Genomic DNA, 144,179 nt, shown 5'->3' with positions numbered 1-144,179 from the left:
TGCAAAAACAACAATTGATGTACAGAATGCTGAACAATGTCATACATTCACCCCAGTACAGAGATCTCGGCCTAAATCCATCGTTTTTTTGCTCACCATGCCATTCCAGTTTGAACCCAGCCATATGAAAATCAGTCTTCACCCTGTGCGTCATGAGAAAAAGTCCAGCCCGAACTGCCAAGCCACGTCTTCCCTGGACTGGAAAAAAGCATCCTAGGACCAGTTTCGAAGTTTCACCCCTCTTCAGCCAGGATAGCTTGATTCCAGTGGCATGGAGAGCACGGGACCCACATCTAGGCATACCCGTCCCACTCGGGGTGACAAATGGAAAAACAACAATTCATGGACAGAATGCAGAACAATGTCATACATTCACCCCAGTCCAGAGATCTGGGCCTAGATCCATTGTTTTTTTGCTCACCATGCCATTCCAGTTTGAACCAAGCCATATGCAAATCAGTCTTGACCCCGTGCATCATGGGAACAGTCCAGCTCGAACTGCCAAGCCAGGTCCTCCCTGGACTGAAAACAAGCATACTAGGACCGGGTTCGGGGTCTCACCCCTCTTCGGCCAGAATAGATTGATTCCAGTGGCATGGAGAGCATGGGACCCACGTTGGTGACAAATGCAAAAACAACAATTGATGGACAGAATGCATAACAATGTCATACATTCACCCCAGTACAGAGATCTGGGACTAAATCCATCGTTTTTATGCTCACCATGCCATTCCAGTTTGAACCTAGCCATATGCAAATCAGTCTTGACCCTGTGCCTCATGGGAACAGTCCAGGCTGAACTGCCAAGCCAGGTCGTCCCTGGACTGGAAGCAAGCATCCTAGGACCGGTTTCGGGGTTTCACCCCTCTCCAGCCACGATAGCTTGATTCCAGTGGCATGGAGAGCACGGGACCCACGTCTAGACCTACCCGTCCCACTTGGGGTGACAAATGCAAAAACAACTATTGATAGACAGAATGCAGAACAATGTCATACATTCACCCCAGTACAGAGATTTGGGCCTAAATCCAATGGTTTTTTGCTCACCATGCCATTCCAGTTTGAACCCAGCCATTTGCAAATCAGTCTTGAGCCGGTGCCTCATGGGAACAGTCCAGCCCGAACTGCCAAGCCAGGTCCTCCCTTGGCTGGAAACAAGCATCCTAGGACCGGTTTCGGGGTTATACCCCTCTTCAGCCAGGATAGATTGATTCCAGTGGCATGGAGAGCACGGGACCCACGTCTAGGTATACCCTTCCCACTTGGGGAGACAAATGCAAAAACAAAAATTAATGGACAAAATGCAGAACAATGTCATACATTCACCCCAGTACAGAGATCTGGGCCTACATCCATCGTTTTTTTGCTCACCATGCCATTACAGTTTGAACCCAGCCACATGCAAATCAGTCTTGACCCTGTTCCTCATGGGAACAGTCCAGCTCGAACTGTCAAGCCAGGTTCTCCCGGGGCTGGAATCAAGCATCCTTGGACTTGTTTCGGGGTTTCACCCCTCTTCAGCCAGGATAGCTTGATTCCAGTGGCATGGAGAGCACGGAAACCACGTCTAGGCATACCCGTCCCACTCGGGTGACAAATGCAAAAACAACAATTGATGGACAGAATGCATAACAATGTCATACATTCACCCCAGTACAGAGATCTCGGACTAAATCCATCGTTTTTATGCTCACCATGCCATTCCAGTTTGAACCCAGCCATATGCAAATCAGTCTTGACCCTGTGCCTCATGGGAACAGTCCAGGCTGAACTGCCAAGCCAGGTCGTCCCTGGACTGGAAACAGGCATCCTAGGACCGGTTTCGGGGTTTCACCCCTCTTCAGGCAGGATAGCTTGATTCTAGTTGCATGGAGGGCCGGGACCCACGTCTAGGCATACCCGTCCCACTCGGGGTGACAAATGCAAAAACAACAATTGATGGACAGAATGCCGAACAATGTCATACATTCACCCCAGTACAGAGATCTCGGCCTAAATCCATCGTTTTTTGGCTCACCATGCCGTTCCAGTTTGAACCCAGCCATATGCAAATCAGTCTTAACCCTGTGCCTCATGGGAAAAATGCAGCCCGAACTGCCAAGCTAGGTCTTCCCTGGACTGGAAACAAGCATCCTAGGACCGGTTTCGGGGTTTCACCCCTCTTCAGCAAGGATAGCTTGATTCCAGTGGCATGGAGAGCACGGGACCCACGTCTTGGCATACCCGTCCCACTCGGGGTGACAAATGCAAAAAAAACAATTGATGGACAGATTGCAGAACAATGTCATACATTCACCCCAGTACAGAGATCTGGGCCTAAATCCATCGTTTTTTTGCTCACCAGGCCATTCCAGTTCGAACCAAGCCATATGCAAATCAGTTTTGACCCTGTGCCTCATGGGAACAGTCCAGCTCGAACTGCCAAGCCAGGTCCTCCCTGGACTGAAAACAAGCATACTAGGACCGGTTTCGGGGTTTCACCCCTCTTCAGCCAGGATATCTTGATTCCAGTGGCATGCAGAGGACGGGACCCACGTCTAGGCATATCTGTCCCACTCGGGGTGACAAATGCAAAAACAACAATTGATGGACAGAATGCAGAACAATGTCATACATTCACCCCAGTACAGAGATCTGGGCCTAAATCCATTGTTATTTTGCTCACCATGCCATTACAGTTTGAACCCAGCCACATGCAAATCAGTCTTAACCCTGTGCCTCATGGGAAAAATGCAGCCCGAACTGCCAAGCTAGGTCTTCCCTGGACTGGAAACAAGCATCCTAGGACCGGTTTCGGGGTTTCACCCCTCTTCAGCATGGATAGCTTGATTCCAGTGGCATGGAGAGCACGGGACCCACATCTTGGCATACCCGTCCCACTCGGGGTGACAAATGCAAAAAAAATAATTGATGAACAGATTGCAGAACAATGTCATACATTCACCCCAGTACAGAGATCTGGGCCTAAATCCATTGTTATTTTGCTCACCATGCCATTACAGTTTGAACCCAGCCACATGCAAATCAGTCTTGACCCTGTTCCTCATGGGAACAGTCCAGCCCGAACTGCCAAGCCAGGTTCTCCCGGGGCTGGAATCAAGAATCCTTGGACTTGTTTCGGGGTTTCACCCCTCTTCAGCCAGGATAGCTTGATTCCAGTGGCATGGAGAGCACGGAACCTACGTCTAGGCATACCCGTCCCACTCAGGTGACAAATGCAAAAACAACAATTGATGGACAGAATGTATAACAATGTCATACATTCACCCCAGTACAGAGATCTGGGACTAAATCCATCGTTTTTATGCTCACCATGCCATTCCAGTTTGAACACAGCCATATGCAAATCAGTCTTGACCCTGTGCCTCATGGGAACAGTCCAGGCTGAACTGCCAAGCCAGGTCGTCCCTGGACTGGAAACAGGCATCCTAGGACAGGTTTCGGGGTTTCACCCCTCATCAGGCAGGATAGCTTCATTCCAGTGGCATGGAGGGCCGGGACCCACATCTAGGCATACCCGTCCCACTCGGGGTGACAAATGCAAAAACAACAATTGATGGACAGAATGCAGAACAATGTCATACATTCACCCCAGTACAGAGATCTGGGCCTAAATCCAGTGTTATTTTGCTCACCATGCCATTACAGTTTGAACCCAGCCACATGCAAATCAGTCTTGACCCTGTTCCTCATGGGAACAGTCCAGCCCGAACTGCCAAGCCAGGTTCTCCCGGGGCTGGAATCAAGAATCCTTGGACTTGTTTCGGGGTTTCACCCCTCTTCAGCCAGGATAGCTTGATTCCAGTGGCATGGAGAGCACGGAACCCACGTCTAGGCATACCCGTCCCACTCAGGTGACAAATGCAAAAACAACAATTGATGGACAGAATGTATAACAATGTCATACATTCACCCCAGTACAGAGATCTGGGACTAAATCCATCGTTTTTATGCTCACCATGCCATTCCAGTTTGAACACAGCCATATGCAAATCAGTCTTGACCCTGTGCCTCATGGGAACAGTCCAGGCTGAACTGCCAAGCCAGGTCGTCCCTGGACTGGAAACAGGCATCCTAGGACAGGTTTCGGGGTTTCACCCCTCATCAGGCAGGATAGCTTCATTCCAGTGGCATGGAGGGCCGGGACCCACATCTAGGCATACCCGTCCCACTCGGGTGACAAATGCAAAAACAACAATTGATGGACAGAATGCTGAACAATGTCATACATTCACCCCAGTACAGAGATCTCGGCCTAAATCCATCGTTTTTTTGCTCACCAGGCCATTCCAGTTTGGACCAAGCCATATGCAAATCAGTCTTGACCCTGTGCCTCATTGAAGCAGTCCAGCTCGAACTGCCAAGCCAGGTCCTCCCTGGTCTGAAAACAAGCATACTAGGACCAGTTTCGGGGTTTCACCCCTCTTCAGCCAGGATAGCTTGATTCCAGTGGCATGGAGAGCACGGGACCCACGTCTTGGCATACCCGTCCCACTCGGGGTGACAAATGCAAAAAAAACAATTGATGGACAGATTGCAGAACAATGTCATACATTCACCCCAGTACAGAGATCTGGGCCTAAGTCCATTGTTATTTTGCTCACCATGCCATTCCAGTTTGAACCCAGCCATATGCAAATCAGTCTTGACCCTGTGCCTCACGGGAACAGTACAGCCCAAACTGCTAAGCCAGGTCCTGCCTGGACTGGAAACAAGCATCCTAGGACCGGTTTCGGGGTTTCACCCCTCTTCAGCCAGGATAGCTTGATTCCAGTGGCATGGAGAGCACGGAACCCACATCTAGGCATACCCGTCCCACTCGGGGTGACCAATGCAAAAACAACAATTGATGGACAGGATGCAGACCAATGTCATACATTCACCCAGTACAGAGATCTGGGCCTAAGTCCATCGTGTTTTTTGCTCACAATGCCATTCCAGTTTGAACCCAGCCATATGCAAATCAGTTTTGACCCTGTGCCTCATGGGAACAGTCCAGCCCGAACTGCCAAGCCAGGTCCTCCCTGGGCTGGAAACAAGCATCCTTGGACCGGTTTTGGGGGTTCCACCCCTCTTCAGCCAGGATAGCTTGATTCCAGGGTCATGGAGAGCACGGGACCCACGTCTAGGCATACCCGTCCCACTCGGGGTGACAAATGCAAAAACAACAATTGATGGACAGAATGCGGAACAATGTCATACATTCACCCCAGCACAGAGATCTGGGCCTAAATCCATCGTTTTTTTTGCTCATCATGCCATTCCAGTTTGAACCCAGCCATATGCAAATCAGTCTTGACCCTGTGCCTCATGGGAACAGTCCAGCCCGAACTGCCAAGCCAGGTCCTCCCTGGACTGGAAACAAGCATTCTAGGACCGGTTTTGTGGTTTCACCCCTCTTCAGCCAGGATAGCTTGATTCCAGTGGCATGGAGAGCACGGGACCCATGTCTAGGCATACCCGTTCCACTCAGGGTGACAAATGCAAAAACAACAATTGATGGACAGAATGCAGACCAATGTCATACATTCACCCCAGTACAGAGATCTGGGCCTAAATCCATCGTTTTTTTGCTCACCATGCCATTCCAGTTTGAACCCAGCCATATGCAAATCAGTCTTGACCCTGTGCCTCATGGGAACAGTCCAGCCCGAACTGCCAAGCCAGGTCCTCCCTGGGCTGGAAACAAGCATCCTTGGACCGGTTTTGGGGGTTTCACCCCTCTTCAGCCAGGATAGCTTGATTCCAGTGGCATGGAGAGCACGGGACCCACGTCTAGGCATACCCGTCCCACTCGGGGTGAAACATGCAAAAACAACAATTGATGGACAGAATTCAGAACAATGTCATACATTCACCCCAGTACAGAGATCAGGGCCTAAATTCATCATTGTTTTGCTCACCATGCCATTACAGTTTGAACCCAGCCAAATGCAAATAAGTCTTGACCCTGTGCCTCATGGGAACATTTCAGCCCAAACTGCCAAGCCAGGTCCTCCCTGGACTGGAAACAAGCATCCTAGGACCAGTTTCGGGGTTTCACCCCTCTTCAGCCAGGATAGCTTGATTCCAGTGGCATGGAGAGCATGGGACCCACGTCTAGACATACCCGTCCCACTCGGGTGACAAATGCAAAAACAACAATTGATGTACAGAATGCAGAACAATGTCATACATTCACCCCAGTAAAGAGATCTGGGCCTAAACCCATTGTTTATTTGCTCACCATGCCATTCCAGTTTGAAACCAGCCATATGCAAATCAGTCTTGACCCTGTGCCTCATTGGAACAGTCCAGCCCGAACTGCAAAACCAGGTCCTCCCTGGACTGGAAACAAGCATTCTAGGACCGGTTTTGTAGTTTCACCCCTCTTCAGCCAGGATAGCTTGATTCCAGTGGCATGGAGAGCACGGGACCCATGTCTAGGCATACCCGTTCCACTCAGGGTGACAAATGCAAAAACAACAATTGATGGACAGAATGCAGACCAATGTCATACATTCACCCCAGTACAGAGATCTGTGCCTAAATCCCTCGTTTTTTTGCTCACCATGCCATTCCAGTTTGAACCCAGCCATATGCAAATTAGTCTTGACCCTGTGCCTCATGGGAACAGTCCAGCCCGAACTGCCAAGCCAGGTCCTCCCTGGGCTGGAAACAAGCATCCTTGGACCGGTTTTGGGGGTTTCACCCCTCTTCAGCCAGGATAGCTTGATTCCAGTGGCATGGAGAGCACGGGACCCACGTCTAGGCATACCCGTCCCACTCGGGGTGACAAATGCAAAAACAACAGTTGATGGACAGAATGCAGAACAATGTCATACATTCACCCCAGTATAGAGATCTGAGCCTAAATCCAATGTTTTTTTTTGCTCACCATGTCATTCCAGTTTGAACCCAGCCATATGCAAATCAGTCTTGACCCTGTGCCTCATGGGAACAGTCCAGGCTGAACTGCCAAGCCAGACCCTCCCTGGGTTGGAAACAAGCATCCTAGGACCGGTTTCAGGGTTTCACCCCTCTTCAGCCAGGATAGCTTGATTCCAGTGGCATGGAGAGCACGGGACCCACGTCTAGGCATACCCTTCTCACTCGGGGTGACAAATGCAAAAAAAATAATTGACGGACAGAATGCAGAACAATGTCATACATTCACCCCCGTACAGAGATCTGGTCTTAAATGCATAGTTGTTTTGCTTACCATGCCATTGTAGTTTGAACCCAGCCTTATGTAAATCAGTCTTTACCCTGTGCCTCATGGGAACACTCCAGACCGAACTGCCAAGCCAGGTTCTCCTGGGACTGGAAACAAGCATCCTAGGACCGGTTTCGGGGTTTCACCCCTCTTCAGCCAGGATAGCTTGATTTCAGTGGCATGGAGAGGACGGGACTCATGTCTGAGCACACCCGTCCCACTCGGGGTGACAAATGCAAAAACAACAGTTGATGGACAGAATGCAGAACAATGTCATACATTCACCCCAGTATAGAGATCTGAGCCTAAATCCAATGTTTTTTTGCTCACCATGCCAATCCAGTTTGAACCCAGCCATATGCAAATCAGTCTTGACCCTGTGCCTCATGGGAACAGTCCAGGCTGAACTGCCAAGCCAGGTCATCCCTGGACTGGAAACAGGCATCCTAGGACCGGTTTCGGGGTTTCACCCCTCTTCAGGCAGGATAGCTTGATTCTAGTGGCATGGAGGGCCGGGACCCACGTCTAGGCATACCCGTCCCACTCGGGGTGACAAATGGAAAAACAACAATTGATGGACAGAATGCCGAACAATGTCATACATTCACCCCAGTACAGAGATCTCGGCCTAAATCCATCGTTTTTTGGCTCACCATGCCATTCCAGTTTGAACCCAGCCATATGCAAATCAGTCCTAACCCTGTGCCTCATGGGAAAAATGCAGCGCGAACTGCCAAGCTAGGTCTTCCCTGGACTGGAAACAAGCATCCTAGGACCGGTTTCGGGGTTTCACCCCTCTTCAGCAAGGATAGCTTGATTCCAGTGGCATGGAGAGCACGGGACCCACGTCTTGGCATACCCGTCCCACTCGGGGTGACAAATACCAAAAAAACAATTGATGGACAGATTGCAGAACAATGTCATACATTCACTCCAGTACAGAGATCTGGGCCTAAATCCATCGTTTTTTTGCTCACCAGGCCATTCCAGTTTGAACCAAGCCATATGCAAATCAGTTTTGACCCTGTGCCTCATGGGAACAGTCCAGCTCGAACTGCCAAGCCAGGTCCTCCCTGGACTGAAAACAAGCATACTAGGACCGGTTTCGGGGTTTCACCCCTCTTCAGCCAGGATAGCTTGATTCCAGTGGCATGCAGAGGACGGGACCCACGTCTAGGCATACCCGTCCCACTCGGGGTAACAAATGCAAAAACAACACTTGATGGACAGAATGCAAAACAATGTCATACATTCACCCCAGTACAGAGATCTGGGCCTAAATCCATTGTTATTTTGCTCACCATGCCATTACAGTTTGAACCCAGCCACATGCAAATCAGTCTTGACCCTGTTCCTCATGGGAACAGTCCAGCCCGAACTGCCAAGCCAGGTTCTCCCGGGGCTGGAATCAAGCATCCTTGGACTTGTTTCGGAGTTTCACCCCTCTTCAGCCAGGATAGCTTGATTCCAGTGGCATGGAGAGCACGGAACCCACGTCTAGGCATACCCGTCCCACTCGGGTGACAAATGCAAAAACAACAATTGATGGACAGAATGCATAACAATGTCATACATTCACCCCAGTACAGAGATCTGGGACTAAATCCATCGTTTTTATGCTCACCATGCCATTCCAGTTTGAACCCAGCCATATGCAAATCAGTCTTGACCCTGTGCCTCATGGGAACAGTCCAGGCTGAACTGCCAAGCCAGGTCATCCCTGGACTGGAAACAAGCATCCTAGGACCGGTTTCGGGGTTTCACCCCTCTCCAGCCACGATAGCTTGATTCCAGTGGCATGGAGAGCACGGGACCCACGTCTAGACCTACCCGTCCCACTCGGGGTGACAAATGCAAAAACAACTATTGATAGACAGAATGCAGAACAATGTCATACATTCACCCCAGTACAGAGATTTGGGCCTAAATCCATTGGTTTTTTGCTCACCATGCCATTCCAGTTTGAACCCAGCCATTTGCAAATCAGTCTTGACCCGGTGCCTCATGGGAACAGTCCAGCCCGAACTGCCAAGCCAGGTCCTCCCTTGGCTGGAAACAAGCATCCTAGGACCGGTTTCGGGGTTATACCCCTCTTCAGCCAGGATAGATTGATTCCAGTGGCATGGAGAGCACGGGACCGACGTCTAGGTATACCCTTCCCACTTGGGGAGACAAATGCAAAAACAAAAATTAATGGACAAAATGCAGGACAATGTCATACATTCACCCCAGTACAGATATCTGGGCCTACATCCATCGTTTTTTTGCTCACCATGCCATTACAGTTTGAACCCAGCCACATGCAAATCAGTCTTGACCCTGTTCCTCATGGGAACAATCCAGCCCGAACTGCCAAGCCAGGTTCTCCCGGGGCTGGAATCAAGCATCCTTGGACTTGTTTCGGGGTTTCACCCCTCTTCAGCCAGGATAGCTTGATTCCAGTGGCATGGAGAGCACGGAACCCACGTCTAGGCATACCCATCCCACTCGGGTGACAAATGCAAAAATAACAATTGATGGACAGAATGCATAACAATGTCATACATTCACCCCAGTACAGAGATCTGGGACTAAATCCATCGTTTTTATGCTCACCATGCCATTCCAGTTTGAATCCAGCCATATGCAAATCAGTCTTGACCCTGTGCCTCATGGGAACAGTCCAGGCTGAACTGCCAAGCCAGGTCGTCCCTGGACTGGAAACAGGCATCCTAGGACCGGTTTCTGGGTTTCACCCCTCTTCAGGCAGGATAGCTTGATTCCAGTGGCATGGAGGGCCGGGACCCACGTCTAGGCATACCCATCCCACTCGGGGTGACAAATGCAAAAACAACAATTGATGTACAGAATGCCGAACAATGTCATACATTCACCCCAGTACAGAGATCTCAGCCTAAATCCATCGTTTTTTGGCTCACCATGCCATTCCAGTTTGCACCCAGCCATATGCAAATCAGTCTCAACACTGTGCCTCATGGGAAAAATGCAGCCCGAATTTCCAAGCTAGGTCTTCCCTGGACTGGAAACAAGCATCCTAGGACCGGTTGCGGGGTTTCACCCCTCTTCAGCAAGGATAGCTTGATTCCAGTGGCATGGAGAGCACGGGACCCACGTCTTGGCATACCCGTCCCACTCGGGGTGACGAATGCAAAAAAAACAATTGATGGACAGATTGCAGAACAATGTCATATATTCACCCCAGTACAGAGATCTGGGCCTAAATCCATCGTTTTTTTGCTCACCAGGCCATTCCAGTTTGAACCAAGCCATATGCAAATCAGTTTTGACCCTGTGCCTCATGGGAACAGTCCAGCTCGAACTGCCAAGCCAGGTTCTCCCTGGACTGAAAACAAGCATACTAGGACTGGTTTCGGGGTTTCACCCCTCTTCAGCCAGGATAGCTTGATTCCAGTGGCATGCAGAGGACGGGACCCACGTCTAGGCATACCCGTCCCACTCGGGGTGACAAATGCAAGAACAACAATTGATGGACAGAATGCAGAACAATGTCATACATTCACCCCAGTACAGAGATCTGGGCCTAAATCCATTGTTATTTTGCTCACCATGCCATTACAGTTTGAACCCAGCCACATGCAAATCAGTCTTGACCCTGTTCCTCATGGGAACAGTCAAGCCGGAACTGCCAAGCCAGGTTCTCCCGGGGCTGGAATCAAGCATCCTTGGACTTGTTTTGGGGTTTCACCCCTCTTCAGCCAGGATAGCTTGATTCCAGTGGCATGGAGAGCACGGAACCCACGTCTAGGTATACCCGTCCCACTCGGGTGACAAATGCAAAAACAACAATTGATGGACAGAATGCATAACAATGTCATACATTCACCCCAGTACAGAGATCTGGGACTAAATCCATCGTTTTTATGCTCACCATGCCATTCCAGTTTGAACCCAGCCATATGCAAATCAGTTTTGACCCTGTGCCTCATGGGAACAGTCCAGGCTGAACTGCCAAGCCAGGTCGTCCCTGGACTGGAAACAGGCATCCTAGGACCGGTTTCGGGGATTCACCCCTCTTCAGGCAGGATAGCTTCATTCCAGTGGCATGGAGGGCCGGGACCCACGTCTAGGCATACCCGTCCCACTCGTGGTGACAAATGCAAAAACAACAATTGATGTACAGAATGCTGAACAATGTCATACATTCACCCCAGTACAGAGATCTCGGCCTAAATCCATCGTTTTTTTGCTCACCATGCCATTCCAGTTTGAACCCAGCCATATGAAAATCAGTCTTCACCCTGTGCGTCATGAGAAAAAGTCCAGCCCGAACTGCCAAGCCAGGTCCTCCCTTGACTGGAAACAAGCATCCTAGGACCGGTTTCAGGGTTTCACCACTCTTCAGCCAGGAAAGCTTGATTCCAGTGGCATGGAGAGCACAGGACCCACGTCTAGGCATACCCGTTCCACTCGGGGTGACAGATGCAAAAATAACAATTGATGGACAGAATGCAGAACAATGTCATACATTCACCCCAGTACAGAGATCTGGGCCTAAATCCATCGTTTTTTTCTCACCAGGCCATTCCAGTTTGAACCAAGCCATATGCAAATCAGTCTTGACCCTGTGCCTCATGGGAACAGTCCAGCCCGAAGTGCCAAGCCAGGTCCTCCCTGGACTGGAAACAAGCATTCTAGGACCGGTTTTGTGGTTTCACCCCTCTTCAGCCAGGATAGCTTGATTCCAGTGGCATGGAGAGCACGGGACCCATGTCTAGGCATACTTGTTCCACTCAGGGTGACAAATGCAAAAACAACAATTGATGGACAGAATGCAGACCAATGTCATACATTCACCCCAGTACAGAGATCTGGGCCTAAATCCATCGTTTTTTTGCTCACCATGCCATTCCAGTTTGAACTCAGCCATATGCAAATCAGTCTTGACCCTGCGCCTCATGGGAACAGTCCAGCCCGAACTGCCAAGCCAGGTCCTCCCTGGGCTGGAAACAAGCATCCTTGGACCGGTTTTGGGGGTTTCACCCCTCTTCAGCCAGGATAGCGTGATTCCAGTGGCATGGAGAGCACGGGACCCACGTCTAGGCATACCCGTCCCACTCGGAGTGACAAATGCAAAAACAACAATTGATAGACAGAATTCAGAACAATGTCATACATTCACCCCAGTACAGAGATCAGGGCCTAAATTCATCGTTGTTTTGCTCACCATGCCAATCTAGTTTGAACCCAGCCTTATGCAAATCAGTCTTGACCCTGTGCCTCACGGGAACAGTCCAGCCCAAACTGCTAAGCCAGGTCCTCCCTGGACTGGAAACAAGCATCCTAGGACTGGTTTCGGGGTTTCACCCCTCTTCAGCCAGGATAGCTTGATTCCAGTGGCATGGAGAGCACGGAACCCACATCTAGGCATACCCGTCCCACTCGGGGTGACCAATGCAAAAACAACAATTGATGGACAGGATGCAGACCAATGTCATACATTCACCCCAGTACAGAGATCTGGGCCTAAATCCATCGTGTTTTTTGCTCACAATGCCATTCCAGTTTGAACCCAGCCATGTGCAAATCAGTTTTGACCCTGTGCCTCATGGGAACAGTCCAGCCCGAACTGCCAAGCCAGGTCCTCCCTGGACTGGAAACAAGCATCCTTGGACCGGTTTTGGGGGTTCCACCCCTCTTCAGCCAGGATAGCTTGATTCCAGGGGCATGGAGAGCACGGGACCCACGTCTAGGCATACCCGTCCCACTCGGGGTGACAAATGCAAAAACAACAATTGATGGACAGAATGCAGACCAATGTCATACATTCACCCCAGTACAGAGATCTCGGCATAAATCCATCGTTTTTTTGCTCACCATGCCATTCCAGTTTGAACCCAGCCATATGCAAATCAGTCTTGACCCTGTGCCTCATGGGAACAGTCCAGCCCGAACTGCCAAGCCAGGTCCTCCCTGGGCTGGAAACAAGCATCCTTGGACCGGTTTTGGGGGTTTCACCCCTCTTCAGCCAGGATAGCTTGATTCCAGTGGCATGGAGAGCACGGGACCCACGTCTAGGCATACCCGTCCCACTCGGGGTGACAAATGCAAAAACAACAATTGATGGACAGAATTCAGAACAATGTCATACATTCACCCCAGTACAGAGATCAGGGCCTAAATTCATCGTTGTTTTGCTCACCATGCCATTCCAGTTTGAACCCAGCCAAATGCAAATAAGTCTTGACCCTGTGCCTCATGGGAACATTCCAGCCCAAACTGCCAAGCCAGGTCCTCCCTGGACTGGAAACAAGCATCCTAGGACCAGTTTCGGGGTTTCACCCCTCTTCAGCCAGGATAGCTTGATTCCAGTGGCATGGAGAGCATGGGACCCACGTCTAGACATACCCGTCCCACTCGGGTGACAAATGCAAAAACAACAATTTATGGACAGAATGCAGACCAATGTCATACATTCACCCCAGTACAGAGATCTGTGCCTAAATCCATCGTTTTTTTGCTCACCATGCCATTCCAGTTTGAACCCAGCCATATGCAAATCAGTCTTGACCCTGTGCCTCATGGGAACAGTCCTGCCCGAACTGCCAAGCCAGGTCCTCCCTGGGCTGGAAACAAACATCCTTGGACCGGTTTTGGGGGTTTCACCCCTCTTCAGCCAGGATAGCTTGATTCCAGTGGCATGGAGAGCGCGGGACCCATGTCTAGGCATACCCGTCCCACTCGGGGTGACAAATGCAAAAACAACAATTGATGGACAGAATGCAGAACAATGTCATACATTCACCCCAGTACAGAGATCAGGGCCTAAATCCACCGTTGTTTTGCTCACCATGCCATTACAGTTTGAACCCAGCCAAATGCAAATAAGTTTTGACCCTGTGCCTCATGGGAACAGTCCAGCCCAAACTGCCAAGCCAGTTCCTCCCTGGACTGGAAACAAGCATCCTAGGACCAGTTTCGGGGTTTCACCCCTCTTCAGCCAGGATAGCTTGATTCCAGTGGCATGGAGAGCATGGGACCCACGTCTAGACATACCCGTCCCACTCGGGTGACAAATGCAAAAAAACATAATTGATGGACAGAATGCAGAACAATGTCATACATTCACCCCAGTAAAGAGATCTGGGCCTAAATCCATTGTTTATTTGCTCACCATGCCATTCCAGTTTGAAACCAGCCACATGCAAATCAGTCTTGACCCTGTGCCTCATGGGAACAGTCCAGCCCGAACTGCCAAGCCAGGCCCTCCCTGGGTTGGAAACAAGCATCCTAGGACTGGTTTCGGGGTTTCACCCCTCTTCAGCCAGGATAGCTTGATTCAAGTGGCATGGAGAGCACGGGACCCACGTCTAGGCATACCCTTCTCACTCGGGGTGACAAATGCAAAAAAAACAATTGACGGACAGAATGCAGAACAATGTCATACATTCACCCCCGTACAGAGATCTGGTCTTAAATGCATAGTTGTTTTGCTTACCATGCCATTCTAGTTTGAACCCAGCCTTATGTAAATCAGTCTTTACCCTGTGCCTCATGGGAACAGTCCAGACCGAACTGCCAAGCCAGGTTCTCCTGGGACTGGAAACAAGCATCCTAGGACCGGTTTCGGGGTTTCACCCCTCTTCAGCCAGGATAGCTTGATTTCAGTGGCATGGAGAGCACGGGACTCATGTCTGAGCACACCCGTCCCACTCGGGGTGACAAATGCAAAAACAACAGTTGATGGACAGAATGCAGAACAATGTCATACATTCACCCCAGTATAGAGATCTGAGCCTAAATCCAATGTTGTTTTGCTCACCATGCCATTCCAGTTTGAACCCAGCCATATGCAAATCAGTCTTGACCCTGTGCCTCATGGGAACAGTCCAGGCTTAACTGCCAAGCCAGGTCGTTCCTGGACTGGAAACAAGCATCCTAGGACTGGTTTTGGGGTTTCACCCCCTCTTCAGGCAGGATAGCTTGATTCCAGTGGCATGGAGAGCACGGGACCCGCGTCTAGGCATACCTGTCCCACTTGGGGTGACAAATGCAAAAACAATAATTGATGGACAGAATGCAGAACAATGTCATACATTCACCACAGTACAGAGATCTGGGCCTAAATCCATTGTTTTAAGAACAGAGAGAACAATTGACAGCTTCAGTAGGTGCTTAAGACAACAAAGCACATTAACCCAATATCCCAGAGAGAAACGTGGACTTATCTGCTACAGCTGGATCACGACATTCAGCGGTGCAACGCTGCGACTCCTCAGGTGTTTTCCTGCGGCACCACGGCGACTTCAGCCGGTCCCGTTCTGGAAATTGTTATTTAGCGGGCTGCTTGTTCTTTGTGACCATTTGCCAGGACCGAGTCTCTCGCGGGGCCTGCGGCCTCGTCGTTCTCTGACTCTGGAAGGCCCAAAATTCGTAGACCGTCCCGTACTTCAGTGACATGGTGTGACTTGTTTTTGTGCTCAAAAGAGCTAGTCTAAAAGGGAATGTCCAGCGATATCAAATCCCTTCTTCTCGTAGTTTGGTGGTGACAGGGCGAAGCGACTGCCTGCGTGCCAGAGTTGAAGGTGCTAAGTCCTGGAAGAGTGCACATTTGTAGCCCTGGAATGAGGTCTCTTCTTTCTTCCTCACAGCACTTAAGATGGCTTCTTTTGTGTTTAAAGAGTGCATTTTTATCAGAACGTCTCGCGTCCATCGCCGTTCCCCTGTCAGCATGGGCCCCACTCTGTGAACGCAGTCAATCTTCACCTTCAATCGCCGAGGTGCCAGGGTTTCCGAGAAAAGGCCTACCAGAAATGCCCCGAGGTCTGGCCCCTCCACACCTTCTTCCAGGTCCCGGATGCATATGTTTTCCCTCCGGTCCCTATTTTTCAGGTCTTCTGTCTTCAGGATCACTTGTTGCAGTTGAGTCTGGAGGTTTTGCTGGGTTTCTTGCAGTTTGTTGGAGCAAACGTCGAGACTCTGCACCTGCTCCTCCACCTCCACCTCCAACAACCTGGATCCCACCGCATCTACATCGTGTCGGAGCGTCGCCATTTTCTCCGTTAGGTCGGCCTTAAGCTGGTCCATGGAGGCTCATAGGTCGTGCTTTATTTCTTGACATAGCTCAGTTTTGAAGTCTCGCAGGAAGGCTAGTAGGTCATCCCTGGTGAGGGCCATCTTCTTTGGCTGATCCAGGTCCATCGAGGGAGCAGTCTTGTCTGCCGTCGCGAAATAGTGGGAGACTTTATTTGACGTCTTCTTGGGTGGCAAAGGGGCAGAGCAAAGTGCGAGGTTAGGGCTGGCAGCAGGGGCCTCTCTGTGGGTTGCCTCCGCTGTTCAGGCTTCGGATTCTCACAGCTCCCAGACGTGTGGTAGGGCCTGCTGTCGATGGTTAAGACCTACCGGCCATCTTGAGGTCAGGCGACTTTGGGAGAGGACCTGTGTACACTTGCAGTTGCCGTTCTTCATTGTGGGCAGCAGGAGGGGTAGTAAGGGAAGAAGGTGTGCAGAGTTCCTCAGCCCCCCTGCTGTCTCTGATGTCGATGAACGGGCCTGGTCCAAGGGATTGTCACACTGTAGACACCATCTTAAGGTCAGGCAGGCTTTTCCACCTGGGCTCCTTCTGGGAAGACTAAGCTTGGCAAGCAGAAAGATAAAGGTGACTGACCCGCTGTGTATAATCCTTCATTGTCTGCCTTCATTCCAACTGACAGGCGCTTCTGTGGCTCAGCTTCATCTCCTTCTCTCATTTCAGGCGAGGCTCCCGGCTTCAGTCATGCAGTCCCGCAGGCCGCGTCTGTTGGAGGGTCAAATTTCAGAACAGAAGATCCAATATCCACAGGAGCGAAGCGTGAGCCTTTCCACTCCCCTGAGATACAGCTTCTCCTCGATATATGTAATACGCAGAAGGAGAGAGCAGTATCCCCAGGGAGTGAAGAGATGAGGCAGGACCACCAGGAAAATCCAGGCCAATCATATGAATAGGAGGTAAAGTTCTGAGTCTAGTTAGCCTGTAGCAATAGATAAGAACAGAGAGAGAAGGTTAAACAGGAATACTATGTAATCACGAAATATCTAGACCCCTAAACAAAACTAGGACCTGGGTTGTGCATCCCCACATACTCACTAGGGTAATTACTGGTAGATCTTGTGAATAGCCTCGTTGTTCCCAGTCGGCAAAACAAAGAGTAATCAACAGAAAAAACACTCCTGGTTTAGTGTATATCCCATTCAGGAAGCAAGTGGCTGTATAATTAGTCTGTTGTGAAGGCAAACGTCTGCCTTGTGCCAAATGTCCCAAAGTTAACCAAAGAAGTGCTGTAACAGAGTCTTTAGAAGCCCTAAATCCAGTTACCACTTTTTCCAGTAAAAGCTGAGCTGCTTACAGGCTCTATTACATCATAGAGCTAATAAGAGCTTCAGAAGGAGAGTTCAAATCAAAGGAAAGAAAGTGAACAAAAAGAAACAGCGCACCCACGCGCTACGATAAGGAGCAGAAGATTGTTTGCTCAATAATCTGAATTCAAAGTGCATTGCCGCTCATTCCTCAAGCAACAGCACGTCTTTTAGGTCTCGCTGAGCCCAGCGCATGCGCTGGCTCGAAGAGACATTATGTATGTGGGCCCCAAAAAGTGCTACCAGGCAAGCCTAGAGCTACAGTGCATGTGCGCGGGCGCGCGCGCCGCACTTACTTTCACTTTCGCAGCCGCACGGCCGCTTTGATCGCGATCAAGCTAACATCTGGTGAAAAACACTCAGGAAGATTAAACCAGTTTTACAAGTGCAGGCCACCAGGGGGTTATTAATCGGGCCTCGTTACAGAAAGGCTATTTTTCTTGTATTTAATATTCGATTACCAATCACATCAGCCCTTCATGAATGTTTTTTTCTTTCCGACATGAATCCCTCCCAAATTAACTCACATGAGCTTTTGATTAGGAGAGGCCGTCTTCAGCTGCAGCGCTTTAACCGTGTACCCCTCACCCTGCTGTAGCCTCAGAATGTCTCCTCCCTACAATGCAACCATGGCCTCGGTGGGGGTTTAGTCATGTTTTCCCAGGTTAGCGTTTACATTCTCGGAAAGCAGTTGCGCATACACAATATGTTGAGCTTTGGCTGTGAACGCAGCACTTGTGTAAATCGATCCATTGCAAATTCACAAGATTTAAGAGGGGGACAGCGAGAGGAGACTACGGTGAAGTCAGTCACCCACAGGAATGACCTTGCGCCGCCGTGATTAGCCGCGAGCTCCACTCTAGCCTCAGGTGAGTGCTTCCTGAATGAGTCCCTAAAGGAAACTGGTGATCCATGCAGCACTTTTAACAACTGACCCTCACTTAAGTCAATCAAGGAAGATGGCTTCGGAAATGAATGGCTTTCCTGTAAGGAGGCGCAGTCTAAATCTTCAGCAAACTCGTTCACGTGCGGGTTCTCTAGCCAATTGGCAGTGCCCGAGCTATTTTCCTCGTCAATTTTGAATGTCTTTTAGCGGTGCTGTCCATCAGCACATCTGCTGTTCATCATGTCTGAAAGTCATTGAAAGGCCAGAATCACAGAATGTTGAGCAAAAGTTGAGTCTCTTCTTCAGCAAACTCGTTCACGTGCGGGTTCTCCAGCCAATTGGCAGTGCCCGAGCTATTTTCCTCGTCAATTTTGAATGTCTTTTAGCGGTGCTGTCCATCAGCACATCTGCTGTTCATCATGTCTGAAAGTCATTGAAAGGCCAGAATCACAGAATGTTGAGCAAAAGTTGAGTCTCTTCACCCCCAAGGTGAGTTAATTTCCCTGCTTCTCCTAACACAAAATAGCGCTATGATGTTGCCTGTGTTGGCTGCATCATAGCGCTTTTTTTAGGTCTCGCTGAGCCCAGCGCATCTCGCTGAGCCCAGCGCATGCGCTGGCTCGAAGAGACATTATGTATGTGGGCCCCAAAAAGTGCTACCAGGCAAGCCTAGAGCTACAGTGCATGTGCGCGGGCGCGCGCGCCGCACTTACTTTCACTTTCGCAGCCGCACGGCCGCTTTGATCGCGATCGCGATCACTCACTTTCGTGCGCAGACCCAGCCTCCTCTGCCGGCACACCCACAACTGGCAACATTAGTTTTCTACAGCGCTTCGATCTAGCGCTTGAAATCACCTCACCTACCACCTGTTACTCTCGTCACTCAGCAATGTTTAGTTTCACCCACCCAGCCCAAACTAACATTGCTCCCCATCCCTTCCCATCATATCCCTTTAAAATGTTGTCCCTATCCAGCAACTGCAATATGCTGCTATGTCACTCATTTATGAAAAGGGTCATTTGCGCATATTTAACCTATTTTTTTATTTTTTTATTCACCCCTTTCAAGATTGGCAAAGAAGCATCTTGGAACTGCAAAGAAAACATAAATGGCGGCTTTGTCATTCCTTAAGTGGTGTAGCCAGTGTGCCATGGGTCTTATTGCAAGGAAGAACCCCCCCCCCCCCCCACCATTGCTTGAGCTGTGACCTTGGGGCCCAGTGCCACTTCACCTGCTTTAACAGTGATAGCAACAACCCTACATAACTTAAGTGCACACATGCATGTCGATGCATGAAAGCATAAACACACTCATGGTGAGTCGCTGCAGCGTCATGCCACCTATGTGTATATGTGTGATGACATGTGAGCTTACATACTGTTGGACTTTTTTTTTCACCAATGCTATTCAGCATTGGCAATAATCATTTCTCTTTTTGTTGATGCAGCATCAGTAAAAATAATTGCCAGAGCCTAAAATTCTGCATTGGCAAAGCATGCTGCCAGGGTTCTTGGCCCTCCCACATCTTACCACATCCCCCCCGGATCCCTTTGCATGCATATCAGCGCTAGAGCCTGGGTGCTCAAGATGCCACCATTGAAATGCATGGGAGAAAGCCCCGAGTGTAAGGGGAGAGCCTCCGCTGGGAGACTGAGCGCCGCGAACGGGGCTGTTTCTCCTCAAGATTGACTCCTCAGGTAACGACCCCTGAGGTTAGCCTGCAACTCAACTTTGCTGCTGCACAACAAATGCCTCAATCGCTACAAGTAGTTTTCCTAGCATATGATACCAGCTGAAGCCCGCCCTCCCTGTTTCAGTATTTTCTCATTTCTTTCTGATTCTGGGTGCTCTGTTTGCCTGCAAGTGCAGGTCTAGAAACACATCTGAAAATAGTTTCCAAAATATTCAGAATATGCGAGCAGTTTCCAAAATGTACAAGGAATTTGTAAAATCTGCACTCATTAAGAAATCAGAATTCTCTGAATATAAAACCATTTCCACGGATTTGGGCAGTGCCTACCTGTCGATGTTGGTCAATAAATGTTTTAAAACTGATGTTCAGTACTGATTGTACATGATTGTACAATCTGTTTCATTATTGTTCAATATTCGAGTACATTACTCTAAGTTAAAACTCGCTTTTGTGACTTTGGTTCAATGCTGGGTTCGATATTCGTCTTTGCCCCACCACATTTATTACTCAAGACAAGAAGGATGCATATTAAGTTGGTGCTTTGATTTATAAGCCATACCTTGAAAATCACACTGGACAGAGGCTGAAGCTAAGAGTGCCCCCCCCCCCCCCAAACCCCGCCTTTAAACTTCTTAGGTAGTACAAGACAGCAAAAAAAAGAGTGACAATGCATGCCCTGACAAACTAGTCTTTCACATTTTAATATAGCATTAGTATGCTATGAAGATTTTTTTTTTGACTTATGATTGTCAGAATGGCTCGGCTTGTAGTAGACAGTCGTGTTTGAATTGTACGTCCAGATTTCTCGAAATGACCCTCAACTCGGCTGCTTTTCGGAGGCAATCCTTTAAGTACGACACACGCGGCTGTATGAGCCTGTATTACGCCTTCCAGTGGGATAATGACCTAGACAGCACCCAGGAAGGAGGGGAAGTTTAATCTCTGGAGGCAGTCCTTTTATCATCCAAACAGGGGGAACTTTTCTGTGTCCTCTTTTGTTTCTCTTGATTACTTCAGGGCTTGCAATCAAATGCAGCTTTGTTGCTGCTTCTATGTATGACCAGAGCGCCATGCACGCTTTCACTGTGGCAGTGCAATGGGTCTCACATTTGCGAGAGTTTGAGCTATTTGGCATTGTAAATGACAATGCCTTTTATTTATGTGTTGGTTTTTAAAACATAAATAATAAGTATTGTCATTTACAGTGCCAGTAGCTTAAACTCTTGCAAATGCGAGACCTATTGCATTGCAAATGCTTGTTTTGAATGTGCTTAATCCGAGACAAAAAGATTGCATGTAGCAGGAGCGCGACCTTGCTTAGGCTCGCGAACGCCATAAATTCAAACCAGCTGGAACGCGACTTCATCTACTAACTCGAAGTCGGGCGTAAACAGGAATTCAGTGTGTCCTCGCGCTCAAAGGGTTTCACGGGTCAGAAAGGCACAAATGAAGGAAAAACCACAGTTCTACCTCACGCTTTGAAACAAAACTCGGAAAGTTCAAAAGGTTCTTAGGAGTTCAGCGCGTCCTCGCGCTCAAGGGTTTCACTGGTCAGGAAGGCTCAAACCAGCAAGGGAAAAAGGTTCCGAGGATAGAGTCTCTCAAAGGAAGGGTGTAGTCCTCACTGAAAGCAAAGCCAAGCACCTGAGACAGGGCGCTGAAGGCTTATATGCTAACACAGTCAGATGACCTTGCCCCCGTGCAGCATGGGAAGGCACACAACCCAAGATCCAAACTATTGCATTATGGGAGTGGTAGTTTGTGCATCTCTGAGCAATGAAAGGGTACAGGATGCTTGGCGGCTAACAGGGTCCTCTCCCTTGTGGCAAAACGGAGGGTCGCCGGAGACATCCGCACCTCCTCCTCACGTGACGCTCATGCCAGGTGGAGCACACCACCAAGGTAGACACACTCCTGTGGCGCCCAGTGCAGGTGGGCTTCCACGGGTCCGCACGAGCCCCGACCGCCACCTCTCTAGTGCGCCATTTTGAGGAGCCTGCCCGGTCGCGCTCCTCGTCACTCTATCATCGGCTCCTAGGTCTGGAAGCCGATCTCGGAACCGGCTGCCGCGCTCCAATTCAGCGCAGGTAGGTTTCCGCTGCCCTCATGCGGATTTTGCCTATCCTCCAGTGTAGTGGTGGAGCAGGTAAAATGAAATTTTGTATACCTTCTCTATTTTTGCATGAAAATACTAATTGCGTAATCAATTTAGATATTAACCTGTATTACCTGTGTGCCGGGGTACAACTAACCAACAGTGCATCTTGATAAACACAAATTACATGCGGGACTAAACGCTAATGGCATGACAGATTAACTTCGATGACTAACTGTGGTACGCATATTAACGATAGAAGGTGTTGTGATAGAAATTGCATGATTTATGTTGCTTTGTAGTGGGTTGCGTTCCTGGTATAGCTGAATGGTGAGTATTATTGCTTTAAATGTTGCTATAAACTAGGAAAATACTAACATATAATGGGATTAGTGTGGGATTAAACATTAGAATCTTCATTTTCGTATATTAATTATGTCTTATGTTTGTTTTGCTTAAGTTGGCCTTCGGGCCTACTAGGCCATGATATTCAAAATGGAGTTCGGAAGTGGCCACCGTCTTGTGAGCGTGATGTCTACTGCGCAGACTCGGATGGCTCTGAAGATCTCCAGACGTCCTCAGATCAGAGCATAGTGTTCCTCATCAAGGATAGGAACGTGGAGGACTGCCAGAATTCGGCTAGTGTGAATGACAAGAGGAAAACAATAACCACCTATGCTTGGAGGTCAAAGCATTGATACTTCGGACCTTTACGTATGAGAACTTTATATGCTAAAAGAATGACATAAGCCATTTCCCTGAGTACCCAGGATCGTGAGAATGGTGGACCATATTGCAAATTTGAGGGATTTAGCCAATCAGAGTGTTTAGATTTAGAAATTGTTACCGATTACCCTAGAAATCATTATAAAAAGGGAACTGTAGGAGAGGAGAGAGTTAGTGCTGGTTGGTGCTAGAGCTAGTGCGTTCCAGAGGGGTGTCCCGAACTTGCGTGACCAATTTGCTTGCATGATTGCCTGGTCCTTTGGAGATCTTTGGGACTGTGCCGTGCTGAGCGAAATAACTTTTCCGGACTTATTTGGGTATTAGCCTGCATTCGATTGGGACAATTTCACCCGAAAGGATTTGATTTATGCAGAGCTAACAGGGTCTTGAGAAAGGGTCCCCGATATCAAGAATTAGGTAAATATAAATGTCATGATAAATTGTGCTGAATACTCAAAATTTAACTCTGTATTGACAGAAACGCTGAATATGCAAATGAAAGCAAATTAATTAGATAAACTGAACATTGATTAAAAGAAAATGAGTTTGTGATTCTTTAAGTAAGGTATTGATTAAAGATTCTGAAGCTTTAAATGTGTTTTAGCTAGTTCTAAATCACCATCAACCAGTCCAACTAATTGGTCCATCGACCAAGTGGTGGAGTGCCTTAATGTTAAAGTTAGGATTCTATAGGTACTAATTTAAATAATGTATATATTATAAGGAATTTTCCTCCTATAGGTAATATAGTCCATGTCCAGCGACTCTCATCCTCCTGTGTGCAGATTCGAGTGAGATGAATGAGTGTTGGTGTTATGGGCCCCACCAATGAATGCATGCGTGAATGAGTTTGTGCGATAACGGATCTGTGACGCAAGGAGGATATGCAAATTTGCCCTTTTCCGCTGGATCAGTAGAAAGTGGGTTTAAGCAGCCAAGGGGGCCCGGAGCTGAAGGGGCTCACGTCCGTTCGGCCATCTTGCTTGGCCACGCCCCGATTGTAGATTTTTTAATGATCTTGAAGGTTGGAGCAGCGCTCATTTTTCTAAAAAAAATGCCTGTCAGGACACTGAGGTGGGCTATATTTGATTTTTTAAAGTAAAATTTGTAGCCCTCAGATGCAAATCCCAAAATTATGGTATTCACTCTGTTCAAGTGCTCCTCCAGGTCATCATCCGTCAGATAAATATCATCCAAATAGGACAATGCATCTCCATCTAATTTTTGAAGTAACTCTGTTACCCTGCCTAAAAACAACCCGGGCTATTCTTATACCCTTGGGGAGTCGACGAAATTGCCGCTGGGACCCTAGCGCTGAGAATGCTGCTAGATACCTGCTTTCAGGCGCTATATTTAGGCAGAAAAATCCATTTGAGATATCAAGCTTTGTTTTGTATTTTTTATTAATGCACCACTGTGTGCATTCTGAACTGCAAATGTCTTAGTGCAATTGTTTAACTGTCTGTAATCTAAAACTAGACGATATGTATTGTCATGACTGAAAATAAAGGTTTGTTCATTTGAGAGGTGCATGTTTCAATCACCCCTTGGTATTCAAGTTGATCTAAGATCTCCCTGACCTGTTTTTTAGCTTCTTGCTTTATTGGATACTGCCTCTGTGCAGTAGGAGAATTCTTTAAAGGAATTATGTGGTGGGTGGAATCCTCAGCCCATCCAACATGGCTTTTAAATAATGCTGGAGCTTGGGCTACCACCCACTCCTGCTCATGTGTGTGTTGCAAATGCCTGGGTATATGGTCTGAGAATGCCAGTAGAATTACCGTTTCTCCTTTAGGGCATTCCATGACAAATGCTGGCAGCCAATCTCATTCAGCTAATAAAATGTCATAGCCAAACGTAAGGTTCTCCCAAAAGAGACCTCTAACTTTCCTACACTTGTCCCCCTCCATCTGGAGCGTAATTTCATATACTATATGTGGGACACTCACCCTAGTGTCAGGTGTTTCTACCGTGATATAATAATTCAAGTCCGCTGTCACCAGAAATTCCATCAGGTTCGGACGAGCTATTGTTACTTCTGCCTCACTGTCTAGCATCGTCTGAGCCCATTCCACGTTCAGTCGTCGAGTCCTCAGAATTCTGGGCATGTCTGATCTTTAGACCTGCAACCTTCTTCTTTTTGAACTGTGGCTTTTGCTTTGGCTTGTCTTCTTTTTTGGAAGTGTAATCTTGAGCGTGCTGCTTGTCTCTGGGCTTTGTACGCTCTTCTTGTCTTACTGACCGTCCTTCCCTCTCGGAGTTTATCGATGAACCCTGAAAGGAACGAGAGGAACGTATATTAGTATCCTGATACCTACCAGGTTTCCTAATATTATCCCTATTCCTGAGGTTATACCTCTTTTCGGTGGGCTTCTGGGGAGGAGATCTACCTCGGGATTGAGATCTGTTCTCTTTAAATGTTTGTTGTTTTTTATTATCCCACTTCTTCTTAGTAGAAGCAGGTGTCTGTTTGGAAGTGTCCTTTTCAGGACTGCCCATCAGTTGTGGTTTTAAAGCTTTCCCACCCAAACTGTCTCTGCCTAATTCTGCACACGCAGTTTCAATCATTTTTGGTAGCTCGTGTTCCTGTTCTAAAGGACTGAACTCCCTTAGGCATTGGCGGATTGCCACTGAAGCTGCTTCCCCTTTAATATTAGCTAGTATTATTGCTGATACCTGGGCATAGTTACCTAGTAACTACATCCCTAAGTTCAGAGCAGGATCTGCTCCGTACTCGTTCAGTATTTGTCTTAACACATCGGGTATCACTGCAAATGAAGGTATACCATGAGTTCTGGTATAAATGGCAGCAAAGACTGTACCCCAAGTGGTACAATCCTCTACTTGTGGTGTTATTCCCAAGGGCAAGCAGATTGTTAGCATTCTGTGTTTTCATATGGGGTAGTATTTGGGAATACTGCCTCAAGCTGTGTTATTTTCTGAGCTACCCAGAATGGCATTTGTTCATGTTTTTTGTTCATCTTGCCCATTACTGCATGTAATGTTTGTGGTGTGATTTTAGTTGCTGTACCGTGAGATTGAGTTCCATTTGTTGCAACTATTGCTGGTTGGAATGTGAATGTCCTCATGACAAATTGCGTCATGTTTCTGTATATTTTTATTACATCTTTATGTTGTATGGGTAAGTCTCCCTGTGGCATTGTGCTAATGTCAGGATGAGGAGGCTCCTCGATAGACTGGAAAGGATGGGTTTTGGTGGTCAGGCTCTAGCCTGGTTTACCTCCTATTTGGAAAAGAGAGGACAGGTGATCTGGACTCCTCCGTTTTCCTCCCCCTTGCCTAGTCTACAAGTTGGAGTCCCTCAGGGTTCTTGTCTTAGCCCTATGCTTTTTAATCTATATATGTCCCCTTTAGCTACAGTGGTAGAGTCCTATGGGGTAAAGATAATTTCATACGCTGACGACACTCAGTTGGTTTTCTCTTGCAACAGAGGTAGTGAGTTCAATGGGGGCATGATTAGATCTTGCCTCACTGACGTCTTCGGGTGGTTGGAGGAAAACCAGCTGAAGTGCAATTCTAACAAGTCAGAAATAGTCTTCTTCGGCCTGCCTACAGTACACAACTGGAGTCAATGGTGTTCGTAGGAATTTTCTCCTCCCGGTGTGGCTCAACCTACAGTCAGAAACTTGGGAATTCGTATCGATGATGCTCTTACTATGCATTCCCAAGTTCAGGCTCTAGTCGGGACCTGTATTGGATTGCTACGGATGGTGAGAAAGTTTCTTCCACTTCTTCCGCTAGACTTTTAGGAGGACCGTGATCCAAGCACTGATCACATCAAGGCTGGATTACGGGAATATCTTTTATCTGGGTGTGTCAGACTTCCTCCTTCAATGTCTTCAGGTGGTACAAAATGCTGCAACCAGGGTGATACTTCGCCTAAAACCGAGGTCCCATATGACACTGCATCTTAGAGCACTACATTGGCTCCCTGTTAGGGAGCAGATACAGTGTAAGACCTTAGTAATGTTCTTTAAGGCTCTTCATGGTAAAGGGCCCAGCTACTTCACAAGACGTGTCAGTTGGTACACTCTGACTAGGGCACTTAGATCAACAGCGGGGGCGCTCGCCTGCGTCCTGAAGGTTCACCTGGTGCGCAGGGGTGGCAAATCCTTCAGCCTCCGGAGGGCACAGGCATGGAACAAACTTCCGCTGCCCCTTAGACGTATGAGAGATTTGATGAGTTTTAAAAAACTGTTGAAATCTTGGCTCTTTGGAAGCTAAACCATCATTTGGGCTAGCAGCTATGTGATTCTGCAGCACCGGGACACTCCTTTTGGAGAAGCTGAGCGCTATATAAACTCTTTCATTAATTCATGCATTCATTCATGTGGTGTGTAGGCCGCTAATATCGGCCATGTTGCCCCTTCTCCTCCGAGCGCGCCTAATCTTCCTCTTATATGGGGTAGGGTGCCTTTAAACCAGTATAAATGTTCCTGGTACGTATGGGGAACCTTAATGTCCCCAAACAGACAATATTTCGATGGTGCATCTTCTTCTGTGTAAGAGTGAAATGTCTTTGTTCTGGCATTTGCTGCTGTGAATGTAACCCACAAATAAAATAACTCTGTTTTGTTAGATTCGTGTGCCTCAATCACGAAGGCTAATATGCCACCACCTGGTGTTAAATCATTTTCTAACAGTTTCAGGGTGACTGTGTGTCTGAATTTTTCTGCAATTTGAATTGCGTCTGCATCTTCTTCTCCGGCTGAGTTGTGTAGATCCTCTACTGGGTTATCTCCTCTCTGTCATTTTTGTAAAGAAGAAGTTTGTTCAAGGGAACTGAGATAAGGTATTTAATGCACAATTTTAGGAACACTGTGTCCTTCAAGCTTGATTAACCAACAGCTAATAAATAGGATTTTCACCTACTCAGCTGTGTCGGAGTTTGTGTCCACCCACTACTGACTTCTCTGGTGTTTTGTGAGTAGGGGTCTCTGGGTTAAATAAGTACCCAACCAGCGTTGGGCGCCATGTCGTGTAGTTCCTATAAATCCTATACAGAATCTGTGCGTTTGGATAACATAAACTGTGGGTTTGGTGGCAGACTGGTTCCGAGCACCCCCACTAGATATGTTAACCTGTTTGCATAAGATAGCTCACAGTGCCACTAGAATCTCCTCTTATCGGGGAGAGAATAGTTTCTGGCAACCTCAGAACATGACAACCATGATCCCCCAGGATTGTGATAACAATATACTACTTGTGCTCACTTAGTTTCTCTCAGAGATACACAGAGTAAACAGTCTGGGCGTTTCAACAAGGATTTATTGAACAGTTGTTATTTTCGTGTAAAATAGATGTGCTGTAACAACCATTAGACAGTAGCAGAGATATATGATTAGCAGTACTACGAAAGTAAAGGGATGGTAAAGCTCTACCATTTTGCAATAATCATGAATACATACACGTATATAAAACACATGATAAAAGTGCGTACTCCTACGATGCCTCTCTAGCTAGATGTACCTAACATCTGTGTAGGTGTTATGCCAAGAATCCCTCTAAGGTCTAGTCAACCCCATTACCTGAGAAAGGAGAGAATATGGCACCCCGTCCGGGTCTCGAGTTGGACACCATGCGAGGGATGTTATACCACTGCGAGCTGTAGTATCTGCATGCAGGAACCTCAGGGTCTCTGGTCAGTGTGTCGGCCGGGAAGTCACATCCTCCTCTGTCTCTCTAAGCAAGACATGATGTATATATACCCACAGGTCTCCCCAGGGGTCCTACCTTTCTGTGTTATTGTGTCAGCCAAAAGGATGACATTGGCCCTGAACTTTATACAGAGATATTATACAGGAGATGTTAGTCCTGCTGTCAGTCCTGCTGTGCTTCCAAGAAGCCTCATGCATAATGAAGGAGTTTCGAACTAGGGAAAAACCTGCGTTCTGAATGCAGTGTCATATCTAGGTAAAAGGTCAGTGCCTAAGAACCGTTATGTATTTAATGTAGGGAAGGATATAGGTCAAAGTTTGCAGTGTTACCTGCACCTATATAGGGTACCTATATGGAATAGAACAGATTGTGCTGCTAATAATTTCCTCACTTGTAGTAGGAACTTGGCAGCCGCGCAGGAAAGCTGGATTGATATACTATTCAATAATGCCATCACTGCAGGATCTTATCTTGAGTGACCAAAACGCGGGGCAGTGTGATTTCTGTCTAAGTGATTGACTGTGGGGCAAATGCACAGAAAATGTAATAGGCTTTCGTCGAATTGGCCGCATAAACAGCAAAGAGAGTTAGGCCAGCTTTGTTTCCAGGACGGGACCTGATCTTTTGAGGGAAAAGCTCCCATGCGGGTTAATAGACAAAAATGCTGGATGGCTTGAGAGATGTGGCACATAAGATATGGTTGGGAACCCCAGTTGCTTTAAGATTGTAAGACTGACCAGCCGTGCTTTTTTCCAGCCAATTCTGCTTTATGAAGTGTCCAAGCTTTTAGCTTAGCTGCTTTATAGGCAATTTTTTAAAAACACTGTGATGCTGATGTTTAACTTCCAGGCATTGGAGAGGTTAAAGGCTGTTAAAGCTTGGTGGAGCACTGTTGGCCAGTTATTGTTATAAGTATGCTGGCTTGCCATTTCTGACCCGCTCAAAGCAGCCAGTGACTCAGGTGGTGCATTTCTCATCTTCCAGCTCAATTCGATTATTGCGGCCATCCTTACCGAGAGTTGGTGGAAGAGCCGGAATTTCAGGGGCACTTGAGCTTGAGGAATGTGTTGTGGTAGGTGAAAGATGAGTTTGAACAGAACAGACTGTAATTGGTTGAGAGTGGTTGTATCTTTGCCCTTGAGGAGTTATGAACCAGAGGTCAGCGAGGGTAGGAATTTTGCCCCAATTATTTGCAACTAGTATGACTGAGACATCTTTTTTTTTTTATTAGGTTGAAGGCGAAGAATAGCTTGTTGGCTGAAGCCCTTCTTTGTGCAAGATACTTTTTAAAATTTAATCTGGAGTCTATTTACATCCCTAAGTATTTGTAGGTGCTGACCTGGTCGATCCTGTTCCCTGTTGCTTTCCATTTAAACTTTGTGTTTTGCTGCCTGTTTATCAGGAGGAGACAAATAACTTTAGCTTTGCTGTGATTTAACTTCAGGTCTGATGATTCAGTAAAACTAAGGAGGGCTGTTTTTGACACTGAAGGCCGATAGGAGTCTGGCTGCATAAAACAATGTCCTATGCATATTGTAGACTGCACACTGGTCTATTTTTGCGAGTTTTGGTGGATTACTCGAAACTGATAGCAGGACATCCATATCTGCTGTGTATATGTTAAAGAGACGGGGGCGAGGACACATCCTTGTTTTAGGCTGATAAGTGTGGGGATCTTTCTAGTCGTTCTATCGCCCTTACCTATTTTATTTTGTTCCCAGGTGTCTGAATATAGCTCGATAATGGCCTTGAGAAGATTTGGAGATATGCCCCATCTAGCCATTTTTGCTCAAAAGAAGTCCCTTGGGACTGTGTCGAAGGGCGCTTTTAAGTCGACAAAGTAGGTATATAGGTTGAAGGCCTTGTGATTTGCCTTTTTGATCAGAAGACTGAGGGCCAGAAGATTGGTGGTTGTACTCATGCCGGACGTAAATCCCGTTTGAGTAGCTGGGATGGCAAAACGGAGGTGTTGGCTGTCACTAATGACAGCAATCCCTGGAACTCCCATTTCTGGCCAGATGAGCTGGGTGTTACCCCAGCCCCAGCTTTGGTGGTGACAAGTCTGGGAATCAAGATAGATGTCAAACTCTCCCTTGCCAATCAAATCACCACCGTTTTCGGAACCTGTGTGAGCCTACTCAGGCAGCTGAGGAGACTCTCCCCCATCCTCTCCTTTTCAACGATGAGGACAGTGGTAGCCGCCCTGATCCTGGCCCGGCTTGAATACAGGAATTCGCTCTAAATCGGATTACTGGACTCATTGCTGCGTAAACTCCAGGTGGTGATGAACGATGCGGCTAGGTTGATCTTCAAACTACCCAGGCACACTTGGGCTGCACCCCTAATGCAACAACTGCATTGGTTACCCATCAAGCAGACGGCCAAATTTAAAGGCCTCTGCATTACACATAAGGCCTTGTTTGGGCAAGCGCCCAATTACATTAAGGAACGCCTGGAGAAATATACCCCCTGTCGCTCACTAAGGTCCTCCATGGAGGGCCTCCTAAAATGCCCACAATTTCACTACACTTCTAAAGGCGGTCGAGCCTTCTCAGCCCTCATGCCGCAACTCTGGAACAGGCTGCCAGGTCAGCTTCACTCTGAAAGCTGCCTCCTGTCTTTCAGGAAGAAACTAAAGACCCTTTTATTCACAGAAGCCTGGGCATAATACTCCCCTTTGCGATACAACCCCTCCTGGAACTTAAGCCCTCTATAAACTAAAATTAACAATAACAATAACAATGATGTTTTCGGCTGATGCCCATAGTTTCAGATCTGTTAAAAGATCGGCAGAATAGAGTTTGGCTTCCACATCGATCAGGGCGATTAATCTATAGTTCGCTGGGTTTGTCCATGAGCCTGACTTGATGATGGGGTTGAGAATGTTTCCTCTCCATGATGCTGGAATTGTATTGGTCGAAAATGGCAAATTAACCAAAGGAGTGCCCATCTGATCTCAGTTTCTTCAAGCATTGCCGAACTTCCAATTCTTTCAGCCATTTTCCCTATGGCAGGTTCTCTGTGGGCATGGGACCCTTCACGGTTATGCCTTTCTCAATTGCACAATTCGTGGCTTGTCCTGGGCGGGCTGCTTCAATGTGAGTAATCCAGTCTAATGCTGAGATTCCGGCATTGTGATGGCAAAAACTGCCATTAGCGAATGAGTTCATTTCTGCCCAGAATTGTTTACTATTTTGTTTTACTTGTGTGTAGCAGTTGTATCCGTATATTTTCTTGACGCGTCTTTTTGGCTGACCAAATTGCCTTTTTATAAGAGTGCCTCAGCGCTGCAATTTGGTCGGTTGTAGTATGGCTGGGCATTATGTCCTTTATTCGCAGCTGCATAATTTGCTTGTTAAGTTCTCTTTGTTTTCTCTGAAGGGCTATACAGTACCAGGGTGCCCATTTAGTAGATGTGTTGGGGGGGTTGTGGGCAGTTAGAGGGCCAGTTCTTAATGAGTCCCGCGATTAGAGATTCCCAGTTAATCCACTTCACATGTTGGGTGGCAGTGATTTGAGAAGTGATCATATAGTTCATTATTGCAGCTGCCATCCTTCTGTTCCAAGCCAGGCGTTTTAGATTGTAAGCTCAAGGTTGGACCATTAGATCGCTGCTTTGAGGAGCTCTGGGGGATGTAATAGGAGGTCGACTTGCTGGGGCAAGTGGTCACTCACTACTCTGGGTATTATACAGTAACTCAAGATCTTACCAAAAATCTTCGAGGCCACAAATGTGTAGTCCAAGATGGAGTTGGTCTTATTTGTAGTCCTTGTGAAAGCGGCTGGTTTGTCTTGTGGAAAGCAGCGATGAGGCTAGCACAGGCCAATTTCCTCTAGGGGGGTTGATAGACCTGGAATCTTTTAGCATGTTTCCCTTGTCTTTTTGCTTTTTGACTTCCGGGTTTTCACTCTGTTTTTGCAGGCTTGGTGTCTCTGGGCATTTTTCCACTGCTGTTCAGTGGTAAAGTACAAGTGCTCCTGCTGTAAATTGTATTATGAATTAGTGTTTCCATGATTGGCATATTTGATTTACTTCTAAGTCCCTAGTAAAGTGCACTGAGAGTGCCAGGGCCTGTAAATATAATGCTGCTAGTGGGCCTGCAGCACTGGTTGTGCCTCCCACGCGAGCAGCCCTTTAACTGGGTTCTCAGACTTGCCTCCACAGTGTCTGCGTGCAGTTTTACTGCCATTTTGGCTTGGCAAGTGCACCCACTTGCCAAACCCTACCCTTCCCTTGTTCCACATGTAAGTCACCCCTCTGGTAGGCCCAAGGTACCCCTGTGGGCAGAGTGCTGCCATGTTCCCTTGCTCCTTGTATGGCTGGCGTGCGGTGTGTTGCGTGCGTGCTAGCACTCTTACCGCTGACACCACGTCAGGCAGGTTGGCCGTCTAGTCCTTCCTAGACGGAATCAGCTGATGACACCAGCTGACTGGCACTTCCGGGGAGGATCGCATATCAGATGCGTAGTCGCCCGCAACCAGCGCTTCGTATTCCATTACTGAGCTTCGCAGGAGCGCTAGCGAATGCTCTACATGCAACCGGATATTCCATCCGGACCGCGCAAGGGCGCCCACAGAATCCTTGTCTCCGCGACTCGTGCAGAGGCACGAAGTTGCGTTACTTTGTTACCCCAGCCAGCGCAGGAGCACGTTTACTGTTTGTCCACCGCGACTCGTGCAAGGGCACGGAGTCGCGTTCCTTTATTTTCCCAGCCAGCGCAGGAGCGCGTTCACTTTTGGTCCCCGCGACTCGTGCAGAGGCACGAGGTCGCGTTCCTTTATTTTCCCGGCCAGCGCAGGAGCGCGTTTACTTTTGGTCCCCGCGACTCGTGCAGAGGCACGAGGCGCGTTCCCTGGATTGCCTCACCAGCGCAGGAGCGCGTTTACTGTTTGTCCACCGCGACTCGTGCAAGGGCATGAAGTCACGTTCCTTTGTTTTCCCGGCCAGTGCAGGAGTGCATTTACTTTTGGTCCCCGCGACTCGTGTAGAGGCACGAGGTCGGGGTCCCTGGATTGTCTCACCAGCACAGGAGCACGTACTTCTTTTTTCTACTGCGACTCGCGCTGGGACATGGAGTCGCTTTTTCCCTTTACTTTGGGACAGTGCTGAGGCACTTGCTTCTCCCCATTTCAACAGCACCAATACGGAGGCATCGCGTTGCTGTTTCTGGGATATTGGTGTTTGCAGAGCGTTCCTTTGTGGGTTCAGCATACAATCAACTGGTCTACTCCGCCCTCTAGGCGCTGCATCTCAGGTGACTACGTCATTCTTGTGTTCTGTGTTGGTTGAGCTTGTTATCTGTGACTGGCGTGAGTGTTACCCCCCTTTGCTCTATCCCTTAGGCGGTGTATACCACGAGACCCTAAGAACACCTGAGGGTGATCTATCACAGCCTCCTTCTACGCTGCCTTCGCCTTTATCTTGGCTGCCTCCCCCAGTCCCCTCTTCGGCCTGGTTAGTACTTAGTTCTTTCTGGGAGAAGGAGGGAGCTGGAGGTGGTTGTCCACGTCATCCCCGTGGGATCACTCCACAAGCAGAAGGTAAGTCTTGTGGGGGCACGACAGGTGCTGTGCATACTCAAGGTAGGACATGTGCTGCAGTGAGCGACATGTCCTGGTAGTGAATTACGGTGCACTGCATTTTTCACTATGGAACGGCTAACTGTCCAATAGGAAAGAATGGGAGTTTACTTATAATACCTTATAGGTAAATCTTCCCATTGGGACAAGTTAGGAATATCAAGTTTGGTATGTCTGACCTCAGAATGTAAAAATGTATCTTTTAGTAAAGATGGTTTTTATATTCGGTGCTTGAAAATATCACTTTTAGAAAGTAGGTATTTTCTTACTTAGCCATCCTGTGTGCCTCTGCTGGGTTGAGGATTGGCTTTGGGGTGAGACAGGGCTGGGGATGTGCATTTACTCCAGACAGCCACTGAGGGGGTTGAGGCATGTCCTGTCTTACCTGGGTGAGTCAGGGCTGGGCTGAATAGACCTGGGCTGCGTATATAGGAATGGGAGAATTTCTTGCACCTGAATGGGCCTGGTCTGTCTGGGACAATGCTGATGCCACCTCCTGCTAGGAAGCTGGACCGGAGAAGGTCGAACTGGTTCAGGCTGGGCACAGGCGCCCTCTGCACAAAGAGATCAAAGACATTTTGCTGTTTAAATATTGGTGCCCAAACCCCAGAACTTTAGACACGCACTGGAATTAAGGAACCTGACAAGAAGAAGAGCTGCCAGGAGGAGTACTTCCCGTTTCTGTTGCTTTGCTTCTGCCTTGGGCAGTGAAAGGACTGGACTGAACTTTCATTACTTGTTGCTGAGTTCTCCAAAGGCTTGAAATCGAGATTGCCTCCTGTTCTCGAAGTCTCTGGGACAGCAAAGACTCTGGAACTAAGGTTTCAGTTGCCGCAGAGGGGGGAAAGCAGCCGTGACCTGAAGGCTCCGCAGAGGGCACCGACGTATCTCACACCGCAACCCTGGTCTCACCGACAATGATGACCGACGCCAACGAACCGCTGCTTGCACCCAGACCTGGGCATTACTTATTTTAAGGCCTGCAACCTTCTTCTTTTTAAATTGATGTTTTGATTTTGGTTTATCTTCTTTTTTGATATTAAAGTCTGAACTGCGATGTGGGTCTCTGGACTTTGTTCGCTCTTCTGATCTGTGTTCTGACTGTCCTTCCCTCTCTGAGTTTTTTGATGAACCCTGAAAGGAACAAGAGGAACGTGTATCAGTATCCTGATACCTGTCAGTTTTTTTTATGTTATCATGATTTCTAAGGTTATACCTCCTTTCGGAGGGCTCCAGCTGAGGAGACCCAGTCCTTGATTATGATCTATTCTCTCTATTTATTTGTTTTTTATTATCTCATTTCTTCTTTGAAGAATCGGGTGCTTGCTTGGTGTTATCCTTTTCAGGACTACACATTAGTTGTGGTTTCATAGCTCTGGCTCCCAAATTATCTCTACCTAATTCGGCGTATGTATCTTCGATAATATTTGGTAATTCACGCTCCTGTTGTGCAGGAGTGTATTCCCTCAAGCCGGGGCATATAGCCACCACTGCTGCTTCCCCTTTTATGTTTGCTAACATATTAGTAGATACCTGGGAAAAATTGCCTAATCATTTAATCCCTGAGTTTAAAGCAGGTTCTGCTCCATACTCATTCTGGATGTGTCTCAATACTTCTGGTATCACTGCTATTGAAGGGATACCATGAGTTCTGGTATAGATGGCAGCGAAAACTGTAACCCAAGTGGTACATTCCTCTATTTTGGGCAGCTATTCCCATTGGCAAGCATATCATCAGTATTCTGTATTTTTCTTGTGGGCCTGTGTGTGGAAACACTGCCTCTAACTGTGCTATTTTCTAAGCTATCCAGAAGGGCATTTGCTCATGTTAAGTGGGCATTCTTCCCATAACAGCCTTCAGTGTTTGTGAGGTAATTTTAGTTGCAGTTCCTCGTAGTTGACCTGCTGGGGTAATTTTAGTTGGTTGAAGTGTGAGTGTTCTCATGATGAACTGTGTCAGATTTCTGTAAAGTTTTATTATTTCTTTGTGAAATGGACACAAGTCTGCTATTGGCAATGTGTCATCTTCTGGATGAGGTGTGTAAGCCGCTAGGACTGGCCAAGTCGCTCCGTCTCTGCTGAGCAGACCGAGTCTCACTTTTTCTGTGGTGTGTGGGAGGGCACCTCTAAACCAGTTTATATGCTCCTGGTAACTGAGCGGAACTTCAATGTCCTCGTATGGACAATATTCTTCAGGCGTTTCATCCGGGATGTAAGAATGAAATGTATTTGTGCGTGCGTCTGCAGGTGGGAATTTAACCCATGAATAGAATGCCTCCGTCCTGAATGACTCATGTGCCTCGATCACGAATGTTACAGTCCCCCCTAGTGCTGAGACTCCAAACTCTGCTAGTTTTAAAGTAAGTGTATTCCTGACATTTTCTGAAATGTTTATAGCACCTTCTTGCTCTCCTTTCCCTGCTACATTCCCATGTAATGCTGTTGCGTTTTCTTCAACAGATATTGTTGAAAAGAGTGTCAAGGAAATTGAGATAAGGTTTTATGCACAATGTAGGGAACTATGATCCTTCAAGCTTGAATATCAATTCAATTTCAAAGCTTTATTCGACAGCTGTCATAAAAGCAGATATACATCCTAACACAACATTATAAATACTACAAGATAAAAGTTCATTATTTTATAAAAACTCATTAAACCATGAAGCTGTCAGTTACAAGGATACATTTTTATCAACAATAAATTAAAACAGTTCGAAAAAGGACTTAATTATAAAAATTAGTCTTACATTATTCGATGTCATAAAATTCATTGGCTAGCTACTGAAGGCTTTAAAGTGCGAGTGCGTATAATCCAGGCCCACCCTAAAAATTTTGCGACAGCAATTGCCATACAGGATGAACAATCTGATTCAAGAATTCTTAGAGCCTCTGCGTAATTGCGTGTCCCCAAATTTGTACACACTGGTTTTAGCCATTTACGACGGGGGCAAATGTACAGGGGACAAATGAACAACAAATGGCCTATGTTCTCGGTCAGATCTTTACAACAGTGACACTTAATGTCCCGAGTAGGTGACCATTTGTGAGTGAACGCTTTAACAGGGAGAGACCCAATTCTGAACTGAAAATACAATTTTCTGTCGAGGGGCCTTTCTATGATATCCCAATAAGCCTCACAGGATGGTAGGGGTTTAATATTAAGAAAGCGGTTCGTTAGCTTTGCATTAGTACCAGAACTATGGGCCGACAACAAAATCATGTCCCAGTACATTTTTTTGATAGTTGACTTTGATGGGAAGCTTGAACCATTTGGGTCAACCCACAGATGGTCTAATTCCAACTTTATTAACAAACCCCTAATTTCCTTAAGCCATGAGATGGAATGAAAACGATCTGCCCTGGTAATGTCCTTCAGGGCAGTAGCATAGTGGGCTAGTTCGGGAGTTATCATAATCCGTCTCCAAAAGAGTAGGGGACGCAACCGTGCTATATCTTCTATTTTTTTCCTGCCAAGATCATATACAAGCGGGAGAGTGGGGGTACTTTGGGGAACCCCAACTAAACAACGTAAAAACTTGTTCTCTGCCATTGTTAATTGTTTCGTGTTTGTAAAACCCCACAGTTCCGAACCATAAAGAGAGGCACTTATGACCTTCATGTTGTAGATTTCTAGGGCAGGGGTAACAGGTTTAGTTAAAGAAGATTTATGTTTAAAAGCAATTACACCCGCCAGCTGGTGAAATTTTAAAACAGCCATATCAATATGACTTTTCCAGCTCATGTTACTCTGGAGGGATATTTCTAAATACGTGAATGCCTCGACCTGTTCTAGTGGAGTACCATTGAAATTAATTACACCTTTAAATGTCTTCCGCTGGTTCAGGGACATGAACTTGGTTTTGGAGGTATTTATCTCAAGCCCACGCATTTGACAGAAATCTCCAAACGCATTTATAGCCTTCTGGAGCCCACTCGGAGTCCGAGAAACTATCAGCGTGTCATCAGCAAACATGAGAACTGGCACGCGAGCCCCTGCTAATACTGGGGCATCTGTGGGGGAGCAACTAAGGTGATCTACTATGCCGTTGATATATAAAGGAAACAACGTGGGTGCCAATACACACCCCTGACGGACACCACGCTCGACAGGAAATGGATCGGTCACCTCACCCTGTGCCCCCCACCTAATTCTTGCGTAATTGTTCTCATGCAAGCGGACTAGGAGCGTTAAGAGTTCCGGCGCCATCCCTGCGTCAGCGAGAACCCTCCAAAGTTTAGAACGGGGAACTAAATCAAAAGCTGATTTTAGGTCTACAAAGACCGCATAAAGTGTCCCATTGGTCAAGGTCACGTTCCTCCAATAGTGTGCTAAAAAATAAAAAACCTGATCAACAGAGCTTGTGCAAGGTCGAAAACCAGCTTGATATGGGGACAGAATATTATTTTCTGCTTTCCAAGATTGTAATTTATTTTGCACTAGTCGACCTATAAGTTTTTGGGCTGAGTCTATAAGACTGATAGGTCTATAATTACTAGCTAGTGATTTGTCACCCTTTTTAAAAACCGTAATTATTTCCGCACCTTTCCATGAGGTGGGAATAGGCGCACCCTTGGCCACAGGATTAGCTAACCATTCGAAATATTGACACCAAGATAATCTATCACTTAAAAACACGTCGGCTGGAATGCCATCCATTCCCGGGGCTCTACCCCCAGTCACACAGTCTAATGCTAAATTGACATCTTTGATTGTAAATAACTGACATTGATAAAAAATAGTGGGGGGAATTGAACTCTCTCCTTCAGATGGGTTACAGGCGTATTGTGGTCTAAAAAAATCAACCCACTGGTGAATAGCAACATTGTTTTGGGGCGGTTGAGCTGACCCTCCTCTATCCCACTTGACTATAGCCCAAAATTGTTTTTGATCTTTGGCTACACAAGCGGTTTTCAGATCACACCACTGTTCCTCATCCCACTGTTTTTTGGCCACTTTCTGTGTGTGCCTATATGTCTCTCTAGCCTTTCTCACACCTGGGATATTTCTAGATCTAAGTTCGGCACTAAGGTTCTGGCGGGCAACTCTACAAGCTTTATTGTACCATCCCGCCTCAGATATTTTGGTTTTGTTAGCATTGTCTGATTTTATAGTCTTCACAAAGAACCCTTGAAGTATGGTGAATAAGTGGTTATGGGCCTCAAGCATAGCTTGGGGAAAGTTTTGGTTGGCAGAATGAATGTTTATGTTAGCCACTTCATCTATTACCACTTTTTTAAGATCCTCCAACTTCTCTGGTTTCTCGATAAATCTGCCCCATTTAACGTGGCGCATATTATTCGAGGCTACAATATCCAAGGTGGTTTCCCCCCCCCCCCCCCCCCCCGATTTAGGTTCTCTAAACCCCTTAAGTGCTTGGAACTCCATACAGAGAGGGTTGTGGTCACTTTCCACCCTCGTCTCAATGGTCATATCAATCATCCTATGCCATTCTCTAACATCCACCAGGAAATAATCTATACGACTGGAGGACCTACCATTATCAAATGTTTTTGCTCCCTGGCGATCAGACAGAGTACGCCCATTGGCTGCTCTGAGCCCTCTCTCTAAGCATAGAGCTTTGAGTTGAATGGCTACTGCTGTCCATCTTTTAACTACAGGAAGTTCCAGCTGAGGGACACCCCATTTACTGTCCTCCTCAGTAGCAAGAAATTGATCTTCATATCCAAGTGGCTCAAATGTGGTATTAACATCACCTCCCACAATAGCAGGCAGCTGGGTTGGAAGTGCTTCAAGTTGGAGATCAAGAGCAGTAATTACGTCAGATGTATGTCCCCCGACCATCCCTCTAGCATAGATATTAAAAATGGCCACTCCATGGCCAGGGGCCCATGTGATGTTCACTGCCAAGATGTCATTTGATGAAAAACTATGTTGCTTAATTTTGCAGCATAGTGATTGGCGAATCCAAATTATCAAGCCCCCAGATGGACGACCTTTGGTTTTTTTAATAGCGGGTACCTGGAAATTGAGGAACCCCAAACGATGAATGGGAACCAATGACCAGGATTCCTGAAAAAGGATAATGTCGAACTGGTCAATAAAGCTACACCATTCAGGAGATGTTAACTTGTTACCAATACCAGCAAGGTTCCAAGAAAGAAAAGTCAACCCTGCGTCAACTGCTGGGGGACAAGGGGGGTCTTGTATTATTAATGCACTTTGGATCTCACCCTCCGTCTCAGTCTCATACTCAGCATTAGTAGATGAACTACCTAGCGGCTCTGCTGTTAATACCCCATATCCTGAACTATCACATTTGTCTAAAGAGTTAGAGCAAATCAGTTGGACTGGGTCAGTTTCCTCAAACTGGCTCTCTAAGTGGTTGGTTACGCTCGTCATTTCTGGTTGGGGAATAAGTTCTACACTCAATGGGATAGATCTCTGCACTAAAGGAGCCCACATTCTATCAGATTGTGCTTCGTTCTTTTTTTCCAGTCTACCATCCCTTTTAAGTCAATCGCATTCATTCAAATCAGATAAGACCCCAAACCTATTTTCCAGGCTAATACCCCAAGCGCTATTTAAGTCACTCCTACACCATTTATTGGTGACGGGGATGCGCTTTGGTCGTGATGTCATCCGATTCCCTTCTCTTCCTCCCTTACCGTAAAAATATTCTAGTGTTAGTGGAATTATAGCGGTACCCCTTCGTTGAGGGGGAAATATATTAGCCAAGACATTAGGGAGTACACCCAAATTTGAGAAATTAAGAACTATACAATCTCCCGCAAATTTTTTCGGGTTGTTCCCTAGCCATACTACTCTTCTTGCCATAATAATTTCCCCTGCTAATTTTTGTTCACCCCATGGAGTTATCTTCATGTTATTTAGCATCCAATGCAAAGATTTACTAATCAAGGAGGATGTAGATTCCACTTTACCAGGCGACAAGGTAGGTGCATTAGCAAGAACTAATACAAGAGGGGAAGCCTCGGCTATACATTGGAATAAATCTCTCTCTTGATGCGGTACAGTATGTCTTAGTGGGGGGTCTTCTTTGACTGTATTCTGACCGGCATTACCTACTATAGATTGAATAGGAAGGGGGTTCAATACCACTGTTTCTTCAGCCCCTACCCCACACTTAGGGTGCTCCACATTTAGTGTAGCTCTGCTCGGCACCAGAATTGATATATTATCCACCTCCCTGTCCACCTCCTCCACTGTCTTGTTTAGGAGAGCACTCAATCTTAATACCTCTGCCATAAGTTGATCAATTTTGGCAACCAACGGTTTTATAATACACTTGATCTTTGAGTCAATCATGCTGGCTATGTTTTTGTTTTGCTCATCCTCTTTCACTTTATCACCTTGTGACCCATTTACCTCAACCTTGTCCAAACTTTTGGGTGCAGTGGTAGCCTTTTTTCTACCAGAACGTGGCCCACCACTTTTACCCGAGGTTTTTCTACATGCTCTAACTGCTCTAGGTGCAGGGCCAGGGATTTTTCTGCTACTATGTCTGCTTCGATGTCTGGAGCTACGTCTACATCGAGGGTGGTTTGTAAGTTAACGATAGAAGACGCACTTTGTTCGAGGATATCACTAACTAGAACCTCAATATCAGCAACGACACTAGCATTACCCTGCAACGAAGATTCTAGTGAGGAATCTGACAAAGATCTCGTCATAGGGGAAATAGTATGACCGCTCAACCCCAATGACGCCCTTCTCTCGCTGTTGATTTTACTTACAACCTGCACCAAATAATTGTCCATGGTGTTAGACACATGGGGAACCTTTTGTTTAGACATACCCCACAAGTTAGCTAGCTGATGCCACACTATTGCTCTACTCTATTTGTATCAACCAATATGTGACTGATATGTTTTTAAGAGAAAACAATAAAACACAATGGGTAACAAGACCTCAGAAGATATGCAACACTCCCTTTTAGGAACTCACAATAGTATGATGAGAACGATGGACATGGTTCCTGGCCCAGCACTGACCCAGCCTGTCCCGGACTGTCACAGACTGTCCGCCCTTTGTCCGGGCTTCGTCCCGGGCGTCCCGCGCAGTGGCTAGCGAGACAAAATATAAATGATGCAGGGACCAATAGGCGGGTGGGGCGGGCCACGACACAGCTGTGACTCCGCACGCGCTCCTGGGAGCTGTAGTTCTGACCAGCACCCCTCCTTGGCCTCAGCAGCAGCTCACGGGCAGATGCAGTCCCTCCAAGGGAAAACGGCAGCACAGGTAGCGAACGATGTCCCAGATAACGAAGCGGGACCCGCGCCAGCGGGTTCCGCGAGGTATTTTAAGTGTTTGTGAGCGGGTGGGGCGGGCCACGACACAGCTGTGACTCCGCACGCGCTCCTGGGAGCTGTAGTTCTGACCAGCACCCCTCCTTGGCCTCAGCAGCAGCTTACGGGCAGATGCATTCCCTCCAAGGGAAAACGGCAACACAGGTAGCGAAAGATGTCCCAGATAACGAAGCTTGAATATACCTACAGCCAATATATAGAATATACCTACTCAGCTGTGGCGGATTTTTCCCTTCTCACACCAGACGTCTCTGGGTGAATGCGAGTAAGGGTCTCTGAGAAAGCACGACTGAACTACTCAGATTTGAACATTAAATAGGAACCAAACTAACGTTGGTGGCGCCATGTCGTGTAGTTCCTACAAATCTATATAGGATCTGCGCGTTTAGACAACATAAACTAAGGGATTGGTGTCCAGACTGATTACAGGCACCCCCGAAGGATATGTTAGTATGTCGACCAGCTAGCTCACAGTGCCACTATGAGCCCCTCTTACCGAGGAGCAATTAGTTCCTGGCAACTATCGAACATGACAACCCTGACCCCTCAGGGATCGTGGAAACAGTACAGTATTTTTCTCTCAGTCTCTTGTGCTCACTTAGTCTCACAGACGTACACAGAATAAATGGTGGGGACGTTTTCATTAAGTATTTATTGAACAGCGTTATTCTAGAATAAAATACATGTGCTGCAACAACCATTAGACATAAACAGATATATACGGTTATGAGCACCAATGGAGTAAAGAAAAGGTAGAGTTCTACCATAGGGCTATGACAATGAATATACGCAGGCATATATATCCATAACAGTAATAATGCGTACTCCTACGATGCAAACCCTAACTAGATGTACCTAAGTGCACCTAGCATTAATGTAGGTGTATAGCCAAGAATCCCTTTAGGATAGAGCCAACCCCACTACCTGATGTGGGAGAGCGAAGGACCCCGTCTTGGTCTCGAGATGGACACACCACAAGGGATGTCAGACCACTGCATGCTGGAGTGTCTGCGTGCTGGGATCTCAGCATCTCAGTCAGCATGAAAGTCTTCTTCTCCTCTAAATTGCCCAGCGAAGATGTAGTGCTTATATACCCAAAAGGTACCCTCAGGGGTTCTACCTAAAAGTGTACAGTGGGCATGTCGGGCAAGGATGATGATAGAGGTGACCCTTATTCAGAGTTATTATGCAGAAGATGGTAATTCTGTTGTGATACTGAGAATCCTCATGCATAATACATGAGGCTAGTTTTTCTGAGAAAACCACACAACAGTCATGTAGCACCTAACTAGGTAAAAGGTCAGTGCCAAGTTATTATGTAGAACAATGGTAGGACAGATGTAGGTAAAATGTCGTGTAACTACCTAGGCATATATTGGGGAACATTGGGGTTCATAACAGGAGGTGAAGTTTGAGCATCATGCGTTTTCTGCAGTGATGAAGAGGTCCATATCCAGAAACCCCCAGCGTTGAAAACACCAGAGGAGGACTCCCGGATGGAGTTCTAACTCGTGGACTTGTTGCTACATCCTACATGAAATGATGGTCCGAGGACAGAGTTTCAAAGAGGAAATCCTCTTCAACAGGCTCTTTATGCAATACGACGTTATGGCAAGCAGCAGCCCTACAGTGGTGTCGCCAGGCAGGGAGGGGCATGCAGGATAATGGTCGGGATCCATATCCGCAGGTCAATCAACGTCAGAAAAATCCCCTGGGTCTCCCTGTGGGGGCATGTTGTATCGATCCCCCCACCATGTTCACCTATGTCAGAATGTGGTGATCACTGTGTGGTATCCGAAATTGGGTCAGGCAGAGAAAGGTGGGGGCAATGATGGTGGTGGGTGAGGTAGGAGATGGGGGTGGCAGCCCAGGATCAGGAAGAGGACTGGCCGCTTTGTCATGCTTCTTCCGTTGCTTTGGTGGTGGAGGGGGCTCCAGAGCTTCCTCTAAGCTGACCTATCTCTTAGAAGGTTGAGTACCTGGCACTGGAGGTTGTGTGAGGATTCGTCCCATCTGGGGATGGATAACTTATCTGTCTCTGGCGAGCATCAAGTTCATCCTGCAGCTTCTGGAGAACTGGTTCGATGGCTGATTTTCTAGTCGGCACCAGCGCAACCTGGGTTTCGACACCAACGGTTTGGGATCCAGCGGTTGGGTCCTCGCCGAGCCGAGAGCGAACGGTGCTGAGGAAGTTGGCTTTAACATTTTCTTTGGCACTGAGCCAAAGCTGGGTGTGGTGTCTGAAATCGACTGTCAGTGCCGACCATGGCCTGAAGGAAGTTGTTGTCCAGAAGCCTGCCTCTGTGGGTCCAGAGCTGCTGTACGCCCCTTCTGGGGTGGAAGCTTGGAGCGGTGTTGAGAAGAAGGGTTAGAAGGAGCTGTATTCACGACCTGTTGAGCAGGCGGGAAATCTTTGAAGTCTTCAATCTCAAGGTTGGAGGTGGAACTCTCTTTGGGAAAGAAAGCCTCCTGTCAGGGGCCGAAGGCTCAGGATGATGTTCCCCCTCAAGGTCTTGGGTGCCAAAGAGGTCTGGGGTATCTTTGCTGCAACATCTCAGTAGTCTCAAGGAGTATTTCTCGACCTGAAGGACCTACTTGCTTCATAAGAGGCCTAGTCATGCTCGGGTGAGAGGCAAAGATTACAGACCTGGTGGAGGTAGGCTCAGAGGTATTTCACATGACACAGAAGGCAGTATCGAAAAGGCATCCGTTCAATCACAGGCGAGGCATATTGAGAGCGGACCGAATGGAAGGGAAAGAGGCTCGGATGGGCAAAGCTTCAACAGGGGCTGGAGTCGACTGGAGAACAGTCTCGGATGAAACTGTAGGCGTCCACCCGATACGACCGAAGAGAAAACGTAATCTAATAAAGTACCAACGGAGGGAGAGGAATCGTGAAGAACGAAAAGAACACCACAATGGTGTCATTCCTGAGCACATGTCTGGAGGTGGAAATAAAACAATCTAACAGTAGAACAGATAGCTATGTGCATTGCAAGCAAGGTGTGGAGTCACAGAACCTCGAATTATTCGAAGAAAAACAACTTTCACACATCCTGGGCCAATGTTAGATAGCAGGAGTATGCACACTAGATGGCATGAGTATGCACAGCATGTGTATCTACAGCCACAAATGCCTCAAACATTTATTTACAAAATGCACCTGTGATTCATATTAGTCTTGTATCTCTTATAATAAAACCAACTAAAACGAAAATAAAACCACACATGCTACAAACACACACACACACATATATCTCCAACCACACTACAAGATTTTCTCTCTAATTCACTGGTGATGTCCTCAGAAAAGAATGCTAAGCGATAGAAAGTACACAGATCTTCAAGAAAATTCAGATTCGTATCATACATATTTATTTCAAAAGACACATGTGATGACATCAAATGTATGGCACACACCAAGTAGCAGGGCTGCCCTGGAGAGGTGGGGAGTGGAGAAAGGAGGCAGGCTGTAAATCTATTTGGTGGAGAGCAATGAAGAACCTGGGATAAATGATGAAGGGACTGCCATCTTGTACAGCCAAGCAAGGGCCGGTGCTCCTGAGTGACTGGGGCAAAGCGGAGGCCAGTGTTGGTGGAGAACAGCCACTGATTCATCTTACACTCCGGCCCCTCCAATGCAACTTACACACACCCCAGTCCGACTAGTCCATCTTACACAACCCAACCCCACCAACCCTTCTCTGAACTACATTAATTAGATCCTATCCCACCTCCCTCAGGGCAAGATTCCCTCCCTACTATACGAGCCCTCACTCCTCCGCACCCAGTGTGTCCTTGCTACCTTCGGGTGTGTAGCCCACACCTCACACCATTCCCACTAGGGTTCAGAGTTCATGCATAGTCACAGCACAGAGTTACAGCCCCTTACCCAGTTACGATACTACAGGCCTGCACCACAGTCCACCTTTCCACCGTTCTGCACCCCTCAGTTCTCCTCTGTGTCAGTAAAAGGCAGATCCTCGGGCCCGCAGTCAACATTTCGAGAATTCTGGTTTTTTATCTCTCCATTTTATACTCAATAAATCGAGCACACTATGCATTATGTTGAACAACAATAATCCTAACACAAAGTATAGTCATATACAATAATATAAAAGACATTGATACATGTAACGTTCCTTTAAAATGGAGGCTCCTTCCAGCTTCATAACCTGAGAGGCAGCGGCTCCCTCTGGTGGATGCTCCGTGTAAGGCAGGCAGGCAGAGATTCCAGCAGTAACAAGCACGCCCCTGGCCACAAGGCAGGAGGACATTGAGATGCCTCCACCCCCTCCCCCCCACATCCAGGCCTTATACCTAGATGGAAAAGGGGTTGATTGAAATGGGGCGGCGTGTGAATTACCCCTGACTGAAAGGCATATTGGGGGGCGGGTGGGCATGGATAGGAGTGGTCAGCGCCCAAAATCACCCAATTAAATGAGAAGGCAAAGTAGGAATGCAGTCTGCAGCTTTTACAATCCATGAAGCCCAAACCTTGGTTGATGAGGAGGCCTGGAGGGGTGTGTATGATATTAGGGTGAGGTCATAACAGCAAGCAAGTCAGAAATATCCCAGCCTTCTTTTGATCCGTCAGCTAAATTGTATGGCAACAAAGGCAGAAGTAGTGAAAACGAGTGGAAACCAGATTGGCATTGGTCCAGGAGTTGGAAATGGTCGATGTGGTTGCAGAGTTGGATAAGCACGCATTTCTCCAGGAGCTTTGCTAAGGTGGGGATGTTGGAGATTGGTCGAAATTTCTTAAGGTCCCTAGGATCAGCAGTAGGTTTCTTTAAAATCGGGGTTACTTGACCCGATTTAAGGCAATCTGGAATAGCACCTTGCCGAAGTGATGCATTAACAATCGTGGTCCACTGTGTTAGTAAGGAGGATCTTACTTCCGGGAAAAGGTTTGCTGGCAGCAGGTCGTTGTAGTGGTAGGTTTATGTTCTGTGTTTCTTTGGTGTGTGAGGTTATACACCACAAACTATCAGAGTGCCCCATCCCAGATGACTATAGACGTTTACCCTGAATGCATTTCCTACAATGTGTATGTATGTGTGCTTGTGAGGGCGGTATTGATTACCTTATGGTTTGTACTTACAGTCAGTAATTCCAAGAGGGGTTCCTTCATCTCCATTGGCCATATTCAACCGTGACTGTGCTCTAAAGACAAACCACTACTGATTAGGATTAGTTACCTCGGCCTCCACCATCACCCCAGTCAGGTTATATACTAGGACAGGGGAGAGGTGGGAGACGGGGGAGGTTGTTCATGTCATCCCTGCGAGAACACTTGACAAGCAGAAGGTAAGACTTGTGGGGTCCTAACACCCGGAAGCTGGGAAAGCACAAAAACAACCAAGACATGCAGCCTAAAATTGTACATTAGATGAAATAAACGTCTTACTGGAGGAAGTGGAAGGACTCTTAGTGTCTAAGGCACCCAAGGTGAATAGACCCCAAGGAAAACAGCAAGGGAAGGGGGACATAAAATTGTTTAAGAAGCGTGAAATCAGGGATAATTTGACATGTAATAGTGCAAATGGCGTCTCTGCCAATAGCCCTATTCCCAAAAAGAGAAAAAGAGAAGAAGCTAGGATAGTGAACCACCCCCAAACCCTCTATTCCTGTAATTATGGTTGATTGCTGCAATCGCTTTGAAGTACTCATGGCTGTGGATGAGCTAGAAGTAGATAAAACTGTACACAGACCCCCTACTTTAGTACAAAATATTACTGTAGCCGCAGAGAAGGCTGATATGAATACACAGATAGCAGCCTTACAAGAACAGATACCAGGCCTAAAGGATTACATGAGTAACTTGACAACAATTATTAATGATAAGGTTGATAGATCAACAGAGACAGTACAGACACTTCGTACTAAACTCCCACAAAACTCTGAAGCTGAATTTTCAACTAGCAGAGGAGATAAAGCTATATCTGGAGGGAACTACTGAGTTAGTCATGCAGCATGCCCCTTAAATAAGACCGTGTTAGAAGTGACTCCGGAGTCCATGAGATTAGGTAGGCAGCGCTCCTTGGCTCCCCAGGAAGCTGGCGGCAAAGTTTACAAGTTATATTGCGTTAAATTGACTTCTAGTGAAGGTCTAGTGGGCAAAAAAGTAAAGGTCTTGCAAAACACAAGCCAGGCTATGACAGCAGTTACATCTCCAAATGTAACTAGATCTTTAGAGGGGCAAAAGAGGATTGGGATATTTCCCTAGTGGGTGTGCCAAAAATGTCTACTTCAGTCCGAGAAACCCAAGACTCATTAATGAATAAAGTCATTCATTGGCTCAGGAAAGTGAGGGGCTGCAGATTCAATATAAGAGAAGATCTATTGGAAGCTTACAGATTTAGCGATACCCAGCGTCTTACAGATCACATTGGTCTAAGGCTAGCAAACTATGATCTAATTGAAGGACCAATAGGGCTCAAGCATAGGTTGAGGGTACCGGTAGAATCACACATAAGATTGAAGGTGAATCCCCCAGACACCATGTATTGGATTGGCACTGACAACAAATCAAGATACTAGCAGCCAGCAACTGTCCATCTACTACTCTTGGGGATTGTGGGGGGTCCTTATCTGATCTCAATTGACAACAAAGCCGATCAGATTGAAGTAACTAAAATGCCAGTCACCTATGGAATTTGCATTAGATGTTCCTAAAAGTAACCCGTCCTACAATCCAAAAAGAGTAGAGTTCAAAGATTGTAATATACCAACGTCAGATGGCAGAGAGGTAATTAATACAGCAATACAAAACTAGAGAAGTGGCAGAGCAGCTAGATGCCATAAAACTATTGTCATGGAATTTGGTTGGGATTAGGGCAAAGTTGGATGACCCTGAATGGGGTGCATTTATAAATCAATTTCATATGATCTTATTGCAGGAAACCTGGGCTATAGACCCAGTGCATAGAGCGGGATATGTTACCCTGGCATCTAACGCAGTTCCCTCATAAGTGGGCAGACCATCAGGAGGGCTGTTGATATGGCTAAAAATGGATATATTCCCTAAAATAAAAAGACTGAGAGGTGACTGCAGAGACTTACTGGGCGTAACCATTCCAGCTGGACCCTTAATGGAATATGGGCATATTGTAGTTATAAACGTGTATATTCGCCCTACTCAATCAAACCATAATTCAGGGATAATGACTCAATTATCTCATATGATTGAACCCTTACATCAAATCCATTTTAAAATCATAGCAGGCGACTTTAATGCAAAACTGCCAGAGGGTTCAGTTCCGAAGCACCTAATGACACTACGCCATGGGTCGGATACAGCTACAGCCGGTGGTATTGAGAACAAGATAAGATATCCCAGGTTGGTTGAACAATTCATTGACCGGATTACCTCTTATGATCTGAACATTGTTAATGGCAGTACCAAGTCATACTGCCCTCCGCACCCTACATTCACGCAGGGGTTGTACTCAAGTAATATAGACTACATCTTGATGGACAGCCCACTTTGGCCATCCCTAATAGATATGTCGGTGACACCAAGGAATGATATTGATCACAATGCACTAGGGGCTTATTTTTCACCCCGATCTCTTACAAATGTAATGGAACTGGGAGGTACTATTTCAATAAGTAGGACAAATATATGTAACAATAGGAGGAATGTAAAATGGGCTGTCTTAGGGGGTGAGAACAAGGTGAAGGCGGATATCTATAACTTGTATGCAGAGCAGTCGGCCATGTTTGAGTCCTTAGATCCAAGTAACATCAATCTAGTGGGCATACATGTTAAACTTATAGAGCGAATAAAGTTGCCCTTGACTAGAGAAAGACATAAGGGTGGCTATAGTACAAATCCTCCTGGATGGTATACAAGTGATTGCAGACAGGCCAAATCAGCTGTTATAGAAGCAGCAAAGAGGGGGGACCACAAGGTCATTTTAAGAGCTAGAAAAGCCTACAAAAGTTAATTAATAACGGCGGAAAGGGGGTGGGAGGAGGAGCAATGGGAGAAAGATACAGAAGCCCTAACTAATAGGAACACTTAGAAATTATGGGACCTCGTAGCTTCAGAGTCTAGAATTGCAGAAAATGCCCAAGAGTCAGAAGTACAACCTGCAGTTTGGGAAACCCATTTTACTGAGCTATATAAGCTTTGGGCTCGAAATGATTTAGAATTACTGAAGAGGGGAGGTGCTGATCGGATATGGCAAGAGGCTAGTCCAGAGGCAAAGGAATTTATAGTCCTAGATCTGGTAGAAACCTCACAGGCATTGCAACTACTAAAAAGGAGAAGGCCCTTGGACCTGACGCCTTGCCGGGCAACTTATTTCTATCACATCCCGAGATTTGGGTCCCGTACTTGAATGCCCTCAGTAATGCTATCTTGAGAGGCAAGGATATTCCACAATTCTAGCATGGTGCTATCATCGTGCCTATTTATAAAATGGAGAGGAAGGATGTGCCATCTAATTACAGACCCATTAGTCTAATAGATATAAGTCAAAAAGTTTTTGCAAGTCAGATTTGAATTCAATTACAAGCCTGATTATATTATAGAGGACTGCCAGGCAGGATTCAGGCCAGGGGTGAGTACTCTTGCCCACGTCTTTCACCCCAGCTCACTGTGCTGGAAGTATGTTGCTCTGAAGCGGGATCACCTTTATGTCGACTTCATTGATTTGAGGGTGGCATTTGACCTGGCTCCTAGAGAGAATCTTTGGGCTGTTCTGGAGGCATATGGTATACCGGATAACCCTATTGGAATACTAAAAATTTTACATCAGGAATCATATGCCCAGGTTAGGTGGAATGTGGGAGGAGACCTCACATCTAAGATAAGCATTAAGCGTGGGGTAAAACAAGGGTGTGTACTTGCCCCCACACGTTTTAGTTTGTATATAAAAGGAGATGTTGATTGGTTAGCTAATTGTAAACACAACGCACCGAAATAATTAAACAAGAGCGTCCCAATCTTAATGTTTGCTGATGATACTCTTTTACTATCTTGTACATCGCGTGGTTTACAATTGTTGATGGATCACTTTTCATCCTTCTGTCACTCAAGGGGCCTAGAGACAAATTCAGAAAAAAAAAAATTCAGGGTCCTAACCCTCCACTGTTCCTTTAGGGGCAAAATAGGGATAGAGGGGGTCCCAGTGGAGCAGGTAAAGTAATTCGACTATTTAGGAGTAAGACTATCTGATAATATGTCCTAGGCCAGTCAATTACGGAAAAGTAAAACAATTTTACTGCAAGGGGCTATAGGGAGAAAATTTAAGGCCACCTCTACTGGAGCCGTAACCCCGGTAATGGAAGTATTCAGGGCTACAGCCATGTCAGGTGCTGCATATGGTGCCGAGCTCTAGGGATGGTCAGATACAACAACTCTTGTCAGTGTGGAAAAACAATTCATCAGGTCTCTTTTTAATCTCCCTAGATCAGTGGTTCCCAAACTTTTTGGACCCACGGCTCCTTTGACCCATTGGCCATTGCCCGTGGCTCCCCACTGTTTCTTTTTTTGGATGTAAGCCCGGCCTCAGGAGTACTGCATTTTCCTCCCTGAAAATAATTGGGATGCAGCTGATGAAGGTATTATAATCATATATGAAGGGTGTTTTGTATTACTAAGGCAGTTCCTCTATTAAAATATTCCTAGTTACACTTCTTTGCTGATGCCTTTTTTAGAGTACCCTCTGAAACTTTTTTATCCCACTTACTGTGTTAGATAGCATCCCTATGAGTGTAGGCCTCATTGCCAAAGTTTCTGCGCTTGAAGAATATTTGCATGCACTACCATTTCTACCCAGGTCATACGTGCCAACAAACCTGTCTCAGCAGGGTGACTCGGTTTTTTAAATCACATACAGCTTTATTTTTGCTGTCTCCTCCCTAAAATTGCCTCCCAAATCAATGCAAGTAAAATAAATTCCTCAGATTTGTTTTTTTTTTAAACATCCTTCTTTCTTGCTTCCAAATGTTGCCATTATGCCGTATATGGTGTTTTTCTTCCCTGTGCTCATGGAGAGAGCAGGCCTGTCTGTAAATGTGTGTGTACTGAAAGAATTGTGTACTGGCAGTACCTATGATTCAAGTACAAATTTCAATACTTAATAATACTTAGGGGCCGATTATGATGTTGGTCGGAAAGGCTCGTAACGGAATTCGAATTCTCTGAATGTGATTCGGAACCTTTATTTCCGACTGAATCGGATACATTTCCAACCAACCTATTATGATGCAGGGAAAACGTTCAGGATGTCTGATTTGGTTCTGATCGGCATTTGGACAGCCCGAGTCGTTTGGAGCCGAATTGTACAGCTCTATGGACACGGTTTCCTACCTAGCGATTACGATGGGCGATTCTGACAGCCATTCTGAATCGGTTTGCCTGACATGGAACGGCTATCGGAATCTGACTTTAGGGGCCCGTAGCAGGCCCCCATTCACCCCTAGGCCTCTGGTTCGTGCCCCTGGGGGTACTTATGGGTCCCCTCTTTGCAACCATGCACAGCATGGCAGGCACCATGAGGTGCCCGCCACAGGGTGCAGGGTTTTCCCCACCCACTCCTTTTTTCAATGGGAGTCTGAATTCTCGTTCGGAACACAGGCTCCTTTTGAAGTCAATGCGAGTCCAACTGAACGATGTCGGGAAGCATCGTAATTGGTCGGTCAGACTCGCAGAACACGATTCGGTCAGAAACCATTACTAAACCGATTTGGTTGGAAGAGTTTCCGACCGACATCATAATTGGCCCCATAGTGTGTTTAATGGACAGGACAACTGTATATCCTGATAACTCATTTAGAGTAAAAGGCATTTGAAAAAAAACTAAACTATTTACGAGTCTAACAAAATAAATCAGGCATCTTCCGCCTACTTTGGGAGTCTTGGAACTTGGGGATCCAGTGAAATATGGAGGTCATCTCTCTCAACATGCCATCAATTAAGCATTACGTTTACAACTTTAGGCATGTCACTTACAAATCATCGACATCATGCATTTAAGTCTAATTAGATTAACTGAAGCCAACAGATCCTTCAACAATAAATGCATTGTAGTACTTGGTGTATGGCTCCCCTGGGTAGGTTTGATGGCTCACCAGGGAGCCACAGCGCACAGTTTGGGAACCACTGCCCTAGACGTATCCCACTTACCCCTCTTCGATTCGACCTACGATTAAAAAGGATCGACCACATAATTTTATGAAACCCCTTAATGTACTGGGTCAGAATCTGGAAAACACCGGAATCAGGAATTTATATGGATGGTTTAAATGATATTATTAACCTAGATAAGGAACTTTGTATCCCTTGGTTAAAAAAGATAAAAGTGTTATGTGACTGGTTAAAGATGGAAGAAGTATGTTACACCCTGACAAAATGCCATAGAATATTTAAGTAACACTAAAACAATCTTACAGGGAAAGCACCTGGGAACGTGTATGGGTAGACCAAAAAGTGGGAACCTTAACTGAGAAATTTTTGCGACATAAATACGGTCCATCTTTTGAGATCTTTTGGATAGAATTCTCCAGCCCAAGCCAAAACATTGCACATAAAATTCAGGCTATGTATTTTACCCTTAAATTCTTTTATAACTACATGGGATAAAATTAACACCGCATCCTCCAAATGTCCTCTCCGTTTGCACCAATAAGAAACTATGGACCACTTTTTATTCTTTTGTCCTATGTATAATATACCTCACAAGAAATTGGTTCTTCCTGTTTGCAAGTCAATGGGTGTTGTTCATTTCGGGGAAGCATCAAGAATTTTAAGATGTGATACCATGGAGGTAGTTGTGTTCAATTTGTCCAGATATTTATTATGGGTTTGGAGATTGAGAATAGATAAGTTAAAAACGATAAATTAGTGGAAGATTTAGCTCATAAGAGTCCTTTTAATTATTAATAATTTGACGCACATACACTTTAGATGGGGTCTGAGTCTTTGTCTGATAAAGTGTCCTTGACCCATTGTTTATGTTGTTTTATTGTTTTTAAATTATTTTTTAACTGGGTCAGCTACCCATTTAATGTATTTTAAACTGTGTGTTTGTATGTGAACCTTCATGGTTATATAAGCCGAAATAAAGCACTGAACTGAAATGACCTCCAGTTTAGATATTTAAAAATATTCTTCCATTTTTCTCCTTCATTGGGGAGGTGCGAGGGTAGCATGTGAATCTATAAGCGCTTCAAGCTAGAAAACAATTCATATAGGGAACTAGTTTCTTTTACTGTGTGGAATCTCTTCTAGATTCACAGGCTGTGCATGGATAGCCTGGCAGTATTCTGTCTCTTGTGGAGGAGACATGAAGAGGGAGTAGTAGAGAGATGCCCTGGTACTGATAATGCCCCTGCTGCCCCCTTGTGCGTGTCTATATCAACGTAACAGTGTCTTGTCAATGGATGCTCTGATGACGTCAACCATGAAAGCTGGTCATGCTCCTTTCTTCCTGGTACAATGTGCAGCTGGTTTCACTTGTGAGTCTCCTGTGCCCACTGGCAGCAACACTCCACAGACTGCACTATCCACCCGGCAGTGGTACTTATGGTCAGCGCTGCATCTGATGTCTGGGGTGAGTGAGTGCATCATGAGAAGCGGCGTGGTATGTCCTGACGTCCATCGTTTCCTCTATATTGTTGCATCTAGAGTGTGTAATGTTGTCTCTGCTGCATTAAGTGGCTTCTGGCAAACCTGGTAGAGTTACAGGTTGGTAAATATGGAAGGGTGAAGCTACCCTTGGTAGGAACTTAGGATGTGCTCTCGTGATCACCTAATCCTTGCAAATGGTTAAACACGGTTCCTGTAGAGTGAATGACAGTCACTCGCTTATTCTTTTCAGTCATGATTGCATCTACAAACGCACTCTTTAGCATGACGCATTTTAGCATGTCTTGTGCACGGGCTCAAGGGGCGACCTCTTAAGGCCTGTTAGCACCGGGGCGCTGGAACTATGTGTGAAGGAAAAAGCCTCTTTGCCCCGTCTAAGAATCTATTAATCATATCTAAAGGTAAACACTTAATGTTCAAATCCTTAATGTATGCTGTGATCGCCGACAAATGCACCTTAAATAGGTGTCTGCTTGCCATCCGCTAGGTACGTCAGACATCTGGCTATCACCCATCCACCTGCTAGACACTGATGGACAATGTGCGTCTGCACCGCGCCAAGTGCTTGTTCCATTTTAGAACAAGCACTTTCTAGTGGAAGTTTCACGCGCTTCCCTCTTGATGCTCAACTTCTTTTCTGGTGGGTTTGAGTGACTGAACTCAGCTGTCTCAGGAGCCTGGGAATTAGTTGTAGCTCCTTTGGATTCGAGTGGAACCTTCCTGCCTCAACCCGCTGCACTGTGAGTGTGTCCTTGTTGTTACAGTTAGCGCTCTAGCCGAAGGCTAGAGCGCAATGAGGAATGCGTAGTTTGCGCTCACGTCGACGGACGTGAGCGCGTGTATAAAATAAAGGGGCGGGCGAACGAGTTCAGTTCGCGCCCTGCTAAGGACCTGTGTCTGTGTGATTTACTGCGCGTCTGCCGGAGGAAGACACAGAAGGGCGGAAGCAAGTGGGATAAGCCGCAGAGAAATCTGGTAAGACAGCTCTTGCACACGTCACTGTCATCCCAACCGTCGCCCAGGTATGAGAAAGCCAGGGGCCACCAGGACTCGAGCACCGAGTCTGAAGATAGCGAAGAAACGTACTTCATATCCTTCACGAAAGCCCGGAAAAGTACCAGGCGACCGCAGCCGCGATGCGACCTACTGATAGCAGGAACGGAAGTCAACGCGGTGATAGACACAGGTGCGTCCGTGACAGTAATGGGCGTACAGCAGTACAACCGTCTCAGGCCGAGACCGGAGGTCCGACAGTCCAAGGCCAAGATCTACGCCTATGGGAGCGACATGCCGTTACCGCTAAAAGGGAAGATGACGGTAGCGGTGAGTGCAGAAAACGCAGAAATAGTGATTGACATTCACGTCATTGACCAGGAGGTGGACACCCTACTCAGCGGTCATGCAGCCGAGGACCTCGGGCTGATCGCGTTCCCCAGGAAGATCCAGGACAAGCAAGCCGAAGACCTGCTGGATACTTTCAAGGGCCTCTTCTCAGGGCTAGGGAAGATCAAGAGGCCACCGGTACATCTTCACATCGACCCTGCGGTGGCACCGACGGCCCTCAGGCACAGGCGGATACCATTCCACCTACGGCCGCTGGTGGAGGAGGAACTCCAAAGGTTGGAAGAGCAAGGAGTGATCGAGAAGGTGACCGGACCCACGCCGTGGGTATCACCCATGGTGATCGCAGAGAAGCCCCGCCAACCGGGGAAAATCCGTTTATGCATAGATATGCGGTTGCCAAACAAAGCTATCAAGCGCGAGAGACACATCACACCGACTATGGATGACATTGTGTCTGATTTAAACGGAGCTCGGTGGTTCTCCAAACTAGACTTGAACGCAGGATACCACCAGCTCACCTTGGCAAAGGAAAGCCGATACATTACTACGTTCAGCACGCACCTAGGACTGAGGAGATACAAACGCCTGAATTTCGGAATCTCCTCGGCAGCAGAGATTTTCCAAAATACCATCAAAGATATCCTGCTCGGACTACCTTGTGTCTTAAACGTGAGTGACGACATCCTCATCTTCTCCAAGACGGTGGAAGAACACTATCGGCACGTCCGCGCCACACTGTCACGGCTGCAAGAACATGGTGTCACATTGCACCGGGAGAAGTGCCAACTGTTTCGACAAACCATCGAATTCTTTGGCTACGTCTTCACCAAAGAAGGCATCCAAGTGGATCCCTGGAAGTCCCACGCCATCAAAGCGGCCGCAGCTCCGGCATCAGTAGCGGAAGTCCGCAGCTTCCTGGGGATGGCCACTTACTGTGGGCGGTTCATCCCGAATTTGGCCACTCTAGCCGAACCTCTCAGACACCTCACCAAGACCGAGGTAATGTGGCGATGGACAGATGCCGAAGAGGCAGCGTTTAAGGCAATCAAGACAGCCCTCTTGGACCAGACTACACTGGTCTACTTTGACCCGAGCAAGACGACGGAAGTCCTAGTGGACGCAAGCCCGGTAGGACTAGGCGCAGTCCTAATGCAAGAGCAGGAACCCGGGCAGTGGGCAGCCCTGGCGTACGCCAGCAAGGCCCTCACGGACACAGAAAAGCGCTATTCCCAAATCGAGCGCGAAGCCCTAGCCATTCGGTGGAGCTGCCATCATTTTCATCTGTACGTGTGCGGACACCCATTCACGGTGGTGACGGACCACCAGCCACTAGTGCCACTGTTCCGAGGGACGGCACCACATCCGCCCCCACGAATAGAACGGTGGGCCATCAACCTTCAACAGTACCAACTCACTGTGGTATACAGGCCAGGGGCCAAAAACCCAGCAGACTTTCTATCCCGACACCCCGAGACCCACAGCGAACTGACACCGATGGATGGGGAAGAGGATGCTGAAGGTCATCTCGACATGGTTGCTGCCGTGGCGTGCCCCTGGGCCTTAACGCTAGAGGAAATCATGGAGGCGGCCGAACAAGACCCAGTGCTCATCAAGGTCAAGGACACCATACTCGGGGGAACCTGGCAGCATTTTCTCCAGGCAGCGAACTCATGGTCTCATGAAGGGAGAGATGATCTCCAACACATGTGGAGAGTGCGTCACGAGCTAAGCGTGACTAGAGGAGGGCTTGTCATCCAAGGATCCAGAATCGTCATCCCGGCTGCCCTCAGGACCCGGGCCACGCAACTGGCGCACAAAGGACACCAAGGAACAGAGAGAATGAAGGCTCGGATGAGGGAGAAAGTATGGTTCCCGAGCATGGACACCTACGTAGACGACGCGGTTCGCAGCTGCCAGTCATGCCAGTTGACCAGCGGAGCCCAACCGCCGGCTCCCATCATCACCGAGGAGCATGGGAAAGGCCCGTGGGAGAAGATCAGTGTGGACTTCGGGAGCCTACCGGACGGGCGCGTCACGCTAGTGATCATTGACAGCTACTCGAAGTACCCACTAGCGGAGGCGTTGCTGTCCACGGCCTTCGTGCACGTGCTCCCCGCCCTGGAAAAGGTATTCGGGATGTTTGGGTGCCCCGAAGAACTGCGGAGCGACAACGGGCCCCCATTTCAAGGACACGAGTTTGGAGAGCTCCTAAAGTCCCATGGCATACGCCATCGACGCATCACCCCGCAGCGGCCGCAGGCCAATGGAGAGGTAGAAAGGCTCATGCGTACCATCAACAAAATACTGCGCATCGCCGTGTCGGAACAGCCAGACCCAGAACAAGAACTGCAGCGGTTTCTGGGGGAATACCGCAGCACCCCCCACTGCTCCACTCGTCAAGCACCTTGGGCCCTGATGTTCAAAGGGGCTCGCCGAGACGGGCTCAGAGTCACCCCAGGCTGGACAGCCCCGCCGTTCGACGCGGAGAGTGCATTCCGGAGGCGCCAGGAGCGCAACGACAAAGTCAGCAAGGCGCGGAGGGCAGTGCCCAGGGAGGTCCACGTGGGGGACATGGTGGTTCTACGAGAGCGGCGACCCGGAGGAAAGTTCAAGACTCGGAATGAACAGGGCTACTGGAGAGTAGTCGACCGGCACGGAACCATGGTGACAGCGCGCCGGGGAGGCGAGCTGGTCACCCGGAACATCTCATGGTTCAAAGTGGTGAGGAGGCCGGCGGTCGACCATAAAGCTACAGTTGTGGGGGAAGAGCCTGACACAGGGGTTATTCCAGCGGGTGTGCCTAGCCCCGTCTCGCCGGACCACCCAAGGGCCGGTTCAGATAATGCCGAACGCCCGGGCAGCGGACCAGAGCAAGAGGCTGCACCAACGACCCAAGCCCCGATCCCTCGGGGAACTGCGAGGTATGGGCTAAGAGAAAACCCCAGGCCCAGCAGCCGATTGCGGGACTTTGCATGTCAAGTAAGTGGCGCCGCGAATTGAAGTTGGGACTGCTGTCAAGGACTAACTTGGAGAGGGATGTTACAGTTAGTGCTCTAGCCTTTGGCTAGAGCGCAATGAGGAATGCGTAGTTTGCGCTCACGTCGACGGACGTGAGCGTGTGTATAAAATAAAACGGGCGGGCGAACGAGTTCAGTTCGCGCCCGGCTAAGGACCTGTGTCTGTGTGATTTACTGCGCGCTGCTGGCGCTAGGCCCCACGCACTTGGCGCGCCCCCACCCAGTATGCCCCATGACCCTGCTACATGGCAGAACCACAGATCTTAACACTTGTGAACTGGGATGCTGAAACACTTGCCCTGTCCGGACTGACTTAGATAAGGGTTCCAAACCTGCAGCGGCCATCTTGGTACCACAAGTGTCATTGTGTTAGATGACTTGAACTCCTCCCAAACCCCTGGAATCGGTGGCAGCAGACTAAAAGCGAACACTGATTTCCAAAACCTCTCTATCAACAGTATATTCTCACCTGCCTGGGGACAGTGTGGCTGGGTGCGCAGAATTGGCATTTTTTGTTTTCTAGGGTTGAGAAGAAGTCCATTAGGGTCGTTTTTCCCCAGTGGAACAAGTTGTCTACCAATGACTGTTTTGGTCTCAACTGTGAGAGATGCCGGACTGTCTCCTTGCCTCATCTGCTTGCACGTTTCTAGCCCAGATAGATGACTGACTGCTTTTTATACAATTAACCACCTGCAGTTTATGTGCGCTAGTCTGACAGTGGGTTAGAGGCTGTCCCCCCGCTTGTTCAGACAGAGTCTTTCTGCTGTGTTAACGGTCCAAATCTGAACCCCCGTGTTTTGGATTTGACTTTGTAAAGCGCCTATAACTAGATTGATCGTTTTGAGCTCTTGTATTTCACTGTCCCTCGGGGTGACAGGAGACCAGTATCTTGATCTGTCTCATGTGTGCACCTCACCCACGTGTGACGCATCTGTTGTCACGATGGCTCATGGCAGAGGTGTCTTGAACGGCCTCTCCTGGAGCACATTTGTTTTTGCACCATTTCCGTTCTTTGCTGGCTCTGTACGTGACAACCACTAGATGCTGCGTTTGTGACCGGTGGACGCTCAGCTGCTCCTGGATGGGACAGTTGGGAGTCAGTCTTGTGTTGAGCATCAAATAAATACATGAAGCCATCATTTCCAATATCTTCATAACTGCAATCACCATCAGAAACGTCTCTAAAAACGCGAACTGATCCTGCAATGCCAGAACCCTCGGCGTGGCTGGGTAGGACATTGTCTCTTCACTGTGTCCACTTCTGACCCCGAAGTGTTTTTTCCTTCTCCAGTACTGGGAAAGATTTCTTCAAATTTACTGTGAACTCCAAATAATAACAGCAGCCTCACACTATCTGAATATTCCTTCCGCATTGTTGAATCCAGTCCGTCTTTACCAGCCACAAGGGCAGACATGAATGGCCTGTTGCCTGGTACTATTGCCAACAGACTCTCGTGGTTGCTACTGATGGAGCAGGGGAAATACAAAACGTTTTGTGCCCCATCGAAGTTAATGACCTCGTAACCTTAAAAATACTAATTGTTTGAATGCATGAATAAACCAACAAATGCACCTTTAATTAGATACTACAAGCGGGAAAACTAACTGGCAATTGCAAAAATCTAATTTATTTACAACTGTGAAATTAAATTAACATAGGTTTGTGATTCGTGTTGAAAATAGAAGTAAAATTGCATGTATTTCGTTTGAAGTAAAATATATTGTGGCAAAGAATGCAGATGGTAAGTAAAATGGCTTTAAATGTTGCTTATGCTAGGTAACACCTAACACGGGTCATTAGAAATGGTGGGTGGTAAACAGAAGGGCTTATTTTCTATGTCTAATTTCTGTTATGTTGTTTTCATATTAGTTCCGGTCGGGCCTGCTAGGCCTCGCTGGGAAAATGTCCGCTGCCAAGAAATGTGATTGTACACAAGAACAAAAGATGGCCCACGCGCATGAGCAGAATGGAAGTTACAGTCACGAATGTGTGGCCTGTGCCTGGTGTGAGAGATGTCAAGGCTGCACTGACCTAGGACAAGAGTGAATGCCAACACTTTCTGTACAAGAGTCTGGGAATGGATGAGAGACACGAACTGGAGAAGATGATCCTATTCATTAATAATAGCAATTGTTACAAATATTGGGACTTGACAAGTCACGAGGATGTGCATGAATGAGTAATTTACAGAACCGGTTTAGGCAAGGAGTACAACGAGGTGACCATCACCATCCCTCCAATGGACCAATGAGAATGGATGTAGCCCCTAAAAATTTTCAATTTTAAGTATAGCAAGTTAGTGAAAGGGTATAAAAAGTGGTGCTTATGATGACGTGCGAACACTTGCTTATTTTCTTCTACTCAACACGACACGCTGTCTGTTGAAACGATTTTTCCTCCTGAATTCTGAAAAGACTTTGACAAATTTGAACTTCGAACATTGATGGGGAAAAGGAACAAGACCGTCCGAGGAGGTTAGAGGGACAGTCAGTCAGTTTGGGAACCTATCCTGTGATCTGCGGTTCATGCTCTGGTGAACCATTCTCGTCATCGCCCTAAGGCCAAGGGTAATCAGTATTTTCCGTTTTCTATATCAATCTTTATTTGAATGCTTATGAAATGAATGTCTATAATTTTGTTTAATAAAAACTTTACTTATTCAATTTATTCTATGAATCTAGATAAAATGTCATGCTAACTCAGACTGAGTCTGTGGTTATTAGAATTAAAGTTATGATCCATAAAAGTTAAAGGTTTTAATTGTGATTGAGCTGGACTTAATCGCCATCAACTGATTCCTACTAGTTGGTCCATCGAACCAAAATAGCGGAGTATCTTGATGTTTAAAACCAAAAATCCTAAAGTTTAATATATATAATGTATATAGTTATTATTTAGGGAAAAGATAGTATCAAGGTACCCCGTATGTCTTGCAGCTCGCCAGCTTATCACTGATCCAGAAAACTGAGTGTTTGTGTGTTGTGTTTCGATGTTATGTGCCCCACCGATGAACAAGGGGTGTAAAGGGTTTCTGGGTTGGTGTCAATTATAAAGGTTTTGTTAAAACCGCGCTGCATCAGTTTTCTTGGTAGCAGAGTTATAGTTTCTATAGGTCAGTTAAGGGGATTGTGGATTGTTGATTATTGATTATTAATCTTCATGTTTTAACACTCCATGTTGAGTTTGTGTCACGTTATATGTAGTCGGAATTTTGAAGCTCCCGGGAAGTAGGAAGTGGATTTGTGTGACGAGAGAAGTCACATGGAATTGTGCATTGTCTGATTTCAATCTGGTGATAACACAGGATTGTGTTATGATAGGGAAATTCATGTGTGAATTGTGTTGAATGGAATAGCAACAGGTTTCCTTGTGAAACTCTGGCCTTAATTCTCAGGAGCAGTATAGTCTCCACATGTGTTTTATCCCCCGAGAAATGGGTTCACCGCTTGTTTGAGAGAAGGGTAAGGTAGAGGGAAGTGCTACACTTATCGAACGAAACAGTATTCTTGAATGTTTGGATAAACTATCCCTTTGTTTAGAGAAACGGACAATGGAAACGTGTTTATGTTGTAACTATCCAATTTTGTTAAATCAATGAGTTATAAAACAGTGCCGATAATTTTGTAAAGGAGGGGTCAGCAGAAGCAGGAGTAGAGCGGACATCAACAAGAACCGTGCTGGGATGTGTCAGTTGCAAAAGTACGAGGAGCTTTCTGATTGGTGTGTTAGTGTGAGTCGCGCTGGAATAGGTCAGTGTGAGAGTGACGTAAAGAGTTCTGATTGGTGCGTTAGTGTGATTCGCGCTGGGATAGGACAGATTAATCAAGCAGACTAAAGAAGAGTTGCATGAATTTGCTTCGGCAAATAATTGAGAAATATGGCTTATTATGATGGACGTGAAATAGAAAAACCTTCATGGTTTATGAAATTTAAGAACCTTTTTAAGAAAGATAAAAAGATTGTAACGAGAGAGGGAGAAGTGCTTCCTCCACCAAAAACACCCGCATCTTACATGATGACGAATATGGTTATCACACTTGTATTTGGTTAGTTAATTGGGCAAAGTATATTCAAAATGATGGAGTATTGGCATTTCCAGAAACTGGTTAGTTTAGTACAGCTATACTACGAAATATGAGAAATAAAATGATGAAACATGAACCGAAACCTAGACCGACACAATTTGAAGCCCTAGGTGAATGGAAGATGAGATGTATGAAAGAGAGAGACACAGAGGAACAAGGGATGATGGTTATGTTCCTAAAAGAGTATGGGGTTGGAATCATGAAGACAGGATGAGACGATGGCGCTACGCTAATGTGACGGATGGTATGTTTCCTGCCAGAACAGTTGAAGAGGGAACAGGGAAAAAGTGTACAGAGAAAAAGAAGCATACAGTACCAGAAAGGTGTGGATATTGAGTCAGTGATACAGATGATGAGTTGCTGGAAATAAATAAAAGACCCCCTCCATATCAACAGGATTCTGCGGTGGTGACACCAAATGCACCGCCAATGGAAACTGTGATGAATCAAAACCCAGAACAATATTCTGAGATAAATAGTCCATTTTATAGACAGAAAATACCACAGACTGTAGAACCTGATAACGATAATGCATCTGAATTAGCAAGAACAAAAGAATTGGCTGAAAAGATAAAAGAATTGACAAAGAATGTAGAAGCTGTAACTGTACCAGTAACCATAGGTCCAGTGATACCCGTATTTGAAAATCAAAAGATAGATGAACATTCCTTACAATTCCCTTAAATTCCAGTATGCAAAAGGTACGAGAAAAGATTTATCCTGAAGTTAGTGAGACAAAAGATTCGGTCAGATAAACTCCACCTATGGATTTGACAATAAATCAGAGTCCGATAAATAAAATCCCTATGGGAGCTAAATCAGCAACAGAAACACCAGAGAAAAGTGTGAATAGGGTAGATTTGAATACAACCCCTGTGGGTCCAATGGCAGAAGAATTAAGCGATTGGGTCAGGAATTTACAGAGAAAAGATACAGAACCACAACCTTTGGATGTAGTTAGATTCTAAATAGACATGGAAGAACGGATTATAGGAACTATTGGTACAGATCGTTTAAAAACATATCAAGATGAGGAGTTGATGTTTATGTGCAACAGTATAACGCGGAGAGCTAAGAATTTGCATGAAAAAATGGAAGAAACAGCAATTGGGTTGGGAGTGGATTTTGCAAAAGTTAGAGGATTACAGAAACCTTATAGGGTAGATTTTAGTGAGAAAGATATAGAGAATTTGAACACTTCAGGACGGTTAACTCAGATAAAAGAACTAATTGTGTTACTGAGAAAATGGGGAAATGTAGATAGTTGGAGAAGTAGATGGACAAAGAGAAAAGAAGATACGATTGACAAAGCAACTTTGACTTTCCCAGTAAAAGAAAAGGAACCAATAGCGGTAGAATGTCCAATGAGAGAAATTCTAGGAGGAGGTTATGTACATGTCCCATGGTCCAGACAGGATATATTGTCATTTACAAATGATTTTCCATGACCGAGAGAAAAACCTGTAGAATGGTATAGACAAGTGGGAAGGTTTGTAAAGGTTTCAAAGGTACTGTGGGAAGATTTGGATGGATTGTTTGAGATTGTTGTATCTGCTGATTTGTGGACAGAATGTAAAATCACAATTGATTGGCCAAAGGAAGAATATCCTAGAGACGCAAAAACAGGAGCTCCAGGTCCAGAAGTAATGAGAAAATATGAGCAAGTAATCACATTTCTGAAAAATAAGATTCCTTCAAGAGAAACAGATTGGGTGAAGATCGATAGAACAACACAGGAAGCAAAGGAGTCTGTGCATGCTTATTATGAAAGGTTGCTTTTTGTTTTTAAGCAGTACAGTGGATTTGAGAGCTTGAGTGAAAAAGACATGAGTCACTTTGTATATCGATTTGTGTATGGTCTGCGACCTGAGATAAGTGAAATGATTAAGCAGCACATGTTGTGTTGGCAGTCTAGTACAGTGGATGAGGTACTAAGGTATGCAAAATATTGTAGTGATGACATAGAAGCTAGACAATGTAAGCTCAAAGAAAAGGCAATGTGGGCACAAGTGAAGGTTGCAGAACAGCAAGAAGTCCAGATAATTAACCAGACAAAAATGAAACCAAACATAGGTAAAGAAAAAGGTCAGATGAATATAGAAGAAGCTAAAAAGAAATGGCCATGTCATAATTGCGGAAAGTTATGGCATTGGAAAAACGAATGTAAATTACCTCCAAAAGTTAATACAGAGAATAAATCATTAAATCCACAGGTGAAGAATGAGGTGGGTTATCAACAACCGCCACAGCAACAGGTAGTTACTCAAGAGAGTCAGATGCCGCAGCCACCTCTCCCAAAGAGTGTAAATATTCAGAGATACAGTGCAGAGGCAGGATTCTACGGTGGAGAGCAGGTAACGAAATTGCCGCACGCAACTGCTGTTTATCAGTATTGGCTATGACCGGATGGAAATGAATCAGATGAAAGTTTATGACGGTGCCTAGGAGAGAAAGAGGAGTGCGTGCTTGGCGCAACTCTAGAGGTAGATCAGTCAAGGTCCGTTCGTGGATGGAAAGGTGAATGGTGTAAATGTTACTTTCCTTGTGGACACTGGCGCTACCCGTTCCACTGTAAGATCAGTTGCGATTTCCAACCTTCCTCTCAGGAGAATTCATCCAAGTTGTAGGTGTCTCCAACAGACAAATTAAAGCCCCTCTTACTAAACCAGTAGAGGTGGAAACTGGTTCCTTTAAAGACATGCACCGTTTTGTAGTGTGCGATTGCAGTCCTGTAAATTTACTTGGACGCGATATCCTTTGTAAAATGAACTGCACCATCTATTGTACCCCAGATGATATTGCATTCCAGACATCAGATGATGATGTTTTGTATAAAGTGACTATGACAGCACTTGAACCGGAAAATTGTGATACATTTCTTGTGTTTGATGCAGAGAAAATCCCTATTGAATTGAAAGGTACAGTGAAGACTGATGTATGGGATCTTACGGGTGAAAATATAGGTCTAATGAAAGGAGTTGACCCTGTAAATATTACTGTAAAAGAAGAAGCAATTTACCCGCGCACTCCACAGTACAAGTTAACGCCAGAAATTATTGAGGGGATAACACCAGTGATTGATAAATGATTGAACAAGGGATCCTGAGAGAAATTCTGAGTAACCCATGTAATTCACCTATAATGGAATTGAAAAAGCCTAATGGAACCTATAGGATAGTACAAGACCTGAGAAAGGTGAAGAAAATCGTTGTTCCCTGTTGTCCAATTGTACCAAACCCTGCTGTAATACTGTATCAAATTCCACATGATGCAGAATGGTACACAGTCATTGATTTGTGCCATGCATTCTTTTCGATTCCATTACACCATGATAGCCAGCCATTATTTGCCTTCCGGTTTGGCGAGTGTATTTTGAGGCATGGTGCCGAATTCCTCAAGGGTATCCTGAAAGTCCTTCCATTTTTAATCAGCTTCTGAAGAAATATTTAGAAAGTTTGAGAATGCCAGAGAAATCTGTTATGGTCCAGTATCTTGATGACCTATTGGTGGCATCAAGGACCAAAGAGGCATATATTACTGATACCATTGCATTGTTGAACCATTTGGTAGAAGGAGGACATAAGGTGTCTCCATCCAAACTGCAGTTCTGTCAACAAGAAGTACAATATTTAGGTCATAAGTTTGAAAAAGGGATGAGAAAAAAAATGACAGAAAGAATCAGGATTACAAAGGAATGAGAGCACCAAAGACACAGAGAGAGTTGAGAATGTTTCTTGGAACGGTTGGTTACTGTTCGACAGTGGATAAATGGATTTTCATTTATTGCCAAGCCTTTACAGCGATTAACAACAAGTGATGTAAAAGATCCAATTGTGTTGAATGAGCAAGAGATGGAAGCTTTTGAGCAACTGAGAAACAGGTTATGTGAAGCCCCGGTGTTGGGAATACCGGATTATGAGAAAGAATTTGAGTTGTAATGTAGTGAAAGAGACAAATGCGCACTTTTGGTACTAGTACAAAGGCATGGAAGAATGAGACGGCCCATAGCATACTTTTCAGCTTTTTTGGACCAAGTAGCGAAAGCATTGCCTGGATGTCTAAAAGCAGTAGCAGCCACTTGTGTAAGTTTGGAACAGAGTGAAGGCATCGTGATGGGATACCCGTTAAAGATATATGCCCCACATTCAGTAGCAATCTTTTTGACTAGAACAAAAACCCAATTCATGACACATAGTCAATTAACCAGATATGAGAAGTTAATTTTGAGTGCAGACAATGTAACGATTGTGAGATGCATAAGTGTGAATCCTTCCACTTTATTACCTGATGCAATAAATGCAGAGGTTAAAGATGACGTTGATCACAATTGCCTGGAAGTACTTGAATTCTGTACGAAGCCTCGCCCTGACATCAAAGATGAACCTCTAGAAGAATCAGATTATGTGACGTTTGTGGATGGATCATGCTTGAGAACGAAAGAGGGAATGGTGAGTGCTGCATATGCTGTATGTACGGTGGCAGACATCATGGAAGCATCTTGTTTGAGAGGAATACGTTCAGCCCAAGTTGCTGAGCTGATTGCTCTGATTCGAACTTGTAAACTGGGAAGAAATTTCCGAATCACTGTGATCACCAATAGCCAGTATGGCTTTGGGGTGGTGCATGATTTTGGACAGATCCCAGAGGGTATTCATGACTTCTTAGGGATCTCCAATTAGGAATGGTGAATTTGTGAAAATGTTGCTTAAGGGGATACAGCTGCCTAAACAGATTTGAGTTGTGAAGTGTGCGGCACACAAAAATGGTGATGACTACATTACAGAAGTTAATAGGTTCGCTGATGAAACAGCTCAATATTGTGCCAGAAATACAACCTCAATGAATCGGAGGAGGGAAAAAGAACATGTTTCATGTCCTTTGATGTTTACTAATACAGTTGAAACGTGGGAAAAAGTGAGACAATTGCAGGAAGAAGCAGGTAAGGAGGAAAAAGTGATATGGATAAAATCAGGCTGTAGACAAAGAGAAGAAGATGAAGTTTGGGTTAACAGGTGTGAAAGACCAGTTATGCCTGATAGCATAATCTCTAACATGGCACGGATGTACCATGGACAGGCACACAAAGGTAGAGATGCAATGATCAGACTTTTCAAACAGACTTGGTACAACCCAACATTTAAGGTTATAACTGAAAGCCTTTGTCAAAGATGTCTTATATGTCAACAGTTGAAGCCAGGAAGGAAAACAGTAGTGAGTTTAGGCACCATAGGACGAGAAGGAGGTCCATTTACCAGAATGCAACTAGATTTCATTGAAATGCCCCCAAGTAACAGACTGAGGTATGTTTTAGTGGTTGTCTGTTTGTTTTCTCGTTGGGTGGAAGCATATCCAACAAGAAGGAACGATGGAGTTACTGTAGCTAAACTCCTGCTGAGGGAATTCATTCCTAGGTATGGTTTTCCAGTTACAATAGAAACAGATAGAGGAAGTCATTTCCAAAATGAAGTCATCCAGCTAATATGTGAAGCATTAGACATACAACAAAAGTTGCATTGTGCTTACAGACCAGAGGCTTCTGGGGTGGTTGAGCAAGTAAATGGCACAATCAAGAATAGTCTAGGAAATATGTGTCTAGCCACAGGACTCAAATGGCCAGATGCCCTACCTCTTGTGCTCATGAGCATGAGAAGCGTACCAGACAGAAAAACCGGTTTGAGTCTGCATGAAGTAATAATGGAACGAGTAATGAGACAAGCATTCGTACCTGCCAACAAACTGCTGACTATAACTGATGATCTTATTCTGGACTATTGCAAAGGATTCGCTGGTGTGGTGCATTCTGTGTTTCATCAGGTTGGACTGGATGAGATCACTCTTGAAAGAAACCCAGCTCGTGATCTGAGTCTGGGAGACTGGGTCTGCATAAAAATCCACCGAAGAAGAAATTGCCTGGTTCCTCGCTGGGACAGACCATGACAAGTGATCCTAGTGACTAACACAGCAGTAAAGTGTGCAGGTGTGAAAAATTGGGTTCATGCCAGTCATGCGAAGAAGATTCCAGATCCTGAAGATCGACCTGTAGGTCGATATCTGGAAATATCGGATACCAGTTCGACATCTGAAGCAGAACAATCTGAAATTGGTGAAAACCAAACTAACGACATTGAAAAGCAAACAGAGGATGTTGAAAATCAGACAATTGATATTGAAACAGGAGAGAAAGAAATAAGTCGCAGTGATGTCGAACAACCAAGTACAAGTTTTGAGGAAATCCCTTCAGAAGTAATTGAAACAACAGAAGGAAATCTAAAATCAGACGAAAAATTAGAGATCATAAAGTTCAAAGTTAAAGAAAGTGAAGTGAGATCTGAAACAGAATCGGAAGAAAGTGAGGAAGAATTAAGACAAAGGAGAGGACCAAGAAAGAGAGCTTGGAAAGTGGAACGAGAAGAAACAGAGACTGGATTAAAAAGGCCAAGAAAAGGAGACAATTGGCCCAACGAATATAAAAGACTGAGATACAAAATAATACATTTGAACAAAGAAAAGGAAGAACAAGTGAATGAAATAACAAGTCAAAGGAATCAAATAAATTTGGATAAAGGACAATTGCAAAGACCGAAAAGAGTAAAAAGACCTAATTTGAAATATAAATCACCTGAATGGACATACATCTATAGCACCGCCTGATATTGAAGAGGTGGATAGCAGTAAAGAGAACTCAAAAGAAAATTGTAAACAGGAGGATGAAAATGAACTGTGCCCGTCCTGAAGGGACTGAAGAAACCAGAATAAGGACAAACTGATGAACCTAAAGAACATTTAAAGGACCAACCATTGGTTCAAAGGCCATATATTTCTGAGTGTGGAGAGATACATTTTTCTGTACATATTTTAGACTCTAGTTCATCATGGCAGAGAATGAAAATAGAAGATCTAGGTGTAGTTTTTTACGCAGATGGTGTAGAATGTGTTTTTATTGTACAGGTCTACTGATGCTTATTTGGTTCATTTTAGCAATAGTCATTCCACTTAGATTAACTACAGAGAATATGTCTGGGATGAACATTAAAACGAATAGTGATAACGCACATAACACAAAGGATACTGCAACACTGATAGATAATACTGAGCCTCATAGAGACAGGTCAATAAATGATTTTTCTAAGAATGTTTTTACAAAGCTTTTATACGAATATGTAGACACAATGGATGTTAGGGATTGTTATGTCTGTATGCAGTTACCTGCGTCTATGACAGAGGGTGTAACATGTCATCACCTTCCTTTGACATATAGAATAACTTGCAGTGTTTTGGCTAGTTTATTTTATAAGACAGGCAAACTAGAATATTACTATACTGATATGGATGATGTTTTTGCTAAAGTTTCTGTAGTTTCTGAACTAAACAAAGTGAAGCCTGGTAAAGTTTTTGGAGAGTTTTTCTTAGAAACAAAAGAATTAACATTAGAATATGCATTTAGACACAACCTTACTTGTAGATTAAGGAAGAAGGAAAAAGTATTTTTAGACGTGGTAGAGGATAGAAGAGATACATTTCAAAGAAAAGTGACAGGAGAAAAGATGAATACACCACTTTAGGGTTTTGAGGAAGGAAGTTATGATAAGAGCGAAACTAATGTAGCAATAGGGTTAGATTTGCCTCAACAAGGGAAATTGTGCATTCATAGAGATAACACTATGTATGATAACTATTTCGTGGGTGCTAGTGAATGTCGAGATACATACAGAATTATAGGGGGCTGGGGATTCAAAGGCGGCAAAGATCCAGTATTTCCAGGGATCTATTCTATCTGTAGGAACAAAGCTTATTATAGGTTGCCGGACCATTGGTACGGAACATGTTATCTAGGCCTGGTCTTTCCAAAGATATTTCATGTAGATAGGGGAACTAAAGGAACTCATGAAATAGGTAAACCACTAACACGTAGAAGAAGAGAAAGCTTATCTGAGATAATAGGTGACATTTTTGGAGCATTGATACCAGCAGTGTGTGTATATTTTAATGCATATAAGATTCGGAAATTGTCAACAATAGTAGATCGTTTATCAACGAATACTGCTGGAGGGTTCTTGATGGTAAATACCGAGATGGTTGCCATGAGAGCTATGGTGATGCAAAATAGACTTGCCCTTGATATTCTTTTGGCAAAAGAGGGAGGAGTCTGTATAATGCTGAAGGTACAACATTGTTGCACTTACATTCCTGATAAAAGTAAGACTCTACAAAAGTATATAAAGAATATTACTGAATTGCATAAAGAAATTACCCCACTGGAGGTTGATGGTGCTTGGGAGAAGCTTGGTAAGAGTTTTTCCTCAGTAAAGAAATGGTTTGCAGAAATAGGTAGTTCATTAGTAGGGAAAATACTAATACCAGTGACAAAAGTAATAGTAATGACATGTTGAGACTAACAAGTGTATGTATTAGAAAAAGAAAAAGAGAAAATAAGGTAAAAAGACAAATGAGAAAAATAAACAAAGAGAACGAAAAATGGGAGAAATTGAATTAGAAGGATTTAAAGAGAAAATGTACAACAAGACTAAGAGACAGAATGCAAAAAATACAATTGTTTAAGCTAACCAATGAAGAAGGACAAGAAACATGATTTCTGATAAATTGGTAGAGATGGTTTTGTGGTGATATTAAAATCACCAAAGGGGGTAATTGATGGAGCAAGGGAAATACAAAACCTTTTGTACCCCATCGAAGTTAATGACCTCGTAACCTTAAAAATACTAATTGTTTGAATGCCTGAATAAACCATCAAATGCACCTTTAATTAGACACTACACGTGGGGAACACTAACTGGCAATTGCAAAAATCTAATTTATTTACAACTGTGAAATTAAATTAATATAGGTTTGTGATTCGTGTAGAAAAGAGAATTAAAATTGCATGTATTTCGTTTGAAGCAAAATATATTGTGGCAAAAAGTGCAGATGGTAAGTAAAATGGCTTTAAATGTTGCTTATGCTAGGTAACACCTAACACGGGTCATTAGAAATGGTGGATGGTAAACAGAAGGGCTTATTTTCTATGTCTAATTGCTGTTATGTTGTTTTCATATTAGTTCCGGTCGGGCCTGCTAGGCCTCGCTGGGAAAATGGCCGCTGCCAAGAGATGTGATTGTACGCAAGAACAAAAGATGGCCCCTGCGCATGAGCAGAATGGAAGTTACAGTCACAAGTGTGTGGCCTGTGCCTGGAGTGAGAGATGTCAAGGCCGCACTGACCTAGGACAAGAGTGAATGCCAACACTTTCTGTACAAAAGCCTGGGAACGGATGAGAGACTCGAACTGGAGAAGATGATCCTATTCATTAATAATAGCAATTGTTACAAATATTGGGACTTGACAAGTCACGAGGATGTGCATGAATGAGTAATTTACAGAACCGGTTTAAGCAAGGAGGACAATGAGGTGACCATCACCATCCCTCCAATGGACCAATGAGAATGGATGTAGCCCCCAAAAAGTTTCAATTTTAAGTATAGCAAGTTAGTGAAAGGGTATGAAAAAAGTGGTGCTTATGATGACGTGCGAACACTTGCTTATTTTCTTCTATTCAACACGACACGCTATCTATTGAAACGATTTTTCCTCCTGAATGCTGAAAAGACTTTGACAAATTTGAACTTCGAACAGTGACGGGGAAAAGGAACGAGACTGTCCAGGTGTCTATCCTGGGAGGGAATACGTCCGAGGAGGTTAGAGGGACAGTCAGTAAGTTTGAAACCTATCCTGTGATCTGCGGTTCATGCCCTGGTGAACCATTCTCGTCATCGCCCTAAGGCCAAGGGTAATGAGTATTTTCCGTTTTCTATATCAATCTTTATTTGAATGCTTATGAAATGAATGTCTATAATTTTGTTTAATAAAAACTTTACTTATTCAATTTATTCTATGAATCTAGATAAAATGTCATGCTAACTCAAACTGAGTCTGTTGTTATTAGAGTTAAAGTTATGATCCATAAAAGTTAAAGGTTTTAATTGTGATTGAGCTGGACTTAATCGCCATCAACTGATTCCTACTAGTTGGTCCATCGACCCAAAATAGCGGAGTATCTTGATGTTTAAAACCGAAAATCCTAGAGTTTAATGTATATAATGTATATAGTTATTATTTAGGGAAAATATAGTATCAAGGTACCCCGTATGTCATGCAGCTCGCCAGCTTATCACTGATCCAGAAAACTGAGTGAATGTGTGTTGCATTTCGGTGTTATGGGCCCCACCGATGAACAAGTGGTGTAAAGGGTTTCTGGGTTGGTGTCAATTATAAAGGTTTTGTTAAAGCCGCGCTGCTTCACTACCACTGTATGTAGTCTGCGTGAACGGATGCCTGTGGTCTGTTGGTGAGACTGAGGACTGTAGAGTGGTCTCCACTGACCTCTTATCAGCGACACAACCTCTTTTAAAGTGTCCCTTCCTAGTCTGCGGTGCCCCCCAGGCCTTTGCTGTTGTGTTACCGTTGTTCATGCCCTTCCACGGTTCTTCTATCTACAGGCAGGTGGTTTTCAGGAGTGGTAGGTCTTTGATGTCAAGTCTGTGCTTCTGTGTACCTTCTGTGTACTTCCTGTGTCCACTGACTCAAGGGCTCATTGTAGACATGTTTTCCCCTCTTCGCTCACGGTTTCAGCCCTCTCTTGGTGCTCCTCTGGGGTGGGGGGGTGCTTCATAAGACCTTCCATGTCTTCACAATGGTGATTGGCTACCTATTCAATAGTGCATTAGGGTCGGTACCCCTCCCTTGGGTGACTACAGTCTTCTCTGTGTTTCTACCCACCGCTTCTAAGCTTTCCCTGTCGCCGCCCGGTGATGGGCCCATGGTGGCTGCTGACTCGGCTCTGTTCTTGGAGGTACAGACTATGAGGGAGTCTGGCTCTGCATGAGTTCTATGTCCAAGCTTTCCCTGTCATTGCCTGTGATGGGCCCATGGTGACTGGTGACTCGGCTCTGTTCTTGGAGGTACAGACTATGAGGGAGTCTGGCTCTGCATGAGTTCTATGTCCAAGCTTTCCCTGTCGTCTCCGGTGATGGGCCCATGGTTGCTGGTGACTCTGCTCTGTTCTTGGAGGTACAGACTATGAGGGAGTCTGGCTCTGCATAAGTTCTATGTCCAAGTTTTCCCCGTCGTCGTTGGTGATGGACCCATGGTGGCTGGTGACTTGGCTCTGTTCTTGGAGGTACAGACTATGAGGGATTCTGGCTCTGCATGAGTTCTATGTCCAAGCTTTCCCTGTCGTCTCCGGTGATGGGCCCATGGTGGCTGGTGACTCTGCTCTGTTCTTGGTGGTACAGACTATGAGGGAGTCTGGCTCTGCATGCGTTCTATGTATTTCTGGCCCTGCACTGATGCCTTACAATTCTTTTGTGTCTATGGAATCACTGCCTTAGAGGCTGCTGGCTTATTACATTCCTCCCTGACCCTGAAGTATACTTGGGTGCATAGACAAAAACTGATTTTTCTGATGGATTGGATTCAAGGTCTCTCAAAGGAATTATGCGCCATGCATTTGGACCCCGAACCCATCCGCTGCCCTCTTTACTACTCCATGGTCCATTGAAATGTAATCAATTGGGATGCCCTCAAAGGGATTCATGTCCGCCTCCTCCTGCGGTGAGTCAGCTGCCATGTCCTCCCATAGGGTCTCTTCTTTCTCCTGCATGTCGAACACCATGTATTCTGTGTCTGTCTCTGTGTGTAATGGCATGCCTCATTTCCGACCTCTAGCTGCTCCTCTACAACTGCTTGTTGTGTGTCTTTTCTTCCAGGAAGCTCCAACTCCTGTCTAGGCTTGCTGCCCTCCAGTGGTTGAGGTATTCTTCTGCGCTGCCACAGATTCCTCACAGACCCTCTTCATTTTCATCAAGTGTCCATCTCTGCCTCTAATGCCCTTCCCTTCCACTCAACCTTGACTGTCTTGGATTGTTCCTTGGAGGCTACCTCTCTCTCCTTCTGTTTTGGTGCTCAAATGTCTGTTGAAGTTTCACGGACGCCCTGAGCCACCTGCCTCCAGGTAACCTTGTCTTTGGACCCAAGAGGATGGTAAATACTGGCAACCTCTACGACTGAAGCTTTTCTTGGCGCTTGTGAGATCCCTCATGTTCACTTGGAGCTTCGACTTCGGGGCGTCTTATCAGAAGCTTGGGCGCCTTGTTCGAAGGTTTAAAAGCTTCGCACTTTGAGGCAAAACAGGGTTAGGTTCTAACTTCCTTGAGATGGACCTCTGGTGTGAATTCCTCGAGGTCTGGCTGCCAATCTCCTTTCTCAGCCTCTGCACCCTCTTCCTTCGAGAGATCCATGTCCTACCATCGACTCATGGTTTCTCTCCTGCCTCTCCAGTTCCAGTTGTCCTGTCATGGTCCCAGCTGCCCAGTGAGCAGGTGAAATGTTTTTTATGTACCATGGGTTTTTGTTTAAAATGCGAAGCTGCGCAGCAATCCTTGGACTTATGGCCCCTCGGTAGGAGGACATACATTCTGGAAGCTCAAAGCAAATGCCTGATGACGATCAGAGCAGAACTTGAAGCTCGTGCTCATAATACAAGCACTGCCAGGAATCCCAGCCCCCCCCCCCCACCACTGCCACAAAGGCTCCTTCTGAGACGACAGCGAAGAACCACCCGCCCCCTCCTCCCCCTCCCAGGATATTCCTGAAAACCTCGATCCAGCGTCGACCTCCGCTACTCGTTCGAGGACTTTTAGCAATCCGTTGGATACCTGTATATTTGTTTTTAATTCCAGCTCACATGATGAACCTCTGAACACAGTGGCAGAAAACAAATCTAAAGGTGACGTTAGGAGGCATTATGGGCTTAGGATCGACATCACAGTGAGTCATTCAGGCTCCATCCATGTCGACACTTAGCACTTCCGGCACAACCACTAGATGGTGGAATAATGTTCAGCACGTGAATCCAGAAAACATGTCATGCTCCAAAAGGGATCCATGTAGGGAAAGCGCAATACACAGAACCAGGAGTTAGGACGGCGAGCACGGGACAGTATGCAGCAACCAGGGAACAGTGTGGCCCGCAGGGACTACAGAGGAAATCAGGAGACAACAGAGTGTGCAGGGAGTGTGTAGCATGCAGGAAGTCTGGGGACAGGGGGATACAAGGTTGCACACAGCACCCTGGGAGTTAGTGAGGCCAGCAGGTACAGCACATGAACTAGGAGTCACTAGAATCCACAGGGAGGGTGCAGCAGGCAGGGGGTGATGGGACAGGGGGATACAAGGCTGCAAACAGTGCAGAGAGTGTCAGTGGGGACAGCAGGTACAACACATGAACCAGGAGGCACTAGAATCCGCAGGCAGGGTGCAGCAGGCAGGACATCGGGAGGCAAGGAACACACTTTGTCATGGCTCAGTGAGGCCTGCAGAAAGCATGCAGCACCAGGGAGCTGAGGAGGACAGGAGAGAACACATGGAGTCAGGGGGTCAAATGTGCATGCAGCACACTGGATGCCAGGGGTCAGAAGAGAGTGCACATGAAGAATGATTTCAGTTTGGTCCTCAAGGTAAGCCAATCACAAAGGAACCAAGCAGGCCTGCAGGCAGCCCACAGCATGAGGGAACTCGAAGCTAGGCATACAGAAGTGACATCTTACCTTGACCGACTCTGCTTCTGCCTCTGCCTGCATGATCATCTGCAGTCTGGACAGGAGAGAAGAGAATGCAAGTGAACATCAGTCTCCAGGAGAGGGAGCACAAGGCAGAGGAAGTGCACAAGAGAGGTGTCCAGTGACAAGCCTGTCAAAGGTTTGAGAGATAGGGAAAGAGTGGAGGGAGTCAGGCTGGAGAATATACAAGTGCAGGGAGACTTAAAAAGCCAACACATGGAAAAGTGTCTCAGATGGGGGAGAGAATTGGCAAGGAAGCACAGAGAAAAAGAGATATAGAGGGATGAAGTCTGTTTCAGGGAGTGGCAAGGGGGGGTGGGTGTGCAGTATGACCAAATGGCTCCGTGTCCAGACAAGTGCTTTCCTTCTTTTCTAACCAAATGTGGGCGCGTAAGTTCAGCTGGCTCAATAGATCAGACCACGCCACCAAAATCCAGAATACACTGATCTGATAAAATAAATTCTAGGACTGGACAAGTGGTGTCTTGGTGTATTGGCTGTCCTAGAGAGGATGCAAAGGAGACTGTCTCAATGGCTGGAGAGACACCGTCCCTGTGTCGAGAGAGAAATATATAGGAGAAGCGGCTGTGCTATCCACATGTGTTCATGGTGAGGTCAACTAAGATCAGAAAAAGCATGAGCCAACACACGTTGGCTGGGACCTTTGAAATGGCAATAGCTGCCCACCCTGCTGGACTTCAAACGGGGGTTACTGCATGGAGATGGAGTGAGGAAGGTGCAGGCAACACTCTTCGGTCACGTCCAAGACACTCATGCCACAAATCGCTCTAACATAAGACTGCACATGTGGCAGCTACAGCCTCCCGCACACTGGTACATGCTCTACTACTGACCGCAAGTGTTATGAATGTGGAAGTCGCACACGACTAAAGGTGCACTGCGATACTCTGGTTCCTACACGCAAAGGGTATCACGTCTGAAACCTGACAAGCCTCAACACACAATCCACAGAAAAAGGTGATCGGATGAATGCCTGCAAATATTCTAACCTTTAAAAGGGCCACCAAGCTACCCCACAATGGTTCCAGCCTACTAAGGGCTTGTCAGTAAAGTAAAGCTCGTATTGAACCGTGAGCAAGGAACCCACGTCCTGGCGAACGCTTGCCCACTTACAGTGTTTCCTAAGACACAGAAAAGGTGATGGGAGGACGCTGCAAATAGTCTAACCACTGGCAATCTCTCGGGTAGCATTCCAACCCATAGTTTTTCACCCACTGTGCCACTCTAGTCAGAGGCCTGTCTTATGCAGATCAGTACTGATACTTCTCATGGGAACAGTCCAGCCTAAACTGCCAGGCAAGGGTCACTTCAGAAGGGCCAGCAAGCTACCCCACACTAGTTACAAGCAACCCCACAATAGTTACAGCCTACTGTCAGTAAAGTATAGCTCATATGGCGCAGTGAGCAAAGGACACACGTCTGGGCACACCCGTGGCCACTTACGACATTTCTTAATACACAGAAGGTGATGCGAGGATGCTGCAAATAGTCTAACCACTGGCAGGTGCTCGGGGTAGCATTCCAATCCATCGTTTCTTACCCACTGTGCCAATCTAGTCAAAGGCCTATTTTATGCAAATGAGTTCTGACCCTGCTCATCATGGGAACAGTCCATCCAGAAATTCCGGGTGTAATCCCCCTAACTGTGCCACTGGAGCAAAGCTACACCTGACCGAGGAGGCCCAATCAGGCCAAAACCGGCCGTGGTGTGCTTGTGTTCCGGTCCAGGAAGAAACTGACCTGGCAGTTTCAGACTGTTTCTATTGACCAATAAGCCTTATAGATTGCATTCAGAAGATTTTTGGTTGGAATCTACTGAATAAGATACAAAATTGGATAGACTAGTTTAGCATCCTTAGCCCCTTTCAAGCAGGCTTCCGCACCAGGGTATCAACTAATGACCAGGCCTTTCAATTTATGCTAGTATACTGGAGAACTGTATTGATCCGAGGTGGCAGTTTGTACGTCGCGTTTGTCGACCTGAAATCTTCTTTCGATTTGATTTCAAGACAAAAATTGTGGAGTATTTTGGCTGACCTGGGTATGCCCCCCATAATTGTTATTCTGTGTGGACCGGGGCCTGGAAATTAACACTTCAAAGTCTAAGGTGATGTCCTTTAAGCAGCATAAATCTTTCAAGAGCAAACTAGTCTTGGGAGGATCCCCCCTAGAACAAGATGATTCATTTGTTTATTTGGGGGTTACCATAGCAGAGGGTGTGTCTTGGCAGCCGCACATTCGCAAGGCCACCACCAGGCTAAAACAGATCCCTGGTGCAATACTTAAAGAGTTTTCGACATCCTACTCTAAACGCATTTCTCCTGCACTTAAAATCTATGAAGCCAAGGGTTTTGGGGTCAGCCTTGTATGGGGCTGAGCTGTGGGGGTTCTCCAAACACGATGACGTCGTAAAATCTGAGAACAAGTTCATTAGGAACCTGATTCCCCTCCAATCCAGCACTCCGTTATATCCACTGTTCTGTGATCTTGAAGTTACTAGGGTCACACATAAAATTCGCCTGTGGCCCTTATTTTACCAGAGGCGCCTGTGGATCACTCCCGAGCTCACTCAATATGCTGACACTTTAAGGAACGTTATGAAGGCTCACCAATTCAATTCCATGGCTCTCAAACATGAAGTCAGCCCTGTATTTGTCAGGACTCCCTGATTTGTGGGACCAACAGAATACATATGTCTTTCCAACTACGACCGAGATGAAAATGAAATATCGGTCATTTGTGGAGGGTGAGGATGTTCGGAAGTCAGCCGCTGCCAAGCTAACAAGTGATTGCATGGACATTAAGTCATGCTGGGGGGGGGAATTATTCTGGGATGTAGTGACGGTTCCACTGCACCGAAAACCTTATTTTAACTTTCATATAGGTACTCTATTCCTCAGGTCATATACATTGGGCTGGAAGGGCAAAGGAGGTAGCACTTGTCCTATATGTGACCACCAGAAGGAAAGTGTAGCACATGTTAAGTTTGCTTGCCCACACTACTTATCCCTCCGGCACAATTGGTTGGCATCGATTTGTAGGCAAATAGGTGTACGCATCTACCAGGATGCCCTCCATATCTTTAGATCAGACTCTTCCATGCCAATGGTTATCTCTATTGCAAACATTTTGGGTACAATGTGTGTGCCACGCTAAAAAGCCCTAAGTCGCTCTCTCCCTCGATGACTTATATTTCTGCTTGGACCATCTGGGCTGTATTGGGGGAATCCTTTTAACATTTCATTTTCAATTATATGTTTTATTCTTATTAGCACGTGTATAATTATATAGATTTACATTTTTTATATGTTTTTAGATACTAATGTATGTATTTATACTATATTAGACATATGTTGTCAGTGTGATGAATTGTACTTTTATGGCCCAGGTGGCCAAGATAAAGAGTTTTGAACTGAACTATTGGAGGAGGACCAGGACTGATTTGCATATGGCTGGGTCTAATCTGAGGTGGCAAAAGAACAAGGTGTTGGAAGGCTACCGCTAGCATTTGCCAATGGTTATTGCAAGTGCTGGAGCAGAGTTTTCGTTTAGAAAATTCTAGGGCTTTTGAAGCTCTGGCATGTCTATGCGTTTTATTAATTTATTAATAATCAACAATTAATTATTTGTCTTTGTGTAAGTGTGTTTCTATTAATCAACCCGTCTGTTTTAACACAAGAGAAAGTTACACGAGGGTTAGCATGTGTGTGCTGTTTTTGTTTTCTAAAAAATAACGTGCAAGTTTTCATGTTTAAACGTTGCTGTGTGCTGTTTATTTTGAGCACAAAACGCTGTCTGAATTAATGCTTTTTTATGTTGCGAAAGCTAGATAAATGCATACACATAAGGGTATTAGTGGGGTTAACACTGTTTAATCATTATGCTGTAGTAACGTTTATTTTGTCTCTTTAATTAAAGATGGTCTATTGTGGCCTATGAAGGCCTTAACCGAGCTGAGAGTATTTCGAAGCCTGGTTGTGGCAGATTCTGTGATGTGGCAAGGGAGACCTCTGCTGGAATAAGGTCGAAGACAACTGACCGTGGTCCTTATTGTATTTTTCCATGAGGACATCAGCAGTTTGGAGGATCTCCAAAAGAAATGGAACGTCCTTGGCAAACAAAGGAGCTTCAGAGACAAACAATGAACTGTGGCCTGGCTGCCGAGGGAAGTTGTACAAGTTGGATACTTTGATAGTTTCTTGGTTCCTGTTCCGTAGTTCACGTCTTGTGACTTTTCCTGAGCGGAGATTTCCAGATGTAGCAATGTTACATCTCTTCCTTCTCGTTCTGCTCAGTGATACAGTTTATCCTGCCAACTTTATGTGTGTCTCTATTGTATTTTTCACTATAAAAACTGTTAGTTTAGGGAGGGATCTCCCCACTCTTTTGCTGCCCTTTTGCCACTTGCCATTTTACCTTTGCCGCGTGAACTTGCGTTGCTGAGGATCGATGCTGAGGACTCTGTCTTGAGAGACTTTACCGAGAGACTGGTCCTGACACGTTCTGACACTTAGTTAGAATAGGTAACTATGAGAAATGATTTATTCTGATTGATTTACTTTGACTAATTTTAGATAAAGCAATATAATTTTAAACATGGTGTTGAATATTCTTTCTTGTCAATTATTGTGTACATTTTTGATCATTGTTGTATAGATTGTATAGAGTATGTTTAAGAACAACCACTATAATCAGGTCCTATCGCTTAGATATAGATGCAGGGTGGTTTAGGAGTTTTCTTCCCACAGGTTATTTGCTGGTAGAGTATTTGAGCGTATGTTAGTGAAATGGGCCCTAGCGTATGATGAATGTATGTGCGTGTAACTGTGAGATTACTCTATCCGTGGTAGTGGGCATATTTTTGATACCCTGATCTCTATCACAAGCATTCCCACATCACCTTTTGTGTGTTTGATGCCTAAACATATTTCAGGTCACAGATCGAGGGATCAATCCAGTGAGGGGAAGCTATTTTGATAAATCCACATGCCCAGATGATCATGAAAGTGTTCTCGGTGGGAACAGTTCACTCTCTGATGCAGACAATGATAACAACCTTACTGAACTAATACTGGATGGTAATGTTGTGAAAAGAAAATGTTACCCTGTAGATTCCCATGATGCGACTACTCCTACCATGTAGTGATGGTGTTGGGACGAGAAGTCTACTGCATGTCTCTGGAAAGAGTGCTTCCCCTGCCTTATGCTGATCTCCAGGCCAGTCACTCAAAAGCTACTGTATGGTTTCCAGATCCCTACCTCAGTGAGCATGACAATCCTACATGTCCACTGAGGGTCTCCCGGTTTACATGGATTGAGACCCTAGAGATTGGCTCGGCGGTCGAGGGGGCATGCCTAGTGCATCCCTATTTTTCAGAGAGTGGCTACTGCCCTCTCTACCCAGGCTGGGGTAGTCTGATAGTGCCAGCAATAAATCTATAGTCAGGAGGGGTGGGTCACTAGCCACCCTCCTGATCAAGTCTGAGCAGTCTATCCCTTGCCTGGGGTCCTGTTCCCTTTGTCTACCTGACATGTGTTTGAGAGCCAATGGATGTACTGGGGAAGAATGGTGAAGTGAGCCATTGTGTGTAATACAAGCTGTTCTGCTGGACATCCCAGTTCTCTTGTGCCCCTCCCAATTCCTTGGATAGGCCTGGTGGGCCGGGGTAGACACTCAGCTCTTATCTGGGTTTAGTTACACTACCTCTGCTAAGTGGACCCTCCCCCACTGGTCAGTGCCTTCTGGTCTGGAGTTAATTAAAATTCCTCTTTAGGGAACATCACGGGCTGGTACAAGGGAAGACAGTAGGTCATCTGTGCATGCTTTGAACACACCATGAAAGGCTTTGTGATTGGAGGTGTAATCAGGATTCAAAAGTAGCAGACCCTCTGATTGGATCAGCCTATCAATCAGAGGTGATAAAAGTCTGGCCTGAGTGGTCAGCTGTTGTTCAAGACTGGTCCATGACTGAAGAGGCGGCTCACACCAGGTCTGTCCAGAGGAAGCCAGCCGCGACCTGTGGTGTGAAGGAAAGATAAGACACTTGCTCACTGCGTCTGGAATTTGAGGACAATTTCTCTATGACTGATGGATTCTGTTGCCAGGAGTTCGATGAAGATCCAGGGCATCAGCAGCATGAGAGAGGACCAGCTGTTTCTGTGAGACTTGTTGAGCGGGTGCTTTGAACAAGGAAACTGCAGACAGATGCACAGGAGGAAAGGAAGCTTGCAGCACATCAAGGGAGACAGAGAAGGGGAAGCTTTATCCCAGTCCTTGAAGGTGAGATCGCTTTGCCCAGACCCCTCCCCTGAGCTATTGGAGCCTGTACAAGTTGCCGCTGGGTAATAGAGGCCAGTGAAACAGGTCCCCCCACCTTTCTTTTTGTGATATCTGTGGGTATCAGGGTGAACTGGCACTCTGTCCAGCACTACCCTCCTATAGCTAGCCAGAGGCTACTGGACTAGTGGTACTCCAGTAAACTGTGCCAAGACATCAGGCACCTGTGATCAGATACCCTGACGTCACTAGAGTTGTGTCCTCACTCAGGGCGGGAGGGCACTTCTGTTGCTTTGGGTGGGGGTTATGGGGCTGATCAAGAACCTTTGACTTTACATCATATGTTGAAACTTTATCCTTTCAATCCAAAGATTGACATCAAGGCTCTAGGGAATGAGAGCAGCCCTGTGTAACATGGTCTGTAAGATACAATGCTAATTGTGTGTCTTCATGTCAACTGTGTTTTTACAGTGCTTGGTGTCTAGGTGCTATAATACCGTTTGGGGTCAGAACTCTGGCCCAGAGGGTTGTAGTGACATCTGGTTTTCACTGTTTATCCTAATTGTATGTGTAGTATAATTCTCTTGTGTGTATTACACTACTTTTCTTTTATAAAAAGTAAAGAACTGACTGGACATAAATTTTATCAGCTGGTAGTACGGTGTGCAATGTATTCTGAATGTCTAACTGCAAATCTCCTCCTTGAGTAAGCATTAGACTGCTCTGTCTTGCTACCCTGAGAGAGTTAAGTGCTGGAGAGGAGTACTTGGTTATACAGTTTTGGGTCCACAAGTACTGAGGCCCCAGGGCGCCAGTGGGGAACACTTCACTGATGCGATTGGAGCGCAGTAACCCCTGAGTGCCCTTGTGTCTAGGAAGCCGGGTCTAACAGATGGGTTCAGACATTTCCAACTTATTTTCTCTCAGTGGGTGAGCATTGTAAGTGGAGGATACTGTCAATAACAAGGGTACTGTGCATTGTGTACATTGAAGGCAAAATCACAACATCTGGGATCATTGCTGGCGTCCATGGAGGAAGGTGGACACGTGAATCTACACCACAACAATACCATGAAAAGATGGTTAGAGGACAAAAAGTAAATGCTGGCTTTCACATTTTCCATTTGTAGCACAAGTCGCTGTTGATGCACACACTCTACATAGACGGTAAAGCTAATGCTCCCCAAACTGATGGGTACCAAGCAGATAATGCAGATGTTTGGAACAAAGTTTCTAACACAGTCTGCACAACTAAAGCCTTTCGATGAGCTTGAATGTCCACACAGAGTGCTTGGTATGTGATGTTAACTAGGTAGCAGCTTTACAGATGTCTGCTAAAGGGATGTTACCCTTCTAGAGTGCGGAATGTGCTCTACGAAGCACAGACAGTGTGTGCTTGCCTTCGGCATAACAGGATTGTACGCATTTAACAATCCATCTCGCAATACCAGACTTGCAGATGGTGTGTCCCATGTGAGGTTTATATTAAAGCCATAAAGCGTTGTTTATCTTACGAAATAACTTGCTCCTACTGCAGTAATACAGGAACACCCTTTTTAATGTCTATTGTGTGTAGAGACGGTCCAGCCACCGAGTCTGGGTGAAGGAAGACGAAGGGCATCTCGATGGTTAGATTAATATAAAATGGTGAGACGAATTTTGTACAAATCTGGGATTGGTTTTAAGGGCCACCCTTGGACCTTAATGAAAGGTTCCTCTATGGTTAAAGCCTGTAACTCACCGACGCATCTGAGGGAGGTGATTTCTATTAAGGCAGCCACACTCCAAGAAAAGAACTGCAGATCACACAAATGGTGGTTTGAAAGGTAGACCCAAGCAATCTACACAGGCGATGAAGACATTTTGGGCCTAAATCTTCGGTTTCGCACATTGTTCCAAAACAACCCAAACACAAGCACAGATCTGCACATGTGTGTAGAAGACCCCCCCCCCCCGAATCCGGCCATACAGCGAGAGAGGCATCTGCCTTCCCACATGGAGGACATGATTCATGAGTTGGCAAAGACTGCCATTAGCTGGTCAAAGTCCTGCCGGTGCATTGACACATTTGCCACAGACATTGGGCCCTTTACATACAGATGACTGCTTTGGGGTGCCCTCCGTGGCAGAGGTTTTCCAAGAAGTGATCAAGTGAATTGTCACAAGCTTTCCTGACTATCTGCACTATCGTGACGAAGTAAGCATTAAAGATCATGATAGCACGCTGGTAAGCTGTATGCAGTGCCCTTATGATGCACAAGGATGAAAGCAACATTGGCAAACTTTTGCTCAAGTTTTATGCACAATTGTTCTCCACAAACATACAACCCTGAAAAGGTTGAAGCTCTCACCTCTGTGCCTGCTCCTGACAATGCTTTGGGGATGCTCTGGGCATGACCACCTACTGCAAAAGGTAAAATGAAACTTGCAGTAGCTCAACAATACTTCAGAAATGTAGCAAGGCATGCTTGCCCTCTGGCTCTGAGCAAAGTGGAGTTCATTGATACCTCTCGAGGATCCCACAATTTGAGCAAAAGCCGAGCTGATTAGCACCCAGTGGTAGTATATCTAGAAGGAATAAAATGACTGAGTACTGTAGCTTCCATGAACTACTTGCCTCTCACAGAAAAGCCTTGGTATTTCCAAAAACCTGAGTAAACGAGTTGTGGAGTTCACTAATGAAGGTTATCAAAACATGGCAGCAAACAAGACACTCTTCAGACAGAAGATGTGGCTTCTGTTTCTAGCTAACCTGTTGGAGAAGGTGCTTGGTACCCATCATGTTTTCCAGAGCTGTGGAATGTCTAGTTGAACTTGAGTCAATGTCGCAGCAGCTGCGAGTAATCTGTAGCCGAGTCAGCTTCGGTAAAGATCTTCTCGTCATGACAGATGAATTCTCCAGGTTCCCTTAAGTCATGGCTGTTCCTAGCATGGTGTTTCTGTCTATAAAGAACATAGTCTCAACTTCTGACATTCCTCCAACAGTCAGGTTTGATTACAGACCACCCTTCAACAGCAAGGACTTTAAATGATTTGCAGCATGGCATCTGGTGGAATGAATTGTAGAGAGTTTTGTGCCATGTCAATTGTCTACTGCAGCACCCCTCAAAGCACAGCCGGTAAGTCGACAGCTGAGCTGCTGTTGGTCTTTAAGCTGCGAACTGGCCTTCTGTTCACCATAACCTGGCCAAGTCGACACCTGGATGAAGTACGGCATCATGTCCATCACAAGATGATGATGATGATGGATTAAGCAAATTCCAAGTAGTTCAAAAGATGGCAGCACGTCTCATTTATAATCTTCCGGCAAGGAAGCCTCTGCCCCTCTGCTGTGCTTGCTTCACTGGTTACCGATTCGCAAAAGAATCATCTTTAAGGTCTGCTGCCTGACTTACAAGTCCTTGCAAGGCCAGAGTTATCTTTCCGCTACGCACTATTGTCCTCGCAGATCTTTGAGATCCAGTGACAAAGCCTTGCTTTCAGTTCCACGTATTTCCAAATCTCGTTCTGGGGGGAAGACCTTTTTCTTACTTAGCTCTGTTTTTGTGGAACAAACCTCCAGGTCACATACGCCATTGTGCAGTTTACTTTAACATTAGGGAATTTCTAAAAACAGAGTTTATTTTGGGCGTGATCAGTCTGTCACTTTGCTCATAAGCTGTCTGCGCTGAGATACCCCTTCCATGGTGATTTGTGCACACTAAAGTTCAATTAACAATCACAAAATTAACAATGGACAACATGTAAAATATTCAACAGAATGAGAAGGACACTAAGGTTTCGATTCCGATCCTGTAAAACCCGGGTACCAACCGTCGTACGGAGCGTTTTCTCCGTCCGACTCGTACCCGGGAAAACCACCTTACAAACCCGCAAGTACGATTCGTACAGAAATATCATTTCCGTACGAATCGTACAAAACACCGACCGGCTAAAATATACCCACAATTCCGATCCGGGACACCGCGTACGTGACGTCCGGACGGAGTCAGGCAGCGTTTTACGAACCAGCAATTACGATTCGTGCCTACGTCACTCCGCACGTAGCATTTTTTACGGGAGCCAAAAACTGCCGGGAAATTGAGGAGAACGCGAGGAAGGAGCACCTGTACGCGACGGACAGCCATGGACCCCATCCTACATGTCATCCCGGCCCTCATAGCCTACGACCTGGTGCACAGGAACCGACGCAGATGCCGCAGAAGGTCAGAACAACACCCAGGGGCAAAGGTGGGGGGCAGGGGCAGGAAACATAACCCCACCCAAGGCAAAATGTATACATGCCCTGTACATACCATACCTCCAGGGACTGGTCACTCCAGGGGGGGCGTGTCCACCAAGGCCTGCGTCCCGCCACAACGGAAGTGGACGTGGACGCGTCCCGTCACCACAATTGTGGTACACTCCGTACCCACACCTTAAGAGCGTGGGTACGGGTCGTACCACGCCTACCCCTACGTCACCCCAACATTGGGGGTACGGCCCGTACCCAGGCCTTAAGAGTGTGGGTATGGGTCGTACCACGCCTACCCCTACGTCACCCCAACAATGGTGGTATGGCCCGTACCCACATTCTGTAGGCCTGGGTACGGGCCGTACCCCTACGGCACCCCAACAATAGTGGTACGGCCCGTACCCACGCTCTTCAGGCCTGGGTACGGGCCGTACCACCATTCTTGGGGTGACGCAGGGGTATGCGTGGTGCGAGCGTACCCACGCTCTGAAGGCCTGGGTACGGGCCGTACCCCTACGTCACCCCAACAATGGTGGTACAGCCCGTACCCAGGCCTGAAGAGCGTGGGTACGGGTCACACCACGCGTACCCCTACGTCACCCCAAGAATGGTGGTACGGGCCGTACCTAGGCCTGAAGAGCATGGGTACGGGCCGTACCACCATTGTTGGGGTGACGTAGGGGTAGGCATGGTACGGCCCGTACCCACGCTCTTAAGGCCTGGGTACGGGCCGTACCCCTACGTCACCCCAACATTGGTCGTACGGCCCGTACCCAGGCCTGAAGAGCGTGGGTACGGGCCGTACCACCATTGTTGGGGTGACGTAGGGGTAGGCGTGGTACGACCCGTACCCACGCTATTAAGGCCTGGGTACGGGCCGTACCCCTACGTCACCCCAACAATGGTGGTACGGCCCGTACCCAGGTTCTGTAGACCTGGGTATGGGCCGTACCCCTACGTCACCCCAACATTGGGGGTACGGCCCGTACCCAGGCCTGAAGAGCATGGGTACAGGCCGTACCACCATTGTTGGGGTGACGTAGGGGTAGGCGTGGTACGGCCCGTACCCACGCACTTCAGGCCTGGGTACGGGTCGTACCCCCAATATTGGGGTGACGTAGGGGTAGGCGTGGTACGACCTGTATCCACGCTCTGAAGGCCTGGGTACGGGCCGTACCACTACGGCACTCCAACATTTGGGGTACGGCCCATACCCAGGCCTGAAGAGCGTGTTTGTCGTGCTACGATCCACATCAGTGGACATAGACATAGGGGTGGGTGCCTATCACTCCCAGCAGTGCCCAGACATATGAGGGGTGGGTGCCTATCACTCCTAGCAGTGCCCAGACATATGAGGGGTGGGTGCAGAGGACTCCCAGCAGTGCACAGACATATGAGGGGTGGGTGCCTATCACTCCCAGCAGTGCCCAGACATATGAGGAGTGGGTGCAGAGGACCTCCAGCAGTGCCCAGACAAATGAGGGGTAGGTGCCTATCACTCCCAGCAGTGCCCAGACATATGAGGGGTGGGTGCAGAGGACCCCCAGCAGTTCCCAGACATATGAGGGGTGGGTGCAGAGGACCCCCAGCAGTGCCCCGACATGTGAGGGGTGGGTGCCTATCACTCCCAGCAGTGCCCAGACATATGAGGGGTGGGTGCAGAGGACCCCCAGCAGTGCCCAGACATATGAGGGGTGGGTGCCTATCACTCTCAGCAGTGCCCAGACATATGAGGGGTGGGTGCAGAGGACCCCCAGCAGTGCCCAGACATATGAGGGGTGGGTGCAGAGGACCCCCAGCAGTGCCCAGACATATGAGGGGTGGGTGCCTATCACTCCCAGCAGTGCCCAGACATATGAGGGGTGGGTGCAGAGGACCCCCAGCAGTGCCCAGACATATGAGGGTGGGTGCAGAGGACTCCCAGCAGTGCCCAGACATATGAGGGGTGTGTGCCTATCCCTCCCAGCAGTGCCCAGACATATGAGGGGTGGGTGACTATCACTCCCAGCAGTGCCCAGACATATGAGGGGTGGGTGCAGAGGCCTCCCAGCAGTGGACAGAGACATGGGGGTGTGTACATCATCCTCCCATTAGCAAAACTCCATGGGTGCATGAAGGCATCCACAATGTGCGACTATGTTGATAGTGCCATGACAACACATCACTGACAGCAGTGTCCCACTCCCATGAGGATGGATGTCCTTCCCCCACTGCATGACACACCACATGTGGGTGTGATGACAAATTACACATGCATACCCACCCCTGGCGGTGGCAGCACAATACACACACTGAGATCATGCAACAAGACTGTATCCTCATGTTAAACCCCACTCAACTAAGAGAGCCTAAGGGAACACACACGGTCACCCACATTCCAGGACAGATAGGAATGTACAGGTGCTGGGGCTGCCAACAAGTTGTACCCTCCCATGGAGGGAAAAGGGTGGAGTACCCACAGATACAATGCCCACAATTGTCAGTCAGGTGCCCAAATACCCTGCAGAACAAGTAACACATGTGTGCTAGACTGGGAGTACACACATGCATAGTGCGGAAAAGGGACCATTTCCACATTAAGCCATGGCAACATACTCCATACACATGTACAGTGACTACCAAGGATGGCACAGACGATGCAGGCGGAGACATTGCAGAGCAGGCATGGGCAAAGTTGAAGGGATCCCTCACACAGCAAGGAAATGTAGACACAGGTCAGCACAACAATTGGGAAACACCCTGCAGGGAAGAAGTCAGGTGCCACAGAGGAAGGAACACTCCTTGAGACAATGTCACCATACAGTAAGAGCTTACATGACCAAAGATTATTTGCAGAGATCTTGTGATGGCACGCAGATACCAGGGTCCTCCCCATGAGCAGCACACTACAACATTTCCCAGACACCTAACACATTATCACCACCCCAACTCAGGGAGCAGCAGCACCAACAGCAATACCAGAAAAGCATTCGTGTGCAAATGAAAAACAAAATGCTTTATTCAGCATAAAAAAAGATTGGATTTGAAATGTACACTATATACAAGGCCCATAGGCCAGTCCATATGCGAATTCTGGGGGGGCGGGGGGGGGCACATTGGGACGCGTCTCCCCTAGCTTGCCTTCAGAGTTCCTTTCCATCCACAGGGGGGGGGCATCATGTGGGGGGGAAGGACCAGGCACCGCAGGGACAGGAGGGGCAGGGGTAGGTGTTGTGGGTGCAGGGACGGACGACTCCACCACAGGGGGTGGGGCAGCGCCAAAGGTGGTGGTTAGGATGGCGCTGCACACGGTTGCAAGGTCTCCCAGCGTCTCCCCTGTACCCGAAGGAACCACAAGCCCCAAGGAGGGGGGGGGTCGGAGGGATGGGTTGCAGCGCTACTGGGGGAGGGTGTGGACAGGGGGGGGACTCAACTCCCCTGCCTGGGGACTTCCTCGACCGCTTGCGGGGTGGTGTCACACTGGGGCTGAGGGACTGACTGGCCATGAAGGACTCTTTGTCCGACTGTTGGGCAGGGGAGCTAAGGGGAGTGGTTTTGGAGGAAGTGGGTCGTGAGGACTGCGGACTCCCACTGTGGCTGCGTGGCTGCCGTTTGCCCCCCGACCCAGTGGGTGTGCCTACTTCCCCCTGTGTGTGCGTGACTGGAGGTGTGCGCTTGGCCTTCCCTGTTGGTGTGCTGCCTGTGTCTGGTGGGGTGCGTGCATGGGGATGTCTGGGTGTGCTTGGGACAGGCATGGGAGTGGGAAGTGTGGCTGGTGCAGGGGTAGGGGGGGACGGAGCGCTGCAGGAGACCCACTGCTGCCGTCAGTGACGAGTCCATGGACCTCAGCAACATCCGTTGGTCAGACATCGCTGCTGACATGCCCTCCATGTACGACACCATCTGTGTCAGCAGTCTGGTGTGGCCATGGAGGACATTAAGCAGCGATGTCTGACCAACCTGCAACTGCCGCAGGATGTCCACAGACTCGGCATTGACGGCAGCAGGGGAGACAGGGGCAGGGGGTGTGGTGCCTGGCACGAAGGAGACATGTGGTCGCCTAGCACAGACAGAGGGGACCCGAGCAAGTGGGAGGGCGGTGATGGGAATGGAGGGGGCGGCGAGAGATGTACTGCTGCTTTCAGCTGTGGGAGCAGCCTCCGCCCCCTCTGGGAGCTCAGCCTCGGACCCGTCAGCGTCATAGTCGGTGTTGGAACTGGACAGGTCCTCCGCCTGACTCCCCTCGCCCTTCGTGCCACTTGCTGCGCCAGACTCCCCAGCACTGGTGGCACCGGTGCTGGATCCCTCCGCCACGTCCGTGCCGGTGTCTCCCTCGGTGTCCCCCGACGATGCTGTGGGCAAGGTGAAGAGACAGGAAATAATCAGACACCTGTATACATATGACACATGAATCCAAACTACATAGGTCACAGTGCATAGCATGAAAAGCATCATGAGTAACATCTACAATACTACGCACATATGTAGGCCCTGCACTACACAGTTGGTTGACCCACCATGCCACTTTGAAACAATGGAGAGCATGACACAACAGCAAAGAACTTGATATCGAATTATACGGAGAAGCTAGTGTCTGTGGACAGTCAAGCACAGCATCTGGACCACACACCGTTGCCAAAAATGGATGAGCAGGAACCATGTCTTTTAACTTTTGACACATTCTGCAAAGCACAAACATTAAACCCTGCACAACATGACTGGGTCAATACTTGAGTGTCTGTTCTGACTATCATCACACACAGGCCAGACCTGGCAAGGATACATAAGCTTTGGACATGTAGGCCTTGCCCGCACAAACCCCCCCTACCTGAGACAATGTGATTGAGACAGAGGAAGGACTTACACCTCTTAATCAGGGATCACAAAAATGGGCTCCATTAAATCCTAATTGCACTCTAACTACCCCTCGTGGGGCTGACCACACATATTATTGACAAACAACCATCATCAGATAGTTGTACACAGACACACAGGCACTGGCCAGTGTGAGGATGCACAAGCCACATTGGGTCACCCTGAACAGTGTACACATGTAGCACACTTTAAGTAAATACAAATGAGGCCAGGGTACAATGCCACAGAGGCCAACCTATGCTGAAGACACTGAGAATGTCCACAGTGTTGGATGACACACATGATTCCTAGGAAAAGGTTTCTCAGGGGACTGTAGTGGCCACACTGCTCCATGGTCCTGGATAGATCTGACTGCAACAGGAGCAACCGTCCCGCACTATGCATATCTACCCCTCATGCACATCATGTCTGAGAGGCCACAACATCGGTCATGCATGCTGCTAGGCAGTTCATTTCAAGACTCACACTCCTATGTTGAGACTCTGCATCAGTGCCAACAATCATGGACCCCCAAATGACTGAACTGGACAGGGCACAGGCAAGGTCCCAACACATGTCACAGACCACCCCCACACATGATGCTGCAAGCATTGGGCACTTGGATTAACTGCCAGCCTAGATTACCTTGTGCAAGAGTGACTACACACAGACCAGGGAACACATGTCAAGGAGGGGAAGGGAGGAAGAACAGGACCGGTTGACTTTGGGGAACAGGATATGCACTGCACATATAAACCCTGGCAGTGTATCCAGGCGACTGAGCACTTCCAAAAGCTGGTGACACACAACAAACACACATGTACCTACCCCCTTCCTGCTGCTGCTTCTCCTGTAACCGCCTATCCATGTCAGGGAAGACCACCCCCAGGACACGCTTCATTTGGTGGGTCAGGCGCCGGCGCCCGCCGTGTTTGCGTGGAGGTGAGTCCCCCAGCAGGACCCGGGCGATCCTCCTGGTCCAGCACCCGATATCCTGCCAGCGTTTCCTCACCTGGGCCAGGCGCCGACTGCAACCCTCCACCGACCTCACGGCCCTGATGGCCCGCTTCCAAATCTCCCCATTGGCGTAGGCGGCTACCTGTGAGGATGACAAAGTGAGACAACATCAATACACCTGCTCCATGTCACAGAGACACACATTAGAACAATTGGGCTTATTTGAACAGGGCATAGTATGCAGCCAACTCATTGCACCTTTGTCATAGGGACATTAGCCTCTGGCGAAAGCCAAATGCACTACGTGGCATTTAAAGTACACAGGTGGCATGAGGGGTGCGACAGAATCAATGATCATGGCTCACACTGTGCATCACAAGCAACACCAGGATTATGGACAGCACCTCAAAGCAGTCACATGCCCCAGGCCACTGACGCAACCTCAGCGGAGTACACAGACACACACAGGCACAGGACAATCACCTGCCATTGGCAACTGCGGGTACAAACATCACTCTGCACATGTGCCACTTGACTGGGGGGAGTCACAGGTGTGGGGCTAGCTCAGCACGTCAGACACACAGTACGGCTCCCTGCTCACATCAGATGGGTAGGGCATATGCATCCTCCATGCAGCTGGGGTGCAACACTCCACATAGACACTCACCCACATGACAGGGGTCTTACACACACACCAATGTCCAGGGGCCGTACACATCATTTGGACACTATCACCACAGGTACACTCAACTCACACACATCTGTGGGTACAGTCACCTGTCACACTGGGGGGACCACAGAATCACATCAGGACTATAGAAACAACATTCCCAAGAGGATTAGCCAGGCTGAATGTGGCATGCACCATGCAGTGATTGTCACAGTAAGCACAATGCAAGTGAGGAGTGCAGATATGAACCACATCAGGCTCTGCATGGGAGACATAAGGCATTCCCCCCCTGGGACCCACCATGAACAACATTGCATGTCTGTCACACCTGGACACAATGCCAGAAGTGACACAAAAAAGGGGCACATTCACAACTAGTGGAGTCAGCACTCACCTGCTCCCCTGGTCTCCCATACAGGCAGGGGTACTGTGGGAGGATGACGTCCAGCAACGCCTCATTCTCCTCTTGGGTGAAAGGCTGGGCCCTCTCCACAGACCTGGACATGGTGCCAGAGGAATCACAAGCAGCAGCAGTGGTGTGGAATGAAAGGTTGTGCAGGCAAGTGCTCTCTCATGGGTCCTGGCTGCCTTATATCTCCCTTGCTGGGCTGTTTCATTTACAGGAGTACAGAGTGCTTGGTCAATCTCATTTGCATCCTACGTTTCCTCCAATCCCTTTAAACCTACCCCAGAGAGGGCCTTTGCATGGTTCAAAATTTGAGCATGATGTCAAGTCAACAACCACTTTGCAACATAGTATATTGTCTCCAACCGACTTTTGCTGGCCACCTGATGAAAAATTTTGAACTAGAAACTCGGTCTCCATGACAACCAGCATGCATTTAGGCCCTTATACTTGTCCCTCATGTGTCCCCTATGTAATTTCACTATCCACACACAGGTACGGTGCGTTCCACACGTACCCCTAGGGCACCACTACTCCAGTGATACGGTCCTTACACGCGTGTGTAGGGCCCGTATCACTTTGGTAGTGTTGCCGTAGGCGTATGCCATTGTGATACGGGCCATACATGCGTGTGTAGGGCCCGTAGCACTATGGCGTATGCCTACGCCAACACTACCATAGTGCTACGGGCCCTACACACGCGGGTACGACCCGTAGCACTAGGGTAGTGTTGGCGTAGGCATACGCCATAGTGGTACGGGCCGTACATATGCGGGTACGGCCCGCATCTCTATGGCATACACCTACGCCAACACTACCCTAGTGCTACGGGCCGTACCCGCGTGTGTAGGGCCCGTAGCACTATGGTAGTGTTGCCGTAGGCGTACGCCATAGTGCTACGGGCCGTACATACGCGGGTACGAGCCGTATCTCTATGGCGTACGCCTACGCCAACACTACCCTAGTGCTACGGGCCGTACCCGCGTGTGTAGGGCCTGTAGCACTATAGTAGTGTTGCCATAGGTGAACGCCATAGTGCTACGGGCCATACATACGCGGGTACGAGCCGTATCTCTATGGCGTACGCCTACGCCAACACTACCCTAGTGCTACGGGCCGTACCCACGTGTGTAGGGCCCGCAGCACTATGGTAGTGTTGGCGTAGGCGTACACCATAGAGATACGGGCCATACATACACGGGTACGAGCCGTATCTCTATGGCGTACGCCTACGCCAACAGTACCATGTGGATAGGACCAGTGTGTACACGTACGTGTGTACAGTCCTTGCACACACGCGTACTCCTACCCAAACCCCATATTGTGATACGACCGTACACACGCCCTCAGAGCGTGTGTTCGGTGCGTTTCACAGCTTACACTGGTGATAGGAGGCGCACAGGAAAGGAATGGAGGTGTATGACTCGCACAAGGATGGACATCAAGTCATTGTCAGTGCAGTGCATCATGTGTAGGGCCTAGGTGTGTCAGGCAGTGAGCTGGCACATGTCTCCTCATGTTTTAACCCAATAGTTGTGTGATGACCTGTGTACACATGTCATGTGTGATGGGGCACCATGTGGCGCACTTCCCCTTCACACCTTAAACAACATCAATACAATGATGTCAAGTGAAATTCACTCTACAGTGACTTGCAAAGAACAGTATGCCACAACGTCCCAATGCAATCCTAGGATGAAATCGTAAAAATTACACCACATGAATAGAATGCGCGTTACATGACATATGTAAATACTATTCCAAATAACTCCAAAAAATGTATCAATCCAATGTCTGGAATTTTCTTTATTTTCTTATTCCATGTCTTTTCGAATTGAGCAATGCTTTCGAATCAACATCATGGCGTCCCAATGCATTTCGGTATGAAAACCTTCGTCAGGGGAATACTGTAAAAATATATATGCATTGTGTATAATACATTTCCCAAATGCAATCAATAAAGACATTTACAAATGTAATTCAAAACATTACAGAGTAAAGACTCGCAAACATATAACAATGTAAGGCTCCACATCCAGTTATAGCCAATTATATATGATGAATCAGTCAGCAACCAAAAAACAGAAGAGAGCGTTTGAAAACCATGCAGACAGTTATGTGCCATCCAATAGGATACTATGATGTCCCCGTTTGGTAGCCAAGTGCAAAAATGGTGCGAAATTAAAAGTACTAGTGGATACTACCCATGTCAAAATCAACTCCACCTCACCTTCCCTAGTGCAAAAACAACAAGTGTGCTTGTTATGCCTGATTTGTAACATTAGAGGACTCACCTCCATGAGAATCTTAGCAGCTGTGGTGGAAGTCTAATCAGCGTGTTAAAGAAATATTCATGCTGAACGAGGTGAGAAAAGTAAAAAAAGGCGAGCGACAATTTATAATCAAGAAACTTGAGCCTGAGCGGTCATAACGGATAAACACAGTTGGAAAATCCCACTTACTTTGCAACTGCAAGTCGAAGACGTACTCTAGAGATGCGCTTTTCACACGGAAATGTGCGATATTGTATGCCAGAGGTATCTGTGTAAATCATAACTATAGTTATTACGTGCCACTTATTCATCGCGCTCTATCTTAATGCAAAGATGTTAAAAGCCAAAAGGCGTATACCGCCAAACTGGGTCCAATTACCTTCATAACGGGGTATCTACACGCATCAACAGTGTCCGGTCACTTGCGCTTCCTACAGCCGAACGTTTACCTGTGCGTGCGTGAAACTACCATAGATTTAGAAAAAGGACTGCCTGGAATGAAGTGCAACCCTCGTAAAAATGAAAGAAAGACTAACCGAAGTGCACAAACAGAACCATAAAGTACTCGAATAAAAGTAGGACTAATATTGCTTCTTATATACCTAATCCTGTCAAAATGAGCATAGCAAAACTACCATCAGATATAACGGAACCAGGAAAAAACAGTCCAGGTGTCAACAGTGCTGCTATGAAAACCGCAACAAATTGTTAAATAGGAAATGAGAGGGCTAACACGAAACACTACACCCGAGTCTATCTAGTAGCATACAAGATATAATAAAGGATATAATGAAGTACATGACCTGTACTGACAAAAAGTGAAAAGATCTAAAAAAGATCTAAAAAAGGGGTATATTACTGTTCTGCATATTTTTCAAAGGCCCATTCATGAAATACAATATAAATATTGTCAGATGATTTCAACAACTCAATAATACACAAACATTAATGAAAAAAGCATATTGTCACAGGAAGTGTATCAATTCAATTTTATCATTCAGACCACTCGGACTCAAGGTTTTTAAAAAGCGTATCCAAAAAGTTTCTCTTTGTGCCAAATGTTTGTTGGGATCAACATGTGATAATACTGATACCTGCTCTAAAACAGTGAAGCGTAACTGCGGTATGGTGTGTTTGTATGTAGACCAGTGTGCTGCTAAGCACGATTTCATGTTAGCCGTGCGAATTGAGCTTTTGTGCTCGGTCACCCTTACTTTTATCTTCCTAGTGGTTCGCCCCACATAAACAAGTCCACAGGGACATTTGATGGCATATATCACCATAGTGGAGTTACAATCAGATGTGTGTTTTAACTTAATCAATTTACCTGTGTGAGGGTGTGTGAATTTATCTCTGACCATCACGTTACCGCAGTGTCCGCAGTTATAACATTTTCTCATGCCCAATTTATTGGTATCATCAAACTGTTGGGTTTTCTTACCTAGAATTTCTTTAATGTTTTTAGATCTAGAAAATGCAAAAATCGGTGTGTTATAAAAAACTTGTTTAACCTCTTCAGTGCCCATGACGAGATAGTCTCGTCATGGAGCACGGTCGCGCTGTGCCCATGACGAGACTATCTCGTCATGAACCCCACCCACTAATAAAACGCCCGGCACAGGAGGGGGAAAGGGCGTGGCACAGAAGGGGTTAAAGTCATACTCTTGTTCAATGATCTCCCATCGTTTGAGAAGTCGGCTTCTTAAAGACTCGAGTTGTGAGAGTGGTGCCTTTTTTCTCGATAAGAATGTCAAGGTAGTTAACAGTCGTGGAATTGATGGAATGTGTAAATTTTATGTGTGGGTGACAGTCGTTCAAAGTTGCGACAGCAACTTCCAAGGACTGTTGGGTGCCTCTCCATCAAATCAAAATATCATCAATGTACCTGAGGTACAACAGTAAATGATCTGTCCAAAGATTGTTGCTCAAGATGTGTGTATCCTCAAATTTGGCCATGAAGATATTGGCATATGTCGGTGCCCCAGTAAAACCCATAGAAGTACCAGTCTTCTGCAAATAAAATTGTTGTTTCCATGAAAAATAACTGTGGTATAGACTGAACTGCAACAATTCTAGAAGAAAAATGTTGAGGGATTCTTCATAGTTGTGTCTGAGCAACATCCATTCTACTGCATCTATACCTTCTTGATGCGGAATCGAAGTGTACAAGGCTGTTACATCAATCGTGCCCAACAGGACTTCACTATCACAGGGTAATGTTATCTGTTGTAATTTGTTAAGACAGTCTGTGGTATCTTGTACATATGTTGTCCAATTTTGAACCAAAGGTTGTAAGAAGTGGTCTATGAACTTTCCCAGTGGTTCATGTAAAGAACCACAACCGGCCACAATAGGGCGGAATGGAGGGTTCACCGAGTCCTTATGCATTTTTGGGAGCATATATATGTGTGGTCTTTTTGGGTACTCAGTAATCAGAAATTTAAAAGTGTTTTCATTGATCCATCTGAGATCTTTGGCTCTAGTCAGAATTTGAAGTAACGTGGCTTGAAAGGTACGAGTAGGGTCTGTGTCCAAAACCATGTAGGTATCAGTATCTAGTACATGTTGATAAACTTTAGATTCGTAGTATGTGGTGTCCATAACTACCAAAGCTCCACCCTTATCTGCTGGCTGAAAAGTTAAATTTTGCTTTTTGGCTAGATTCCATAAAGTGACCTGTTCCTTTTTGGTTAAATTACTTCTATAACACTCTTTTTGATGAATGAGTGTTAGATCTTTTTTGACCAACGTTTCAAATAAATCAATTGCTTTGTGAGATATTTGAGACATGAACACACTCTTGGGTCTGAATATCTGGGTAGAAGTCTCAGGAGCTGGATCAGTGGATTGGTCTTGCATTACGTGGTGAAAAAACCACCGTAATCTGAGTTTTCGCGTAAATTTAAATAGTGCAACTTCGGTTTCAAGTTCATTTGTGCGGTATGTAGGGACAAAGGACATGCCTTTATTCAGTATTGCCCGCTCATCAGATGTTAACTCGACGCTAGAAATATTCATAACTAGTTCCGCTTGGGGTTCCGTCGTGCTCCGTTTGTTTTTTTTGGAACCTTGTCCCCTCCTGTTTCGTTGGTTTTTCCTGCTAATTGTTCTTCCAGTGGGTGATTGGTGGTTCGTCCTATTTCTAAAAAAGAGGATTGCTTAGTTGTGCCACTAGTGGAAGCTGTACTTTCAGTTGAAGTTGTAAGGAGGGGAGTGCGGTTGGGAAGTGTTTCTTGCTCAGTTGCTATACTTTCTTCAGAAGTAGATGCATCTGGTTTTCTAAAAGTGCGTCTCTGGGCATACATATCCACCCAGGTATAAACCTCATCTAGTTTATAATCTATAGTGTCACGCCTAAATTTGCGCAATTTCCGATCATCAACTTCTTTGGCATGTTCGTCAAGTTTTTCGTTGATGTCTTTCAGAGTGTGTTGTAGCTCATCAGATGACTATCTTTGCGAAAGGTCAGCCTTCAAATCTTTGATTTCAGTTTCCAATTCCTTAAGTATCACAGACAGTTCTTCAATAATCAATAAGATCAGGTCTAAGGAGCACTTATTAAGGATTTCAAACCATTTGGTCATAAAAGGCTTATTGAATTTAAACAACATGGGACGTAATGCTATGCGTAACCGTCTTGGAATCCGCTTGGCCTTGTGGTACTGAATGAGTGTGGTAGCATGGAGTCTCCGATTGACTTCCCTTCTAAGAGTATATTGTAGTTGTTTAATCTATTGTAGAGCCGGATGGGGCCTGAAATGCCCTGGTTTCATCAATAAGGGAATAAATGTTTTCTGCTTCTTCAGCTGAGTAACCCTTTGTATCAGCCTGATTTGTAGTCAAATGTGAAATGTCGTCAAAATCCATGACTGGGTGCTGGTTGTCAGTGATGGGGCTAAAGTCTAAATCACGAAATAAGGTGTGACAACCTGCACTCCAAATTGTGTAAGGAAATTGGTAGACAAAATTAATCAATGTTTATCAAAAGTTGTAAAACAAGGTGCTGCCTTCGTGAAACCTGCTAAACCCCAAACAGGCTTGAAATAATGCTACAAAATTTTCAAACAAAGGTTTGAAATCAAAGGCGCACTGTTCACTGGCACAATAAGGTGCAAACGTTTATCACATCTAGTTCAAAAAAATTCAAAAGTTCGAAACAACTTAAACAACATCAATACAATGATGTCAAGTGAAATTCACTCTACAGTGACTTGCAAAGAACAGTATGCCACAACGTCCCAATGCAATCCTAGGATGAAATCGTAAAAATTACACCACATGAATAGAATGCGCGTTACATGACATATGTAAATACTATTCCAAATAACTCCAAAAAATGTATCAATCCAATGTCTGGAATTTTCTTTATTTTCTTATTCCATGTCTTTTCGAATTGAGCAATGCTTTCGAATCAACATCATGGCGTCCCAATGCATTTCGGTATGAAAACCTTCGTCAGGGGAATACTGTAAAAATATATATGCATTGTGTATAATACATTTCCCAAATGCAATCAATAAAGACATTTACAAATGTAATTCAGAACATTACAGAGTAAAGACTCGCAAATATATAACAATGTAAGGCTCCACATCCAGTTATAGCCAATTATATATGATGAATCAGTCAGCAACCAAAAAACAGAAGAGAGCGTTTGAAAACCATGCAGACAGTTATGTGCCATCCAATAGGATACTATGATGTCCCCGTTTGGTAGCCAAGTGCAAAAATGGTGCGAAATTAAAAGTACTAGTGGATACTACCCATGTCAAAATCAACTCCACCTCACCTTCCCTAGTGCAAAAACAACAAGTGTGCTTGTTATGCCTGATTTGTAACATTAGAGGACTCACCTCCATGAGAATCTTAGCAGCTGTGGTGGAAGTCTAATCAGCGTGTTAAAGAAATATCCATGCTGAACGAGGTGAGAAAAGTAAAAAAAGGCGAGCGACAATTTATAATCAAGAAACTTGAGCCTGAGCGGTCACAACGGATAAACACAGTTGGAAAATCCCACTTACTTTGCAACTGCAAGTCGAAGACGTACTCTAGAGATGCACTTTTCACAGCTACTTTCATGGCATGTCATGTAGACCTTGACAATCCATGTTTGTAGCTGGCTCTTGGTAGGAGTATCACCTGGCTGGCATATGTGTGCAGGATGTATTGCACAGACCAGACTCTGTATGTGGCATATGTGTATTAGCTGTTGAACATGTGCTCAGTTCATTGACATTGGTGTAGTAATGTACTCAATCTTCGTTATTCCTTCCAATTTTCTGCAGGGCACTGCCTCTCCCCCGACCAATGCCAGACTTGGCTGCCATGAGGGAACATGACTCCATACGCCGCTACAGATTCCCCCAACGGTTAATTGTGGACCTGACAAACAGGCTGGCACCACACCTCCAACCGCAACACAGTTATCCGACTGCGCTGACCCCCAAGATGAAGGTGATGTCAGCCCTACATTTCTTTGCCACCGGTACATTTCAAATGACCATAGCTGATGTGGGTGGCATGTCTCAGACCATGTTCAGCCGTGTCCTGCATGATGTTTTAGAAGCCATGTTGGAGCACCTGGATGAATTCATCCATTTTCCAACTCGTGAGCAGTTGACAGGTATCAAGGGTGAATTCTATGCCCTGGGAGGGATGCCCCATGTAATTGGGTCCATTGATGGGACAAATGTGGCTTTGGTACCACCACAGGCACAGGAGGTAGCCTTCCGTAACCGTAAACATTACCACTCCATTAATGCCCTTGTGGTGTGTCTTGCTAACATGGTGATTTCCCATGTCTGTGCACGTTTTCCAGGGTCAGCACACGATGCCTACATCATGAGGCGTAGCAGGGTGCCAGAAATGATGCTGCAGCTGCACAACAAACGAGCATGTCTTGTTGGTGAGTAGACTCTGTTTGTCCAGTATTCAGCGGTATCTTAGTATGTGACGGCATCTCCTGACCCACTTCTTTACATGATGCTTCCATGTAGGGGACTCTGGCTATCCCAACATGCCATGGCTGGTGACGCCTCTCCGCAACCCGAGAACAGCTGCAGATCACCGTTACAACAACGCCCATGGGCAGACCAGGCGAGTGATTGAGAGGACGTTTGGCCTTCTGAAGAGCCGATTCCGGTGCCTCCACAAGACCGGCGGGTCCCTCCCATATGCACCGGTGAAGGTCTGCAAAATCTTTCTCGTGTGCTGCATGCTGCACAACATGGCAGCGGAGAAAGCTGTGCCACTCATCCTGGATCCCGATAAGCAGGACCATCCACCCGTGGAGGATGACGGCCTTGGTCACGAGGTATCAACCTTATTCATTTAGAGTACATGACCATGCATGCGGATGACTATGTTTTTCCTGACTTCTTGTTTGTCTCTCATCCCCAGGTAGTTGCACATGCTGTCAGCTCGTGGCATCGTTGTGCTCCTGCTATTCCTCATGAGTAATGCAACGTGTGCTGAATCAGCGTTACATGCACGGACATGGTGAAAATTCTCCTTTGGGTAAGGATTGAAGCAAGGCTTTTTGGGTGTGGTAGTTGTTTGTAATGTGTGGGCACTGCTCCTGTGCAGGTTATGTTACTATGCATACATGTCGACTCACCATGGGGCACATGACATGTGGCATGACTCACATGAATTGATAGTCACACTTCGTGACAGTCATCTGTTATGGGATTGTGGTTTGTGATGAAGGCCTCAATGTGTGTACAACTTCCCTCGGAAACATACGGGAGGCTACGGGTGGACATATTGTGGGACATCCCCATATGATGCTCAATGGGGAATTGCAGCCTCTCCGTGTGCAGCAGGGGATGTTTGGCTCAACCCCTTTACTTGTGTGCCAGTACAATGGATTTACAGCATCTGTGGTGCAAAGGGGGTGTCCGGTGTAGGTCCCACATGTTAATCCAATAGACCTGTGAGTCTGTTAATGTTGATGCTTTTGCATAGGTGTGAGCCTGAGTAATAAAGGTGTTCCTCAGCCTCCAGGGTGGCTCATCTCTGTCAATGCAGGTATCTTGCCACTGTGCATGCGGCATCTCTGGCATGGTTGTCAAGGATTGTGCATATGAGTCTATGTGTAGATTAGCAACCTGCATGCTGTTCTTCATGTATTTGATTCTCTATTGTGCATGATGTCCATGGCTGTGTATGTGTTTTGGCATGTTAGTCCCCCCCACGGGCCGTCAACACCTTCTGGGGTGTGTTTCCTGTGCGCAGCTCGGCCTTCAGTTTCATGATCCGGTGTCAGTCATCTTTGGTGATTGTGCATCCTTTGTCTCTGGGTGTGCCATTGCAAACCGGTAACTCCTTCCTTGACATACAACTGTTGCAGTAGTCCTTTCTGACATCCTAGTCTTTGTGTGGATATTGTGGCATTATTTCCAGGACATGCCGCCTGCTGTTGCAGCCACTGCAGCAAGGGCACACGTAGTTTCCAGATTTGGCAACACACACACATCAAAGGTGCTCCTCCCTTCCTCCCTCAACACATTCATTTGGCTGTCTTCGGCTTGTCTGTGCCACAGTTGCGGCCACGCGGTACTAAAGGCTGGACCGTCTGCACATGCAACGTGCACATTGCACAACCCTCAGGTCCTTGCATGACCCACATCACACTACAGTGTGATGTTGCAGCCACCCTCCAAGTAAGGTCCATCCACACATCTCCCGCCTGCACTCAGGCATGCACTGAGCGCACACACAACACCTTTGCATGATGAGTGTGCAACTTCAACTGCCTACACAGCACTGCCACACCTTCCAGGACCTGTCACACCCACCAGGTCATGTCCCTCCTACTCCCCACCGGATCTGTACCCCTGCAAGGCCATGGGAGTGGGACTCAAGGCTTCAGCATGTAGTTTGCTTTCGTCGTGAGGCACATGGCACAGGTATAATCTTTCAGCGTGTCAATCTCCAATGTGTCCAGGACCCCCCTATCCACCATCACATGCGCACACGACCTCATCATCAACTCGTATGCCATTGACAGCCAGGCGCTCCTCACCCTCACCAAGGACGCAGACATTTCCAGTTCCAATATTCAAGATTGCATGGGATCCATAGATGAATGGCAGAACAGCAGCCACCTGAGGCTGGACTTGTACAGGACTGAGGTCAACATCTGAGGATTGTCCCCTTACTACTGGCTCAACTGCTTGTGTCCCACCCACAGAAGCCCCGCACAGGCACCCAGTGTCCACGCACACAAGATGTTGTGCATCATGGATTGCTTGCTCTAATTTGCCATGGAAATAACCAGCATCTGTACCTCACACTGCAACACCCTCAGCATTATGCACATGATCCCCAGATGGATCCACTCCAAAGTATGACGGACCATCCCCCAGGTCCACGACAACATCCATGTCAAATACTGCCCTGCCCTCTATGGAGCAGCCACATCCAAAATCCAGGGACACTTGTCCACATCCAGGCTGCATCTGCACACCTCAGCGTCAACATCCCGCGCCCCAGCCACATCACCGTCCAGCAGAGATAGGTGCAATGGATCACAGTGTGCTGCAGGATGACCTTAAGACTCCTCACCCACACTCAGAAGGCAGGCCACAACCCTGACCCAAAACCAACCTTGTACCACTGTCATCCGAGACCCCGTAGTGCCATCTCCGTGCATCCTACCTTGACCTGGCCACCATTCTTCTGATCCACCATACTCCTGCATGCAGGACATAGTTCTCCCACCTGGGAACACATACCTGGGACTCCCTCCCCGGGAACCTCCAAATGAGGCATGACCTGTACGCCTTAATGTTACTCTTCCAAATAGGTGTGTCCTCACAGTTTCCCTAGCACCCCCTCAGCAGCTTGAGGCCATCACAGGTGAGTATTGTGCTCCATGCCTGCATTGAATGATACATTGTGACCCATGTGTGTCCTGTACCAGACTCCGATCCCAGGGTATGGATGTGTGGAGTTAGTTCAACACTCAGGCATAGTTTGCCATTAACACACACATATGTTGGTGAATAATGCCAAATGACAGCAACATCTCATGACAAAATAAAGTATTTATTTTTGGTGGGGTAAGTCTTTTGGTGGATGAAGTAAGGTGCTCTACCGGGTGCATAGAATCCAAAGTTCTCAGGGGGAGATGGCATCCTTGTCAGTTGGAGTCATCAGAGTCCAGACCACAGTGTTGGTCATCATTGGTCAGACTGTGACCAGCAAGTCCATGTGGCAGAGAATGTCATTGGGTGAGGTGGTGCTGTTGCGCCAGAGGGCCAGGTGCCAGGCCAGGTGACCTGGGAGATGTGGATGGTCCGCTGACTCTCACGGTCTTTTCCGTGGACGACCCACCTTCCTGGGGGGACCCTCAGATGCAGGCCTTGACGATGCTTGTGATGCTCCGTCGGACGAATCCTCCTCCTCCTCCCTCCCTGTGGCTGGTGGTGGTCTTCGCCTGGTGGCACAGGGAGGGTTGCCCATGTTGTCGGCGATCCGACGGAGTGAACGGCTCATGTCCGTTTGCACCGCCAGGAGCTCAGCCAGTCTTGCCTCCATCTGTCCTTGGTGTTGTTGTTGACTGGCATGTTGCTCGGCCTGCAGGTTCATCATCTCGTCGAGGGTCCCCTTGAAGTCTGTGAGGCTCGACACAACCTGGCTGATGCCCCTGGTGTCACGCCGGTATGTGTCCAGGATGTGGCGCATGTGTGCCATACCGGTTCGCTCAGCTGGCTGGTCAGGTTCTCGCCTCCGCCTGCCTCCACTCCCACCACCCCTGCCTACACGAGCCTGGCCTGCCGTTGTGGGCACATCAGGTCTATGGGACCCCTGAGGGATGGCATTAGCGTGGTCGTCTGCCTCCTCCTGGGTGCCTGGAGAACCTTGTCCCTCCTGGTCAGACTGGCTGTGTTGTTCAGTGCGAGCAGGGCTCCTGGGTGTCTCCTGGGATGTGGCAGGAATGGGGGTGGGGTTTGGCACAGATGTACCTGACGCAGGTGCTGCAGGGGCTTGGGCACCAGAGGGGCCAGGTTGGTCGGGGTCTTTCACGGAGTGGTGAGAGTCGTCGCTGCCGGTGGGATCATCTTCACGCTGAGCCTGGGACTGTGATTGTTCCCCCCCATTGTTGGGGGGAGGTCGATGACGTTGCCCTGTGTGTGAGAGAGAGACAATGTTAATGCAGTTTCATGCCACATCCATGTTTCATACATATTCAAGTAGTCACAGTTCCTCCAGGTGGTTGGATGTGCCTAGCATTCCTCTCAATGTACACTTGGGGATGGATATGTTGCAGGGGGACAGATTGGTATGTGCTCCTGAGTGTTTGCCAGTAGATTTTTGGCTGGGATGCTTATTTGGCTATGGATTGGTCTTGTTGTGTCACATGTCCATTGTGAGAGTGGGTAAATAAGTTGCCTGCCCCAGGGGGGTGTGCTTGTGTGAGGGGGGGGTGTGTGACCAGGTCTGCTGTTGTGTGTAGTGTGATTTGTCATTGGGTCTCCCAGGTGATGTGTCTGTCCCCTCATGGTGCATGCTGGCATGACAGTGTGTGTGAGTTCCTGTGCTGGGTATGTGAGCTAGTGGAGTTGTTGTTTGAGTGTACAGTGGTCACAGGAGGGCCTTGTGCTGCCTACAGCAGGGCCAAGTGTCAGCTACCTTGTCATTACTTTGCCAGTCCCTGTTCATTGGGCATGGTGCATGGGTATGTACCTAGGCCATATGGGCTGTGGGCATTGGTGTCTGGTTCTGAGTTGCACAATGTGTTGTGTGAGCCTCACCCTCCCAGCATCCCGGACATCCAGTCTTGGGTTTGTGGTTGGTGTGGCCTGGGACATGGCATTGCCTTTATTTGTGAAGGGGGCATGGAGACGTTAGTGGCATGAGCGTGGTTTTTGGGTGTGGTTGTGTGCGGTGAGGGCTTGGGGGTAGTTGCGTGCATTTGGAGTATTTGTGGTGTGGATGCCATTCCCCCCATGTTACGTGAGTTGTTTGTGTACTCACCAGGCTCTGCGACTCCTTCGACTCCATGTACTCCCACCGGCGGAAGCGTGGCCATCACCTTCTCCTCTCAGGGATGGTAATGTACGGGTCTGCGGGGCAGCCCACCTCCAGTGATGTTACTCTGGGCGTATTCCTCGTTCATTTTCCTCTTGACTGCCCTGCGCAGATCGTACCACCTGGCTTGGCATTCATGCCTGGTCCTTTGGATGGGCGCAACAGCATTCACCTTATCGACGATCCTCTGCCACAGGCTGGTTTTTTGGGCTATGCTGGTCTGTCTGACCAATGTTCCAAACAGCTGTGGCTCGACTCTGATGACTTTGTTGACAAGGAGCTCCAGCTCCGCCGTTGTGAACTTTGGATTCTTGTCAGTGGGCGGGGTGTGGGTGTGGATGGTTGTGGGTGTGTGGGTGTGAATGTGACGGTGTGTGTGTGAAGGTGAAGAGGGGGTGTTTGTGAAGGAGGTTGTGTGAAGGTGTGTAAGTTAAGGTGTAGTTAAGGTGTGAGTAAGGTGCAGTTGTTTGTCTGTGGTGTCTGTGAGCAGTGGGTCTGTTGCAATGGCTCATGGGTTGTGTGTGTGGGCCCTTTTTATTGGTCCATTTGTGGGTGTGGCTGTGTTTGAATTTGTGGTGGGTGTGTTATGAGAGGTGGTTGTGATTTGGTCCTCTGTTTGCCTGTTTGGATGTGCCAGGTCAGTCATAGAGATGGATTTTGTCATGTTGACGTGTTTTGTGGTGTTGTGCGAGTTGAATTGACCCTCCTTGTGCTGTTTTACAGTGTCCTGGTTCTGTACGAGTCTTTTTTGCGTAGGTATGGTCCGAACATGCGTGATGCTGGGTGAGGGTGCTGGGGTAGGGTGTTGGGGTACGGTGCGTACAGGTGCGGGCTGTGCTACGGTGTTGGGGTGCGGCGCGTATAGGTGTGGGCTGTGCTACGGTGTTGGGGTGCGGCGTGTACAGGTGCGGGCTGTGCTACGGTGTTGGGGTACGGTGCGTACAGGTGCGGGGCTGTGCTACGGTGTTGGGGTGTGGCGCGTACAGGTGCAGGCTGTGCTACAGTGTTGGGGTGCGGCGCGTACAGGTGAGGGCTGTGCTAAGGTGTTGGGGTACAGTGCGTACAGGTACGGGGCTGGGCTACGGTGTTGGGGTACGGTGCGTACAGGTACGGGGCTGGGCTACGATGTTGGGGTACGGTGCATACAGGTACGGACCTGGGGTATGGTGTTGGGGTATGGTGCGTACAGATACGGGGCTGGGAGACAGGCCTGGGGTGCAGTGCGTACAGGTGGGGGGCTGGGGTACGGTCCTGGGGTACGGGCGTACAGGTGCGGGGCTGGGAGACAGGCCTGGGGTACGGAGCGTACAGGTGCGGGCTGTGCTACGGTGTTGGGGTATGGTGCGTACAGGTGCAGGGCTGTGCTACGGTGTTGGGGTACGGTGCGTACATGTACGGGGCTGGACTACGGTGTTGGGGTACGGTGCGTACGGGTACGGAGCTGGGAGACGGGCCTGGGGTGCGGCGCGTACAGGTGGGGGGCTGGGGTACGGTCCTGGGGTACGGGGCGTACAGGTGCGGGGCTGGGAGACTGGCCTGGGGTGCGGCCCGTACAGGTGCGGGGCTGTGCTACGGTGTTGGGGTACGGTGCGGAGGGGGGGGTACGGTGCTGACATAGGGGGGTACGGTGCTGACATGTGCGGGGTGAGGGGGGCTGTACGACTCGTATTTGGGCACAAGTTTACCCGTGTACATGTAGGCTACAGCGTTCGCTCCGTATGGGGCCTTTTACATGCGGTTGTGTATTCGGACGAGCGGTATGGATCGTACTTGCGCGCTCGGACTTCTGTTTTACGATTTGCACGTAAAAATGTCCGGCTCCCTGTCGGACCATTTTCCCGACGCAATTCGTATGTATTTTTCACGTATGAATCGTACTTTGCATTTTGTACGGTACTTGTACGATTCGTACGTAAAAAAATACGGATACGAGTCGGACGGTAAATTTTTTTAACGGATCGGAATCGGCACCTAAATGCTAGCCCACTCAAAGTGTTCCTGCAAAGACGACCCCTCCTTTGACCCTCAACTATCTCTGTTAACAGACATGCTTACAGCCTAGAGACATGGACACACAGTCGCCCTTAACCTCGTATATCCACATGCGGAACTGAGATTCTTCTGAACTCTCTACGTCAGAGGAGCTGTCAACGACTGAGGTCTCCGAAAAAGCATGTGCTCTATCATCACGGCTCCCCTCTTCTCCCCACTTCTCCCTAACAGTTCTGTAGCCAAACTTGTCTCGCAACATTCTTGCCATTGCAAACTATCCGACACCTTGTTTTGTCCCCTGCAAATGGGCTGGCTTCAAGTAATTGTTTTGTTACATGGAATGTGGCATTACTTAGACTGCGCTTCTCGTCTGACATGCTGGGTTCAAAGCCCCTTCTCTGCCCGTCCCTGGGACGGCCTCGCTATTTGCATGCGGTATACGCTTCTTTGATCTCCTGATTGTTGGACAGGCTTTGGAGGATGGTTATGGATTACGTTCCAAGAATGCACTCTCTCTTCCAGTTACCAGAGTATGTAAGTGTGTTTTATAAAAACATGAGAGACTACGAGAAAGGTGGAGAGAAAAAAAGGGAGAGAGTGATAGTGTGTGTGTGTGTGTGTGCAAATACACTGCCCATGTTTCTCTTAAAGCAGTTTTTCTTTTATTGCTATTATTGGGGCATCTTGTCTGCCTGACCTCTGCCCAGAGTTCCATGCTCCGAGTAGAAGAGAAGGCCAACTTTTGCATGCTTACCTATGATTTTCAATCTTGAAAGTAAGGTGCAGTGAGTTGTGCAGCTGCTTCTAGAAATGTTGATTTTACCAGTAGTGTGGTGCATTTGTGCTGGGTGGCACGTGGTGCTAACAACGCTCCTGAAATGCTAGCTGGAAGTGCGTTGGTCATGTCAGTGTGCGAAAAGGACAGCCATGGTCATGGGCTGTAAGTTGCTTTGGAGTGGTGAAGAAAGGTTGGTGTTCCACAGTCGCCCAAACTGAAATCAACTGTCTGAGCTACTCTTCACTTGATGTTTAATGGATAGACTTTGTGAAAGGCTATTAGTGTCTTGGTTGAGGCTGAGGTGGACGGAAGATGCCTAGGTGGGACTAGTGCCCTGGCACAAACAACATCTATTGCGCTATCTGGCTGATGACACTATGACCGGTATCGAGTAGTAATACCAGTGGCCCATATGGGGCAAGAGAGTTTCTAGTGGAGCTAAATTGCCAATGGTGTCAAAGGCAACTGACAGGTCAAAGCCAGTGCAGGGAAGTAGGCACATCATAGACTAGGCGGACTGGGGTTGCCTGCATTGTCAAGATGCGCAAGGAGCGGGTTGGTGGCTGCCCGCTAAAGAATTTGTGCTCAGAAGGAAGGGTGGGAGACGCGGCAGTAAGTATTTGAAACATTTGTCACAGTCGAGTTTGGTTTGTTGGAAACTACTGCCCCAAAGACCTACCTCTGATTCAAACATGATGTACCTCCCGGTCCATCTTCTGTTCTGAGGCCATGCCTCCCCTCACCCACCTCTCCTCCCTCCCGTCTCTACCTCTCAGCTTCAGCCAGCTTCTCCAGCCGGAAGCGTTCGGCCTTGGCTGGCTTCATGACGCACGTCTCCAGCTCCTTCTCCTTGCGGGTGATCTCCTACTCCTGCAGCTGGATCTGCTGCGTGCGCTCCACTACCTGGACCTGCATCTTCTGCTCCTCGATCTTCTGCTTCGTGTTCGCCACCTGCTGGGGCATTGACAGGAGGAATCAGGTGGGGTCGAAGATCACCTTCAGCCTCACTCTACCCACTCATGTTGCTCTCCTCTCACAGCAGGGAGATGCGGGATAGGAACCACACAACACCATCAATCACACACATGACAAGGAGAACCCAGGAATGCAGTCTGCGCATCAGCATCCCCCTCCTTCATGCAGCATCTACCTCCTTCACGCAGCATCCACCTCCTGCACGCAGCATCCACCTCCTGCACACAGCATCCACCCCCTTCACGCAGCATCAACCTCCTTCAGGCAGCATCCACCTCCTTCACTCAGCATCCACCTCCTTCACGCAGCATCCACCTCCTTCACGCAGCATCCACCTCCTTCAAGCAGCATCCACCTCCTTCAAGCAGCATCCACCTCCTTCAAGCAGCATCCACCTCCTTCAAGCAGCATCCACCTCCTTCACGCCACATCCACCTCCTTCACGCCGCATCCACCTCCTTCACGCCGCATCCACCTCCTTCACGCCGCATCCACCTCCTTCACGCCGCATCCACCTCCTTCACGCCGCATCCACCTCCTTCACGCCGCATCCACCTCCTTCACGCCGCATCCACCTCCTTCACGCCGCATCCACCTCCTTCACGCCGCATCCACCTCCTTCACGCCGCATCCACCTCCTTCACGCGGCATCCACCTCCTACACGCGACATCCAACTCCTTCATGCCGCATCCACCTCCTTCACGCCACATCCACCTCCTTCATGCACGCAGCATCCACCTCCTTCACGCAGCATCCACCTCCTTCACGTGACATCCACCTCCTTCACGTGACATCCACCTCCTGCACGCAGCATCCACCTCCTTCATGCAGCATCCCCCCTCCCTCACGCAGCAATCACCTCCTTCACGCAGCATCCACCTCCTTCACGCGGCATCCCCCTCCTTCACGCGGCATCCACCACCTTCATGCAGCATCCACCTCCTTCACGCAGCATCCACCTCCTTCATGCGACATCCACCTCCTTCACGCAGCAACCACCTCCTTCACGCAGCAACCACCTCCTTCATGCGACATCCACCTCCTTCACGCAGCAACCACCTCCTTCACGCGACATCCACCTCCTTCACGCGGCATCCACCTCCTTCACGCGGCATCCACCTCCTTCACGCGGCATCCACCTCCTTCACGCGGCATCCAACTCCTTCACGCGGCATCCACCTCCTTCACGCGGCATCCACCTCCTTCACTCGGCATCCACCTCCTTCACTCGGCATCCACCTCCTTCACCTCCTTCACGCGACATCCACCTCCTTCACGCGACATCCACCTCCTTCACGCGACATCCACCTCCTTCACGCGACATCCACCTCCTTCACGCGACATCCACCTCCTTCACGCGACATCCACCTCCTTCACGCACCATCCACCTCCTTCACGCAACATCTACCTCCTTCACGCATCCACCTCCTTCAAGCACCATCCACCTCCTTCACGCAGCATCCACCTCCTTCACGCAGCATCCACCTCCTTCACGCACCATCCACCTCCTTCACACAGCATCCATCTTCTTCACGCAACATCCACCTCCTTCACGAATCCACCTTCTTCAAGCAGCATCCACCTCCTTCATGCAGCATCCCCCTCCTTCACACTACATCCACCTCCTTCACGCTACATCCACCTCCTTCACGCATCCACCTCCTTCACGCATCCACCTCCTTCAAGCAGCATCCACCTCCTTCACGCATCTTCCCCCTCCTTCACGCTACATCCGGTAAACAGACATAATATCGAATAAGAAATATCGCCAGGACAGAATATCGAGTTTTTAATATAGAATGGACAGAATATCGAATTGCCAAAATATAGTGGTGAAATAATATCGAAAATCAGGTAAGAAATATCGATTTAAATAATATAGAAGTAAGTAATATCGACAGTCATAATATAGTTGTTAAAAATATCGAATTTTTTTTATAGTGTTTTAAGTGTTAGTATATGTGTTAAAAGTATGTATTAATTTTGGAATGTATGTTCAAATATTTTTTAAGTAATTAATTTTATGTTATTTAATTTTTGTGTAATTTAATTCCGTAGCGGGTTGTGGGTTTATAGGGGATTAGTGTGGGAAGTAATTTAATTATAGTACATTAAATAATAATTTTTAGGAATTATTAATTATTTTTAATATAATTTTGCGTTTTATTTCTGTAGCGGGTTGTGGGTTTATAGGGGAATAGGGTGGGAAGTAATTTAATTGTTATTAGGTGATTATTAATTGGTATTGAAAATTAATTGGTTGTTGATTAATTATTAATTGGTAAATAATCTGTATTAATTGGTAATTAATTTGTATTAATTTGTATTCATTGTTTAATTGATAATTATGTTAATTGTATTAATTTATTATTTGTAGTGGGTTGTGGGTTTATAGGGGAATATGGTGGGAATTAATTTAATTGTAAATAATTAATTTTTTTAATAATTTTTGTATATTGCTAATTAATTTAATCTTAATTAATTGTTAGTTGGTATTAATTATATTTATTAATTTTTGGTATTGGAAATTAATTGGTTGTTAATTAATTATTAATAGGTAATTAATCAAAAAAATGGTATTTGTAATTAATTAATTCTTAAATATTGTGTGATTGGTAATTAATTGTAATACTTTTTTTTTGGTATTCATAATTTATTTATTTTTAATAAAATATTAAATTATTATTTTCCCTACTATTGCACTCACTGGAGTGGGAATAGTAATTTTTACCCCTACGCTATCCAACGCTTTCCCTACTATTGCACTCACTGGAGTGAAAATAATAATTTTTACCCCTACGGTATCCAACGCTTACCCTACAGTTGCACTCACTGGAGTGGGAATAGTACATTTTACCCTCCTGCTATCCGACGCTTTCCCTACTGTTGCACTCTCTGGAGTGGGAATAGTAATTTTTACCCCTATGCCATCTGACGTTTTCCCTACTGTTGCACTCACTGGAGTGGGAATAGTAAATTTTACCCCTACGCTATCCAACGCTTTCCCTACTTTTGCACTCTCTGGAGTGGGAATAGTAATTTTTACCCCTACGCTATCCAACGCTTTCCCTACTGTTGCGGTCTCTGGAGTGGGAATAGTAATTTCTAGCCCTACTCTATCCAATGCTTTCCCTACTGTTGCACTCTTTGGAGTGGGAATAGTAATTTTTACCCCTATGCTATCCAACGCTTTCCCTACTGTCGCACTCACTGGTGTGGGAATAATAAATTTTACCCTCCCGCTATCCAACGCTTTCCCTACTGTTGCACTCTCTGGAGTGTGAATATTAATTTTTACCCCTACGCTATCCAATGCTTTCCCTATTATTGCACTGTCTGGAGTGGGAATACTAATTTTTACCCTCCCGCTATCCAACGCTTTCCCTACTGATGCACTCTCTGGAGTGAGAATAGTAATTTTTACCCTCCCTCTATCCAACGCTTTCCCTACTATTGCACTTACTGGAGTGGTAATAGTAAATTTTACCCGCCCGCTATCCTACGCAAAAAATATTGCATATTTTTAATTAATATTATGTTAATATATATGTATAATGTTTTTTTTTACTTACATTAATTATTTATTAATTTTAAAGTAATTTAAGTATTTTTAAGTATGTTTCAGTTAATTATATGTATTATTTCATGAATTTTACATTAATTTTAAGAGATTTAAAAAATTCGATATTTTAACTAACTATATTTTTTACGGGTGTACATACACGGGGGGGTACGACATGTACACAGGTGTACATACACGGAGGGGTACGACACGTACACGGGTGTACATACACGGGGGTACGACTCGAATGTACGGGGGCTGGGGGGGGGTCGGCGCGTATGTACGGGGGCTGGGGGGGGTCGGTGCGTACATACGGGGGCTGGGGGGGGGTACGGCGCGTACCGGGCCACCTACTCTGGTCGTTTCGCGCCGTACTTCGCTTTTCCGGCACATTTGGGTGCCGTGAAAATATTGCCGTCCGGACTGCTGTCGGTTCGAATCGTACTTCCTGGGTCGTGAAGCGCTGCCTGAAAGCGTCCCGACGTCACGTCGCAACATTCCCGGATCACATTCGTATGTATATTTTCGTCGGTCGGTGTTTTTTACGATTCGTACGGAAATGGTGTTTCCGTGCGAATCGTAATTCCATGTTTGTAAAGTTTTACAACCGGGTACGAGTCGGACGGAGAAAACGCTTCGACCGACGGTTCGTACCCGGTTTTTACCGGATCGTAATCGGCACCTCTGTCTAGACACCATCTTCTTTTAAAATATTCTACCTGCTCACAGATCTCAGAAACGCTTGATGAATATTTAACTTGAACCATGAACTCTGACCTGTCACATAGAATTATTCAAGTATATATCTTCTTAGCCCAGAAGACGCAACATAACAGATTGTATAGGTCAAAATACACGTGTTGGCATTCCTTTCTTTCCTTTACCAAATGTCCCATGAACTTGTTCTGATCTCCGAACCAGACGGGGAAAGAAAACAATTTAACAATGGAGTCGATGCCCATGCACATTATCACCAAGAGGAAGAGTCACTTTGTCTCGTGACTCAAGACTTATTCGACGAAAAACAAAATGATTGCTTACTAGTAGGAGTAGCTTTGCAGCTGCAAGAGTTTTCTGGATACACATGCTGTGCATTACTCCGCCATCTAGTGATTGGGTCTGGAATAGTCTTTGTTTTCTTTTTTTTGCTTGAGGCATCGGCGACCACCATTTGGTGCTAGGTCCATCCCTTGTGTGACGTCAGACTGCGCCTCAGAAGTTCCTGTGCGTGGTAGCCATCTTCGGATTCTTTTTTCCCCTCTTTTCTTTAGCCTAAGTCTTAAATCCTGTTGTCTTTAGATGCTAGTTCTTTGGTTTACGTGATCGTTTAACCCACCTATTAGCATTCCTCTTCTGAGGGGAGGTGGGTGGGTCGCATGTGAATCCAGAAAACTCTTCAAGCTGCAAAACTACTCCTACTGGTAAGTAACCACTTTGTTTTGCAGCATGAATACTTTTCTAGATTCACATCCTGTGCATTAGATTATGTAGTGGTTTCCCCCTCCTTGGGGGTGGTTGTGGTAAGATGAGAAAGACCTTGCGAACAAGTGTTGAAGTACCTTTTGTCCCACTTGAGCTTCTTTAGTCATCTGTATATCCACGCTGTAATGTTTGGTAATGTGTGTGGGTATGCTCATGTTGCTGCAGCACATAGGGGCAGATTTACAAGCCCCCTACGCCACCAGTACGTCACTTTTAGTGACGTACTGGTGGCGCAAGGGGCTCCTCAATATTTACAAGGACAGGAAATCCACCCTGCGTGATATTTCCTCTCCTTATAAATACGGCCCCTTCACACGCAGCACTTTGCGTTGAAGGGGCGTTCCATGGGTGTTGCTGTGGGTGTTCCCACGCAACACCCCTTGAACAAGACAAATCTCCAGATTGACGAGAAATCGTAAATCTGGAGATGTGTCTGAATGCTACGCCACCCTAGAGGTGGCGTAGAGAGGCGCAACGAGGAGAAATGTTTTCATTTCTCCTCGTTTCTTCCTCTTTCAATGCGTGCTGTATAAGAGGAAAAAGCCCCTTCCTGCACAAAAACAATTTCCCACGATGCAGGCATCCTTGCACCATGGTGCAAGAGTACCTGCGCCAGCGCATGGCTGCAGTTTGTGCGCCAGCACAGGGGGAAGCACAGAGAAGCGACATATTCTTCTAAATATGTCGCATCCCTGTGCTTCGGAAGTGCCGCAGCGTGGCGCAGCCAAAGGGCATGCGGTGCCACGCTGCGGCACTTCCTTGTAGATCTGCTCCATAGTGTCTATTGTGAATGAAGGCCGGGGTTGCCCCTTTTATCCTTGTTGAGTGTGCTTTTGGGCATGTTCTTGCTAAGGCATAGCTTACTTGAATTGCCTCTACAATGCAACGTGCAATTGTCCCCTTTGTCACTGGTGCTCCCTTGTTGGACCTTGAGTGAGAGACGAACAATTGATCGGTGATGTATTTGAGTTCTGCTTTGTGCATGGGCTCAAATAGTCCTGTTATTTGCTGTGTTAAGAACTGTGTTTAAGCTCCACATTGGGGCTGGAGCCTTCCTTTGGGGTGCAATCCTCTTGGACCCCTCAAGGAATCTTTTGATGACTGGTGCTGTGAAGAAACATTTACATAAATCTCCCCTGGTGTAGGCTACAATTGCTTCCAGGTGCACCTTGAGGCTTGAGTAGTTGATCCTGCTGTCTAGCAAGTGTGTAAGATATATGAGCGCTGTCTCATGTGTGGAAATTGAGTTTATTGTATTGTTATTTGTGCAACATATGGTGTACCGTTTCCGCTTAGCTGCATATAATTGTCTTGTGGTTTGTTTTCTTGCTTCTTTTAGTATTTCCATTGTTCTTTGCAGTATGTTTAAATAACTGAACTATATGTATTCAGGCACCAGGCTGCTATGCTGAGCGTTGCTGGTTCTGGGAGAAAGATTTGCCCCCTTTGCATTTTGAGGAGGTCCTTGTCTGCCCTGAACTTGATCATTTGTCCCCCGGACAGTTTGAGTAAGCTTGAGTACCAGGTTTGTCTTGCCCATTGAGGGGCTATGAGTATTAGGTTTGTTTCTGGTTGTCTGGCTTTTTCCAGAACCCTTTGTAATAGAGGAATTGGAGGAAAAGTGTATGCAAATGTCCCTGACCAGTTTAGTGACAGGGCATTCCATCTTGATAGATGGTGTTGAAACCTGGAAACGAAGGATTGGCATTTTTTGTTACCATTGTTGCGAACAGGTCTATTTCTGGAGTTCCCCAGCGGTTGAAGACCTGTTGCAGGCTCCTTTGTTTTATCTCTCACTTGTGCGAGCTGCTGTTCAGTCTGCTGAGTTGATCTGCTTTCCTGGCAGGTGAGTTATCTGTGGGTTGAATTTCCTTGAATTGGCCACCATTTATATATTTCCTGTGCTAGCTTGCTTAGGGTGAATGATTTTATTCCTCCCTGTTTGTTGAGGTAAAACAATGTTGTGGTATTGTCCATATGGATCAATACTGTCTTCCTTTCTATGTGGGCTTAGAATGCCTTTAGTGCCAGGAACACCATCTTTATCTCTAGGACGTTGATGTGCTTTATGGAGTCTGCATCGTTCCACTGACCCTGTACCCTCAGGTTTCTTGAATGTGCTCCCCAACCCGTGTGGTACGCATTTGTTGTGATGGTCACTGAGGGAGTTGTTGATTTGAAAGGTCCCCTTTGTGTTATGTTCCCGGATGCTCACCATTGTATCTCCCTCTGAACCTTTTCTGTTACAACCACTAGATCTTCCCAACTCCCTGTGGTTTGTGACCAACTGTTGCATAGCCACTCCTGTAGAGGGCGCATGTGGAGACGTACATGGGTGATGAGGGGAATGCATGATGCTATCATGTCCATGAGTTTCATGACTGTCCTCATTGAGAAGACTGTCCCTACTGGTAGAGGTTAGTTTCTTGTCCGATAGCTTGTATTCTGTTCTGGGTCGGGAATGCCTGTACAACCTTGGAGTTTAATCTTGCTCCTAAGAAGCTCTTTTCTTGTCTGGCTTTGTTGATGGATTTTTCTGGTTTATTGAAAACCTCAATTTTTGCAGGGTTGTGATCACCTGATGAACAAATGTGTAACATCTTTGCATTGAATTTGCCTTCACCAGCCAGTCGTCTAGGCAGAAAGAGACCTGGATTCCTCTCCTTCTTAGGGATGCAGCAACCCTGCTAGGCACTTTGCGAAGACTCTTTGTGCCAATTTTATCTCAAAAGGCACAACTTTGTATTGGTACTGAATGTTCTTCTGGAAGAACCTAAGGTATTTGTGGTGAGCTTGGTTCATGGGGATGTGTAGATATGCGTCCTTTAGATCTATTGTTGCCATAAAATCCCCTTTTTTCCAGCTGCGGGATTACTTCCTGTAGTGCTGACATTTTGAAATGCTGCGTGCAAATGAATTTGTTTATGAATCTGAGGTCTAAGATGGGTCTTAGCGTGAGATCTTGCTTTGGAACCAAGAAGTAAGGTGAATAGTTTCTTTTCAAGTGCTTCTCTACTGCTTGTTTTTATAAGAGCTCCATTAATTCTTGTCTTAATTGTAAGAGTTCTGTTCCTTGGACATTCTTCTTTGTTGGTGGATTTGATGGGGGTTTGTTTGTTAGTTCCATACAATAGCTGTGACGTGCCACATTTAAAATGAAACTGCCTATGGTGATGTTTTCCCGTTGAAGTAGGTGATGAGCTACTCTGCCTCCCACTGGTGTTGTGTGGGGATCTTTTGTTTTGGGCAAGTTGCTTGGAGTTTGCTCCTCCCCCACTCGAGGGTTGTCTCCTGGCTCTTTCTCTGCCCTGAAATGGCTGCCTTGGTTGCTGTTGCCAGGCTTGGTATCCTGACTGCTGGTTTGATTGTTGTCTGTCGCCTTGAGTTTGATTTTGTTGTTGTTGGCCTGTTGAGAAGACTTCCATTCCTGTAGGTCTTCTGAGGTTAAAACCTCCTCTCATGAAGGTGCCCCTCTGTTGCAGGGTTCCCATAGCCCTGTTCATCTAATTGTCCTTTTTTATTTGTTGAGGGGATTCATCTACTTCACTTCAAAACAGGTCGTCTCCTGTGAAGGGTCTGTTAATAATTGAAGTTTGGACCTCTTGCTTGAAGCCTGATATCCGTAGCCAGGCGTACCTTCTGAACTTTTGTCTGATGACTGTACCGGCTACCTCTAGGGCTGATTTCAGGCAGGCGTTTGCTATGTTCTTTTCCTCTTGTATGATGTCATTTCATTGTTGGCAGCCATACCTGTTCAGGAGGGCATTGGAGTTTGCATTGCTGCCTTCCTCTCCATCTTTCTCCCCACCATGTCCATTCTTTTGCTTTCTCTCTCTGGAGGTGGGCCAGTGGAGGAGTGAGCGCTGCTCCTTCTTCTTGCTGTAGTGACAAATATGGAGTCTGCAACTGTGTTCTCCTGAATGTATTTAGGGTCCTTTGAGGAGGGTTTTTATTTTTCTCAACTGTTGGGTTAACCCCTTTGCTGAGGCAGGCTCCTTAAAAGCATCCTTGCCCTGGTCAAGAATGCTTGGTAGCATTGGAAGGTATTGTGTCTCCTTGGTGAATGATACCAATGTCTCTAGGAGGAAGCAGGAGTCTCCTTTCTCCTCCTCTAAGGGGACCCTGAAGGTATCAGCTGCTCTCTTGATGAGGCTGTTGTAGAAGGCTATGTCGTCTGGTGGCGAAGCCTGCGAGGGATAGCTACAGACCTCATCTTCTGGGCTTTCTGTGTCAAGGTGGTTCCATTCTTCCTCAAAAGTCCCCGAGGCTTCCACCTCTTCTGGAGCGTCGAGCTCCTCTTTGACATTTTCTTTGTGCGGTTCGGGGGTTGTCGGAGATTTGAGGATATCTTTCTCTTCTTTGGCGTTTTTGGCGGCACTGGCCTCGTTGAACTCCTTCTTCCGCTTTGAGGAGTCTCTTCTTTTTCTCCACCTTGAGGCCCCTTTCGGCATCTGAGGCTGGGGAGATCCTCTACTTGGGTGTGGTGGTTTCTGGCTCCGAGTGTGTGGGCTTATCCTTCGTGGCCTCTTGTTCGGGGTTTGCCTCTGTCGGTTTTGATGATCTTCCCTCGTGGGTATCCCTGGTGTGGGATCCGTGGGATTCTCTTGGTCGCAGCTGATCCTCAGTCGTCGTTTTCTTCGGTGCCTGGGCTGATTTTTAGGTCTCGCCTGAGCCAGTGCATGCGCTGTCACAGGCGAGACATTTAGTAAGTGGGGCTTTTGAAAGTGCAACCCACCAGCTTTTGCTGGCCTAAAGCTTGCGTTCACGCGAGCGTGAACATGCACAGCTGCCAGCTTTCAGCGCCCGAGGTGCCATCTGGTGCGTGATTACTTTCACTTTTGGCGGTGCTGCGCGCGCACCACTCGCGTGTTTGCCGACGCACTCACCCCTGCTTTCACTTTTGCCGTCTTTTTTTTTTTAACGGCGCGCGCACCCCTGCTTTCACTTTTGCCGAGAACTTTTATTTCAGCACGAAAAATGCAGACAGAGACATTTCCTTAAGTATGTTGCCCGTTCCATGAGCATGTCCTTTTCTCTATGGACAAAATGTATTTTATTTCAGCACACTGCCTTTTCCATAAACATATTGCTTTCTGCAACAACAAAATGTTTTTTTTAGCACGCTGACTTTCCATAAGCGTACTCCCTGTCCTCTCAGCAAAAGCCTTTTCTGTAAAAATCCGGTCTTTTTTTATGAGTACCTTTTCTTTTCGAAGTGCACGCTGCTTCCTCTGTAAACATGTTGATTTTTTAATGAACTCACTGTCTGCAGGTTTCCTTTTCTAAGAGCACGTTGCATTTCTGTAAACATGCTCCGTTTTTAATGAGCACCGTGTCATTTATAGAGCATGCTTCCTTTTCTGAATGCATGCTGCTTTTCCATGAGCACAAGGCATTCTCTGTGAGCACATCACCTTTTCTAGGAGCACGTTGCCTTTAACATATGCCAACTGCCTTTTCTGTTAACACGTTGCCTTTTCTAGGAGCACATTGCCTTTTCTGTTAGCATATTGCCTTTTCTAGGAGCAAATTGCCTTTTCTAGGAGCACATTGCCTTTTCTAGGAGCATGCTCTCTTTACGATGCGCAGAACTTATTTTTCATGAGCTCATTGCCTTGCTCGAGACCACATTGCTTTTACTATAAGTATGCTCACTCTTCTAGAGCAACAAATCTTTTATAAGCAAACATTTCTTTTAAAAGCACATTCCCTTTTTTATGACTACATTTCCTTTTTTGAGAACAGGTTGCCTTTTCCATACGCATATTAAGAACACGTTGCATTTTATGAGCGCATTGCCTCTTTTCCGAACACATTACACTCTCTGAACACATTACCTTCATTGAACAGATTACCTTCTTTGAACACATTACCTTCTTTGAACACATTGCATTTTTAAGACTACATTGGCCTTTCTACTAACACAATGCTTTTTTAGGAGTACATTGCTTCTTCTATGAGCCAATGCCCTTGTTTGAACATATTCCTTTTATTAACTAAATGCCTTTCTATGATCAGAAGTCATTTTGGGCCCAAAATACCTTTCAGGTCTATGATATCTTTTCCCGTCAAGTGTCTCTTTCTTTTCCTATTTTTCTGTCTTTTGTTCTCTGTCGTTTGGTGGCCCTATTTAGGCAAACAGTGTTTACAGGACTTGTGAGTCATGCCTGGATTGAATGGTAAAGCATAAAGATAAGCATCATTATTTGACATTGGAGGAATTTGTCCAGTCATTTCTTAAAATGACTTCTAGGTAGACGTTTTAACCATACCTTCAACTGTATATTCAAGTGGTACAAAATACATCACGTCTGTGAGAGTTCACCTGGCAACAGTTAACATTGTATGTTGGACTAAATATTGACGAATCACACACTCATTCTTTACTTCAAAGAAAAATGTCTTGAGTCTGTACCAACAACTGTACTACTCTGTGCCACTATACTCCGTGCCAAGCCACTCCACTCCACAGCATGCCACTGTTTTTCTACACCTATCTACTCCACTTTACACCACTCCAATCTGCTCTGTGCCACTCTACTCTACTCAACTCTACAGCATGCCTCTGTACTCCACTCTACTACATTCTGCTCTATGCCACTTACTCCACTCTGCAATCTGCCACTCTACGCCATTCTGTGCAACTCCAATCGAAGCCACTCCAGCCTACACCACTCTTTGGCACTCTTTGCCATTCTGCGCCATTCTACACTCTATGCAACTCATCTTAACTCCCCTTTACATCACTCTGTTATGCCACTCCACTCTACTTTATGCAACTCTACTCTACGCCGCTCTACTCCACACAACTAAATTGAACTTTACGGTGCTCTACACCCCTCTACTCCCTTCAGCTCAACTCCACACCATTATCACTATCTCCCTCTCACACTGTCTCTCTGACCTTTCTTCTCTCTTCCATAATCTCACACATCCCTTGCAGTTCCTTCCCCACACTATTGTTCCTCTCCCTCCCCCTCGCTCTACACTGCAGCCTCCCTCTCTGAACTCAAACAGGTAGGCCATGCCTGCTAAAATTATATATAAGAAAAAATACATAAAACTTTGTTGAATTTTAACTAAACAGCCCGCCCACTTTTGGATTCTGTTTTAACCGATCTTTGATTCTCCAGGTAGGGAGCATACATTTTCTGAGACTGCACTGTGGCTTACTGCTAAAATTATTCGGCGTGACGTTTTCCGTGTTCATATCATCTCGCATTCCTTCTACCCGTTCAGCAACAGAATTGCTTCAGGGAAGGGAGCGACTGCATGATGACTCCCTGAAGGGAAAATTATTTCTTAACCGTACCAGTTTACAATGGTAAGCACCAGGACTGTGTTGTTAGATTAACATAGAATAATAGCTTTCTTGATTGGGTGTGAACTGAACCACAGAGAGCACAGCTAGCAACAAAACAACCATTGGCATAGCCAATAGGTCTCGCCTTTGGGACCTTATAAGTGTTTAGCCATGCAACAGTTGATGTTGTTGCACCAAGGATATTGTGCTGCATAACTAAATACTTATAAGGTCCCAAAAGCGAGACCTATTGGCTATGCCCATGCTTGTTGTGCCTTCTTTTCGTGGCCCTTGGTTTCCGACGGGTGACAGTTTCCTACCTTGTCTGTTTTCTTTTCTGTGTCTTTTGTCACCTTCTTCCTGGTACGCCTCTTCTCGGTGTCCCCTTCGAGGATCTCGATGTGTGGCCCCTGTATGTCGATTCTGCGGGCACTCCCTGATCATCCTCATCACTTGAGAGGCTGAAGTCCCTCAGCGATGGTTGTTTCTGGCTTTGGACCATGACTGCGTAATGGTCCTCCCTGCTTTCGGCGTACCTTGAGTGTCTTCGACATGAACACTGCAAAGACCTCGCAGTCTTCAACCTTGTGATCCCTCGGCTGGCAGAGGTTACAAACGTTGTGTGGATCGCACTGTGCAAACTTGTGGTGGCACTTTGGGCAGAATTTGAAAAGAGGTATTTTCCATGGCCCTTACCTCGCCCTCTTTTGATCCATCTGCGTTGTTGCTCCATTGGGGTCTCCCGACGGAAAAGTTTCCAGAGGTCTTTCTCCATCTCCAGTGTCTTCTCAGTCGATGATTGATGTTTTTTTCACTCAAATTTCTTGATTCTTTTGTGGATTTCATCCAAAACTTCAGAGTGTCTCCCTTTGCTTCCAGACCCAACAACAGAAAAAAGAATCTGAAGATGGCTACCACACACAGGAACTTCCGGGGCGCAGTCTGACGACACACAAGGGATGGACCTAGCACCAAATGGTGGTCGACGCTGCCCCAATCAAAAAAAGCAACAAAAAAACCCCAAAGAAACAAAGACTATTCCAGACCCGACCACCGGTTTGCGGAAAAATACACAGCATATGAATCCAGAAAAGGATTCATGCTGCAAAACATCTTGCACAGATCTGGACCCAACATTAGATGGCTAATTTTAAATCATTTTAAGAAATACTTTCGAGTCTGGTGTTAAACTGTGGACCTACAAATTGTTAAATTACTATTACATTGGGAAGCGTTAGACTTGTGCCACTGCTAGACTGAAGTCAAGCACAGGTTTCCAAAGAGCTACCTCCCTCATTACTGGCTGTAGTGTGATAATACTGAGCTGAGGGCCGCAAGGTACACAGGGATATCCATTAAAGCTTTCTCACACAGGGATTGATAACACATTTGACTGACAGCCCCAAAACAAAACACACCGGGGGCTTCAGCCTTCTCCCCCACCACGGTGCTTCATTCTTGGCATCAATCACAGATTCTCAGCCTCTCCCTTGATTCCTGCCAAGGTTCCTCACCTGCAGCTGGTAGGCCAGGTCTGACTCTGCCTTCCTAGTGTTCACCTCGATGTCATAGGATGCTTTCTTCAACTCAAAGTCCTGTTGGGCCTTCGCCACCTCGGTCTCGTTGATGTACTGTGCCGACACCTTCTCCTGCATGGCCCTTGCTTCCTGAAGAGGCAAGGAGGAGGGCAGAGATTAGAAGAGGGACTTGCTCCCTGAAGAGGCAAGGAGGAGGGCAGAGATTAGAAGAGGGTCTTGATTCCTGAAGAGGCAAGTAGGAAGGCAGAGATTAGAAGAGGGACTTGCTTCCTGAAGAGGCAAGGAGCGGGGCAGAGATTAGAAGAGGGACTTGACTTCGTGAAGAGAAATAGAGGCAGGCAGAGGTTAGAAGAGGGAATGGACTTCCTGAAGAGGCCAGGAGGAGGGCAGAGATTACAAGAGGGAATTGACTTCCTGAAGAGGCAAGGAGGAGGGCAGAGATTAGAAGAGAACTTTAACTTCCTGAGGTGGCAAGGAGGAGGACAGAGATTAGAAGAGGGACTTGACTTCCTGAAGAGGCAAGGAGGAGGGCAGAGATTAGAAGAGGGACTTGCTTTCTGAAGAGGCAAATAGGAGGGCAGAGATTACAAGAGGGACTTGCTTCCTGAAGAGGCAAGGAGGAGGGCAGAGATTAGAAGAGGGACCTGCTTCCTGAAAAGGGAAGTGGGAGAGCGGAGATTAGAAGAGGGACCAACCCAACCATGAGCAGAAAAGGTTTCTCTCAAGAGTGGTCAACACTAGAAACTGTGTAGACACAGGACTGTCAGTGGGAAGAAGCAACAAGCATTGGCATAGCCACTAGGTCTCGTCTTTGGGACCTTATAAGTGTTTAGCCAGAGCTATTGGCTCTGACAATCGGCGCTGCATAATCTCATGAGATACTTCTTGCTAGGCTTGACCTAAAAATGTGGTAACCAGCACATCTGCCACTCAAAAAACCGTTGCCAAGAGAGATGTATTTTGACTTGTTTGCAGCAGAATTACAGCACCGACAGTAGTGACATAGCCAGAAAAGGGGTTGTTGTTTACTTATTCCAATTAAAATAAATATTCCATACAATAATACATGTGTATCATTTGTACAACACGGGTAGGAACCTGTTGCACCATGGAAAGCAATGCAGGGTAGGGAGAGATTATTCAGTCCTAGTTTTATTACCTTTCCGTACTCATAAGCATATTGGGTTATTATACAAGATGCAGTTGAACATTGCAAATTGGATTGTATGAGATGCTCACAACCCAACGTAAAACAACTTCAGTATGCTACACACTCATGACTCTTGGCCGAGATCACAAAGACTGTAATTTGTATTTGACGTCACAGGATAGTATGACATGTCCCTGAAACTTGCTATTTTGTTAATACATATATATGTGCACAGAAGCACAATTTGTTTTTTGAATTATGGTGGCGTTCCCTGTAGATGTAATGCAATATAGTACACCCTTGGACAAAATAAATAGAAAGTGTGTTGCAGCAAAATGTGAAGGTTTTGGCCACAGATTAATAAATTAACATAGTTTCCTAGCTCTCTAAAAACAAACAGAAGGGGGCACTCGGATTTGAACCAGGGACCTGTTAATCTGCAATCCAATGCGTTTCCACTAAGCTATAGCCTCTATTTATGTAGATTTCTCCCTCTAGTTGTCATGAATGTTCATGCAGCAGTGTTATGTGCAGAGCTGATAAAGGATATATTCTCTTATGGCAAGCACAGACAGTAGCCTGACGCCAGTGTGTTGTCGACGCAAAGTCAAACTGCAACAAATCAACCAACTAGAAAGGAGAGTTGGTTGCACCAAGGGTTCTACCTGGATCATAGAAGTTGTGTGGTTTTGTAGCTGCGGTTGGTTTAAATTCCGCTAATATGTATTCTTTGCATAAATGCCGGTCTCACTGCTTTTCATTAATAAATTCCTATCCTTCAATGTGAGTTAATGGGGTAAACATATTTGTGTTGCAGCGGTATTTTATGTATAAGTTGGAGGATTCGGCTGCACGCCTTCCTTTTAGCAACACAGCGCCCTCTTCACGGCCGCTGTGCTTCATGAAACATGAAGCATGGTAAGTTGGTGGCTGTGCTGATGAAAGGCATGTGTCCGCACACACACCCACAGAAGTGCCTATTGCACTGGAACAAGATCAAATTCAGCCTCTGATCAGTATCCTGGCAAATATAGGTCTTGTAAAAAACACGAATAGTATTTTCCTGTTAAAGCCCTGTTTTGAAGTCGGAGGGAGCGGTGTGGACCTGCATTAGCAACACGGCACTGGCTTCACACCCGCTGCACTTCATGAAACATGAAGCGCGACGGGCCGGTGGCCGTGAAGCCACGGCCAATGAAAATACAACAATAATAATGGCACAGTGTGGGCAACGAGGATACAAATATGTTAGACCTGGCACCTTGGCGTGAGTCTCCCTTCCACTTTTTGCTGATGTGCCTCATGTGTTTTGTTGGTGTTAGCTGCTCAGGCCACTGTGCCACTGCTAATCAGTGCCACAGTACAAGTGCTCCCTTTTGAAAAGTGTATACATTGATTGGTGTCCATGTTTGGCTTATTTGGTTTACTATCAGCCCCTAGTAAAGTGTACCAGGAGTGCCAGGGCTTGTAAATACAAATGCTGCTGATGGGCTTGCAGCACTGGTTTTGCCACCCACAGAAGCGGCCTAGTAAAATGTGTCTAAGGTCTGCCATTGCAGAACCTGCGTGCAGTCTGGTACTGTCATGCTGATTGCGCAAGTGCACCTACTTGCCAGTCCCTATACCTTCCCTTAACTGCATATTAGTCACCCTATGGTAGGCCCCAGGGCAGGGTGCATTGTAGGCATAAGGTAGGACATGCCCTGATGTGTGTGGCATGTCCTAATAGTGAATTACAGCCATTTTCGTTTTTCACTATTGAAGGCTACCTGCTCTCCATAGGCCAGAATGGGCTGCTGGAATTATTACACTCTATAATCCCAGTGGACTCCGAGAGCATGGTAGAAAGTCAAGTTTAGTATGCCTGAACTCAGAGTAATAAAATACTTCTTTTAGTAAAGTATTTTAATAGCCTGTGTTTGTAAATACTACTTTTAGAAAGTTAGTATTTACTTGCTTAGCCATTTCAGTCCGCCTCTGCTTTGTGTGTGTTTGCTGCGTAGTTTCAGTGAGGGAGAGGGCTGGGGAATTCCAGGAGACAGTCTGGCTGCCAGGTGGTGGGTAGAGAGATTACACCAGGATGGGTGGGAGGAGTACACCTTGACTCTGAATAGACCTGTGCCTTGCCACCACAATGCTGGCTCCGCCCCCTGTGGAGCGGCTGATGTCTCTGCCCTGTGCACTGAAAGGAAAGAGCAGAGTCACCACAACAATGTGCTCCAAAACCGGACTGAGCCAGGCACAGGCCCCCTGGCGACAAAGAACAAAAGAAACTGTGTATAAAAGAAGGAGCCCTGCTCCTAAGAAATCAGTTCCTGTTTACGCCAAGAAGAACATCTGCCCGAAGAGAAGGACCTGGGAAAGCTGCATGGAGGAGTACTGTCTCTAAGCCTGAGAGACTGGCCTGTGGTGGGTGCCTTGCTGCAAGAAGGAGAGGAAGAGACTGAGAAAGACTTTTGAATCAACTCGTGCTTTGTGAACACTCTCCAAGGGCTTGCTGGTGAACTTGCCCCCTGAACTGCGCCCCAGGATCAGTGGGCGCTACCCCTCCCTGGAAGAAAGGAAGCTGGTGGTGGTGAATTACGAACGCTGACCCCAGAGAACCTGTGTGCCCCCATCTCGCCGAGCAACGTGACCTCTGCCCGACTGTGCTGCTGTGGGCACCATAACGGCCTGCCCCGCCTGGCCTGAACAAAGTAAACTGCTGCCCCCTCGAGCCGGAGCTCGTACCGTAAGGAAAGACTGTCGGATTCCAAGCCCCGAGCCTCTGTGGCCCTGAGCCGTAGAGACCACCGCGAGGAACGACGACCCACAGGTTCGCCACTTCTGGATGATGCCGACAGCGCTGCGCCGCTGAACTCGCCCCTGAGCCGCCCCTCCTTCCTCCCAACTCGAGGCGAGCTGTGGAAGTCCCGAGGCGCACCCCCCAAGCACCGTGGTCCTCTGCAAGCGAAGACTGCACCGCGACATGGGACGCCCCTCCTGTGACTGCCGAGGCCGCCGCGAACTCTCCCTCAAGATCTGAGGTACTGTGCGCACCGCATAACACTGTACGAAGCGTACCCCCGACTGTACGGCCCGTACGGCTCTGTACGTCATCGTCCCCGTAAGCTTGCTCACGCCGGAAGCGTGAGCTCTCGAAGGGAACGTCCGGAGGAGCGTCTGTCCCGGTACGAAGCGTACCTCCGACTGTACAGCCCGTACGGCTTGAGTCTCCGTACGCTCGCTCACGCGGGAAGCGTGAGGAATAGCACAAAGCGTACCAATGCCGGTACGAAGCATACCAACGCCGGTACGACGTGTACGGAAGGCGCTTCGAAGCGCACAGACCCCCAAAAGGTGCAGATTGCACCCAAATTGTGCATTTTAAAGAAATGTGGCACCCCCAAGACATTGCAACCAAGTAACTGGAATCCCATGTGAAAGTGAAGATTGTATTTAAAGCCTGCTTGAGGAGTTTACATAAAGGAGCTTTATTTTTATAAATACAGTCTGGTGTCTCTGTGTGGTGGGTTGGTGGTTGTTGTGGGATACCATAAATGCTTAACCTCATGCCCTCTGGAATCTAGCCTGACTGCTCGTGCCACGTTACCTAGAGGGTGAGCAGGGGTTATTTTTCACGAGTAATCCTTTGCCCTGACTTAGAGAAAAGGGTCCCTGCTTGTCGCAAGTGCATACCTGCGCCAACCAGAGACCCAGGATTCTAACAAAATAATAATGGCACAATGTGGGAAACTTAAAAGCTAAGACACGAGATACAAGCAACCAGGGGGACAGCGCAATAGCGAGTACAGGCGAGAGGGCACAAGGCACAGAGCGGATTGAAGAAGTAAACAAGTGGGAGGGGTGGGGGAGTGCACGCACACGTGCGCACTAAGCAGCAGCTGTTTGCTCTTTTTCAAAGCACACACTCGTGCTTGTGGCGCGCCGCTGCGCACTCCCGCAAGGCGTATGCCGCCACAAGCATGAGTATGTGCTTTGTAAAAAGAGCTGCACTACGGGTAAAGGTCTCCTATGCAGTGCATGCGCACTGCGTAGGCGAGACCTAAAAAGCAGATGATGCCTGGAAACCAAGCACTAGCAAAACCAATCGGTGGCGCCATTGAGACATAGTGGCTGTGCCAATAGTTTTTAGTCATGCTCTGCAGCTAAAAACCGCATGTGCACCATGCATGCACATGCCTACAAAATGATAAGATTTTTTTTTCTCGAGTTATATATGTACAAAAAAATTAAGTAGCTCAAAAACGTTTTGCTTTTTAATTCTTTTTTTTTTTAAATGTTAAAGTGTTGGTGGCAGGGGAAACCTGCACAGAGGGCGCAGGTGGCGGGGGAAACCAGGCACAGAGGGTGCAGGTGGTGTGGGGAAACCAGGCACAGGGTCTTGGTGGCTGGGGGGAAACAGCACAGGGTCTTGGTGGCCGGGGGGAATCAGCATAGGGTCTTGGTGGCCGGGGGGAAAAAGCACAAGGTCTTGGTGGCGGGGGGAAAAAGCACAGGGTCTTGGTGGTGGGGGGGGGAACAGCACAGGGTCTTGGAGGCAGGAGGGGGAGAAACAGCACAGGGTCTTGGAGGCAGGAGGGGGAGAAACAGCAGAGGGTCTTGGTGGCAGGAGGGAGAGAAACAGCAGAGGGTCTTGGTGGCAGGGGGGAGAAACAGCACAGGGTCATCGTGGCAGGGAGGGGAAACAGCACAGGGTCTTGGTGGATGGGGAAGAAACAGCACAGGGTCTTTGTGGAAGGGGAAGAAACAGCACAGGGTGTTGGTGGCAGGGGGAGAGACAGCACAGGGTGTTGGTGGCAGGGGGAGAGACAGCACAGGGTGTTGGTGGCAAGGGGGAAAACAGGACAGGGTCTTGGTGGCAGCTTGGTGGCAGGGGGGAGAAACAGCACAGGGTCTTGTGGCGAGGGAACAGCAAAGGGTCTTGGTAGCAGCTTGGTGGCAGGGGGGGAGAAACAGCACAGGGTCTTGGTGGCAAGGGGGAAAACAGGACAGGGTCTTGGTGGCAGCTTGGTGGCAGGGGGGAGAAACAGCACAGGATCTTGTGGCAGAGGGGAACAGCACAGGGTCTTGGTGGCATCTTGGTGGCATGGGGAGAAGCAGCACAGGGTCTTGGTGGCAGCTTGGTGGCAAGGGGGAACAGCACAGGGTCTTGGTGGCGGGGGGAGAAACGGCACAGGGACTTGGTGGGGAATAAACAGCACAGGGTCTTGGTGGTGGGGAAGAAACGGCACAGGGTCTTGGTGGCGGCACAGGGTCTTGGTGTCGGCACCGGAACAGCACAGGGTATTGGTGGTTGGGGGGGGAACAGCACAGGGTATTGGTGGCGGGGGAACAGCACAGGGTCTTGGTGGCGGGGGGAACAGCACAGGGTCTTGTTGGCGGAGGGGGGGAACAGCACAGTGTCTTGGTGGTGGGTGGAACAGCACAGGGTCTTGGTGGCGAGGGAGATACTACGGGGTCTTGGTAGGGAAGGGGAAATACAGCACAGGGTCTTGGGGGTGGGGGAAAACAGCACAGGGTCTTGGGGGTGGAGGAAAACAGCACAGGGTCTTGGGGCGGGGGGAATACAGCACAGGGTCTTGGGTGGGGGAAAACAGCACATGGTCTTGGGGGTGGGGGAAAACAGCACATGGTCTTGGGGGCGGGGGGAAAACAGCACAGGGTCTTGGGGTGGAGGAAAACAGCACAGGGTCTTGGGGCGGGGGGAATACAGCACAGGGTCTTGGGGCAGCGGAAAACAGCACAGGGTCTTGGGGCAGGGAAAACAGCACAGGGTCTTGGGGGCGGGGGAAAACAGCACAGGGTCTTGGGGGCAGGAGGAAAACAGCACAGGGTCTTGGGGGCGGGGGAAAACAGCACAGGGTCTTGGGGGTGGGGGTAACAGCACAGGGTCTTGGTAGGGGGAAACAGCACAGGGTCTTGGTAGGGGGAAACAGCACAGGGTCTTGGTAGGGGGAAACAGCACAGGGTCTTGGTAGGGGGAAAACAGCACAGGGTCTTGGTAGGGGGAAAACAGCACAGGGTCTATGTAGGGGGGAAACAGCACAGGGTCTTGGTAGGGGGAAACAGCACAGGCTCTTGGTAGGGGGGAAACAGCACAGGCTCTTGGTAGGGGGAAACAGCACAGGCTCTTGGTAGGGGGAAACAGCACAGGCTCTAGGTGTGGGGGGAAACAGCACAGGGTCTTGGTAGGGGGAAACAGCACAGGGTCTTGGTGGGGGGAAACAGCACAGGGTCTTGGTGGTGCGGGGAACAGCACAGGGTCTTGGTGGCAGGGGGGAACAGAACAGGGTCTTGGTGGCAGGGGGGAACAGCACAGGGTCTTGGTGGTGGGGGAACAGCACAGGGTCTTGGTGGGGGGGACAGCAAAGGGTCTTGGTGGCGGGGGGAACAGCACAGGGTCTTGTTGGCGGAGGGGGGGAACAGCACAGTGTCTTGGTGGTGGGTGGAACAGCACAGGGTCTTGGTGGCGAGGGAGATACTACGGGGTCTTGGTAGGGAAGGGGAAATACTACGGGGTCTTGGTGGCGAGGGGTAAATACTACAGGGTCTTGGGGTTGAGGGGAAATACTATGGGGTCTTGGTGGCGAGGGGAAAATACTACGGGGTCTCGTGGTGAGGGGGAGGCCGGCAGGAAGCACAAGCGGAGGCCAGCAAGTAGCCACTGAGCGATATGTGTAGGGGTGGAAAGAAGAACATGAGCAACTGTGAGCAATAAGTGGTGCAGTAGGTGTAGAGAAGTATGTGATGGGGACAGCTGGAAAACAAGCACTCTCATTCAGTGCACCCAAAACAAATTGTGCTTGAAAAGTAAGCAATTGAAGGATGCAAGTAATGAGTGCATTCTCTGGAGTAGGGTCAAACACAAGGAGAGTAAGGAAAACCCACACAAGCCAACTAATGAAAAGCAAGCAAATCAGATTTTCAGTAAAGCCATCCAGTGGGCAGGCTCTTAGCCCTCTGTCAGCTGACAATAGGTCTTTTTACAAACAGACCGCTTGTGCTGTCGGATAGCGAGACCTAAAATGAGGTTCTCTACCCTCACTGGCATACCCAACAGCAACCCGGAATAAACAAACCGAATAAATCCTTAAACTCCATAGCATTTACAAACATATAGCTATTATAAGCTCTCATATAGCTATTATAAGCTCTCAACACAGTTGCACCATTGCAGATAATCATTTAACAGAATCAGCACTTCAAATGGTTGATACTCATTTATCAAACTAAAGTGAGCAAACAAATCTTATGCCACAATCGTGCTAGGTATAGTCCAGTTTGGGCAGACTAGCATTCAAATGATAAGTAGAGTACGATATGTTCTTGGCTGCACAAATGAAAGAAACCACACACACCTAAGCAACTTGTCGATAATACAGGGCACTAAAGACCCTCGAAGAATCAAAGTACAGTAGTTAGAAGACCTAATAAGCTCACTTAAGCAGCACCTAAAAAGTACCCGTCTTGGAAAATCCAATCACTTCTTATTACTCCCACTCGCCATTATTAACAAACAGAACCTTAGGATAACTACTTCTCCACGTGAAGAACAACTCTCTCAGCAACCAATCTTCTCCACTCATATCTATTACCAAAATATCCAGTTCAATCCACGTAACTTTTTTTTACACGTCACTAGTCAATATGCCTCTTATTGTATAAACTACCCATGCCCGTTTACAATGCATTAAATTGCTGGTTTTCATTTACAACACCCTAGACTGTCACCCAAACGTTTCAATCACCACCAATGTTTGTAGTCTCCTGTGGAACTGATAGATATATATATATTTTTTTTTTTATTATTAAAAACACGCACACAAACGCTGCTGCCTTCTCTACCCCTACTGCTCTGTATCTCGACTGTCCCTTTGCTTAAAAAAAGGTTCAGAATTACTCTTTACCTAGTCTGACACGTTCACAAGGTGAAATAAAATGACCACAGAAAAACTGGTAAAAAAGTTGGAATAAGTATATTTGGACCAGCATAATAAGAGACACGAGCTGTGTTGGCAATTCCACGCCCCACCACTGACTGAGCTGCCGACAGAGACTTCCGTAAATTTAAAAATGCCTGTGACATTTGATTGCACGGTGTTTCCCAAAGAAAGCAAAGTGTAGTGAATTGAATAGGTTCTTAACACTGGGAGGAATGTATGAGTCATGGATTACATACTTAAGCATTAGTAATAAGCAGTCAATGTGTGTCAACACCTTAAACGGTAAGAAGCAAAGTTGAAGGGTTTAAGGGTAGAACATGAAAAGCCGTGGTGCGCTATAAAGCATTACATATTTTTCAACATCATCCTTGTCTTGAAAGTATCCCCAAAAGCACGATGGATGTTTTCTCTGTGAACCATCAGTTCCCGACCTACCGTAAGCCAGAGAGGGGCTGCGGACAGCTGTGAATTCTTCCCACCCATCGTTTCAAAAGGCTTTAAATAACGCACAACAAAGCATGATGCGTGTAAACAGACCACCAACCCAAAGTCTGTATCCTTAGCTTGACCGTGCCACAGCAGTCAAAGATGAATCAAAGAAGTAAAACTAAAAGCATCAAACCATTCCAACCCCGGCACGCATGCGCCTACAAGGGGTGACAGAAAATCCTACAAGTGCGCAAGCGCGACCTCTTATAGAAATAACAATAAAACAAGCACAAGCGCGTGTGCCTCGTGCGGTGGGAGGGGAGAGAGGAGGTAGTCTGCGCGATTCACTTGCGGGAGCGAGTGGTTGGCGCCGCGATAATTGATAACATATGGCACCAGCCGCTCTCTCCCGCAAGTGAATCTCCACACGTGCACGCGTTGCCATTGAAGGCAATGGAACGCGTGCACGTTTTTGGCTGAAAAGCCGAAGTGATTGCTAAAGGTCTTTTTGCCTTCCAGCGCATGCGTGCTGCCTAGGCGAGACCTAAAAAGGAGGCAGTAGGGTGAGTGGCTTGGGTCCAGCTCTTTGACACTGTAGCTCAAAGCACCTAAGACATTTCCTAGAGCACATAGTACAACTCCTAGAAGGCACACATTCAAATTATCTGCATATCAGAATTGCTTGGCAGAAGTTCAAAAAGGGATACATCTGGATTGTGTCCTAATTTTACTCAAAACAGGGTATGTCCTCAGGTTAGACTGAAAAGTATTATGCTCCTGTGCTTTCTTTTTGACTGCGATCATGTCTCTGTGAACCATGTGTGCGCTTTCTCTCCGGGGTCATTTTAGGGTAGTCAGAAACTTCAGAACATCATTTAGAATTCTGTAATGTCACCATGGAATGGAGAAAGTAAGCGAGTCAGGGTTAAAAAGAAGGCTTAGCTCACAGATCGCAGACATCAGACGATATTACAAAATTAGACGAAAAAAGAAGTGGTGATGGCGCTGTGGGAGGCAGTTAAGAAGGTCTGAGGGAGATGTGTCCTGCTATTTTCAAAGATCAATATATCTAGACTCAAGTTTGTCCACTCTCAATTTCCACGGCACCCAGATGGTCTCACCTTAATGCCTGCATCACGTTTTGCTTCTGCTTCTCACATTCTGGCATCTCTCTGAACTTGTGCCGTCCTGGCTTTTCCCAGCGAGTGCAGGTAATCCTTAGAGAGTGGCGAAAAGAAGGAATACGTAAACAGCAGCTGGGAGAGTTCCAGCAATCCTAGGAGAGAGGGTTGTGGGGCAAGAAATTAGCAAATATAGGATTGGCAAGTGAGAAGTAGTCCCTGAAGTGAACCAAGTTATAAGAAGTGCCTTCTACACTGGACAAACTCTTCAATGCATCTTCCTACACCTATGGTTCCCACAGAAGCTCCATTCAGCCATCTACCTAGTACCATCACACCCGGCCCACAACTAGGTTCCCCACTCTTCCTACATCAAAGAATCCAAAATGCGGTAGCCATATCTACTACATATCTGCCTGCGGGATCACAATACCATAGACCTTCACTGGCTACTCGTTGCCAGATTCTGCTCTTCAAGCCATTATGCATCACCTACCTGCCCACCTACAGCTGCGCTCCAAACTTCATCCCAGTAGAACTCGCAATATTCTCCCACAATTGAACTCTTCACTCTAGACCTAAAACACCCTACTGTTCATCCAACACTACAAAACGTTATGCTTCAGTGGAACCTCCTTCTTCACACTGACAGCAAAATGATCAACCTCTCCCACCAAAGCTGAGAGTCCCCCAAGACCACCTGGAACACAAGAAGGTGGTAAAATCAGGAAAAAGAAATAAACTGTCTTGTGTCAGAAACACATTCCTGGCACCACGTTTACAAGCATGGCGACCATCACCGGGTGGATTATGGAGAATTGATTACGCCTAAAGAAACTGGTGGTCTGTGTAATAACACACAGGGGGTCTCAGCTGCACCGAAGCTGGAGTTCCATCCCTGGTGCTTTCATCTTATTAGAAAGAAGGCATTGGAAAAGATAAACAGATCACAATGATGGTTCTTTCACTTGGTCACATTGGGGAACTTTAATACATTTCCTGGAAGGAGGAGAGGGTTGGATTGGCAGCTCACCAGCGTGATACAAACATTCTAAGTGTTAGAGGGGCTGGGGCAGGTAATCCACACAGATGTAGGGTGCATGCAAGTGGCCCTGCTCTTTCCTTCACTCCCTGTTTTCTAGTAGGGCAGACCTATAGTAGGGCCCCCACTGTCTGCTGAGCAGGATCCGAAGATGAAACCAGAAAAGAAGATTCACTTCTTATACCACTGGGCGGGGATCCTTTATGCCGTAATATTATTCTGTCTACCCCACAGTTGATGGGAGGAAACAGATATTGGGGTGGGGAAGGGGGGCCGGAGAACTTTCCTAACCAACCCAACAAACATAACCATTCAGCCTCACAAGAAGGGTGTGACTGGAACAGGAAACTGCATGCTGTCCTCCAAGATCTAGAACCAAAACTTTCCAAAAGGAGGGTATGGCAAGGCCACACTCTCACTAACTATCGCTCCTCTCCAAGCATTCGAGCAGATATTATATGACAACTGAGACACTAGGAAAACAACCCATTGCTTGGCACACATGGCATTGAAACATGTCACCCACAGGCCAGACCAGCAAACTGCATCCTTCCAGCCAAACACAGCATTAATAGGAAAATTGAACCCTCTATCCTCCTCTTTGATGTAGTACACACTCAACTAAGCAACATATGGCAAGGTAAGAGCACCATTCCGGCCATCACACACAACACCAAAAGTTTCCCACAGAACCCACACTGCCAGCCTCCACACTTCCAACCAAGCACAAACTACAGAGCAGAGTACTTCCTGCCCACAAATCACTTGAGTGCCTTGGCATGGGTATGAAGAGAGATAGAAATATAAGTAAAATATAACACAGATAATCACGAGAGAGGTGGGGAAAGCTAATGTATATATGACCCTGAGTGAGTGCAGGTAATATGGATTTGAAGAACACTTGCCCTGTGCCTCCCAAGAACCTCTTATCAGGTGCCTCCAGCATGATCTACACTGACGGCAAGGCAGTGTCCACCTCTAGACACCCTCTTACCACTGTAAGCAAAGATGCCACCTCCCTACCTGGTCATCATGAATGTCCTTCAGAGTGTAGCTGACCACGCTGATGCCCATGTTCACCAGGTCCGATGATGCCACCTTGAAAACCTGCTCCGAGAACTTCTGCCGGTCCTGATAGATCTCCTGGAGAGAGAGAAGCAAGAAAAGGTGAGGGAAAAAACCAACAGGGAAGAAGGATGAAGCACATTTACAGAAGACGGGGGATGGACAGAGAGGATGTCATGTCAACGGGTTAAGGTTAGAGACCAGGCTAAGCTCACGGCGGGAGATGTTTGCAGGAGACTAGCAGACATGAGTGGCCTGGAAGCCCACAGTGACCCACACAGTCTCGGCTTCTAGGTTCGAAGAACCTACTGATCCATGACCCAGTTATTCTGCTTATATTTCTAACCCACCCTCCCACATGGAAGAGGATACACATGGCTAACCCAACCAGGCCCTTTAGAAAATTTGGGGAAATGGTAGTGTTGGAAATGGGATTTCTGGTTGGCTAGGGCTTGCGCCAAAGCCAGGCAGAAACCACCACTCTAGTCAGGGCTGGGGAGTTACACGCCAAAGATAACCCCTGCTTACCCCCTTGGTAGCTTGGCACGAGCAGTCAGGCTTATCCAGGAGGCAATGTGTAAAGCGTTTGCTCGCACACACAGCAACAACACCCAAGGCCCACCACAAAAGAAACTCCACACAAGGTTATATATAAAAATAGCCTTTGTATTATAATAAACACATTAGATGATAATCACATAATTTACACTGTGCCAACTGGCACTGGGCAGAATTTTACAAGGGACTATATACACGGGACAGGGCCACATGGACCACTGTCAGAATTAGCACAAATCACCAATTGTAAATGTAGAACATATACTAACTGTAACACAAATTATCACTGTAGAGCACAACCAGTAACTACTGGCGCAATAATGACCTCAGCATTATCATAATAGAATCAGGTATAAAACCTATCCTGCATACATCACAGGGGCATAAACACATTATGCAATTTCTCATAAGTCTAACGCATTAGACCCTACCACCTAAGTATAATTACACTAGGGGCGTACATCACACAGGGAAGTATAATCTCCCTAACATAAACCTAAACAGGTAAAACAACCTCCTATGCAGAAATCATATCTAGAGGTATAAAACACAGGGTGCGCAAAACATACTATACACAGTACATTTCCTAACACCCAACGCATTAGTATATAAATCACCATAACACCTAAATCGCATTAGGGTCCAGGTCGCACCAGAACCTAAACGTAGCAACTGCCCACTACTTGCTGGGCAGCTGGGGACAAGAACAGGGCCTAAACGCTGCAGCTGGCACTAAGTGCTGCGCAGCTGGGAAGTCACATGAGGCAGGGGCTCTCAATAGCCCTTGAAATAATGCCAAAACGTTGGAGCCACCTAGGCTCTACAAACAACATGTCCCCCAGTGCTGTGGAGCGTACTGGCGCTTTTAGAAGGAAATATGCCCCCAAAACGTTGGAGCCACGTAGGCTCTTAGAACCATTATGCCCCCATGGAGCGCACGGGCTCCCGAACTAATCATGTCAACACGCTGGAGCCCCCTGGGCTCTGAAACCATACATGTGCCCTTTCTTGGAGCCACGTAGGTTCTGGAAGACATGGTTCCCATGCTGGAGCCACTGGGCTCTTAAAATACACATACCCCCATTGGAGCGGCCCCCTGCGAGACGGGGCCGCTTAGAGACTAGGGGAAAGGCCACTGTGCCTCGAGGGGCACCAACAACACGGAGCCCCCACTTACCGGGCTCTCCATGCTGTGCTGCTTCGGTCTTCTCAGGGCTTTGCTGGGACCGGCAGCACTTCTCTCCATAAGCGGGGGGGGCAGGCACCGGCAATGCGCCTCGAGCCCCCCTCCGCCTCCAACCTCCTCTCGTGGCGCCTGCGGGGCTCTCCCTCACCCCTGGGAGCCCCGCACAGGCAGGTGCCATCTTCCGCCTCCGGACGGCTTTTTCTTCACCCGGGCCCCCTCCTGGGACCCGGGGCTCCTCTCTCCTGCTCTGGGAGGCTGGGTGGGCTCCCGTCCTCCCTCGCGTCATAAGCTTCGGGACTCCCATCGGCTCATGGGAGCCCCGCACCGATGCGCACAGCTTCCGGTCCTGCCGCGGCCCCGCCCCCGTCACAGGCGGACTTGCCTGACTTCCGGGGCGGCCGCGGTGGGACTTAGAGCGGCAATCTCGGCGGCAGGCAAAGTCGCGGGGTGGGCACCCGCGCACCACAAGGCCGGCAAAGTCGCGGGGTGGGCACCCGCGCACCCCCAGCATAATAAAAAGCGGACATAAGCGGGGTGGGCTCCCGTATTCAAGCCATCACGTAAAATGAAGACGCAGGGTGGGCACCTGCGCACCAAAATCAACAAAATAAGCGGGGTGGGCTCCCGCAAGGCCAGCATCACGGGGGAATCCCTCAGCTGGGAATTCCCCCCTTTTCCCCTGGAATCAGCGCGGCGCTGCGAAGCCTCAGCGCTCCTTCTAAAGTAAAGGGCCAAAATCCAAGGCAAAGCGCTCCCAGGCGCTAGAAGAATGCAGCAAAAGGTCCCAGAAGTCTTCCAGGTATCCAGGGGCTGGGCAGGGCCCAGGGAGGCAAGCCCTCCCCTGGGTCCCAGCAGCAGCACGCCCCTGGTAGATTCAAGTCAGAACAAGAACAAGAACATTTTCATGGGGTCACAGCCCTTCTTTTATACACAGAATCCTTTGTCGCCAAAGGTGCAGGGAAGGGGCGAACCAGATGCACTGGTTCCTGAGCACTTTGTTTTGCTCAGCCCCTCTCCCTATTCACAGGACAGGCCAGGGACATTAGACGCACCACAGGGGGTGGAGCCAGCATTGTGTGGGGAAAGCCCAGCCCTATTCAGGTCCCAGGTGTACTCCTCCCTGCCATCAACATGCAGCTCTCTCCATTCACCACCGGGGCAGACCCATCCTGACTCCTGGAGACAGACACACCAGCCAATCGCAAGCCAGACAGTCACTGCACATTTATTATACAGACAGGCCAGCTTCTAGAAGTGGCACTTCTACATGAGACCCCGTAACGCCGCACACATCATTGCGCAGCATTCACTCTCACGAGTTCGCACATACCAAACTCGACCCTGCACTCCTCTCGCATCAGGACTTAATGCGGTCACTCAGATCCCCCATGCATTCCTATGTGAGGGCAGGTCAGTCTCACTAAACATACACAGAGCGCACGCACTTTCCACTGGGACACAGTGTGAAAAGCGCCTAGAGGCCTAAAACCACTAGTACAACACAGGAAAAAGGCTAGGATACATGCAAAAAGTTCTAGGGGTGAACTTGCCAGAAGGGCCAAGTCCAACAGGTAGCGTGAGGGGTTTGAGATTTCTTTTAACCATTCCTGATGAACTTATTAACATGCACTTGCAGTAAGCGCTTTTCTCCCTCGCAGATACCCGCGGATCTGCCAAACCAACACGGAGGATGCTTCTTCTTGCGCTTGGTAGCCAAGGAGTGGAATAACCTCCCCCTGCACATCAGGACTGCACCGTCGCTCCAGCAATTCAGGAAAGAACTCAATACCTGGATGTTTGAATGAACAAACCACCACACAGCAGCCTACAGCTCCAGTGACTCGAGATCCTCACGCGTGATGTGCCGCACTTTACAAATGTTTGATTGATCGATTGATGCTTGTGAATCCACACTCATCTGGTTGTATGATCACCACGCGGCTGCTCCTTCGTGGTAATCAAGTCCCGTGTTCTCAGTGGCAAGAAGCTATGCACCTCTAGATCCCTCACATCAACAGCCCTGAAACCTACACCGACCGAGCTGTGCCCCATTCCAGAGCCGCCTCTGCGCTCCCACTTTACGGCCGTTAATGATGGGACATACAAGCCATGGAGACACCCGATGGTAAGAAGTAAAACAGGAAGACCATGTCTGCATGGTTGGCCACCACCAGAGAGGTGGTTCCATCGCACAGCGCCTGCTACGGACCATGAAACAGAGCAGGTGGAGGAGATGGACAGAGTGGGTGGGGCGCCTCACAAGTAGCCACAGAAGGCCTTACCTCGACGGTCATGTGGGCCATGATGGCTCTTTGGTGGCCCTCCAGCGTCTCCAGCAAGATGTGGGCTACCTCGTTCTCTGACTTCCCGAGGAACATCTGACAGACGGCCGCCAGCATCTCTTTATTCTGCCCTTGGATCTTTACCTGTGAGGGAGCAGGTGCCATAGGGGTAAGGAAGGGGTGGGAGGAAGGAAAGAAGGTAATGAGAAGTTAGATGTGGAGCAAAGACCAAATATCAAGTGGCATCAACGACAACAAACAAAGAGCGCACGCGGAAGCCATGTTAGGTCAGTCGGCAGAAACTTAGAAGTCGCTGGTGCCTATTAACGCAGCAAGGCACCCTGGGATCCGCAGAAGAAGGATTGCTTGGAGGGAGGTGGGCAACACTGGCCAGAAGGAACATGAGGGGGGCCCAGGCAACAGCACCAAATAATCTGTCCTCATTGGTGACCTGCCTGCTGAATCAGAGACCGCAGGGCTGCGAGTGTCGCAATCGAGTCGTCAGAGAAGGATGTGTGTTGCCTGAGGGATAATTACTGTGTGATGAGCTAGGGAAACTGAGGGACAGGTCTGCTGTCAGAAGCCTGAGCAGGTAAAATCTGAGTAATCCGCGGGATAGCTCTGCTGGCAGAAGTCCAAGGATATAAAATCTGAGTAATCTGGGGGATAGCTCTGCTGTCCGAGCTCCTAAAATCTGAATACCTGTATGGGTAGTTCAGTTGTTCGATTCCTAAATTCTGTGTAGCCTGAGGGATACTTTGCTGTCTAAATAATATCTGGTAATCTGAAAGATGCCTGTGATAACTGAAATTTAAAGGCCCAATTCACAAAGGTAAAGTTAGACCAAAAGTCTTACAGTACACCTAAAGTCTAAGTTCAGACCAAAAGTTTAAACTTAGACCAAAAGTTTAACTTAACTACTTTTCGGAATTCACATAGGTAAGTTACTACAAGTAACTGTACTACTAGTAATTTTGACGAGTAGTAAGTAACTTTACTACTACTTTTAGTAACTTACCTTTGTAAATACCGAAAAGTATTAAAGTTAGACTTTTGGTCTAAGTTAGATTTCACATCTAAACTTATAACTTCAGGTTTAAAGTTAGACTTCAGGTCTAAAGTTAGACTTTTGGTCTAAGTTTACCTTTGTGAATCGGGTCCCAAGTGTATAAGATCTGGATAACCTGTAGGATACCTTTAACCTGAACATGAAGGTCTTTCTTAATCTGAATTCAAGTTTTGATATTTTATACTTTGGGATCTTTAGAATTTAAATGATAACACCTCAGGCTGCGCCTGTAAATTCTGTGTAACCTGAGTGATGCCTGTGCTTTCAGATCCCGTGTCATCAGTGTAACCTGAGTGATAGCTGTGCTGCCAGTGTCTGTAAGACAGCTCAGCTGCCTGGACTTGAAATAGCTCTATAGCATGAGGGATAGCTCTGGTGTCTCAGCTTGTGAGATCTCCATAAAATGAGAGATAGCTCTGCTGTCTGGGCTTGAAAGATCTCTGTAACATAAGAAATAGTTCTGCTCTCTGGGCTTCTAAGATCTCTATAATATGGGAGATAACTCGGCTGTCTGAGCTTCCAAGATCTCTATAACATGAGAGCTAGCTCTGCTGTCTGGGTGTGTGAGATCTTTATAACATGAGAGAGCGCTACCCTGGCTGCGAGCATCAGATCCTGAACCAATACCGAACCGATGCCTCTCTGCTCGGTCTGTGCCGCATGTAGTCCCGGATGACCCGAACACTTGGGCCTGGTCCACAAGTGCCTTACCTGGGCTATGCCAGTGACGGAGATGGGGACTCCTTGCCGCGTGTACACCTTCTCGCTCTTGACGTTCAGGGTCAGGATGTGGAGGGAGATCCTGGATGGGGGTACAGAGAAGGCATGGTTAAA

At 47.2% G+C, this 144,179-nt stretch overlaps 1 protein-coding gene across 2 annotated transcripts; it reads right to left on the bottom strand.

The window, feature by feature from the left end:
* Nucleotides 1-24,354: 24,354 nt before the first annotated feature.
* On the bottom strand, nt 24,355-140,342 carry LOC146870324 (uncharacterized). Of its 2 annotated transcripts, XM_085640185.1 has the most exons (7): nt 139,986-140,342; nt 138,209-138,328; nt 136,144-136,239; nt 125,474-125,626; nt 111,406-111,587; nt 77,147-77,192; nt 24,355-25,223 (listed from the first exon to the last, which is right to left on the bottom strand). In XM_085640185.1, the coding sequence occupies exons 5-7, from the start codon at nt 111,459-111,461 to the stop codon at nt 24,993-24,995; spliced, it is 333 nt and encodes a 110-aa protein (XP_085496311.1). In that variant the 5' UTR covers nt 111,462-111,587; nt 125,474-125,626; nt 136,144-136,239; nt 138,209-138,328; nt 139,986-140,342; the 3' UTR covers nt 24,355-24,992. The 2 variants fall into 2 exon arrangements, with proteins under 2 accessions (XP_085496311.1, XP_085496308.1); XM_085640182.1 differs by lacking the exon at nt 24,355-25,223 and having other exon boundaries at nt 74,906-77,192; nt 136,144-136,298; nt 139,986-140,315.
* Nucleotides 140,343-144,179: the final 3,837 nt, after the last annotated feature.

The sequence above is a fragment of the Triturus cristatus genome, chromosome 1_1, assembly GCF_964204655.1.
Source record: "Triturus cristatus chromosome 1_1, aTriCri1.1, whole genome shotgun sequence".
Classification (NCBI taxonomy): domain Eukaryota; kingdom Metazoa; phylum Chordata; class Amphibia; order Caudata; family Salamandridae; genus Triturus; species Triturus cristatus.
Note: the sequence above shows the minus strand (reverse complement) of the source record. Positions and strands in the feature narration are given on the sequence as shown.

What these genes read in the sequence shown, in the direction of transcription:
- LOC146870324 (XM_085640182.1), bottom strand. Translation starts at nt 140,054, where the DNA reads ATGGAGAGAAGTGCTGCCGGTCCCAGCAAAGCCCTGAGAAGACCGAAG. An exon ending in AGGACATTCATGATGACCAG is followed by an intron (nt 136,299 to 138,208) that starts GTAGGGAGGTGG and finishes CCTCTCTCCTAG; the next exon opens with GATTGCTGGAACTCTCCCAG. An exon ending in AACGTGATGCAGGCATTAAG is followed by an intron (nt 125,627 to 136,143) that starts GTGAGACCATCT and finishes TTGCCTCTTCAG; the next exon opens with GAAGCAAGGGCCATGCAGGA.